The sequence below is a fragment of the Mixophyes fleayi genome, chromosome 3, assembly GCF_038048845.1.
Source record: "Mixophyes fleayi isolate aMixFle1 chromosome 3, aMixFle1.hap1, whole genome shotgun sequence".
In the NCBI taxonomy this organism is placed as follows: Eukaryota; Metazoa; Chordata; class Amphibia; order Anura; family Limnodynastidae; genus Mixophyes; species Mixophyes fleayi.
The window spans coordinates 71,767,613-71,911,791 of NC_134404.1; the positions used below are offsets into that span (position 1 = coordinate 71,767,613).

The 144,179-nt window shown below is 42.0% G+C and overlaps 2 protein-coding genes and 1 long non-coding RNA gene across 3 annotated transcripts; 2 read left to right on the top strand and 1 right to left on the bottom strand.

Moving 5' to 3' along the window:
* Positions 1-6,529: 6,529 nt before the first annotated feature.
* LOC142143684 (autoimmune regulator-like) lies at positions 6,530-36,588 on the top strand. Its single transcript, XM_075201722.1, has 13 exons — positions 6,530-6,679; positions 10,760-10,934; positions 11,273-11,410; positions 13,618-13,689; positions 15,052-15,144; positions 16,934-17,031; positions 19,394-19,444; positions 19,679-19,794; positions 22,083-22,173; positions 26,090-26,163; positions 27,036-27,555; positions 31,231-31,299; positions 35,348-36,588. Exons 1-13 carry the CDS (start codon positions 6,530-6,532, stop codon positions 35,405-35,407), a joined length of 1,707 nt encoding a protein of 568 aa, XP_075057823.1. The 3' UTR covers positions 35,408-36,588.
* On the bottom strand, positions 17,427-88,355 carry LOC142143685 (uncharacterized). Its single transcript, XR_012689563.1, has 4 exons — positions 88,272-88,355; positions 75,220-75,318; positions 69,143-69,235; positions 17,427-17,491 (listed from the first exon to the last, which is right to left on the bottom strand). It is a non-coding gene; the product is annotated as an uncharacterized LOC142143685 (long non-coding RNA).
* Positions 88,356-89,397: 1,042 nt separating this feature from the next.
* Positions 89,398-104,300, top strand: EFHD1 (EF-hand domain family member D1). The gene is made up of 4 exons (XM_075201723.1): positions 89,398-89,776; positions 93,610-93,757; positions 101,270-101,404; positions 102,767-104,300. Exons 1-4 carry the CDS (start codon positions 89,490-89,492, stop codon positions 102,896-102,898), a joined length of 702 nt encoding a protein of 233 aa, XP_075057824.1. The 5' UTR covers positions 89,398-89,489; the 3' UTR covers positions 102,899-104,300.
* The last annotated feature ends 39,879 nt before the right edge of the window (positions 104,301-144,179 follow it).

The following is a 144,179-nucleotide window of genomic DNA, read 5'->3' on the forward strand; positions in this document are numbered from 1 at the left end:
TCAAACTCTACAACACTTGGGACTCTACACCCTCCACCCCTTAAAAGGGAGTCCCTCCCACTTCCCACAATCCACACTCTTATGCATAGGGAGCATTACATAAATAATTGCACCCCTATAGATGCCACCATCTTGACCTGCAAATCCATTCGCCTACCTGTAAATCAGTTGCAATTGCACAACAGTACATGCATGACGTCACAAAACAGCATTTGCACTCAACTTTTGCAGTTTTGTAATTGAGCATTAGGAACTGATTTGAAGTTAGGTGCAAATTTTCAGTGCCGAATTTGCGGCAAACCATGCAGCACTACAAGGGATTCAAATACATCATGCTGCACACACTTACTGACCAACTCTGTTGTTACTTTGTATTTCAGAGTTGGGCTAGTGTTTTCCATGTGCAAATTTTGCACCCAGAAGCTGCATCTACTACTAACCGTAAACCAGGCCCTTATTGACTACCACAAAATTGTATCCAAAAATAGAACATATTATGATGTCTCTTTAAATTAAACTGAGGTTACCAATACACTATGATCAAAGCAAGATTGTGTGCGTGTGCATATGTATATATATATCTAATATATAAATGCTTAGTGACGTCTGTCTGTCTGTGTGTGTGTGGAAAAAAAAAACAAGTTGCAGCGCCACCTGCTGGGCAGAGTTATACACTGACCTACTAAATTCTTAGTGTGTGTGGGGAAAAAATTTCAAAAAGGGCTGAAATTTGGTAGGGCTCAAACTCATTTTCGTGAGGTCATTTTACCTCATGAACACACATGTGTAGAGGCGTGCGTTAGTGTGTGTGTGTGTGTGTGTGTGTGTGTGTGTGTGTGTGTGTGTGGAAAAAACTATTTTCTCAGAAAGGGCTCATCCAATTGACCTGAAATTCGGTATACTGACATTATTTGACAAAAAAATTAGAATAGTCAAGTCAGTTAACTTCCATCATCCCCCCTTCCCCCCGTGGGAGGGGTAGTAAAGGCTAAATTTACGAATTGAGGGGTCAAACTCATTTTACCTCATGAACACACATTAAAAAGGGCGCTTGCGTCGGGAAGTAACGATCTTCCCCTGAGGAGGCCTGGGCTAGGCCCAAATGCATGATAAGAACCTCTTTAAGACCTTAAGTATCTTGATTTGACTAGAATGCATGAGTATCATGCACGGGTTAACTTGTATATATATATATATATATATATATATATATATATATATATTATACTGTACAAACTATGCAATGTGCAGTTGCTAAGCATAATAAGTATTGCTTTTGTGTCTTAATTTTCTCTAAACCTATTGCATCAACAAGAAATTATTCAGCTTTATGAAAACACATGGGACACTTCAGTTGTCTAAATGATCACCGGAATGGAGCTGGTGGTAAACTTTTTTTTTATTATAATTCTGTAATTCTGAGCTAAGCCTACTTGTAAATATTAAAATATATGTTTGTCTCTAAAGACTTAACAGCTTATTCTGCAGTGTTCATTCTGAGCATATATCTAGAACTGCATCACCTGCATGTGCAGATTTACTAGTCTTCTCTGTTTACAGAGCTCGTAGTTTGGTCAGCGGCTGCTGGAAAGTCCGTAATATTCTGCTGAGAGATAAGAAGCAGATAACAGAGATCTGGTTACATAAGTGGGAGAGAGGTGGTGTGGGGATACTTGTGTATAGGCACATGGATCTCATGTCAGGTATAATAAGCACTTTGATGCAGGTGTATTAGAACCACGACTGGAATGGTGTAAAAACCAGTATCGGCATACACAACATACCAGCCTACAGTTATGTGTGTGTGCCCAAAGTCAAAAAAGGTTTGTTCAGCTTAATGATGTCACAAAGGGCTACATCATTCACTTGGAGTCTCACTAACTCATTGATCCATACCACAGATGACACCAGAAAGTTATAAGTTCAAACTATGTTAGTGGCTGAATGAGGATGAGCAACCATTTAAAAACACAACAAATATATGGGGACCCAGACTAGCTCCCTAATACACTCAGCCAGGTAGGCCATTATGGCATTACCAGACATAGGAAAGAGTTGGACCCTTCACTCCTTACCCACATAAGCGCACATACCCTAACCAACACCACCACCTCCCTACAGTTCACACCAATAAAGTACCCACCCCTTGCCCTGATCTTGAAACAGACCCACTCTAAGAAAGGAGAAAAAACACCCCCACTCCCGCTGCACCATCTCTGCCTCACCTGGCTTAGATTGGGGACTTTCATCTGACCCCTAGAGGCTATAATCTCAGGACTTTCATATACGTGCCCTTTGACATTTATGTGCTACATATAATAGATATTTTCTATATTTCGAGTAATGTTTACATTCTCTTATAAAATTATGCATTCCCTTTGGTCCCTTTACATCGTATCAGTACTGTGCACTACTTCAACATCTTGTCATTACAATGTCCACAATGTGCCTCATTCTGCCACTATATCAATTCCCACCACATGCCATCATTGTGCCAGGATCCTCCCCTCGCTCCATACATGCCATCACTGCTGAGGTTCCTCCACATGCCACCCACTCTGCCAGGTGCACCCCACATGCCTTCCATTTTGAAAGGTGTCACCCACCGCTTGTTAGGAGCCGTTTCACTCTCATGAAATCTGAGCCACCTAGCAGGTATCCACAGAAATTGCCAGTCTGCCAGTGGTGGTTCTTGGTGGTGAGTGATCAGTCCCATTGTGGCCACAATGCACTTTCTCCTTCCCCCTTGATAAGAGACCACAGTGTCCTAAAAGGATAAAGGCCAGACCTGTTAATTATTGAATTGAAGTGTTTCAATCAGACCCATTGCCAGAGGTGTATAAAATCAAGCACCTAGTCAAGGAGTCTCCATATACAAACATTTGTGATACAAAATGGGTTGTTCTGAAGAGCTCAGTGACTTCAAGTGTGGTACTGTGATAGGATGCCACCTTTGCAATAAGACAGTTTGTGACATTTCATCCCTGCTGGATATTTCATGGTCAACTGTAAGTGATATTATTAGAAAATGGAAACGTTTCGGAACAACAGCAACTCAGCCACGAAGCGGAAGCCTGTGTAAAATCACAGAGCGGTGTCAACGACTGCTAAGGCACATGGTGCTTAAAAGTTGTCAATGCTCTGCTGATTCCATAGCTGAAGAGTTCTGAACTTCCACTGGCAAGAATGCAAGAACAAAAACTGCTGCGGGAGCTTAATGGAATGGGTTTCCATGGCTGATCAGCTACATGCAGGGCCGCCGAGAGGAGGGGGAGCGGGTACTAATTACCCGGGCCCGGGCCCGCCAGGGGGCTGGGGCCGGGCCCTCACTCTGAATTTTTTTTTTTTTTTTACTTTTTTTTTTTTACTTTTTGTTTTCAAATGTGTTTTTCCGGGGAGGGGGGGGGGGGCTGCGGCGGTGGCGGCGCGATCATGTGTGTATAGAAATACTCACATGATCGCGGCACCGGCGTCCCTCTTCCCCTCTCTGTTTGCAATGCACGTCAGGCGTGACGTCATCATGTCACGCCCGACATCCAGTGAAGAGCCGCGCACAGAAGAAGACAGAAGAGAGAAGAGAGAAGAAAAGAAAATAAAGATGAAAGAAAGCAGTACAGAGGTAAGTGAAAGAGGAGAAACGCAGAGAGGCACAGGGGGTTAAAGGAAGGAAGGAGAAACGCAGAGAGGCACAGGGGGTTAAAGAAAGGAAGGAGAAATGCAGAGAGGCACAGGAGGTTAAAGAAAGGAGGGACAAGCAGCATGGCACGGGGGTTAAAGAAAAGTGGAACAAAAGCAGCATGGCACAGGGGGTTAAAGAAAGGAGGGACAAAATCAGCATGGCACAGGGGGTTAAAGAAAAGAGGGACAAGCAGCATGGCACGGGGGTTAAAGAAAAAAGGGACAAAAGCAGCATGGCACAGGGGATTAAAGAAAAGAGGGACAAAAGCAGCATGGTACAGGGGGTTAAAGAAAAGAGGGACAAAGGCAGCATTGCACTGGGGGATAAAGAAAAGAGGGACAAAAGCAGCATGGCACAGGGGGATGAAGAAAAGAGGGACAAAGACAGCATGGCACAGGGGGATGATGAAAGGAGGGGGCAAAGGCAGCATGGCACAGGGGGACGAAGAAAGGGGCAAAGGCAGCATGGAGGGCGCAGTGTGATCATAAGGGGGCATAGCGTGGTGATGATAAACGGGCACAGTAATGTGCGTGTGATGGCACGGAGCTTTTGGCAATGTAGTGTATGTGAGGTAGATGGTGGCTAATTAATGGTTGCTATTTTGTTTGTGGGGTAATGGGAATACTATTTTAATGTTGGGGCTGGAAGAAGGCCTAATTATTAATCATGGATGCAATTGATTTAACGGTGCGGCTGGCTGTAATTCTCTAAATGTAGCCATTTTTTTTTCCAAATAGGTCCTCCAACATTCCAGGATCCGGACAAGCCGCAACTAAAGGAACCAGCAGCCACATGTGGTAAAAGTGAGAAGAACAGGTAGGACAGAGCAGCATAGTGTGTGAAATGTTGTAATTCTAGTAGGGACAATGCCAATGTTTGGTGAGTGTTTGGTGAGCCCAGTGGGCGCAGGCCAAGACTGAACTCTTTCTGTACACATTGCATTCTTCCTATACTACACAAGGGTGCTAGATGTCCTGAAAGTCAGGAGTGCTTGGACAAATGTCACGCTCTGGGGATTTCAGAACCTAGTGATTTTGTTGTGCTAGCCATGCCCCAATGGTGCATTACCACGCCCCCAATTGTGTGACCACACCGCTAAAAAATTTTTTGCTTACTCAACTATAAGGGGGGCCCCATGAATTTGTTGTATCGGGGCGCTGAATTCCTCTTGGCAGCCCTGGCTACATGCAAGCCTCACATCACCAAGACCAATGGCAAGTAAAGCACACCGACACTGGACTGTGGAGCAGTATTAAATGTGTTCTGTGGAGTGACGAATCACACTTCTCTGTTTGGCAGTTAGATGGGTGAGTCTGAGTGTGGCGGATGTCGGGAGAACGTCACCTGCCCTACTGCATTATGTCAACTGTGAAGTTTGGTGGAGGAGGGATAATGGTATGGGGCTGTTTTTCAGGGTTTAGGCTAGCCCCCCCTTATCTCCAGTAAAGGGCAATCTTAATGCTTCAGCAAACCAAGTCATTTTGGACAATGATATGCTTTCAACTTTGTGGCAACAGTTTGGGGAAGGCCCTTTTCTATTCCAACATGACTGTGCCCCAGTGCACAAAGCAAGGACTACAAAGACATGGTTTGATGAGTTTGGTGTGAAAGAACTTGACTGGCCCGCACAGAGCCCTGACCTCAACCCCATCGAACACCTTTGTGATGAACTGGAACGGAGATTGCATGCCAGGCCTTCTCATCCAACATCAGGGCCTGACCTCATAGATGCTCTACAGAATGAATAGGCACAAATTCCCACAGAAACAGTCAACATCTTGTGGAAAGCCTTCCAAGAAGATTGGAAGCTGTTATCGCTGCAAAAGGGGGACCAACTCCATATTAAAGTATATGCATTTTAATACAATGTCATTACAGTCCCTGTTGGTGTAATGGTCAAGAGTCTGAATACTTTTGTATATTTAATTCTGTATATTTAATTTCATATATATTAGCATTTAATAGTTATTTTAACAATTTATGTTTAGTTAGGTAAATAGGCCCTTTATTTAAGTTACATGTGTTCCTAGTTAGCGCAGAATGCTTATTTCCATGGAGTTGAGACAATTCATGAATCCAGATTATCAGGATTATAGGAAATATACTGTTTACTGTATTTGACATTTGTATTTGAAGCAGTACAAATTATTCTCTAATCAAGTTGTCACAGCCAAATTATGGGTGACTAATACCGGACTCTCCCATTCTATATACATGTGATTCTAAACACTTTTCACCCTCATATCAGTTTCAGCGTCATGGCAATGAACCTTATCCTGCCAGGTGACTCTCTACTGAATAGGAGGAGGCCTCTTATTGTGTTAATAGTATGCCTGAGTGTTATTGGTTGAGTAATTAACTTAAACTCAATTTAAAGGGAAAGTATAGGAAGCTTCTGCAAGTGAGATGACTGAAAACCAGAAGCCAGGTGAGAACAAATGTAATCTATACCAGGGAAGTGGGCAAGTAAGATAAATATAAGCAACAATCTCTTTAATGCATTATAGGCTCAGAAAGGAGAACATTTGCTTACACTCTTATCTCCACAAGCACAGCAGTGTGTCCCTCTATGTGAGCACTCTTGCACACTCACCTTTTGTGTTGAAAAAAGAGTACATCTTTGCACATACGTGATTGTTCTTTTGGGTATGTTGCAATTGTGAAAGTTGAAATGTACCATCAGCCTTGATGCCTAGAGGACTAATATATGTTGTCTCCACATTTTTTCAAAATGTCTTAGGTGCATACCCAGTAAGAGGGGGAACTAAAGCAGAGAAGACAACTGAATATACTGGTAACAGTCACATAATAATTTAGCAAACAATTATTTTCTATGCCTGTTTCTGCAGGATGTCTGAGCAGACCTCCTCTCCAGGTGGGACAGACCTTAGAGCGCTCCTTAAATGGCACCGCACCGAAATTGCTGTTGCTGTCACCGACCTGTTCCCTCTGCTGCATAGCATGATAGACAGAGACCTTGTACCTGAAGACAGGTTCCAGGTAGGTGCACTGTTCTGCTAGAATCCCCTACAAAATCCTGCAAAATGTTGCATCTATATCTCACACTCTATACTCTCATACCATCTCTAATGCCCTGTGTCTCCTATTATCTGTTGGCATGAGCAAATGCACAAACACATATATGTATGATTACTAAATAGTGATCTCCCTCTGACACCTGAATATCCCTATGTCCCTACCCCCATTCATCTCCCTCTAACTAATGGATGGTTCTTTTTCCAATCAGCTTTCCTTTGACCCATTTTCTATCTACCACTGCTATCCACACGACCCTCCTTCTCCCCACTTACCTCTTGCCATGCTGTTCTGTTGCAACTCCCCTGTACTCTCTGCTCCTATGTTTGTGAAAAGCTCTTTACACTGGCAACTAAGAAAAGCCCTAAGTCAGCACCATGTGATACTATATCGCAGAAAATGTTGGATAACTGTCTTGATATAGCATGTGATCACAAAACATCAGCAATGTCAATGTATTCTTATTGGAACTTATAGAGGCATGGCAGAAAATGCAGTCTTAATATTGATACTATTTGCCTGTGGGCGAATAGCTAACAATTGTACCAAAAGGCCACAAGAGATGAATGGTTACTTCTTGTCCAGTTTAGTCACCCATGTGTGTCGTCAAGTTGAATGATGATCCTGTTGCTGACTGTCAGCATCCCCCTGTGTCTGCCTACCATGAGGGTAGTGTCACGCAAGATACAAGACACCAGAGTTCTATATACAATGTAAGGTATCATGCAGCGTGGTCACTATCAATATGTATCTCTGAAAATTGCATAATTGCGAACCACTGCAATCTACCATGCTGGGGCTGTTCTGGAACCCCCTCCTCCATAAAGCATAATTACTGTTCACTGGCAGAATAACCATGATGGCTAATGGAGGAAGTGCTATGCACATGCACACAGCACTTTCACAGGTGAAGGATGAAGCGAAGCTGGAGATGCTTCTGCTGAATCCCATTGTAAAAGACAAGTATTGCCATTCTGAGGTGGTGTTCCTCTGCTGCTCACAGCATCTTAAAATAATTCCCATAGAGATCTACGGGGATAGAGGTAAGCTCTGGTAATGGGGTTAAAGCTCTAGAAATCTCTCCAGCACTAACCCTTCGTTAACTAGCAAAAAAACTGTGAAAGTGCCCTTGTTGGCGTTTATGACGGCATTTTGGCTCTTCACAAGTTTAAATAGACCTCTTAATATCTGCATTACTTTGTCTATTATAATCTGTGCAGATTCCTGGTTTCTGTCACACATGCTGTGTTACCAAGTGGTAGCTTTAACTAGAAAATTAAATTAACCAAGGCACAGTCCTACATTGACCTAACTTATTAATAGGGTATAAGAATTTTGAGTTCTGCAAAGGTGGATAGACCTATAAGAACAGCACAATTATACAGTCTTAACCTGGCAAGGAAGTAGGGTGTACTTAGCTTTTTGTTTTAGGACTGTAACATATATATATATATTTTTAAGGTTGGTATCATCTGATACCCTGCAGGCACATAAAATACATATAAGTACAGCAAACAGCTGACGAATCCTATCGCAATGAAGCACTATGGGCAGCACGGTGGCGTAGTGGTTAGCACATCTGCCTTACAGCACTGGGGTCATGAGTTCAATTCCCGACCATGGCCTTATCTGTAAGGAGTTTGTATGTTCTCCCCGTGTTTGCGTGGGTTTCCTCCGGGTGCTCCGGTTTCCTCCCACACTCCAAAAAACATACTGGTAGGTTAATTGGCTGCTAACAAATTGACCCTAGTCTGTGTGTCTGTGTGTCTGTGTATGTTAGGGAATTTAGACTGTAAGCCCCAATGGGGCAGGGACTGATGTGAATGAGTTCTCTGTACAGCGCTGCGGAATTAGTGGCGCTATATAAATAAATGATGATGATGATGATGATGATGATATGTATGTTCCTACTTGTCATTGAATGATAAATTAGTTTTAAGAAATTAATTTTAATATGTTCAGAGAGGAACACCTGTCACAGCCTTGGGTGACATAGGTTGGTGAACGAGGGGCACAGCATGGTGACAAGGGGATTTAGCCTGATATTCCTAGTTTCATTTTGCCCTCAGCTCAACTTGCACCATCAGACATCACAATCCTCTTTTTCCCTCCAATCGGTTGCTTTCTTCCCCTTTCCATCACATCCTTCACAACCGGCCTGGCAGACCAACATAGTGTAGCATTATTATGGTGGCATATCTGGGTATAAAGCAGATTATACAGTAGCAGTAAGAGTGATTTCATGAGCGCGTGGCCTTGTGTGTCTAAATGGTTTCAGCTTTCAGCACTGTGACCTCTGCTGGATTGGAGATGTTACATGCCTAATTCATGCGTTGGATTATTGGATTGTGTGTCCACAGTGGAATTACTTTGGGTATCTGGTTGTCTGTGACAACTAGTGAGAAACATTAATAATGCTTAATTATAGGTACCTCTACTTATGCCATTACCAGCTGTCCCTACATTTCAGTGACTGTGCCCTCATTTACAGATTTTTCCCAGTAAATGTGTCTTTTATTTTGTTTTGCTAAACTGTCCCTCTTATTCTGTATATTATATGGAGATCTAACTTTCTATTCTATGCTATTTATTGGAAACCATTATTTAAGATGCAAAATATGACATTATAATCATGTCCAAGGAGGATGATAAAAGTGTGTGGGGACTGCACAGCATGCGTGTGCTTTTACATACCTGGCCGGAAGCAAAGTAACATGTAACTAAAATGATTATTTTAAAATTATTGAAAAACAAAGGAAGCTGGTGGAGGGTAACATTGCAAAAATTGACAGCACTAAGGGATCCGTAGGGTTATCTTTGCTGAAGTCACATTTTACAATTTGTTTCTCTTTGCTTCTCAGCAGGTCTTCTCCTTGCTAAACCTCAAATAAAATTTGACTTATATAAAAACTATTAGTTACATAACATGAGATTCACAAATAATTATTTTTATATATATAAATGCCACACTTGGTCAGACCTCAATATGTTTCATATTTTACATTCACTATGTATGCTAGCTACTGTTCTCGGTTATTAACCACTTCCTGTAAAAGATGACTAAAAGACCCACCCAGACCATTTAGTTTCAAATATCTTGAGATATAATAAGTACCCGGTTTAGCTGTCCTGTAAAGCAGGGAGAATCTGTTATTAAGAGTTATAAATGGAGTTTAATTTGATTTAATGCACTTTAGTTGATGGGCACAGAAAGTTATACTACTAGACTGATAATTATGGGTAGGATATTTTTATGCATTTGGGTGCGGAATTTTGCATGTGTCTCAGGGGGAATTTGGTCTCAGGTGTTCCACATAGAAATCCCCTGCCATTTATTAATTCAAACCACACCACAGAGGAGAATGAGTTGTTATTTTCGCAGCTTTGTTTAGATGTAAATTTGTAAATATAGTGCAGAATGGTGAAGCAAAAGCATTTTATTTAGAACTTTGCATATCTGTAAAATGCTCTGTCCTGCCACAAAGTTCCATATGTCTGAAATTCCACCACAACTTCACTTATCTCTACTAATGAGGTACCACTTTGTGGAATTCCCTCCCACGCACAGTAAGACTTTCCTCTAGTCTTCAAACCTTTAAGCGTTCACTGAAAACCCACCTCTTCAGACAAGGTTATGATATTCCTCAACCATCATCTTAATTTCCCTAGATTACCCTATTACCATCCTCTACACTGCTAACGCAAGACAACAACCTTCTGACCAACATTGCAACACACATAGCCCACTCAGTACTTTTACCTTTGCAGTCTGGCTGGTCCATTGTGCAATATGATGTAGCACATGCCCTTGTGTTTTTAACTCCCATTGTCCTATAGATTGTAAGCTTTCGAGCAGGGTTCTCTTACCTCTCTGTTTGTATGCATTACCCAGTATTGTCTTATTAATGTTTGTTCCCAATTGTAAAGCGCTACGGAATTTGCTGGCGCTATATAAATAAATGTTGATGATGATGATGATGATGTACTCCTAGCTATCACCTTCCTGCTTCTCACTAGCTATAATACATATAATATCCCCCACAGGAGACGCAGCGTGCTGGGGAAGGTATCGGAGCACAGAAAGCTTCTCACGCTCTTCTTACTTGGCTTCTCAGTTGTGACATGCACTGTGTCCGTGGATTTTGGTCTCTCTTATCCACAGAGTACATTTTAAAGAGCTACCCTCGGCTGTCAGGAATTCACAGAGCTCTTCAGACTGGTAAGTATACCCAGAATTTAGTAGGTAGTGAATGATAAAAACTTTCCCCAGAATAACATCTCTACAGTTACTAAGTCTCTTCGTGAGCTATATAAGCTTGACTCAGTATAGGGCACACAGAGGTTTGCTAATAAGCTATGTTGCCCAATGTGGGTCATAAATTTGCTATTGCCAATTCAGAATTGCCAAGTAAAAGAGACTTCAAGCTTGGCATAGTTGTCATTGGTCCCAAAAGACTTCCATCTATTACTGATCAAGTCTCTATTTGTCTTATGGTTTTATCTTTCCTAACTCTTGTCAGTTATATGTAGCACTTTTTAGTACATCTCTTTCCTCAGCTGCAGCTAGCTTATCAAAGCGCAAGGCCCGGCGCTGTATGCCTGCACCCAAACACTCAGACTATCAAAAGCCACAAGCAAAACGAAAAGCTGGAGGAGAAAAGGACACTGGAACCACTGTTCAGCTATGTGGCACTGGTAGGCTGACCTATTACACTGACTAGAAGGATCTATTAACAGGCTGCTCCTAGGTAAATCAGTACTATACCTGATATGTAGCAAGTGAGGTACTAGCAAATAAATGGAAGCTAGAACAACGCATGCACAGAAGGTCCCTACACTGACCTCCTCTTACCACTGTACCACTAGTATCGCCAGGGAGTTGGGCATCGCTCAGCTGCCCCCGTGTTATTTACTTAAATTGGGTGGTATCGCAGCGATATAAAAACTTCTATATCACCCAATATTAATGAATAGACGGCTAAATATAAAAATGTCTTCAAAATCTAAAACTGCACTGCAAATATAGGGCCTGATTCATCAAGGTATACATACTGAGCGCAATGAGCGTTTGTTTTAAAACACACAAAAATTAGCTGTGCACACTCCTGAACTCAACAAGGAACGGTTCTCAAAAAAAGTGCGCTGATGACTTTGGGTGTAGGTCTGCTGTGCTCTACTACACAAGAGACTGCAGGATATGTCCAATACCTATATGGATTATAAATTTGCAAAAGGATGCACAGAAACAAAAAGAAATATTGAATTAATGTCACCTGTTAATAAAAAAAAGTTTTTTTTTCTTTTACCAATGAAATACATTTATTAGGATGTTCTAAATGTCTACTGAACATAAAATACATTTTTACAGTTGCTCCTGATTACAAACACATGTTATAGCATGCATACAACACTGTCATCAATACTGATCAGGACTTAGACTAGCCTTGTAGCTGGAGCAAGAAATACGGCAGAAAAACAAGTAACTTTGCGGTGCCCAAAGCTTGATTTGCATGTGGCTGCATGCGCTTGAGTTTGGCCGTAGTCAATTTACAGTAAGGGTGTGCCGAACACCTCTTCCCCTCCCTGTTCACTCCCCAAAATCATAGGCTGTATCTAGTGTCCTTGCATACGTAGACGCAGCGGACACGGCTACGTTTACTGGCGTATGGTCTGCTTCTGGGCATGCGCAGAGTAATTTTGCGTATGATACACTCAAAATCGGCAAGTGCCTTGATGAATCAGACCATAGTGCGGTAGCCCTCAATATGTATATAAAGAAGTACCACTTCAATTTACTAAGCCGGGGCTGCTCTGGGAGCCTTGGTATAGACCCCCTCTTCAGAGAGGTAATATAACTCTTCACCGGCAGCCGCATGGAGAAAGTATTGTGCGCATGCGCACTGCGCTGTCTCCCGGGAGAAGCTGGAGAGGCTTCAGCTAGATCTGGTTGAAAAATACTAGTAACGCCATCCGAGATGGTATTACTTTGATGAATTACCTACTGCTGCTGTCACCATAGAGGTCTATGGGGACAGCAGTAAGTGTCGGTAATTAGGTTAATGTTGCAGAAATTTATGATTAGATTAATGCCGGTATTTCGGCTTTTCACCACTTGTGAAATAGGCCCCAAGATATTTTGCACAGAGTGGCAAAGATGTCACAAAGAGCAATATGATTACCATTATGGACAATTCTAAAATAAGCACTAATAATGTCACAGCAGAAACAGAATGTTAAAGTAGGCATTATTCACACATCAGCTCCAGATCAGGCATGCTAGGGAATTCCATGGTAGATAGAGACATGATAGAAGTCTTGTAGGTGGGAGTAAGAGGTGATTATCAGAGTGGAGACGACACACAGGTCAGAGGCAGATCTTATAGGATGTGCGGCATTGTGTCAAGGTGTGATGTTATTTAAATTAGATTATGGTTGTATATTGGGAGTCAATGTTGGGATATGCAATGTGATGCAGATCAGTGACAGGAAGATTAGTTATGTCACAGCATTTAGGGCAGATTAAAGCATGGCCAGATAGGTTAGGTTACAGTAGTTGAGGTGGGAAATAATGAGAATGAATAAGAATTTTGCTTGCATCCTGGGTAAGAAATGCATGTATTTTAGCAATGTTTCGAAGGTAGAGGTGATAGGACGGGCAGAGTCAAGGCTAAAACCAAGGCAGTGAGGAAATTGTGGTGTTGCTGATGATGAAATGGTGACTATTTAAGGAAGGAAGATGGTAAGCTCTGTTTTGGCCATGTTGAGCTCTAGGTAGCATTGTGACATCCATGTGGAAATGCAGAGAGAAAGTGGTCACATGAGATAGTAGAGAAGGGGGAAAAGATAGAGTACTGATATTATACCTGTATCAGGAATACTGTATAACATTTTCTCTCCAGCAGGACCACCTGCCAAAACTAAGCCACCTCGGAAAACAGAGAAACTGGGGTCATCATTGTTGCCAGAAACGCAATGTGAGTCATGCAAGTTGTTCTGATTACCAAGGTTTATTTAAGATACACATGAGATTGATAAAGTAATGTTCTTTAGTTAATCCGCATCATGTGTTAGAGTCCCGACAATCATGTTGAGCCGATCATTTTCCATTAGTCTTATAAACAGGTTCCTGTGATACTTCACCCCATACACGGGACCTGAAGGCACAGATGCAAATTCTGTGCCGAGGGAAAATGCAGCCACTGTTTCTTGGATGGTTGCTTCCTGTTTCCTGTGCAATCATATAAAATAGAGAGGTCTAAAGTTTTGTGGCTAAAAGGAAACAGATATTATATACCACCAATATTTCCTGTACATTAAAGTTCTACAGAAGCAAAATTGAAAAATAATTTATACTTGGAAAGCTACTAATTTGCCTTTATAATTGCTGATCTGAACTCTTGAATATAGGCAGGGATGTTGGGAATGAAAGAATAATATACACAAAATAAAAAATTTGTGTGTCATGGGCCAACTGCAACTCTTGGTTCCATATGACTATTTTGGCCTACTTTGGTGATTAATTCCTAATGATGTCAGTCGGTAAACAAGGGCAGTTCTACCCATTTAAATCAGTATTGCATATTTAGAGCTTGCTTTAGTGTTGTAACTAAGTCCAACTGCGGGCCCCGAATGTCTATTGTCTTTTACTGTGCAGGTGCATTAAAACAAAGTGGAATTTTAAGGTTAAGCATAACCTGAACTTGTAGCCCCTACGGCCATAGAGACAAATCATGAAAGCACAAGTTGCTTATAGCAGGAGTGTGCACCCCTTGCAGATTTATGTAAAATAGGCCACATCTCAAAATGACCCTTCCACCCAAAAAATAATAATTCACCTGTACCAGCACCATAGCCTGGGCTGGTTACCGCTAAAGCAGTTGGCAACAAGTGCTACATCCTCCTGTAAGTGCGGAAACCAGCAATAGGTAGAACTTCAGTGTGGGGTCTGGTAGTCATATTGTGACACCGGCCCCAGATTGGTTGGGATTCACTGGGGTAATTGAGTGTGCAAAAAAAAAAAAAGTGTGCCCTCTGGGCAAAGTAGCTGAATAGCACTGGGGCTCTTTCTGGCACTCAGAGTTATGCAACTACAAGTCCCAACAGCCCTGACAGCCATTGACTGTAACAGTAATTTTACTATAACGTTTGGGCTGCATACTTATGTCCTACTCTAAATGACTGCTCCTACTTTTATGAATCTCCAATAGTAGATGAGTAGCTTTGATAAGTGACCAAATACGTCTCCTGTTTCTAGCATTCATCCCCAGACACATAATTTGAACCCTGCGAAACTTTTTTATTCATACAAATATGTTCTTGTGTCATAATGTCCACAGCTCCACAGAAAGTGCCAACCTCAGTGGGTGAGGGTGAAGAGAAGCCTGTGATCATCAGCAAACCATTGATAAAAGACAGGAAGACCAGTGCAGGTATCACACATTTATTATAACAACAACATCGGAACTAGGGAAGGTATGATTCAGGTGACAAGAAAGGAAGGGGAAGTGGGGATTCAAGTGGCCCCAAGGACTGTACTTTTCTTAAGAAAGAAAATGATGTATGAAAAAGAGGATGTTAATGTATAGGATAAGTAAAGTGTATGTGAGGATCTTTTCATAAGTACAAATATACAGGAAAATTCTTTGTATAAAATGTGCATATATATTCTATGGGGAGACCCACCACCAAATGAGAACAAGGGGTTGAGGTTGTGCATGCTAGGATTATACAAAGGTTTACAATCTATTTAATATTGAATCCTGTTTTTCCTCCAGCATGTTTTTACCTCAGTATGTAGTAGAATTAGATGTACTAGGTGTTAGCACATGGTTTCCCAAAACCAGTTCTCAGGGCTCCCCAACAGTGCAGGTTTTCCAAATCTCCTTGCTGGAGCACAGGTGTATTCATTACTGACTGATATATTGTAACAGATCCACAGGTGGTCCTAATTATGTCACATGTGATCCAGAAAACCTGCACTGTTGGGGAGCCCTGAGGACTGGGTTTGGAAAACCCTGTGTTAGTATATAGGAGCGCTTTCGCTCTGTCTCCCCTGCTGCATTGCTATGACAACCGCACTTATCCCTAGTGGTATAATGAGGATACAAGAAGTGGGGGGCAACTTCCAGTCAGAGCAGTAAAAAGAATGGATGCAGTACTGTTAGCTGTGCTCTGTATATGCATATAGATATATATATAAATAAATATATATATATATATATATATATATATATAGTCCCTCAAAGTCTGGTAGAAGGTGACCGGAGGCTCCCCCTACTTATATATACATAAGGGAGGAGTGTATATGCCCACAATAACCTGCACGGACGTGCATATAGAAAACAACCAAGTGCATTACCAACCTGCCTGCATCTGTATATACAAGTGTATAAGTGCATACTCTATAACCCTACATGATACTGTTACTGCCTGATAGCTGAAACTGTCACTACTGTTGAATACTGCTGTACTACAAGTTACCAACTATGAGTAACTACATTTATTCATCTGTTATTATTTTTAAATAAACAGAAACCTGTTTAAGTTACAAAAGCATTGTGGCTTAAGATCCACATTAACACCGCTGAACACCTTTATGAACATCAAAAGGTATAACCAACACTAGGATCAGAGGTGGAACTAGCGAGCCGTGGGCCCCGGTGCAGGGAGGCGGGAACCCGGGGCCCCTGATCCTCTGCATCTTTCATGTAGTTGGCCCTATTATCTCCATGGGCCCCGTTGCAGGGAGGTGGGGAGAAGGGAACCCGGGGCCCCTAACCCTCTGCATCTTTCATGTAGTTGGCCCTATTATCTCCATGGGCCCCGGTGCAGGGAGGAGGTGAGGAAGGAACCGGGGGCCCCTGACCCTCTGCATCTTGCAGTTGGCCCTATTATCTCTATGGGCCCCTGCTGCACAATTGGTAGTTCCGCCACTGACTAGGATTACTTATTCCATGTTGTGATGATCTAATGATATCAGTGGGACCATCACAGTGCTAGACCTGGGGATATGTATCAGGAAGGAATTTATGTCTGAGATCACTTACTTAGTGTGTGTAGATTTCAACACAGCAGCTATTATGTTTATCTGTACTGTATTGTATTGTGTTGTGTATTATGTTACATTGTACTACAAAGTAGTGTTTGTATGTGAGAAATGTGCCTGTGGGTGTCATTTCTTTTTCCTGATACGGCTCTATAACAAAGCTGGTATCTCAGACAGGTCCAAACAGAAGGAAATTGAGCTGGAAAGTGTACAGCAGAACTGTAACCAACCTCTGAAGCTGACTCTGCGCCCAAAACTGTACTCTAGTCAAGTAAGTAGTGGTATATAGTTTATACTTACCAACTTTTTACTCTTTCTAGCCTTAAAGATGCAAAGCTCTCTGATTAGCTGTAATATGTGATCTGTGCAACATTGACGGGATACCATGCGTCCCATGTACTTATAGTGCTACAGCATGGGGACAGGGTCACAGAAGGGCGGAACTACAGAGGCTGCAGGCAGAGCTGCAAGAGGAAGTTGGGGCCCCGGTACAGCAACTTTCTGGGCCCCCCATTCGCATATAGCATGAGATGGGACATGTGCAACCGCGCAGCAGCAGCGCCAAAGAAGGTGTGGCCACATAGTGATGAGGCGTGGCCAACATGGCATTTGGCTACGCCTCTTTAGGCATGACATATTGTGTATTAAAATGGTGTTGCTCTCACCTACCTGTTATTGCAGCTTTCACAACCTGGTATTGGATTCTTGTATGGATCCTGGAATGATGGGACCTGCTTGGAAAATGTATAGGTACATGAAATTTGGAAAGCAGAGCAATAAATGACTACAGATAATTTAGAGAATAAGGAGAGCACCCTTGTGACTTTCACACAATATAGAGGGCACCCTTGTGACCGCCACATAATACAGAGTTACCCTTGTGACCGCCACACAATACAGAAGGAGCCTTGTGACAACCACACAACACAGAGGGAACCCTTGTGACAGCCACACAATACAGAAGCACCCTTGTGACCGACACACATCAGAGGAAACCTTTGTGACCGCCATACAATATAGAAGCACCCTTTTGACCTTAACACAACACAGAGGGCACCCTTGTGAGGGATACACAAAACAGAGGGCACCCTTGTAACCAACATCTCAAGTACTAAAAATCAGATACAGATAAAATTGCAGCAATAGATCATGAGCTCACGTGAAAAAATTACTCGGCATGTTGCAGATTTAGTGATTTTTGTAAAGAACGTCTCTGATTTTCAACAGGGATCTCATCAGAATGAGACATTGTAAGTTTTTTTTTGTCTTTTTTTTTTAAACTGGATTTCTAGGCCTATCAATCACCCCTCCAAAGTTAGTCGTATTTTGGGGGTGTGGCTAGTCCTGTCATTGGGCCTCTGCTATACAATACCAATTTCGGCCTATTATAGCGGGGTGCGGTGCCAGGATGCTACAATTAGCCCCTCCCCCACCCACTTCACCATCGAAGCGGGCAGGATTCGGGAGGTTGCCCTGCTCTCCCAGGAGTCCGGGAGAGCTCCCAAACATTCGGGAGTCTCAAGGACATTCAGGGAGAGTAGGTAACTATGACATAATGCCAAATACATACACATTATGCCATATAAATACATACACACAAAGCCATATACACACAGTGCCAAACACACACACTTCCATACACATACACAATGCCCGGCACATAACACCCACCCCTTCGTACTTACCTGCAGACATCCCTTCTCTGTAGAGGCCAGTAGATCCGCAGCCACGGTCTGCAATGACCGGCAGCCTGGCAGCAGTCTGTATTTGTTGCCTGGCTGTCTGTCTCCATTAGATTACTGACAGACCGGTCTCATTAGCCCCAGATTACCTCCGCCCTCCACGATTAGCTCCAAACTCCCGCAGAGTAAATGAAAAAAAAAAATGAGAGATGGGAAAAAAAAAAGTTGGTGGTCTGCAGTGTGGGCCCCGGTATTTAGTACCCATCCCCCCAATAAGCTTCTCTCTGAGACCCCACTCTCAATGACATCGATGGGCCTCTCCCAAATTTTGCTATGGGTACCTGGGAAATATACACCTCTATCTAGAGAAGATTAATTAGGAGTTAAGGTTCCGGATTTCTTAATTAATAATTACCTATGAAACTAGACTTTCAAAGGCCTTTTGAGCATTTTTTGCAAACTGGTATTAGGCTGTCATTCCTGTAAGAACCCTAAAAATCACCCCTGCTCTTAGTATTCAATCTATTCAAACTGCTCTCCCCCAGCAGCCCCAGGGCTGCTGTATTTATATACTGGTTCTACCTGTTTCGCCAGCACGGTGTGCCAACATGGGTGCAGGGCAACCTGAAGGATCCCTGGATCTCAGCACAGGGCACAACTGCTGTAAAGGTGACAATGAAGAATCAGGCGGCATAGAGTTCATATAGAACTTTCAGGGGACTTGATTCCCTGGTATCAAAATACAGGGTAAGAAGAGATCATTATTGTGTCTTATGTTTTACTGTTCAGTGTAGGTCATCAGTAATGTGGCCCCCAATTTGTAAGCTATAAATTATAAATATGTCCTATATACAATTGTACCTCTGCTGTATAGTTGGGGGGGGGGACATTTTGATTTATGTGATCTGAAAAATATGTGATACTGATTTATTGTTTTTCTCACTTTTCCAGACCGGCATCGTTGCTGCTTCTCTCACAAATCCTGAATTATCACACCATCAGGTGCTTTTAATGTAACCCTCTTTCTCCTGCTATTGTCCTAATTATAGCTGAATTGAATGTGGCAATATTTTTAATCTACTTGATTTACATGTAGGGATCTTCCAGTACATCTGTTTGTATATTTGCTCTCTATACTAATGATTTAATAATTCTTTCATCCCCACAACTCCCTTTTTCCAGGTCATGTGACTGCTACTGTCATTACCTCTGTGTTTCATCCACTGTCTCTTACAGAGTAACGATGATGAGTGCTCAATCTGTAGGGATGGTGGAGAGTTAATATGCTGCGATGGATGTCCACGGTCTTTCCACCTGTCATGCTTGGTGCCTCCACTCACACACATCCCAAGGTACCTTACAGGGAGATACAGTGTCGGACTGGGGTATGAAGGGCCCACCGGGAAACCAATGACTGGGGTCCACCTAATACCACGTAGCACTGCAAAGTAGGTGTTAGGGAGCCTGGTGCACTTAAGATAGGAGGGTAATCATTTTATACAAATACACAAGCAAAACTGTGTGGAATACTGTTAGATGCCCGCAGCCCTGCCTTCATGAGCAGTACAGTGTAAAACCGGACATACCTCACAGCTGTCCTTGTTGTCGGACCAAATCCTGACACAAGCTGGGTACACACTACACGGTTTTTGTCCAATAATCGGTTCAATCAGCTGACATACGACCGCTCGTTCAAAAGTCGGGTCAGTGTGTGTAGTGACACGATGGTCTAAAGTCTGCCCAAATGGACGATTGTCGCCTCATTTGGTTGGTCGTACCGTTTAATATTTTTGTTCCAATCTCGTTTCCGTTGTGTAGTGTGTACAAACTTCCGACCGATCCACAACAGTGAGTACGAAATTACAGTCATTGCTCACGACAACATGGCTGTAAAAAGTCGCTAACGGGACGTCTGCTCTTCCCTATATCGTCCTAAACAAGGCTAGTGTGTATTGCAGTCCATGGACCGAGCGATCAGAACATCGATCGCATGTAAAATCGATCAGTATAAAAAGTTGGTGGAAAATTCTGTAGTGTGTACCCAGCTTAAGCAGGACAGTGACCCAAATTTGGGGCTGTCCCACCAGATTCAGTACAGTTGGCAGACTGTCCTGCTCTCTAATACCTGTTCTTGTCACTTTCACCACCTGTAACTGCTGGTTTCTTTAGATCAGTTGCTGCTTGTTTGGATCCTTGGAGGCCCTATTGGAAAAAAAATGGGTACCTTGAAATTTAGAAAACTCCAACCATCCCCAGCATTAAATCAACAGCATCCACATTTAAAAATTAGGCCTCCCTCCAGCCCCAATAATAATAGTACTCATATTTGATAAATAGATCTATTTCCCTCCAAGCAGCCTCAAAATTAAATTATTAGTAATTCCATTTAATATATAAACCTATTACCCTCCCTCCAAACAGCCCCAGAAATAAATTAATAGCATTTACGTTTATTCCAACCATTTCCCACTACCATTCCCGGGATTAAATAAATAATATTCACATTTACTACATAGCCCTCCTCCTGAAACTCAGCCCCACATTCAATTACAGACCCAAACCACCTCAGCGTTAAATTAAAGGTCCCATCACCCCGTCTTAATTTAATAGGCCCCACCAATAAATTAAATTGCCCCACTACCACCCACAAATAAGCTACCTACCTACCTTCCACCCATGTACTATTGAGACCCATTCCCTCACACATTATAGCAGTCTCCCCCTATAGTTTAGTATAGTCAGCCCCCCCGCTATGGTTTATTATAGCCCCCCTCCCTCCCTATAGTTTAGTATAGTCAGCCCCTCTTTCCTATAGTTTAGTATAGTCAGCCGCCCACCTCCCTATAGTTTAGTATAGTCAGCCCCCCTTCCCTATAGTTTAGTATAGGCAGCGCCCCCTCTCCTCACTTACCTTTAGCTGAGCTGTACAGCGTCGCCCCGTAGATCAGGCAGAAAGTAAGTGAAGTGAGACTTACTGTCTGCCACACAGCAGTGTTGGACCCCATACAGCAACAGGCAGCCTAGCGATTGGCTGGCTGTTGCTGTCCACTGACCACAAATGCTTTGTGAGCACTCCCCTCCCACCCCCCACACCCTCTGCAGTCACGTAAAAAAACCAAACCAAAACAAAAACAGCTGCTCACTGCTATCAAACATGGAGGTACACCGGGCAATACCTCTGTGGGCCAGTCCGACGCTGGGGAGATATCAATCTCACAACCTTTTTTCTCTTACATTGCACAAAACACAGTAGAGTTTAGAAAGTTCTGTGTTTGTTTTGTTCCAACCAGAAAAATGCAGAATTCTGAAGCTATGAATCACTGCCACAGTGACACAGTCAAGGTGAAGGCTAGTCATGCTGACAGGGGAAGAGCATTTCCCCTTCACTATAATATTCCCCTTCACTATAATGGGCCAAAGAGGAAGAGAACACAGTGTTTTTATATCCAAAAACAATACTGGGCTCAAATACTCCTATATGATGCCACTTTTCAGAGTACATTTTGGATATTTTAGTACATTTGGTTTAACCTTTTCAGGACTATGAATAGAACTGTATTTAGGGAACACACATGTAATGTGGAGTGACAATAATAACCAGGGGTGTCTTCACTCTTTCTATTTCTCGTTGCCTCTGCAGTGGTACATGGAGATGTGACTCCTGCTATACAGGAGGGCCAAAGATGGCGGAACTTAGGGCCAATGCTAAAGGAGAAGCTGCAATTTTGTCTGTAAGTGTCACATGATTTTGCTTAACTTAGACCTGTTTATGAGATGATGTAGTGTTCTACCTGGAATGAAAATATTTACATTTTCAATGAAATATTAGTGGAAAGAAAGATGATAAAGCTTTCAAACAACCCAAACTTTCCCAGCTCAGGGGAAATACATAATGGGGCGAACACAGGCAGATCTAATACCATACAGGCAGATCTAATACCATGCAGCCAACTGACTAATAAGTTAAGACGTTCATTCATTCTACATAAATACCATTAATAATCGTTCTGCTTGATTAAATTACAAATAACTTTGGACTTTAGCAGGCTAGAGAATCTGGCAGTTGATCATGTTGGCCGGTGACAGCATGATTGTTGTATATATATATATATATATATATATATATATATATATATATATATAAAAACAGAAAAGATACAAATGGCTCTATGACACAATGCCAGTACAACAATAATAGGTAGTCCAATATCTTGAACTGGTTCCTTTTTATATCACGCTTCCCCTGTGTGGGCGGCTGCCAGTCCTCTAGGCCAAGTGGTGTGGCAGGAAGAAATCTAGAAAAAATGGAGGAGGAGGCGCACAATAGTGTAGTACAGTATTGTATTGGAGCCAAACATGAATCCAGAAAAGGAACCTAATCACCAGAGTGGAGTGAGCCAAAAATTTCACCATATAAATACCCACAATAACTACTGTGGATAAAAGTGTAACATATATGGTGAGGAATCACACAGAGCCACATATCACTCAGATTAATCCCATTCAACAGTGTGCTAGGTAGGGACACACAGGTCACACTAGTGCAGAGATATGCGTACCAGAAGCCAGAAGCTTAGGGCAGAGGTCCTCAGAGTTTGAGCACCTCTGCCCTTAGCCATGCTGCACTGCCATTCATGCTCTTCACTGCAATCAATTGGTTGATCCGTTGTGGCTGGAGAGTGACTTCACCATTGCAGTCTACAGGATATCTCTACAGATAAGCCTCAAAGTTTTGGCTTCTGGTACGCATATCTCTGCACTAGTGTGACCTGTGTGTCCCTACCTAGCACACTGTTGAATGGGATTAATCTGAGTGATATGTGGCTCTGTGTGATTCCTCACCATATATGTTACACTTTTATCCACACTAGTTGTTGTGGGTATTTATATGGTGAAATTTTTGGCTCACTCCACTCTGGTGACTAGGTTCCTTTTCTGGATTCATGTTTGGCTCCAATACAATACTGTACTACACTATTGTGCGCCTCCTCATCCATTTTTTATATATATATATATATATATATATATATATATATATATATATATATATATATATATATATATATATACAGGGTGATTCAAAAGTCGCAGTACACCCTTTTATTTCAAAAACTCTACAGGAATTGGGCCGATTGGCCAATTTCAAGATGGCGCCCATGTCTGGTACATACCGTAAAAGATAGACCACGTCACCCATACCTTAATGGGGTATTCAGGTTTCCCAATTTCCTGTAGAGTTTTTGAAATAAAAGGGTGTACTGCGACTTTTGAATCACCCTGTATATATTATATAAAGACATACAAAGACGGAAAGCACTCATAATGTAATACTTTCAGGCACCATATAACGTAAAAATCATGAGTAAACCTGGCATATTGTTCCACATGGGACAGCTCTCAGCACTGGATTCAGATAAGTAATGAAATCTTTTTATTAATATAAGGGTTTTAACTATTTGTGCAATAAACACTTTTTAGACGTTTCTACACATGTGTGGCCACTTTTTGTGGCTTATTATTTTTTCCCCAAGTCATCCATTGTTGGATTCATTACTATGCGACTAAGTTCAAGCAGAGCTGAAGAAATTGTCAAAGAATTTACACAAATAAGCTTTATTTAATGTTATTCATTGTACGCAGTTTACTTTTTTCACATTATATGGTGTTTGAAAGCATTGCATTATGGGCGCTCTCTGTCTCTGTTTGCTTTTTAATTTATAGATGACACCTTTTCTGGTTGAGGAGATTGGGCTTGAGTAGCTGCTATTCGGATTAAGGAGCAGATTCAATTAGCCATGATGTTCCGAGGAACATTGCGGCTGTGCCTTTTTTCCAGATTATATGGTAAAAAGTAACGCTCACTTTTGCTCATGTCTCTATGGGGTGCGAGCAAAAGTAAACGGATATTTCACTAAATAGAATTGCTAAGTAATTTCTCGCAACTATTCCGGAACACTATGTGGCAATTTTTTTTTTAACGATTGAATCTGCCCCTAAGGAGCGATTCAATTGTCCGCGTTACTCGCAAAAGTAACGCGGCTTGCGCACTATTACAGTTATTACAGTAATAGTGCGCGTAATTACCGTTATTACGGTACCTTTAACGCCGGCTTTCAGGGAGCTGCGAGCTGAAGTCCGGCTTAGAATTACCGTAATACCAGTAATACTCTTAATGCCGCGTTGAATATGCCCCTAAGGATCTAACATTTGGAGAGCTGGCAACTCATATTGATGACTGCACACTCATAGTTATGGCAGTCACTGGGAGACTGCATTTTTACTCCGGATCAATTGCAACCAACCTATGGTGATCTTTGGATCACAGCACCAAAATACCAATGTGTGGTCATCTTAATCTGTTTTGGAAATCATGCATTGTAGCCAATTTTAAGCAAAACTCTGTAAATACAAATATAGTTATAAGAAATAAAAAACGGAAGCAAAGCTGACTGAAACACAGCAAGCTGAGTGCACCACTACAGCCAATGGCCTCAGATAGCATGTTAATAGCATAAAATAATCTCATAAAGGAAAAAACATCTCTCAGATTGAAAGGAACTAAATAGTAACTAGATACAAAAGCATAACAATAAAAAAAAACCATAAAAGATACATATTAACAAAACGAACCTATACTAACAGATACCCTATATATAAGATAGTACAGTATATTCTTGTAATAATTGATTGATTCAGCCTGTTCAATACAATCATATTTATTTGATTTGCCTGTCACCTAATTATATCCACATCATTGGGGTTTCTGTGTGCCATCCCTGTGCCCTCTCTGTGTGCCTACCTTAACCCTCCTCTCCAGTGACTGACATATTCAGTAATGTTACAACATAATATGTATTTGCATTCCACTATTATCCACGTGGTAGCGTCATTGTATAAAATATAACCGCTCTATACTTGGGAGTTGAAACTGATAATGATACCCTGTGTAACAAGTAAAAGAGAGGGAGCAGCAACAGGATTCCCGTAGGAAATCATTTGCCATTGACTGTGTTCTTTTTAATTAATACAGAAGCCCCTTGGTGCTTTTTCCATCTTGTACTAACTGTAGTTATAAGTGTATCTATTTTCTACTTTATAAAAGTGTCCCATCTGATATCACTATCAGTCCTGCCAATAATCCTCAACCCCTTTTATCACCAGAATCCTAAATCATGGCACTAACGTTGCAATGTGGAAACATGAGGCATATTTTAAGTTATAAATACTCTGCAAATAACATACAACGGCTTTTGCTCTCCAGAAAACACAAACAAGCAGGCAATATAGAGTATGGTACTTGATATAAAGAGGATTAATTGAGAATTGACAATTGGTGAGGCACAAAAACAGGTAATATAAAATAAAGCAAAAAAATATAAAATACAAAAAAAAGTAATAATAAATAAAATAAAATAAAACAGTAGAGAACTCTTGTGAGTAACCACTTATTACATATCAGTATATGGACAACACATGAGTCACATTCACTTACTTGTGCTCACAGAGCATTTATTTGATTATGTCAACTTGGATCATTTTTACTCTGTAATTGCATTTTTGCTATTTCATTTAGAATACATTATAACACAAAATAAAAATAAGTCTGTGATACAAGCAAAATTGATATTTTTTGATCTGTTGTGACAGGAACCACCAGAGAATGCTCCTCAAAGTAGCAGCAAAGTTTGGGAAGTTCTCCCAGATAATTGTGGGGCTTTAAGGTAATAACCACTATCTGTATCTACTGAAAGATACTTTATGTATCTAAAATAAGCCTAAATCTCTTCCATGCGCTGGCCTAGATATACATTACCTGATTGAAAATATAAGTGAAGGTTACTGATATAAGTGAAGGCTACTTGTCACTATTGCACTTTGAAGATGGGGCAGCATGTTGGCTAAATGGTTATCACTTCTGCCTCACAGCACTGGGGTCATAAGTTCAATTCCTGACCATGGCCTTATCTGTGAGGAGTTTATATGTTCCCCCCATGTTTGCGTGGGTTTCCACTGGGTGCTCCGGTTTCCTCCCAAACTCCAAAATCATACTAGTAGGCTAATTGGCTGCTATCAAAATAGACCCTAGTCTCTCTGTCTGTGTGTGTTTGTTAGGGAATTTAGACTGTAAGCTCCAATGGGGCAGGGACTGATGTGAATGAGTTCTCTGTACAGCGCTGCGGAATCAGTGGCGCTATATAAATAGATGATGATGATAAAGAGTAAGTGCATATTCTATTGTTAGCATAGGCCAAGGGAAGAAGTGGGAAGCCATACCTTACAAAACACAGAGTAGGCCACCTAGTACCTCATGTTCTGTAGAGCAGTGCAAAAATAAAATTTCCTTTTGTGGCGCTTGAGTATTAAAATGAGGTAAATTGGTGGAGAAGCACGGTGTTCCTTGTTGTGTAGGTGTTCCAAAGTGTTCCTTGTTGTGTAGGTGTTCCAAGGTGTTCCTTGTTGTGTAGGTGTTCCAAGGTGTTCCTTGTTGTGTAGGGGGCGATAGATTATTTCCACTTTTCTAAATGACTTGAAAAGGTATGTTCGATGCTAGTTATGTATATTTAGTATTTTTTGTTTTTTCATCTTCTTGCAGTGCAATACAGAATACACAGTTATGCTCTGATCACCACCATCAACCAACGCCCCAGTCTAAGATCTGCCCTACACCCCAGTCCTGTTCACAGCCACATGCAGAGAGCTCACATCAGCTTCTGCCTAAGCCCCAGAATGGGCCTCTACTGTTGTCACACACACGGTCCTCTGAAACACCTGTGCAACAGATTTGCTCACAACCCTCAATTGGGCCACAGGTCAGGAACTCCCATAAAATTCAGACTCCTGCACACCCTGCCCAACCTCAGCATTACACTGCACAGGCTGCTCAGATTCCCCTTCCCAGCACTGTGCAGTCACAGATACCTCAGACCGAGGTCTGTCCCACACAAAAAACATTCACCCCTACAAGACGCCACCAAGAGGTCAGTGCTATACCTCAGTGCGAGAGGCCTCCTCTGCTGCCACCTAGAGTAGATCCATGCCCCCCAGGTTCATCGGCTCAAGGAGAGATTGTGCCAAGCTCTGGAGTAATGCAAACAGAGTTGAGTGAGATTAAGGTGAGTGGTGTCAGAATAACATTTTAACATGACATTTTAATAACACACAGGATAAATTCTGAATTAATATGATAATTATACTTAATTTAAGGAACAATATTTACCCCAAAATGTAATTTATGTCTACATAAGGAAGGTGTGGTAACGTATGAACAACTAATCTATTGTCCAATGCCCTGGTATCTGGGAAGCTTTGAAAACTGGCACTCTCAGAGCAATATTTTTTATACATAGACTATGTGGGGCTGGTAGCTAGAGTTCTGTGGCAGATCAATGACATGCTCTGCTATGGATTAACTATTGTAATGCAATATTCTACCAATGATTCATACAATCACTTTTCATAAATGGAATGTTCTAACTCCTCCCTGGGGTTTTTAAAGTCTGGTCGACATAATGTAGTAGAGTAAGTCATTTCCAGTTTCCTGTTATTTGAGCACCGATGCAGAATAAAACAAGTGATGAATATTCTGTGCACAGGCTCCGGGGGAGATGACTCCGCATAGTTATAAGTTGTTACAAGCATAGAAGGACCATTATTTTCAGTTTATTAAAGCAGTATAGCACAGGTCATACTGGATTCCAGTCATCCAAGCCCAGGTGGACATGAGATTATTATAGTATTTACAAGACGGAACTGAGTGCAGGGAAACAATGAGATTTGATTAAGGTATGTGTTGTGTGTTTTAAAGAATTCAAGAAATGATCTAGGACTTGATTGATATAATGAGCTTTGGGAACTGGGAAACATAAAGAAAAATTCTAAGAAGCCTGGAAACATGAACTAGGGCTTGGAATGAGCTCTGTGCCTAAACTGGCACTGGGCATGAGAGACTAACCTGTAAACTTATTTTTATTATTATTATTGTTGTTTTTTTCAATAGATTTTAGAACTTATTAAAAGACCTCATATGCAAAAAGACCCACACATTCTGGAAGTATTTATTAACATAACATATAATATTCCATAACAACCATCAGTCTACTTACACTAGACACTGGACCTATAAAAGCTAATTGCTGACTGATACTATCTGATGCACAGGTTTGTATTTATTGTATGTTATGTGCTCATTTCTGGGTACATTGCTGATTTTCCTGTGCATCTATATGGCGTGTGAAGAAAAAGCAGTGAATATTGATTTCCGTGGTGTGTCGTGTTCCGGAGGGAATTGACTTCCCCCAAAGCAATAGGATAAAAATATAAAGTATCAGAACAAAACCAAGCAAATTTTATATAAATTGCAGTATTCACTTATATATAACTTTACAGAATGGAAATAGTCCACTAAACCTAAAGTACAGTCAATAGAAAATGTTATGTTGTAGTGTTCACCACTGTATGCAGGTAAATGGTCCTACACCATGACACAGTTAAGATATTTGGCCTTCTTCGGTGGTAGTCAGTTTCATGATAATGACTTCCCTGACAGTGACTACAACGACGTGGGAAATCCGAACACTAATACCCCTACATTAAAAAAAAATCGACTTACCATTACACAGATGCACTCATTTCACGACCGGATCTGTTGCCGTCTGTTGTAAATGACATCAATTCAAAATGCGACTCCTCTTAAAGCGCCGATGCACGGACCCAGCTGTCATTCATCTAATGTATCATTTTGTAGGGATTAGGGGTTAAGGTTACAGTTAACCTTAGCGTTACAGGCCAGGTCTGAGTATTGCCGCTTTAATATCAGTTGCCTTTTTAATTGACGTCATTTACAACAGTCGGGAAGATATCCGGTCATGAAATTACTGAATCTGTGTAATGCTAAGTCGATGTTTGTTCCATGCTGGGGTATGAGTGTTTGGATTTCCCACGTCGTTCTACTCACTGTTCTGTCGGGTTAGTCAGAGTCGTTAAAGTGTACTACACCCGCCTTCTTAGCCAACTTAATAAAAGCGATTTGCTTTTGTTTTCAGTCATGTTAGGCTCATAAAGCATTCCAATAATGCTCTTCAATGCAGAAGAGCATCCCAAACTCCACATCATGCGGCCACTCAGTTGCTCAATGAGCTCTGAATTGGTTCCTAGAGGTGCAAATTTTGGATGCATGATTCAGGTTCACATGTAAGTCAGTTTGCGTGTTGTATCTTGCGTGATATAGCAAACATGCATGTTCAGAAAGGGACCTTACGCCAATGAGCGCAATTCAATGCAATTCATGTCTGGACACAAATGACACTACTGCCTACGGGGCAGGAAAGGGGTGTATGAACATAGGCAATGTACAGTAAGGGCGTGTCGACACAGATGGGGCTGATTCAAGTCCTGTGTTTCCCATAAGTATGATGATTTCAGCCATATCACTTGCATCAGCTACAGGGCAAGTGTAAGTGCTGACTAACATAGCATACATAGTCTTTGTATTAAAGACCAGCACATGTCTATGTAAGGAAGATTAACTATATAAAGAATTGCATGTACAGTACACATTAAACGCATCTTCAGTTATGTATTTTATGTAAAAAAAAAAATGAAATCCTCATTTTTATTAATCACTATACTGTTAAGAGTTGCTCATTTATTTTATAATGTAAATTGTTCTTATGTGTTCTGTGAGCTTTTAGTGAATAGACGCTTGTGAGTGTACTGCAGTCTGTTGTTTGTATCTATATACAGTAACTTATGTTTAGGCAGATCCTGCTTACACCCAGAATCAAATCAAAACGTATCTCAAGATACATTTGTATTTAAGTACGGTCTGAGCTACGCACTAGTTACAGGCTCTATTTTAAAACGTAAATCAGGCTCTTAATGTCCATTTTCCCGATGCCTACATCCAGCTTGTGCGAAGTGAGCTTGAGGGAAGGTGGACATTATGGAGTGTAAGAGTTTGATGGTGCAGAAAGAGATGAACCAATAAAGGGCGATGGTGAAAATGTTTTGAGGATTTCTGTCTGTGGAACTGGTAGGATAATTACTGACCTAGCCAAGTAGACTAAGTCACCTGTGCATGATTAGAGAAATCCTGAAAACATGAGCTGTTGGGGGTGCGTGAGGACTGGACTCAAGAAACTCTGCTATAGAGCAGTGTTTCTCAAACCCCGTCCTCAGGACCCCTAACAGTGCAGGTTGTTCAGATGACAAGGGAAATAATTATAACACCTGCGGATCTGGTACAATGTGTCAGTCAGTAATGTCTACATCTGGGCTAATGCAAGGAGATATGGAAAACATGCAATGCTAGGGGTCCTGAGGAAACACTGCTATAGAGCAAGTGCTGCAAGGCATGCTGGGGATTTCAGTTTCACAGCAGCTGAGGAACCACAGCTTGCCTATGCCTGCTACAGAGCTTGAGGTTCCAGCTCCTCACTCTGTCAGACTTCGCAAATGGAGCACATAAATTCTCTTCAGAGTAAACATATTCCTGGTAACATTCCAATTTGGAAAACTGAGACAAATTAGAACCCATCAGCCCTAACCACACCCATCATATCAAAATACCTTTTTTGGGCAGCCACACCTCTTTCAGTTGCTGTAAAAGGTGGATTGATACCAGGTCTGTGATTACTCATTTGGGAAACCTTTCCAGGACATGCTTCCAAACATTCTGAAGCCGTCAATTCACAGACCTGGAAAATGTTTCCCATGCAGGATTTCACCACATCATGTAAAATGTAATTTTATTTGGATTACTTTACCTTTTATAATTCATTTCTTCTCAGGGAATGACTGAAGCTATTGGAAGCAACCTGACATTGAGCCGACATGAACTGGAATGTCTCATTACTGAGGTAAATATCATGGGCTTGGGTTTGCGTATGTATTTGTTTTTGAAAATCCTGTACATTACCCTTTCTATATCCAACATTTCAAATAGCAAAGGAGAGACACCAAAGATTTGCTATAAACATATTAACTGTTTCTTGCATTCATAGATACCCACATGCAAACCTTCAAATACAGAGTATCATAAAATATCTCAGATACAAACAAAACAATGCATTAAACAACTAATAAATAAAATAATATAATGTACAAAAATGATTTGTGGGAGCTAATAAAAGGTATTTATCTGTTGTCCAAAGTTTTTCAAGTTCAAGTTTTCACAACAGATTTTGTGATACACCTCTGTAAATAAAAATGTTTGTTGTATGTGCTATATGCACAGTTTAAATTTGTATATATTAGTTAACACATTTTTAAATAGACTTGTGGTTAGGTGTATTGTAGACCACAAAATGTTTCCTGTAGGACGTAAAATTATAATTAACCTTGTAAAACTTGAACAATAGTACTGTGTGCATTGATATACTGGCATATTTGAGTTATTTGATGATGGTGTATTACATACAGAAGATTTTAGACACCTAAATATCAGCCTTCGGATGTATGATCTGTGGTCACAATAAAATACTGACGTGAAAACTTCTACTCCAGAATACTGATATATTACAGCAGATAAAATCAATTGATCAAAACCTAAAACGGATAAAGCATGAGATGTGCACCCTAGCTGGATTTCCTTACTTGTGAAAATTATGCATCAATAGGTGCTGCCTAAGGTCTGTGCATAATCAATCACCATGCAAACATACAATGTGTGTTTATATAGTAGGAAAAGCAGGGGCGGATCTAGAAAACTACTGTACCCGGGGCGATATAGGGGGGGCGATTTAGGCCCCGCCCCTTTCTAACAGTTTAGGCTGCCGACGGCTGCACAGTATGTGCAGGTCCGTCCAGCCGTGACAGGCAGGGACAGTGTGCTGCCCAGCTGCTCTGATTGTGTTTCACAATCAGAGCAGCCGGGCAGAACACTGTCCCTGCCTGTCACGGCTGGACGGACCTTCACATACTGTGCAGCCATCGGCAGCAAGTGTCTGCTAGGGGGGGGGCGATCGCCACGATCGCCCCCCCCTGGATCCGCCACTGAGGAAAAGTTATCTTTAAACTACTTTATAGCTGTAGCCTTACTACACCAAAACCCTCTTAATCATCAGGGCTGCCAAGAGGAATTCAGGGCCCCGGTACAACAAATTCATGGGGCCCCCCTTAAAGTCAAGTATGCTTAAAAAATTTGCGCCGCCAAATTTTGCAGAGGTGTGGTCATGCATTTGGGGGCGTGGTAAATACGCCATTGGGGCGTGGCTAACACATCCATCAAAATCAATAGGCTCTCAATTCGCCAGGGCATCACATATGTCCAAGCACTCCTGACTTTCAGGACATCTAGCACCACAGTGTAGTATACAAAGAATGCAGTGTGTACACAAACAGTTCAGTCTTGGCCTGTACCCTACATTGGACACAACACTCACCAAAAATTGCCATTGTCCCTACTAGAATCACAACATTTCACATACTATCTTGCTCTCTCCTACCTGTTCTTCTCACTTTCACCACCTGTGGCTGCTGGTTTCTTTAGTTGCAGCTTGTCTGGATCCTGGAATGCTGGGGGCCCTATTTGGGAAAAAATGGCTACATTTAGGTAATTCCAAACAACCCTGGCGTTAAATCAATACCACCTACGATTAATAATTAGGCCTTCCTCCAGCTCCAATATTACAATAATGTGCCCCTTCATCATCGCCATGCCTTATGATCACACTGCGCCCTCCATGCTGATTTTGCCCCCTTCACCTGGCTCCCCTTCATCACACTATACTATGCTGCTCCCCCCCCTTTTTCAATCCCACTGTGCCATGCCTCCCCCCCTTTAAACCCCTCTATGACAGGCCCCCCTCGTTTTTTAACCCCTCTGACAGGTCACCCCTCATTTTTTAACCCCTCTATGACAGGCCCCCCTCATTTTTAACCCCTCTATGACAGGCCCCCCCTCATTTTTTAACCCCTCTATGACAGGCCCCCCTCATCTTTTAACCCCTCTGACAGGTCCCCCCTCATTTTTTAACCACTCTATGACAGGCCTCCCCTCGTTTTTTAACCCCTCTATGACAGACCCCCCCTCGTTTACTTACCTTTTCCTTTTCTTCTTTCTTGGTCCTCTCTGCTGCTCTGTGCTCCATTCCTTCAGACTGACTGAATGCTGGGCGTGACATGATGATGTCACACCCGGCATTCAGACAGTCTGAATGGAGCACAGAGCAGCAGAGAGGAGGGATGCCGGCGCCGCAATCACGTGAGTATTAATATTTATTTATTTTTACTACCCAGCGCCCCCCACCAACGACCGAGTGCCCCCCCCATCGCAAAAAAACAAACAAAAAAAACCTGTTAGCGCCAGGGCCTGGGGCAGGCCCCCTGGCATGCCCGGGCCCGGGTAATTAGTACCCGCTCCCCCCCCCCTCTCGGTGGCCCTGTTAATCATATACAACACTGAAGGAACGCTCAAGCACTTCCCTTTCACAATACTATATCTCAATAAAATCTTAGAAGATATAGAAAATACATTGAACTTATCTATTCTTTATAATAGAAGTCCTTTTCAGCATATAAGTCTCGCAAAAGGCAATAATAAAACCGTAGGTTCCTCTGTGTCTCCCTTCTATCGTTTCACATGTGTGGAGTCTAAAAAAAGATCTTTTCAATATATCTTCTGTTGTAAAACAAAAGAATAGAAAACTCATTTAATATATAATGAAAGACACACAACTTTAAAATCCTCACAACTTTAAAATCCTAGAGTGAACTCGTACCAGATCTAAGATGGTAATAGGCATTTACCGCACAAAGGCTGACACATCCGGATTCTTTTCTTCTCAATGGGTGATTCCTAAAGAGTAACTCTCCAGGTGGACCTGATCTGCACCAACGCGTTTCAACTATGGATAGTCTTTTTCCACACACAAGAAACAATAGGAGGGAGAATTACATGGTGATGTCAAATACAAGACACAGAGGAACCTACGGTTTTATTATTGCCTTTTGCGAGACGTATATGCTGAAAAGGACTTCCATTATAAAGAATAGAAGTTCAATGTATTTTCTATATCTTCTAAGATTTTATTGAGATATATGATTGTGAAAGGGAAGCGCTTGAGTGTTCCTTCAGTGTTGTATATGATTTAGTTATCTATTTTATACGTGGTTTTTGGGTATTACACGTTAGGAGGAACATTAGCTGCATTCCCTTCTTAAGAGCGCCTGTTTACAACTGTTACATTGTATTTTTGTATTCAAAACCCTCTTAAGTTGGCCACACTTCGGGGGGTATTCAATTGTTGCTTTTAACGCGCTAAAACAAAAAAAAACGAGCGCTCGAAAAATATTAGTTTATACGGTAATATGCGCGTAAATACCGTTAATACGGTAGTTTACTCGCTGAATTTCATCTCGCAGCTCAGGGAGCTGCGAGATGAAATTTAGCGAGTAATTACCGTATTAACACTAATATTTTTAGAGCGCTCGTTTTTTTTTGTTTTAGCGCGTTAAAAGAAACAATTGAATACCCCCCTTCAAATCTGTAGCTCTACCTTTCACTTACTCACTGCACACAGAGCCAGACAGTGGACATCTTTTGGCAGAATGTTTGCCCAATAATGAAACAATCAATATCAATTGATTTATTATAATAATATTATTGGACATCACGAGCCATGTGCCTTTCAGTACCGGGCCAACTGCCCAATATCAGCAGCTATAGTGCAGTGAATTTGGCAGCTTAACATGACTTTGCAGTAGTCCTTGCCAGGAAAAGGGTGCACACTTGCATCTGGACACATGTTGCATGCAGGAAACATACTGCCTGCCGCCCACAAATACTGGGCAACTCTACTTTAACATTGCAGTTTAGAGCTGAGCTAGAACATGCATCCCTCTTCTAACTCTATCAGTACCTTTTGTATTTGCATCCTCATGTGACATTTTTGTCTTTTCTGACAGAGCTCATTTGATTGCTTCTTACAGTGGGCGTTCCTGAATATGACCCGGCCTGTGACATGATCTGACATCTCATCAACAATCATCATCTACCACCAACTCTGCAGCACTGTACAGAGAATATTTTTGTCATTCACATCAGTCCCTGCCCAATTAGAGCTTACAGCAGTGTTGGCTAACCTGTGACACTCCAGGTGTTGTGAAACTACAAGTCCCAGCATACCCTTCCAGCAATAAACTGCTATATATTGGTAGAGCATGCTGAGACTTGTAGTTTCAGAACACCAGCAGTGTCACAGGTTAGCCAACACTGGCTTACAGTCTAAAATCCATAACACAATAGGGTTAATTTTTTTCAGCAGCCAATTAACTTACCAGTATCTTTTTTAAGTGTGGGAGGAAATCAAAGCTCCTGAAAGAAACCCACACAGGGAAAACATACAAACTCCACACAGATACAGCCTTGATCAGGAGTCAAACTCATGACCCCAGTGTTGTGAGGCAGAAGTGCTAACCAATAAGCCACAGTGCTGCCCATATATAATCTCTTTTAATATATTCTGCTATTCACTTGAGTTTCCTTATAGGGAAATAAAGGTGATTATACAATTCCAATAAAGAAATATATATCCGGACCAGTGTGCTAACAAGTGATTGGTTTTGTGTTCTCCTTCAGGCTAATCTTTTATGCAGCCTAGCTAGTATGTAGGCAATTGTCCTGGGTAGCTTGCTTATTTCCTGTGCTTTCACAGCTGGCTGACCCCGTGATCTTCTCATTGGTCTCTTGTGGTTCTTTCTACAAATTAATTTTTTTAATAGAAATAGTAATACACTAACTAGTGGTTCCCAAACTGGACTCCTTGGGGTGCCGCGGCCAAGGCCAGTGATGAGCAAGGCAGGGGACTACTTGGTAATTATTTTGGCTTAGGGGTCCCTCGAAAAAATTATAGGGACCCTAAGTGTGCCTCGCACTGAGAAAGTTTGGGATCCACTGCACTAACTGTATTACTTCACAAAGCAGGCAACATTCTGAGCCACACATCCTCTCTGCTGTTTCTGGCTGGAAGATACTTTAGACCAGCAATTCCCAACCTTTTTGGCCTAGTGAATTACCCACAGACACAGAGGGGAAATGATTATTTTTTTTTCAATGTTAAAATGTTTTCATAAATTAACATCATGAAACAAATATGAATAATATGTTTACAAATGCAGACAGTTATAACTAATATGTTTAATTAATAAATAAAATATAGTAAAAAAAAGTTTGTTGCATGAGTTTTCCCATTACCCATAAATCTTTGTGACACATCAGCCTGATATCATTACACAATTGTGTCACACTGGTTGGGAATCACTGTTTTAGGCTGAACTTATAGTTGACCATGCAGCAGTTAATTTATGAACTGTAGCGTTTACCATGACAATAATCTGAATGTAACGGTGATTGTCTGCACCACTACATACAGGATATCATTCAATCTGATCCCCACAGCCCAGAAATTCTTCTTCAGAGACAAGTGTCTGCTGATCACAGGGGCAGATCTCGAATTTTGTTTTGGGGATGGAAGGGGGGGAATGCGGCCTCCGCCCCCTTTTTGGCAGGTAAGGCTGCCTGCGTCCGCACACTATTCTGCAGCTCCATTCAGCAAAGACAGGCAGGTAGAGTACGCTGACCGGCCAATCCGATTGCTGGGTAGTTTTTTCTGTATGTCTGTCTCTCCCGTCACGGACAGGCACATAGTGTGTCGATGCAGATGGCACGCCCCTGGTATGGGGGTGGGGCCAATTGCCCCGATAGTCCCTTCTCCCTGCCAGTGGCTAATGATGGTCACAGGTTATTGCTGGATGAGTTCTCTCAATGGATGTATCTACAAACATCAACATAAAGATCATAGGAATTGGCGGTGTCAGCATGAATAAAACTATAATTCAGCCCTTCAAAAACTCAATGACCGTCTTCAGTCAAACTATGTTCTATGGACTCTTTAGGCGACCTTAGGGTTCTCGGCTTTCTCAGCTGTACTTAAAACAGTCCTGTTGTATAAAACGAGGCAACACACTCGCTGTCCATAGGCACACACTACACACTAGGCAGTTCTTTGTGGCATGATAACTAGAGATGCTCACTGAGCCCCGTGAACTGGTTTTGGTGGATCTGCACTAGCTTTGTGTTTTGGTTTTGGCAAAAGCCCTTTTGTTTTGGATTTTTTAGAAAAATCCTAAAATATGCTATAATCACATAATTTTGCTCTTTTTTTGTTCCTACATTATTATTAACCTTAATAACACTAATTTCAAGTCATCTGCAGTCAATATTGACCACCTCACAGTTCACAATATTGTTTTCAAACACTTTCGGACAGATACTGCAGCAACCTGGCTGGATGGTAAGCGACAGAGCAATGATTCAAACACACGGCAGTTCCTAGCACATCTAGGACACATTGGCGAAAAGCAGTAGCAGAAAAGAAAAATGGGAGTCCGCCAGCCCTACCACCCACCCACCATTATGTTGGATCTTAAAAAGGAATACAAAAATCGCAAGATCCGATGATGTAATAATGACATTTTGCCTCGTTTTCAATTCCGAGGGCTCGGCTCGGTACTCGGATCTGCTAAGTTCGGGTGTGTTCGGTTCTCGGGGGAACCGAGCCTGAGCATCTCTAATGATAACACTATATAAACTGTGTAATTATATCAGAATACCGACAGAACACACCTTACATGCAACATCATCATCTAAAGAAACTAAAATATTCTTTGTACAACAGAGTACATTAATATAATAGAGTTACAACACAACACATTTAGGAACAGCTCCACCTGCTGTCCCTCCAGTGTAATCCCTTCAGCAACATTAAGTCTAAATCTGTTGCAGTATCTCACCTCATTGTCCTGGCCCTATTGATGAAGGAGCTTGCAGATGCTCCGTGGTATGATTATAAACAACATTGTTAGCTTAAGGAGAAATTTGGTTCCAGTTTGGCTGCCTTATACAGCAAGTTTCCCATCATTGGGTCTTTAGCAGGATTACAGCAGGGGGGTATTCAAAAATAAATAGAACATGATCTTTCAATTTTGAAAAGTATATAAACACTACTTTGCAGTGTGTGAACTTGCCTCTGGTGTCACATAGTCCTGCTGCTTTCATTGATAAAGTTGTCAGCTGCCCTGTGTTAAAGATTCACTTTTACACTCTATTTTTCATTACCTATTTTCGCCTACAATACAGATTTCTGGAGTCATAAGTTTTATCATCAAGAGTGATAAATTTCGCAGCAGTTCTGTATAAAAGATGGCACCATACGATGTGTAAATTGCAACTATAACTCATTATAACTCGCAGTGATTTCTGTCACTAGTTCACTTGTTTTTTAATACTGATAGTGATAAAACACACACATGCAGAATTACACGTACCAACATACAATGCATTATGCTGCTGTATACATGTGCACACACATTCTGATGGTCATACATGCATCATACTATCCGACTCTGGCAGATGTGGAGGGAAGCTATAAAAAGAATAAGTGGATGCGGCTTGATGACATTGCCTTTTCTGCCTCTGCAAACTTCTCCACAAACATAGCTATCTTCAGCCTTCAGTGGAAATCTGGGACCATTCTGCCTTATATCATAGCCCCATTGTTCAGGCACGCACTCAGGAGGGTTTCCAGTTGCTCGGAACACTCCACCTAATCTTGCTCATTAAATACTTTTGAGTTCTTAATGAACATGTGATACACATGTACAGTGCTGTAGCCACAGCATAACTAAATTGGTTGGAATTAGGCTGTTGCACAGGCTCAGTAGTGATGACAGCAGCTCCTCCTACCTCCAGTTTTCTGTCTGCATGGATCAGCTCAGATCGGTCAGCAGCACAAAGGTACGTTAATAGTATTGTAAATATCCAGTGCACCTGACAGTCTGTATTAATAGAAACTATTTAATACTGTCCCAATATGCAGCACTAAATAAAAAGAAAATACACAGCTAACATTTGTAAGGTCCATTTAATTGCAGAATACCAGAGCTGCAACATTATTATGCATGGGAGCAAAAACAGCCGATCAGGGTATCGACAGAATTTACATAATTTTAACAAGTGTTTGTTTTTTGTTTTAACTGTCGGTGGTAACTTTTTGGGTCATTGAGGATGCCTCTATTCTCAAGGGATCGTCCTCGACTGTCACTATACCCGAAGGCAAGTAACAGCAAATCCGATGCTGTCGCTGTGGTTCTCTTAGTTTGGTCTTGTGAGATTACCATATCTCATGAAAACAGACTAAGTACACACCGCACACACACTGACCTGCAAGCTAACATCAAGCGTATAAGCTGCTAGCTGACTGTAACCGAGAAAGAAGAAAAAGAAGATTTCTGCAATGCAGTCCTGTAGCCTGAAAAAGAAGAGGAGCAGGGCCAGAAGAGAGAAAGGTCAGTTTAACCTACTGATTGGCTGGGGGGGTTGTGTGATGAATTGGCTGGGGGGTGATGAATTGGCTGAAGGGGTGTGTGATGAATTGACTCTGGGGTTGGGTGATTTGGCTGGGGAGGTTGGGTGATTAATTGGCTGGCAGATTGGGTGATGAATTGGCTGGGGGGATGATGGAATGGCAGGAGGGATGGTTGGTGAAATGCCTGGGGGTGTCATAAATTGGCTGTTGGGGGTTGATACAATGGCTGAGATAGGGGATGACTTTGCTGTGGGGATGGCTGATGAAGTGACTAGTTGGATGGGTGATGAAATCGCCATGTGTGTCATAAATTGGCCACTGGGTATGTAATGAAATGGCTGGTGGTGGGGGGGCATGATCTCTGTATTGTTTGGCGTTTTTGAGGATGCTCTCTGTGGTCTCAGTTGCCACTAGAATGCTAAACACTAGTCAGATGGGGCTGGTAGATGTTTATAAATAATTTTCATAAATTTAATTGTCTATATTTGGCCATAATGGAATGTTGTGCTTGAACAACTTCATCAGTCAGAGCTTGTTTACATTTTGCAACTCCGTTCTGCACAAGATTTGCGTCTCTCATCCACCCTCATTACATCTTCCCATTCCCGGTTACAATACTTTTTTCGGGCTGCACCCACTCTATGGAATTCTCTTCCTCGCACAATAAGACTCTCTTCTGGTCTACAAACTTTCAAGCGTTCTCTGAAAACCCCCCCTCTTCAGACAAGCTTATAATATTTCTCAACCACCCTCTTAACCTCACTACATTACCCTATTACCACCCGTTACACAATTTCACACAAGACAACTACCCCTTGACCAACATTGTTGTGTGACAGGATCATTTAGCTTATGAGTCACTTTTACCTTTGCAGTCCGGCTGGTCCGAAATGCAAAATGTAGACTTAACCTCATGTGTCAAACTCCCATTATCCCATAGATTGTAAGCTTGCGATCAGGGCCTTCTCACCTCTTTGTCTGTATTACCCAGTTTGTTTATTAGTTTACTATCTTTGTCCCCAATTGTAAAGTGCTACGAAATATGTTGGCGCTATATAAATAAATGATGATGATAATATAATTATTGCACATTTTCAGTACAGAACTCCAAGTTTCCAGAAGCCAGCGAAGTGACAACAAAGCTCCAAGAACCAGCAAGAGAGATCACTGCAAGATCAGGTAAAAGAGAACAGCGCAATTTGTGTAAATTTGAATGTTGAATTTAACTATGAGTATGTCAACGTGTTGCTCTCTATATGCAGCATGATATTTTAATGTTTGCAGTATGAAGGTATGAAGGGTGTTTTATGTGTTAATAAATATTTTTATTATTTTGTAAGACTGGTGACAATTCTTTTATTGAAAACAAGAGTCTGCTAGAGCACTTTATATATATATATATATATATATATATAGTTATTCTCACAGTGCTGTTATTTTTAGTGGTTTCTTTTGTATAGATTATTGATAAGTATGCAAGACTCCTCTGAACAGCAGCAGTGAAGGATTTGTGTCTATTTATTTAAATAATAATATATATATATACAGTGGCCGATGTGAGCTGGTATATGGTGGTATGCCATACCGCCACTGCTGCTGACTTCAAAATACAGTTTGTATCAGCTATCAATGATTAAATCTGTAGTAAATTTGGACACATAATCACATATTTGTTGAATATGAGTATAAACACTGGGGGGGGGGGGGTTGGGAGGGGGGTCAGCTACCACTGTATTAGCCTAGGGTGGCGGGAACCCTTAATCAGGCCCTGCTGTCACATTAACACCTTCCATGCTTTGAGTCAGTTGTTACCCGACGTACCACCTGAGTGTTTCCAATTGTCGCCATCTTGTCGCTCGTTACCCACCAGCCATCGTTTAAACAATACAACAGATCAGTCTTAGCAATACAACCATCCCACAATAGGCATATTGAAGCATTGCCAGACGTTCACAGTATAACAGCAAAACTCCACTTTCTTCACAATTATTTCAGTACTGTGTCCTCTGCATTCTCCCATCATACTTGCATTGAGCATAGTATTTCCCCACAGATTCTACCAGTACTGTGAACTGCCGGTATTGCCCACAATGATAATACTAGTTATGTGTCCTAAATTATAATAGAACTGATTGTCTCCAAGCATTTGTGTGGCCAGATCCCCCGACTCCGGCTCCGGGAGGGTTAATACCTGGCACCGGAGGGGTTAACTTCCCCTAGGTGCAGGGTAGTGTATAAATGTAAAGTGGTCTATTGTTGCAGAATAAAATGAATATTACTTAAACGTTTAGTGTGTAGGTGCTGCAGTGCTGGTAGTTAACCGGCGTGCAGCACCAGAGGGATTAACTTCCAATGCTAGGCATCGGGAGTGTAACTATAGGTATATTAAATGTAAAAATGTGTATTTGAAATGTATGAAATGTGAAGTGTAAATGTATATAAAGTAAAACAGCACTAACCTTGTGCTGGGGCTGCAGAAGAATCCCCTTCACCAGCTTCAGTGGCTGCCGGAGGGGCTTAGTAACCAGCTTCCTGGAATCCAATGGGTTCAGGAGGTGCAGTGGCTCCTGGGGGTCCCAGGAAGCTAAGTCCCTAGCTGGAGCTCAAAGAGCTTCAACTAGCGACAGGGCAGGAACTGCTGCCCCGAGATCTAACTGCTCTCCCCTGGTACTATTTTCAGCCAGGGACCAGAGCAAGACCCCGGAGCCCAGTCCCTGGAATTCAGTTTGGAGCGGGAGATTTAAAAGATAAATCTCCCTCCCCAAACAAAACAGCACCAGGGCAGGAGGGTGGGCTGAGACTCCCTCTCCCTGGCAGCTCGTGGACAGGGGGGAAGTATGCTCCCCCTGCCACTAGCTTCTATGTAAAAAGGTGTTAACCTCTCTGGGCTGATTCACGTGCATGCTGAATAAAATCAACCCAAAATCTAATCCATTTCCGGCTGTTTTGAGGTTTGGACCCAGCTTTCCAGTACCACCGCTCTACCCACTACCCAACAGCTCTGGCCAGTGTGATAGGCCAGGGGGAAATCCATCCATGGCAACCCTGATCTATAGGAAAAGGTCAGGGGTACCAGCCAAGGTGTACCAGCAAGGGGGTACCCTAGCAGTGACAGTTACCCAGAAGGAACGCGGTTCTGGATGCCATGAAGGAGTCCAGTGGTGGCAGCATTTTAAGCTCCTCCTACTGCGGTAAGAGGGCACACTTGGGATAAAGAAAGGGAACGGTGGCAAAGTAAGCCCACCTGGTTCCCAGCAACAGCAGACAGGGTGGCATAGGCGGTCCATCCTGTCACAATGGCCCTCATTAATTACACTACCTGGTGTCCCCTGAGAAGGGGAAGGGGGGTGGCAGATGTGACCTTAAACCAGAACTGTACAGTTTATGTGCAGCCTGTGTACATAGCATGAGAACTTATTTCACTCTGTCCAATTGCAATAGTCGGGAATGGAGCGATTGTATTCTAGTCTATTAGATCGAACTGAATCCTCCTAAACTGTGAATTGCAGCAGCTGCTCTCAGGTAAGGAGCACAATCTAGATCCAGGCTTCGGGAAACATCACTGGAATGCACCCCCCCCCCCCCCCCCCTCCATTTAAGTAGGAGTGTTAAAAAGCAGACATATCCTTTAACTTTGCAATCATATATACACTTGTATGAGACCAAATATGTATTTGGGCATTACAGGTATTCTTTTGTGATTATGTAAATCTCAAGAGTGGAAAATGAGCTTATAGGGCTGGAGGGCATTCAAACATTTGCTATAGGGTCCAGTACATTCTAATCATGCTCCGGATTTTAGGTAACATCTATGTATTGCATATGTTCTCCGTTGTGTATATCTAATTTAACTACATGTTAACAGGTATTCAAATTGGTCTTATTGTTTAGTTAGTTGTGGTTATTGTTTGACCACATAGTTTGTTTATCGTTTATCTATTCAAAAGTCCTTTCTCCTGTAAACACTATGGATACATTACTAATCTTGTAGTCGTCCAAAGACACTGAAATAATTTGAACTTGTTGGAACCATTTCTTGGAAAGAACATAAAATATAAGTCTCTGGCTATTAGCTGTGTCATCCATTCACTTGGAGTCATGTCAGTGGAATGCAAGGAGCTAAATTCAGACTGGTTCAGCAGATAGGAAAGGTCAGATATTAACCTTAAACTGTGCTGATATGCAGTACATTTAGTTGTCTCCGCCAGGGGAGGGCTGTAGCCCTGGGGGCAAGACTCAACTCAGCAGTCTATTAGGAACATTTTAAAGGAAAAATAAATGCAGGTGACTCAACCCAATGTAGCCCACTATGGGCCCGGCCCGGAGGGCAGATGCTCCCTGCCCCCCAGCCCAGCCAGCCCCTGCTCTGCAGATACACAGGTGCAGACCTACTTTACACTGTTGGGAAGTGTCTTGATTCAGGCACATGGGAAAAGTAAAAATGTCACTTCAAATTCTTACCCCACAACTACTATAGAATCTACCCCTTCATTAAATTCAGTTTTTACTATTTTCCCCTAAAATACTGTTTATTGGAGCCTCATTCATGTCTTCAATAGGTCATGACAGTAAGGAGGTATAAGGTAGAAATGTGTTTATTAACGTGCTGTCTGGTATTAAGTATGTCTAGTTGGTCCAAATGACATTCACTATTTCTGCCATCTTTTATGATGTGTGAAAATCAGGTAGTTGTGCAAAACAAAAAAGGTTCTACGACCACCTGCTAAACCAGGATAGAAAATGCACAATCTCCACCATGTGAGGCTCATTTAAATACCTTGGCTAACAACATGAAATCCTATTTTGCATATGGGTGTGATATGAGACACATTCTGCACCTAGTGTGCATTTAACTGGCCAGTAGCAAAATGTGGCACCACTACAGCCATCTCCATCATGCACTTACCCAGTGATTGAAGTGGGAATTTAGAAGTGGCGGTATGAAATGCTGAGTGAATGGAATGATAGTTTTACAATGATGGTAGTAGGTGAAGTAGCGTTATGGCATACCACCGTGTACCAACCCACTACGACTCCTGCACTTACCAATATAAACTGGCACAATAATAGAATAGTAGGCAGGCAGTGCCACAAAATGGCATTTGCGCTGTGGTTCTGCATTTTTGTAGCTTCCTATTGAAACCTTGTTATTGTGAAGATATCAAAACAGTGAAGAGCAGCCATTCAACAAATTCTATAAAGAAACAGCAATAAAATATTTGAAAGAAGAGAATGAGTGTAACTATTTTTTGAGTATACATACAATAAGAAGTTAATCAATTTTATAAAAAACAGTCTCACATTCTTTTTTATGTCTCTTACAAGAGTTCCTCTTAAAACTCTTCTTACAAGGATTGAAATATATTTTAATACCTAAACAAAAGTGTAACAGGTTACAATACTGAAATACTAGCACAAACAAAAAATGACAAACTGGCACGAAATATATGTAAGAAAATTATTTAATAATAATATGAAAATAATAATATGAAAATGAAGGATTTCCATTTGCCTTCAAATCTCCAAGCACCCCCTGAAATCTCTTCTCTTTAGGCAAGCTTACCAAAAATCTGAGCCACAAACAGACAAAGCGGTAAGAGGACCCTGCTCACAGGCATGCAATGTAAAGGACAATAGGAGTGCTGAAACATGAGATTAAGTGCCACATATTGCGTATTTGTCCAGCCAGATTGTAATGGGATAAATGCTTAGTTGAGCTATATGATCCAGTCAAACAGGAATATTGTCCCGTAGATCAGAGGGTTGTTTGTGTAAACTGTGTAGAATGAAGGTAATCTGGTACAGTAGCCTAGTTATGTTATGAAAGTGATCCGGGAATTTGGTAAGCTTGAAGAGGTGAGTATTCAGGGAATGTTTGAAGGAGGCTAGAGGAAAGTCTTGTGTGAGGGATGTATATGGTTGCAGTTTTGTTCATGGTCCTGTATGTTAATAGGAGTATTTTATATTGGATTCAGTAAAATACAGACAACCAATATTGGAACTGACAGAGAGGAGCAGCAGAAAAATGTGGAAAATTAGTTTAGCCACTGCATTTCAAATATACTGTAGAGAGGAAAGCAGAGCTGGATTAAGACCCCTAAATATATATATATACATATTGTGGCAAGAGCCCGCTACTGCAGAAGCACACGCGAACAACTTCTTCCTTTTTATGGTGCTTTATTGTCAGGATGGTAAATGTTTTGACACTGTATACTTGTACAGCAATCATGGAGACCCTAAACACTAGCTATACATAGTCCAGCTTTCTCTCAGGACCAGCCAGCTCACCCAGCGTTGGTCTCAGTGCACAAATGATTTAAACAAGCTTTTATACCTGATACTCCTCCCCCAGCCTTAGCTTGATGGACAGGTGACACACCCACCTTCTCTTTAAAAGGAAACGCCCATCACTGGCTCTGTAATTCAAACAGACACACCCTGTCTGTTTGCTGAGAGGAAGGATTTCAAGTCATGTAAGTTAAACCAAATTTAAACTATTGCTTTTCATACATAGGTCTTTACATTCAATCTAGGTCCATTACTGCACAAATGTTTTACTCTACTTCCCTGGTTTCTCTGCATATTGCCAGCTAAATGCCTCCTTTTCTTACATATCCCTCCCCCTAGCGTCTCCAAGTAGTGGGACGCGGACTTCGCGAGGAGCGCATATTTTCGTGACAACGCATCTGCATTTTTGTGTAGAATCCCGGGTCTATGTTCTACTGGGAACTTGAAAGGTTGCAGTGCCAAGAAGCAGCGGGTTACCTTGGCATTTACCTCCCGGTTGTTCTGCATCCATCTCAATGGTGCATGGTCTGTTATTAAGGTGAACTCTCTGCCTAGGAGATAATAGCGCAGAGCTTCTGTAGCCCATTTTATGGCGAGACATTCTTTCTCCACAGTGGCATATTTTTGTTCCCTTGGAAGCAACTTACGGCTTAGGTACAGGACAGGATTTTCTACTCCATTCTTCTCCTGTGACAGGACTGCACCTAAGCCAACACCAGAAGCATCAGTTTGGAGGAAGAACCTCCGGGTAAAATCCGGTGCTTGTAGAACTGGGGAGGAACAAAGAGCTAACTGAAGATCAGACCAGGCGGTTTCTGCAGAATCAGACCAGGTTAATCTATCTGGACAACTTTTTTTTAACATGTCCGTTAGTGGAGCAGCTCTAGTGGCGAAGTGGCTTACAAACCGCCTGTAGTAACCTACTAAGCCTAAAAAGGTTCTTAACTGTGACTTTTTCTCTGGTCTTGCCCAATTTTTGACTGCCTCCACTTTGTCTAGCTGGGGTTTGACATGCCCTTGACCAACAACGTACCCCAAAAATTTGGCTTCTCTCATGGCTATGGCACATTTCTCTGGGTTAGCTGTTAACCCTGCTGACCTTAATGAAGCTAAGACCGCTTCAACTTTGGCTAAATGTGATCCCCAGTCTGGGGTATAAACCACTATATCGTCCAGGTAAGCGGCTGCATAAGCTGTGTGAGGTCGTAGCAATTTATTCATGGCGCTTTGGAAGGTGGCAGGTGCCCCATGCAATCCAAAGGGTAGGACTTTATATTGATAGAGACCATCAGGGGTGGAAAATGCAGTCTTTGGCTTGGCCGTGGAAGTCAGGGGAACTTGCCAATAACTCTTTGTTAGATCAAGGGTTGTCAAATAATTGCTACCAGCAAGATTTTCCACTAGTTCATCCACACGTGGCATTGGATAGGCATCAAACTGCGACATACTGTTTAGGCGCCTAAATTCATTGCAGAACCTAATTGTTCCATTGGGTTTCGGGACAAGCACAATGGGACTATTCCACTCACTAGTGGACTCTTCAATCACATCTAACTGGAGCATCTTCTCGACCTCCTTTCTCACGTCCACCCGTCTGGCTTCTGGAATACGATACGGCTTCTGCTTTACAATGACTCCTGGCGCAGTGACAATGTCGTGTTCGATTAAGGTAGTGCGCCCAGGAATGGAAGAGAAGACATCCCTGTTCCGGCGAATCATTTCTTCAATCTGTTGTCTCTGCTGAATGGACAAAGCTGGCTCTATGGGCACTTCAGACTTTTCAATGGCAGTACTCACGACCTGAGGAGAGGTTTCCTCATCATGCCAAGGTTTAAGGAGGTTAACTTGATATATTTGCTCCTTCCTTCTCCTACCTAACTGGCGGACTCTGTAATTGACAGGACCGACAGCCTCTAGAATTTCATATGGACCCTGCCAATGGGCGAAAAGTTTGCTTTCCTGGGTGGGAACCAGGACTAGGACCTTGTCCCCAGGCTTGAAAGATCGAACAACAGCACTTTTATCATAACTTTTCCTCTGTCGTTCCTGAGCCTCTTTTACATGTTTCTGCACAATGGGCCCCATCTTTCCTAGCCTCTCATACATTTGGGACACAAATTGTACCAGATTTGGCTTCCTGGGACCTTGCTGCTCCCACCCTTCTTTTAACATATCCAAGATACCCCTGGGCTGTCTCCCAAACAATAGCTCAAAGGGACTAAACCCTGTTGAAGCTTGAGGTACCTCACAAATGGCAAACATCAAATAACAGTGTCCCAATCTTTTTTCTCTTGAACCACTGCTTTCCTGAGCATGTGCTTTAATGTGCGGTTAAAGCGTTCCACCAAGCCATCCGTTTGTGGATGGTATACAGAGGTGTGAAGTGCTGTAACCCCTAGCAACTGGCACATGTTCTTCATCAGTTTAGACATGAATGGAGTACCCTGATCTGTGAGAATTTCTTTGGGTATTCCCAAGCGTGTAAACATCAATACAAGTTCCTTAGCTATGGTGCTGGACTTTATGTTTCGTAGGGGAATTGCCTCTGGATACCTGGTTGCATAGTCAAGCACCACTAGTATATATTGGTGCCCACGTGCGGATTTTTCCAGTGGCCCCACAAGGTCCATGGCTATCCGTTCAAAGGGAACTTGTACTATTGGTATAGGAATGAGAGGTGCCCTGTACATGGGTTTGGGACAGGTTCTCTGACAAATGGGACAGGACCGGCAAAACTTTTTCACTGCCATGTGTACACCGGGCCAGTAAAACCTAAGCAAAACTCGTTCACGTGTTTTATCCTCCCCTAGGTGTCCCCCACAGACATGTGTGTGTGCTGCTTTTAACACTAGGGGTACATGGACCTGAGGAACCATTAATTGTTCTACTTTTTCCCCCTGTACATTAGCAATTCTATACAGGAAATTATTTTTAACAATAAAATATGGTATACCTTCTGCAGGCTGGGCGGCTTTCGCTACCCCATTTACCTCAGTCACACTTTTAAAGGCATGTTTCACAGTGGCATCATTAAGTTGGTCTCGAGCAAAGTCCTGCAGAGGAAACAAAATTGGTATTGCAGACCAGTCTGTATCCTCACTGACAGGCGGGGTGGGCTCATCTGCGACATCACCGACCAATGCTAGTTTGGACTGTCCATGTTTCGCCGCAGGTGGATGCTTTTGTGGAACTCTTGCTGTGTCTCCCAGGATGGCATTCCGGTTTGGCGGTTCCCAAAGATTGATGTCCAGATGTTGTGGACTCTTAGGCGGTTCCTTTAAGACCGGGCTTCCGACCGTTGCATCAGTTGCCGACATGTCCGGCCGGATCTGCTCACCGAGGACATCATTAAACAGTGGGAAGTCTCGCCCCAAAATGAGTAGATATGGGAGTTTAGGTGCTATGGCAGCTACCACCATAACAGTTTTGTCTTTGAGTGTGACTGGTAGTATTGTTCTTTCATACTCCTCTGTCGTGCCAAGTACGCAAAGAACCTTCACCTTGGGCAACCGAGAAGTTATGGTTTCGGGTAAGGCAGAGCTGGAAACCAATGATAGTTCACTCCCCGAGACAACCAAGGCCAGAACAAGGTTTTGGTTGATTAGCACAGTCACCTGGAACAAACAAGGACTTTCTGATGTGGGACTCATGGTAAAACAGCTTGGAAATGCAGGCCCAATATGTGCCACGGAACAGTCCCTGGGTTCCTGTAGTTTAGGACACTCTGCCTTAAAGTGGCCTAGCTCACCACATTCAAAACACTTCAGATTAGACAGCTTTGCACCTGGCCCTCTGTCCGTAGCAGTTTTGCCATTGGGCCCTGTAGCAAGGATTGTCAAACCTGGCATTTGGCGTGGCAGCGGCTTTGGCACAAATGCTGGTTCTTTAGTCATTTGCTGTAGCGCACAAAACCTTTCTACCACGGTGTCAAGCTCTTCATAAGTTTGTGGGTCTGATTGCAGAACCCACCTTTGCAAATCGCGGTTCAGCCCCCGGATGCAGTGATCTATCGCCAGAACTTCAATAATCCGAGAAGGCGAATTCTCCTCAGGCTGCAGCCATTTCTTTAAAATTTTAGAAAGCTCAGCCACTTGCGCTCTGACCGGTTTTTCTTTATCATAGCGCCATTGGTGATAGCGCTGGGCTCGGCCTGGCCCAGAAACTCCAATGCGAGCCAATATCTCAGACTTTAGGCACAGATAGTCAGAGGCCCGTTCCTCATCTAGATCCATATAAGCTCGCTGAGCTTCACCAGTCAGATATGGCGCCAGCCTCTCAGCCCAATCTTTAGGAGGCCATTTGCCCTTTTTGCAAGTCTCTCAAAGGACACCAGATATGCTTCCATGTCATCACCTGGCGACATTTTCTGGAGAACAGGACCAAGTGGTTCATTCCTGTCATGCCTCACCTGGCTTAACTCCTCTCTTAAGAGCCTTGTGTTTTCCACCTGTGCCTCGGCAACTCATAGCATCTGAGCTTGCTGTTCTTGCTGTACAGTGGCCACCTTCACAAGAGTTCTCAGTACTTCCTCCATGTTGACGTCTGCGCGGGTTGGGTAGCGGAAACTTGCTTCCCGGAGTATCCCACTTCTGACACCACTTGTGGCAAAAGCCCGCTACTGCAGAAGCACACGCGAACAACTTCTTCCTTTAATGGTGCTTTATTGTCAGGATGGTAAATGTTTTGACACCGTATACTTGCACAGCAATCATGGAGACCCTAAACACTAGCTATACATAGTCCAGCTCTCTCTCAGGACCAGCCAGCTCACCCAGCGTTGGTCTCAGTGCACAAATGATTTAAACAAGCTTTTATACCTGATACTCCTCCCCCAGCCTTAGCTTGATGGACAGGTGACACACCCACCTACTCTTTAAAAGGAAACGCCCATCACTGGCTCTGTAATTCAAACAGACACACCCTGTCTGTTTGCTGAGAGGAAGGATTTCAAGTCATGTAAGTTAAACCAAATTTAAACTATTGCTTTTCATACATAGGTCTTTACATTCAATCTAGGTGCATTACTGCACAAATGTTTTACTCTACTTCCCTGGTTTCTCTGCATATTGCCAGCTAAATGCCTCATTTTGTTACAATATATATATATATATATATATATATATATATATATATATATATATAGGTCAAATATTTATATACACTTATCAGCCACAACATTAAATCCACTAATAAGTGGAGTGAATAACATTGATTATCTTGTTACAATGGCACCTGTTGAGTGATGAGATGTAATAGGCAGCAAGTGAACAGTCACTTCTTGACATTGATATGTTGGAAGTAGGAAAAATGGGCCAGAGTAAGGATCTGAGCGACTTTGACAAGGGCCAAATTGTGATGCTGAATGACTGCGTCAGAGCATTATCAAAATGGCAGGTCTTGTGGGGTGTTCCCAGTACGCAATGGTTAGTACCTACCAAAAGTGGTCCAAGGAAGAACAACCATTGAACCGGCGACAGGGTCATGGGCGCCCAAGGCTCTTTGATGCACATGGGAATGTTAATGGTGGCTATGATAGAAAGGTGTCAGAACTAACAGTGCATCGCAGCTTACTGCGTATGGGGCTGTGTAGCCGCAGAGCAATCAGTGTGATCATGCTGACAGCTGTCCACCATCGAAAGAGCCTACAATAGGTACCTATGTGTAATAGTAGAAAGTAGCCTGGTCTGATGAATCACATTTTCTTTTACATAGTGTGAACGTCCGGGCGTTTGTGCATAGTTTACCATCGCAGGTCTTGTAGAGTCCATGCCTGGATGGGTCAGAGTTGTTTTGACGGCACGAGAGGGACCTACACAAGATTAGACAGGTGGTTTTAATGTTGTGGCTGATCGGTTTATACAAATTGTGACAAAGGTATTTAGCTGACAGTCTGCAGGGCAAGGCTCCAGACAGAGTTACACATTTGTACAGCAGTGCACCTAGTTTAAAGAGATAACGGTGGAGGACATATGTGTGACAAAATAATAGTTTATAATAGAGTGTGATTTAACTTATATATTTTAGCACAGGATAGCGGGTGATGGCAATCAAAGCATGGTCGGGACAGGCTGAGGTCTAGGGTCCGAGCAGGTAACGTGGTCAGGTACAGGCAAATGGACAGGGCTGGCAGCAATCAATGGGAGTCCAGATAAGAAAGCAGAGGTCAGGGCAATACGCAAACAATCAAGTCCAGGAAACCAGCAGAGGGTCATACACAGAGAATCAATCCAAAGTTTCAGCAAACTGACAGGAGCAGGCAAGCTAACAGGAACTGAACGCTATAACAGGCAGGGAGGCTAAGAGAGAGCCAATGAGGAGGGGGAGCCACATGGGTGGCAATAAAGCTCAGGAGGATGATAATTGATTAATTACACTGTGCACACGCGCGCCCAGCCGTCAAACTAGCTGGGTCGCGGCTGTGATATCAGAAGCGTCCCGGCTGTTGCCCTGGTGACAGACGGGGTGCATAGGTGAAAGTGACGTCCGGGTCATCATGGCGATGGCCGGAACACGAGATGCAGGCAGAGAGAGAGACGCGCCAGTTGCTGGAGAAGCCGCGGCTCGTGACAGTGAGCACATACTTGTAACATATATGCAGATATCTTAATGTATGAAAATGGACAGCACTGCATTAATACAATATTACTCTGCTGATTTACAAAACGAAGAAACATTACATTAGTTAAATATATATAAATAAATTACATTTCTTACATTTGTTTTGCACATGGGAATGTTAATGGTGGCTATGATAGAAAGGTGTCAGAACTAACAGTGCATCGCAGCTTACTGCGTATGGGGCTGTGTAGCCGCAGAGCAATCAGTGTGATCATGCTGACAGCTGTCCACCATCGAAAGAGCCTACAATAGGTACCTATGTGTAATAGTAGAAAGTAGCCTGGTCTGATGAATCACATTTTCTTTTACATAGTGTGAACGTCCGGGCGTTTGTGCATAGTTTACCATCGCAGGTCTTGTAGAGTCCATGCCTGGATGGGTCAGAGTTGTTTTGACGGCACGAGAGGGACCTACACAAGATTAGACAGGTGGTTTTAATGTTGTGGCTGATCGGTTTATACAAATTGTGACAAAGGTATTTAGCTGACAGTCTGCAGGGCAAGGCTCCAGACAGAGTTACACATTTGTACAGCAGTGCACCTAGTTTAAAGAGATAACGGTGGAGGACATATGTGTGACAAAATAATAGTTTATAATAGAGTGTGATTTAACTTATATATTTTCAAGTGGTGTACAGCTATCCTTTTCCACAACAAACAGCAGCTCACAGGATGTGTCTGCAGTGAGATTCATCAAGCAGAACACCTGAGAAGTCCTCTACATAGACCAGGTGGGAGTGTCACCTGTCCATCAAGCTAGGGTTGTGGGAGGAGTGTAAAGTATAAAATCCTGAGTTTTTCATTTTGCAGTGTGACCAATACTGAACAAGTGATAGGATTCTAATCCTAATTTATATCTGGCCTGTAGTACCTCTATGCTGCCAGAGGTGCTGCTATTTTAGGTTAGGACGCTGATCCTAAATTGTATCTGGCCTGCAGTATCTCTATACTACCAGAGGTGCTGCCATTTTAGGTTAGGACTCTGATCCTAATTTGTATCTGGGCTGCAGTAACTCTATGCTACCAGAGGTGCTGCTGTTTTTCCACTGGACATTCCACCTTGCCTGCAGGAGATAACCTCCTTCCCTGATCTTCACCTGCACCTGATCCACTGTCTCATATACCTGCCCCAAACATTGCTTCTTGCAATTCATCATTTGTTTGCTGCTTCTGGTCCTTGTAATTGTGCTCGTTGTTCTCCTGATTATCAGACTTCTGCCTGTTCCATCATTTTCTACCTTTGCCTGTGACCCAAGATCCCAAGTTTGACCTTGCTCCTGCTCACTCCCTGGTATAATTGTGGGTCCACCGACTTCTGACCCCTGGCTTGCCTGACCCTCCTTTGCCTGTTTGTCCTGGGGATCATCTGCATCTGTACTTCCCCTTCCTGACATCCAGTGCCTGGTGCCTCCTGACTAACCTGGTATTCAGTGTTCTTGTGCCTGTGCCTCATCTATATACCTGGACATCAGTCTCTGCTAAACCTGGTAACCTGCATCTACACTTCTCCATTTGTGAATTGAATTCTAACCTGTATTGTTCTATTATGTATTGTGACTGATGCTGAGCTACTTGGCCGATGACTAGGCAGAAGGTTTGTGTCTATTGAGAGCTAGGTTTGCTATCATACTGACAAGAGTGTGCTCTGGATAATTGGTGATGTATACAATAAAAGCACCTTTATTCAAGAAAGAAGACATTGGGCCTGATTCATTAGGGAAGGTAAAGCAAAAAAGGAGTAAGGTTTATCCTAGACAAACCATGTTACCATGCGAAGGGTGCAAATTAGTTTATTATTTTCCACATAAGTTAAATACTGGCTATTTTTTCATGTAGCACACAAATACGTGATAGCTTTATTTGTACACTGAAATTTAAATTTGATCTAGGACATGCCCTACCTCAACTATCAATCTGCCCCCTCATTTTAAATTTACCTCCCCCTTTAATGCAACATGGTTTTACCAAAGTGCAAAGTTACTCATTATTTTTGCTTTACTTTCCTTAATGAATCAGGCCCTATGTGTCTGTCATCTGGTCGGTGTCAGTGTCACTATATATACACACACACACACACACACACAGACACAGACACACACACACACACACATATATTCACACACAGTATATGTCTGTGTGTGTGTTATAGTGTGTATATGGAACAACTACTTTCCACTGCTTGCCTCTGTCTAATCCAGCGATCTCCATCTGAGCAACTTGTTCTCGGATCTGCAGAGGCACAAAAGTTTGGCTGGAAGTGTATATATTGTTAGCAATTACTATATACTAACAATAAGCAATAAGTTAATTATAATGACATAAATAAAACTATATAGTATTGTGGTCTATCACAAGTGTTTAATGAAATAAAAGAAGCCCCCCAAAACATTGATACCCATACATTATAAATAATAGACCACATAATATTAATACCTACCCTCATATTATCAGTATAACAGCACACAGGGTAACAATATAATGTGGGGGTGATAAAACATGACAATCAGTTTAACATTGTGTTGTTTTTTTTAGAAAATAATATTATTTCTGTTTCTTGACTGTAAATTACACAGATGTGTATGTATGGGTATTTTATTTTTCATTTCAAACTATAAAGTCATGTCCAACAATAAACCCTGTCAGCCTATGTTTACCATGACTTTCTCCCAGGCCTCCCACTGTCTGAAGATTAACTTATGTATGTGATAATCCTTACACACTGTAGTCATAATGTCTGAAGACTACACTAACATAAAACATGGCATTTACTTAAACTAATAGCAATCCCCAAAATAAAGCTGCAACGTGTTTATTAAGCAGATTGCAAACATTCACATAACATAAAACTTTAACATTTTAAAACACCAGACACCAGAGAAAACTTTACAATTAAACAGCTCAGCAACCCAGTAAACAATTACTTCTAATCACACATGAAACCAGTTCTATGCAACAATGAAGACATAGATTCATCATATCTCTTTTTTTACTTTGGTTCTAAAGAAGATGGAGGCAGCGGGGTCTACAAGAGAGGAGGAAGGGAAGCAGGAGGGGAGGGGCAAGCCTACTAAGGAATGCATCTCATTGGTGGCTGCTCCTGGGGGAGTGTCCAGCCACTGGGAAACCCAGTAATGGCATGACCAGCCCCCTTTAGACCCGGACCACCCAGACCAGGGCCCTGTGTCCTGCACAGCTCCTCCATCCATTCAGGCGGGTCCCCCAGGGGCCATGGGCTCTAGGAAGGAGCTCAGAACATCTAACGTGGTCCAGCGCTGGGTAAAAGTCTGGTTAGGAGAAGACCAATAAGGAGAGAATTGCAGTAGTCAATGTGAGAAAATTATAAGTGCATGCTTTAAAGTTTTTGCAGAGTCTTGTGTGAGATATGTGTGTATACTAGAAATATTTTTTAGATGTATGTACAGGATTTGGATACAGATTACCCGTGGGGATCAAAGGACCGTTCTGAGTCAAGGATAACATCAATGCAGCAAGCTTGAGTGGTAAGGGTTGTTGTTGTGTTGTCAGCCTCTGTTGGCAAGTGGGAATATTAGTTGCTTGATGTTTTGAAAGATTAAGTTTGAGGTAGCGAGAGAACATTTAAGATGAAATGGCAGAAAGACATTCCGCAACGTGGGTCAACACAGGTGGTGAGAGATCCGTTGAGGTTAGAGATATTTGTGTATCATCCACAGAGATATCATCAACATTTATTTATATAGTGCCAGTAATTCCGCAGCACTGTACAGAGAACTCATTCACATCAGTCCCTGCCCCATTGGAGCTCACAGTCTAAATTCCCTAACACACACGCAGACATAGATGGAGAGACTAGGGTCAATTTTATAGCAGCCAATTAACCTACCAGTATGTTTTTGGAATGTGAGAGAAAACCGGAGACCCTTAAGGAAACCCACGCACACATGGGGAGAACACATAAACTCCACACAGATAAGGCCATGGTTGGGAATCAAACTCATGACCCCAGTGCTGTGAGGCAGAAGTGCTAACCACTAGGCAACTGTGCTGCCCTTACAGAAATCTAAAGGAGCTTATTAGTTTTCCAAGAGAAGTGGAATAGATAGAGGAGTGCAGAGGACCTAGGACTGAGGCTTGTGGCACTCCATTCATCCGATACAAAAGATGATAATGATGGCTAACACATCTTTGCACCAGAAGCATCTATGTGCTCTATTGTAGGTTGCACGTATCTTTAGATACATGCAACTAAAAATAAAATGCTAATGTGCGTGTGCATTTTTTGCATGCACATTTATGGCACATCTTTACATTCAACTCTAAATTAGGCCCAATATAAGAATCCTTTATGTGCTACAAAGATTTTCCTGAATTTGTGGCACTCAGAGCATTCATGTGTCTATGATCAAAATCTGATCCTATTAGATTAACTTAAAAATTGATTAAAGTGTTTGCGGTACAATCATCAATAGACCCCAATTCAGACTGTGAATTCCACGTTCATTGCCTGCAGTTCACATTCGAAGTTCACGTTCAAGGTTTACAGCTCGAGGTTCGCTTTCAATGTTCGCCCTTCATGGCCTCTAGTAGTGTTCTTAATTTTTAAAAACGCTATTTAAGTTACTGACATAATATTAGGTTTTTAATATTAAACAAAACTTTTTAAAATCAAACTGCGACCACTGCTGTACTTGAAATTCTCTGCTTGAGTTCACTGTTCATTATGTGTAATAGAAACCCGCCAGAATAGTTCAAACTTAACTCAAAAGTGCACAAATCATTTCATACATGTGTGAATTGGCTGAAACACTGTCAAATTTGCTATACTTTCCTAATTTATTTTTATTGTTCTAAACTTCAAGAAATTCCAGTGGATTGGCAAAACAAGTTTGAGAATTGAAATTCAGCTGATTTGAGCATCTCTACTGTTTGCCGATGACTTTAATGGCCCTCATGCGTGGTTATCAGCCGACAAGAATCATGGAGCAGCTGTGACTGGTTTGTTTGAACCACCCACTAAGAACAACGGGATCTGCTTAATGTGGCCTTTCATGTTTGAGGGAAAACTGGCTACATATCTGGTTGTTTTTCCATCCAGCCCAATAACTAGATCACATTGTGTGTGGCCAGTTTAATTAACAGGGTTAGATAAAGGACATTCGTTTAGATTGGAGGACAGACATAATTAAATTGATGTTTTCTTTAGGATAAGCCGTGGTATAGTATTAGAGGCAGCAGTGTTAGCAACATGGGTCTAATGACTCTCTGGGCCTAGCTGCAGCTCTGTAAGAACTCAGAACTAGAAAGTCTACTATGTCTACTAAATAGGTTATGATGGTGCTACCGCTAACGGCTACTATCAAGAGTTTGTAGAACAGGATGTAGAGGTCTTCACCTATAGCAGCCGCCTTTCCCATAGAGCTTGTGACGCTCACATGTATTTGAGCTTAATACAAGCTTATGAATACACCGTAGCACAGGATAGCGGGTGATGGCAATCAAAGCATGGTCGGGACAGGCTGAGGTCTAGGGTCCGAGCAGGTAACGTGGTCAGGTACAGGCAAATGGACAGGGCTGGCAGCAATCAATGGGAGTCCAGATAAGAAAGCAGAGGTCAGGGCAATACGCAAACAATCAAGTCCAGGAAACCAGCAGAGGGTCATACACAGAGAATCAATCCAAAGTTTCAGCAAACTGACAGGAGCAGGCAAGCTAACAGGAACTGAACGCTATAACAGGCAGGGAGGCTAAGAGAGAGCCAATGAGGAGGGGGAGCCACATGGGTGGCAATAAAGCTCAGGAGGATGATAATTGATTAATTACACTGTGCACACGCGCGCCCAGCCGTCAAACTAGCTGGGTCGCGGCTGTGATATCAGAAGCGTCCCGGCTGTTGCCCTGGTGACAGACGGGGTGCATAGGTGGAAGTGACGTCCGGGTCATCATGGCGATGGCCGGAACACGAGATGCAGGCAGAGAGAGAGACGCGCCAGTTGCTGGAGAAGCCGCGGCTCGTGACAGTGAGCACATACTTGTAACATATATGCAGATATCTTAATGTATGAAAATGGACAGCACTGCATTAATACAATATTACTCTGCTGATTTACAAAACGAAGAAACATTACATTAGTTAAATATATATAAATAAATTACATTTCTTACATTTGTTTTGCTAGTGTGAATAAAGCCATAGTAACTGAATTTTTATAATGCTATATAGTATCATCATGGTAAAACAATACTCTGGGTCCCTTATCTCAGTCTCATTCTGTTCCTAACTACACCATGGAAACTGTGCTATGTGGCAGCACATACCTTTCCTTAGTATTGGTCGACACAATTATCTTCTGAATAGTTACATAGTTGCAGAAACGTCCAATTAAAACTCAGAAATTTCAGCTACTCAACAGAAGCAATAAAATAGTACAAGGCCACAGGGTAAAACAATACACAGCTACACTGTTTGTTCTGATATCTGTCATGTACTTGTCTGATAACTTGCTGTGTTTGAACATTTATGTCACAGGACAAGTAATATAAAAACAAAAATACTAGAGATGAGTGGGCTCGGATTCCGCTAATCCGAGCGCTCCCGAACAGTACGGATCCGAACGGGATCCGAGCACTGTTCGGATATTTCCGGCGGGCAAAAAAATGAAAACAAGGCTCTGTCGTCCAAGTCTCGCGTCGAATCTCGCGAGGGGTGGGAGGGAGGGCCCAGAACAATTCCATCTTGTACCTCTTTTTTTGGCATTATGTGCTCAAGCTACCTCAGAGCAACCTTTTGGCCTAAAAACAATATTGTGAGGTGTTCAGAATAGACTGGAAATTAGTGAAAATGATTGTTATTGAATGTCATTGAGGTTAATAATAGCGTAGGAGTGAAAAAAAAAAACCACAAAACTGGTTTTTAGCACTTATGTTTTTTTCAAAATAAATCCGAACCAAAACCTTTCGTCAGGTGTTTTGCGAAACAAATCCAAACCCAAAACCTCAAGCAAATCCGAATCCAAAACACAAAACACGAGACACCAAAAGTGGCCGGTGCACATCCCTAAAAAATACCCATGTATTTCTTTGCTATGCTATCAAACTAAACACAGGACTAACAATTATTGTCTGCACATTTGGCCTCTGTATTAATCTCCCAGAAAATCTATTTTTAAGAAATGTCTAAAATTATATTTCAATATTTTATAATTCATTGGATTTGAATTAACCATAAATGTTAAAATAAATAGTAATTTTATCTGGCTATCCCAGAATCTCAATATCTCATTGTCAATCACTGACATGGCTGAACAACCCTATACAAAGGTTTGGCACTTAATTAACCTTTCTTTTTAATGGCACATTGCAATGTAAAAATATAACCACACATGTTATTTGCTAACATTTCTATGGTCCTCAAGCCTGACAGCGACCTAAATGTTTCAGAACTTTCCTTAATGCATTGTATAAGTGTTTTTAAAGACAACACAACACATGAAATGGGTATGAAAATGGAAACTATTGTTTTCAATGTCTCCAAAACACACTTACTATGTTACACAAGTTTAGGATCATTGCATTTTCCAAATGCTGCCTGCTACATTCACTTGCGTTTTCCTCCACTTCATTACCAAAAGCTAGAACAATCACGTTAACTGCATTTGCATTTAAAAATGCTTTTGACAAGCAGTTTGTATTTGCTTTTAATACAAAACAAGCACCAGTGGGTATAAGTCCTTACACTGGCTTTATCCCCATCAGACCGACCACTGATAACATTAGACGTGGATTGAATATACTAACGGATGCTGGACTTTCTGAAAGCTCAATATTGCTTTTATTATTTTAGACAGGGCTAATACCAATATTTCTGGATACAGTAATCTTCTTTGTTCTTAGACTATGTTCATATACAGATGACATATTGCTAACCCTAACCAGCATTCCTAATTCATTTAAGCATATAAATTACTTTTCTGCAGTTTAACGATCTCTGTATCATTTGCCATGTCCATAAATCTTTTCTCTGGAATGCAAAAAATAAACATTCTCTTAATATATATTTTTGGGTTTTCATTCACTTGTCAAAATTGTATTCCGTATACACAGATAGGGCACAGCTACACTGCTCGCAATGTTTGCTCATTTTGACAGCACAGCTGTCGTTAACAGTACTGTTGTTTAGCATCCCAATAGTATTATTATTACATTACATTACATAAACATCATATAGGGCACGCAGGGGCATGACATCTGTGGGCACCATAGCAAATTTTATAAGGGATCCCTATGTACTGCCCAATGTTTAAAATTTCACATATACATATGTGGCTGGGAAGGCAGGCACCCCTCAGCTCTGGGCCCCAAAAAAAACCATCACCCCCTGCTACTATGGTAGTTACGTCTTTAGGGACACACTCTGTACAGTTTGCATAAAACCCCCAATGATGACAAGAGGGGAAGGAGCCCTGTGTAATAGAAAGATGAATATGTATTTTCTAACAGGTAGAAACAGAGGCAATGTCTCTTATGGATATTTCAAGTAAGAATAAGCCTGCTATTTTTGCAAGAGACTGTATATAAGGACATTACTTGGCTGACAGCATATGACTGTTAATAGTGGGCATGGTGCTATAAGCATAAGGCTACTATGTTGGCATGGGACTGTATGTGGTGGACGTGACCTCTGTAAGTATGATTTTTAAGAAAATATGACATTTTTCTGTGTCCTTCTTTTCTTTCACTCAAACTAATCCAAGCTACTTAGCCTCCTGTTACCCTGTTTAGATGTCCTGAGATATTGCAGAATCACGAAGAATGTAAAGGTTCTGTTTTAAGATATAGTTGAGAATATTAAAGAGAGGTTCCAAAAGGATTTAACTTTTACGACCTGTGCCGTAAATTGGTATTAGGCACTCAGCTGTAAGTACTGTCTGGTACTCTCTATTCATAAATAACTCATTGGTAGAGCAGAAGAGTTTAGAAACAATCAAAGAGATACATTAATGTTGTCTCCCCCTTTCAGATTTTAATCCATGGCTGTTCACAGAGAACATCAGAGCTTCACCAAGATAATGCTATGAATTAATTCACCAACACATATTTGCAGTTTTATATGACTAGTAATTATCTTGCATATTACAATGCCCATTTTAGGCGCAATTTAGCATATATATTTTTTAAAGTTACAGATCCATTAATAGATTGACAATGGTTACAGGTTCCCCGATTTCAGTTTGCTCAGCTAACCATGTGGAGCTTAAATCGTCACAGGCACCCCTTGGTTAAATTCAAGAACCTGTAAATCTCCTCTATTGCATATCAGGCTTTGCTGTGGTCTCCTAATACTTTTAAGTGCAATACTTTAATAGGATTGTGATTTTTCTTAAAAGCTCTGGAAATAATTTCCCATGAAATGTCGCCTATACTCCACCAAGTAACCCTTTCAGATTTCTGACATACTGTTCTCTCGGTTTCCATTGGTGGAGATATATTTGCTATAGATGGACAAATTGATTTGATCGAAAATCAGACTAATTTTAGTCATCCATAATCTATACGATAAGCAGCACAGATATATCAAGATGAAAATGTGCCTTAAAGAACAACAATAATATGGCTTTAGAACACATTTATCCAGGCAGTTGTTACGGCTCCCAGTGGAAACTAGATAGGCTCTTAGAACAAGGCACTTAGAGGTCTTCACCTATAGTAAGCTGCCTTTCCCGTAGAGAGTAAGATTCTCACAGGTACTCAGATGTCCCCAGGTCTTGTTCTCAGAGTAGTAATAGCTTATTTTACTAACCAGGTAGCAATGGATTATGGAGGCTGGGAGTAGTAGTACACCAGTATACACAGAATAACCAGAACTGATGCAAATGGTCGAGGGCAGTCAGTGAACGGAAATGTCAAGGTCAAGTCAGAAGTCCAGGGCAAATAGCGAGCAACATAGTTCCAATAACAACCCCATTTTTTGCAGGAATCCACAAGCTCACCTCAGACCCATAGCCCATCAAGTGGACTAAAAATCTTTTCAGGATGGAACATATCACCAGTGTGCTTAGGGGCTCCTCCGTGTCCTTTAACAAAGTCTGGTCTCCCTGGGCTTCATATTGTAATCAACCCCTGCTTCAATTCTAGATGAACCCGACTCGTTTCTGGAAACATCAGATTAGACTGCTCTCTTGTGCTAAAATCGTGAATTCCTTCTCCCTTCCCCTAGTCCTCCCAACCTGTTCTTCCCCACCCCCCCCCCCCCCCCATCTTACCTTATACCATTCTCTCCTCCCCCCCCTTCTTTTTCTTTTCCCCCTTTGTCTGTACAATTCAAAATAAAATAACATCTTCATGGTACTATATTGACATGAAGTTGAGTTTATACTGTAGTAGCACTGTGAGAGAGTGTCATATATATTGTTCAATTTATATGTGCATATATTATTCAGTAATATTGCTCAAGATAAGATGTTACTAATAAAACGTATTTAAAAAAATAAAAAATCAGAATCCAACATTGTCCTGCAATGAATTCTTGGAGCCCATCGATCTCCACCGGAGGAGGTTTAGCAGTGAGGCTAGACCCAGGTTTCTTAGAAAAGAACAACACACTTGAAAAGAGAAGAGAGAAAATTGTTTGGAATTTTTAATGATCTAAGAAGATCCAACCAGAAGGGTTCACTTGCCTAATGATCTTGAATGAACCATTGTATCTAGGTCCAAATTTTGTAGAAGGTTGCTGAAGTCTAATATTTTGGGTGGACAACTAGACCCAATCACCCACTTTAAAAGTACATGTCCTATATGGCAGATCCAAGAAAAATTCTGAGGGAAATGAAACATTTAGTAAGGCAGAATGGACATTCTTCCACTTTAACTTAAAACGTAAAGCAGTGTTGCATACTTCAGGGAGTGGGTAATAGATGAGATAATAAATTAGCCCTAGGATGCTGCCCAAAATACAAAATACCAGAGTGGTGTTAGTAGAGGAGTGGAACGCATTTTATAAGCAAATTCAGGCCACGGTAAATATTCAACCCAATTTTTATGAAATGTAGAACTATACCACCATAGATACTGCTCCAAGGACTGATTCACCCTCTCAGTCTGACCATTGGATCGAGGGTGATATGCGAGGACAGGCTAAGATTGATTCCCAACAAGGAACAAAAGGATCTCCAGAACTGAGCGAAAAATTGAGATCCACTATCTGAGACTATATCAAAAGGCAGTTCATGAAGTCTGAACAAATTGTGGATGAAAATAGAGGTCAACGATTTAGCTCTAGGTAACTTGGCAAAAGGAACAAAATGAGCAATTTTGTTGAATTGATCGACAATGACCCAGGTGGTATTATGACCAGCGACAATGGGTAAATAGAGATATGGGTCCATGGTTTACTGGGCAAAGGCAAAGACAAGAGTTGGCCTCTGCCAACTCTTGCAGTAGTGTACAGCTCATTTAATACATATCTTATCGGAAGGTTTTATTAATTTTCCGTTTACAAGGTAACAGACACATAAGTCAGCTGTCTTATCAGCATTTTGATATTTATTAGCAAAGCACTGAAAATATCAACCCTATAACTCAACTTCCAGGAATGATATAAAAGAATGATTGAATGCACATTTGTACTTTGACAAAATTTTGGCATTAGAAAAATAGTAGTAATAGTTCCTAACTGAGCATCAGCAGCTTCTGCAGCTTGAGTTAATGTCCTTCATAACTTTTCATTTTTAACTTTAGTAAGAAATAACGTGAAACTGTAGATTCCATAATCATATCCCTGAAAGTAAAGGAACAGAACCTGTACAATTCAATCATATTCTAATAGATTACTCACACTTTGTTTTTTTTTTAAGGTACAGATAAAGCATTATGTTAGGTAGGACAGTGTGGTAAATGTTGTTTTGTTAAGTATATATTGGAAAAAAATAAAACACCACCAGACCCCGTTCACTTATGTTCCAAGTCCCCGCTCTGCACAAAGCCAATTACGGGCACTGGAGGCCTGTTATTTATTTAAAAAAAAAATTAATAACAAGAGAGCCTGTCAGTGGTCTCCACAAATGCCAGAATTGGTAGATTTAGTGTAACTTGGACATAACAGCAGCTGACATGTCAGCCACTGTTAGATACAAGTTATACTGAGTCTAGCAAGGCTAACAGTCTTTCCTTCACAAGATAATCCCGGCAGTGCCTCTAACCACCAGGACTCGCTGCCCCGTCTGCCTGTGTCCCGGCCGTCCCCATGACGACCGGGACGTCATCTCCGATTTTGCGACGGCCGTTGCTAAGGCAACGGTCAGAACACTCTACTGACAATTGCCGCATCCCGGCATGAGAGGGAGCCGGGAGCATGCCCATTCTGTTTAAATTAATTATTGGCCTCCTGAGTTTTGTCTCTCCTGCTGTGCCTCCTGTTTTGTGATTGGCCCTTTTCTGTATTTAAGGCAGAGAAGGCTTAGCCTCCCTGCTAGTTACAGTGTACAGTTCCTGGCTCCTAACCTGCTCCTGGGTACCGTTCTGGTTTTCAGATTGATTTCTCTCTGTATGATCTTTTGGCTTGTTTTCTGGACCGTGCTTTACTGCTGGTGGCCCTTGCCTGGACTCTACCCCGATACCTGTTTCTACCCTCAGACCTCGGCCAGTTTCTGAGCACGGTTAATTCCTGTCATCAGCACCTATATACGCTGCGGCGATATTCATAAGCTTGCACTACGCTGAGCTTAAGACCTGGGTGCATCTGAATACCTGTGAGCGCAACTAGTTCTATGGGAAAGACAGCTGCTATAGGTGAATACCTGTACATCCTGTTCTGCAAGCTCATGATAATCAGCCGTTAGCCCAGCGGTTCCCAAAGTGTGCGCCGCGGGTCCCAGGGGTGCCGCGGCGCTGTCAGAGGGTTGCCACGGGAAAAAGCCAGGGAAAAAACAAACAAAACATAAACTTACCAATCCGTGCGGCGCCGGGACCCAGCATCCTCCTCTCTCACGCAGCTTGTCACTATAGTGACAGCTGCGTGAGAGAGGAGGACTGCTTAGTAATTGTTTTGGAGGGGTGCCTTGAAAAAATTATGGAGACTCTAAGGGTGCCGTGAACTGCAAAGGTTTGGGATCCACTGCATTAGCCATAACATTACTATGACATTATGGTGATCAATAAGAAAAGCCCCGGCTTCCCCACTGTAAATAATGGTTCCTGGCCACTGGAACCTCAGAAAATCCAGGCTTGAGGCCATGTGCAGCCACTGAAACCTGCTGACATTAATGAACATGAGCTATCATTGTAAATTTACAGATGGTGGTCAGGAAGGGGTGAAAGAGATGTAGATATTTTTCTTATTATGAATCATGTTTTATAGAAAATACAGAATGCAAACCTATTTTAATATATCTGAGACACTGATGAATGGAAAAAAAAAAGAATGATAGAACTGTATTATCTTATCACGGGGTATTATTTGCATCCACTATAGGTGTAAATGTATAGTATAGACCAACACGTAGCGGCAGATTGGCTATATTGGCTACTGGGACTGGTACTACCTAATGTCTTTTTTTGGGTAGGGGACGGGAGGGAAGGTTAAAAGAATATATTTTAATCCCTAAATTAACATTTGACTCCGATTTGACTTCAGCAGTGGAGTTCACTAGTCGGGCCGGTCCACAGCTTCCTGCATTATTGATCAATACAGGTGGTTCTGTCTTAATCCCTTCCTTTGCCTTGTTTTCAAAGCTTATTACAGTGCACGGCCCCTACCTCCTCTTTGATAGACCCTCCTGCTCACACGCCACGGTGGGACCCTTTCTTCCGCACTGTGGCCACACTGTGCAGTCCCTGACAAAGGCTGGACATCTTATGGTAAGTAGTTTTTCAAAAACTACAGGGATACACATATACTGGGCATACAGACACTAGTACACACACTAGACACACAGACATGTGACACACAGCAGACACTGGTACACACACTAGGAACACATACACTGGTACACACACTAGGAACACATACACTGGTACAGACACTGGGCAAACATATACTGGTACAGACACTGCGCACACATACACTTGTACAGACACTGGGCATGCAAACACTGGGCACACATATACTGGTAGATACACTAGACACACCCACACTGGGCATACAGACACTGGTACATACACTAGACACACAGACACTGGGCAAACAGACACTGGTACACACACAGGGACAGACACTGGCCACACATATGCTGGTACAGACACAGGGCATGCATATACAGAGACAGACGCTGTGGGTACGCATACGCTTGAACATACACTGGGCATGCATACGCTGGTAGACAGTAGGCACGAATAAAAAGCAAAAAGAAATTTGTCAGCGCTTATCCTTTAAACTGCATATCTGTGTGTGTCTAGCAAAATGAAAACATGAGGTATTAGTTCATATTTTGATCAAAATATTTAAGCCTGCATCCCAACGTCAAGGGTACCTTATTTTATGCAGGTCCTACACTGACCTATATGTTTTAAACACTATTAAAATGCAGTTAAAATCAGATGCACTCACCTCCCAGGTATAGGGATTTACATCTAACAAAGGCTGGCTTGTGAGCCACACCCAAATGTGCCTCAAATAGGCTTGATGGACAGCTGCTATGACAAAAAGGCAATATTTTGAAACAAAACCAGAGAAAAATAAGCCCGCGCTCGGTATATCCCACATTATATATGGTACCAGCTGCTTGGCAATAAGCCCGCACTCGGTATATCCCATATTGTATGTGGTACCAGCTGCGTGGCAATATAAATGCCCATATATGTATACAAAACAAAAAGAAATTTGTCAGCGCTTATTCTTTAAACTGCATATCTGTGTGTGTGTCAAGGGTACCTCATTTTATGCACGAATACACTGGGACAGGCAACCTGGGCACACATATACAGGGACAGACACAGTGGGCATGCATATACAGGGACAGACACAGTAGGCACGTATATATAGGGACAGACACAGTGGGCACACATACACTGCTAGAGACACTGGGCACGCATACACTGGTACAGTCACCTTGGGCACGCATATACAGAGACAGACGCTGTGGGTACGCATATGCTTGTACATACACTGGGCATGCATACGCTGGTAGACAGTAGGCACGAATACACTGGGACAGACAACCTGGGCACACATATACAGGGACAGACACAGTGGGCATGCATATACAGGGAGAGACACAGTAGGCACGTATATATAGGGACAGACACAGTGGGCACACTTGTTATTATATTGAATCACTAGGATGCTTTCTGTATTGCAGTCATAGGAATACTCTCTGTATTGTATGGTGGTAACTAGGATGCTCTTTGTACTGCATGACTGTAACTAGGATGCTCTCTGTACTGTATGGCAGTCACTAGGATGCTCTTTCTATTGTATGACAGTCACTAGGATGCTCTTTGTATCGTATGACAGTCACAAGGATACTTTTTCTATTGTATGAGAGTCACAAGGATACTCTTTGTATTGTATGACGGTCATTAGGTTTTATATTGTGAGCTAATCAGACCGTGGTTACCGGCTTCTGGGCTAAACGTCTGCACTTCAGACAGGCCAGTCAAGAATATCACACCACTCAATTGTTTTGGTAGAGTCTACTTACACCCAGGTTAAAATCAAAATGTATCTTGAGATACACTTGGATTTGAATATGTTCAGAACTACATACAAGTCCTGTGCTCTTTTTTAAAACGCAACTTACGTGCAAGTTGCGTTAGGACTTGAATAGGGCCCTTATCATGCCATTTTACTTTATATCTGTCCAATAGACTCAATGCTTAAAACAGTTAAAAATAAACAAATATAGTTATCATAATCTGCTTACTTGGATGATGTCTGCAGGATTCCAACTAGAAACCTGACATTCTGAAGTGATGAATTGCTGTTGCAGTATCACAATTAGGTATGTTCCCCTTCATACCATAGCAGTCTGCTGTCAAAACGCTGAGGGGCATATTCAATTAGGTCCGGCGTGCACGATTATTCGCGGCTGCACACATAAAGTGCCAAAAAAGTACCACAACATTGCGGATTTCCGTTTGCAACCCTATGGGGTGCACACAGAAATCCGTAGTGTTATGGTAACGGGAAGTGTGCAGCCGCCCGTTATCGTGATCGCCGGACCTAGTTGAATATGTCCCTGAATGTAATTGAATCGCTCTGGTGTGTTAGGGAAGCAGTGTTCCCCATGTTGACATATCAGAGATGCTGTGGGGGAACTGCTCAGTGCCTTATTTACTAACAGCAAAGTATGAGAGATCAATGTATAATAATATACTTGTTATAGGACTTTACCTAGTTTCTATGTTGCTCCTAGTTAAACGGCTTTATATATTGATGCAAATGGCTTAACCATGCCCAAGTCTCATTAGGTCGCATCTGAAAGAGGCATGCTAAACATACATGTACACAGGCTTACTGTACTCAACTGACGCTTGCCTTCCCAAGGGAATGGTGGCCGAACACGAGGCAGATATGGCAGACGTGCAGGGGAGGTTCATAGTTTTTTGACCTATTATAAAAAAAAAATTACAAATTTGTCAGACTCTTCTCTACAGAAAGTGCAATTTACAATAAGTAACAGAGCCTATATCTCTCAATCACAGAGGAAACATAAAGTTACAGATGGATCAAATATAAATAACAGATCATCTTAATAATTATTTTTGCTCGTTGTTCACTACAGAAAGAGAAGGGAAGGGGCCACAGTTAAGTTGCAAGTATACTCATAAAATGAGGTAGATACAAGTACATTTACAGAGGAGAAGGTCCTAACAGACCTCTCAAAACTAAAGTGGATAGATCAATGGGGCCAGATGGGATACATCCAAGGATACTAAAAGAGCTTAAGGGGTGCTGGTAACACCATTAACAGAATTATGCAATTAGTCACTAGCTACAGGAGTAATTCCAGAGGACTGGAAAAGAGCGAATGTAGTCTCACTACACAAAAGTGGAAGCAATGAAGGGACGAGCAACTACAGACCAGTGAGCCTTACATCAGTAGTAGGGAAATTGATGGAAACACTATTAAAAGAAAGAGTTGTAGAATATGTCAAATCCAGTAATTTATAAGATTCCAAACAGCATGGATTTACTGGGGGGAGATCATGTCAAACAAATGTTACTGACTTTTATGACTGGGTGACTAAAGTAATAGATCATGGGGGCCATAGATGTAGCTTATCTAAATCTTAGTAAGGCTTTTGACACTGTCTCACATCGCAGACTGTTAAATAAATTTGAAAGCTTGGGATTGGATTCTAAGATGGTTGAATGGATAAGATCTTGGTTACAGGATAGAAAACAGAGCGTTATAGTAAATGGAGTGCATTCACAGAAAGGAATACTAAAATGTTATTCTGTGTAATACCTATTTAGAATATTTGGGATCTAAAAAGAGCTATTTTACAAATCTTTATAAACACAAACAGGAACCTCTATAGAAATATTATGACCTATCTTTTGGCTTATATCTGCCCAGCCACCATTCAATTTTTTTTATCAATTATTTTTTTACCATTTTTAATTATGTTTTAGGTTATAGTTCATTAATGACAATGTTGTACCAATTCATTTTTGCTGTACTGTACTATTTAATGTAAACTACATATGTCTTCCTAATTAATATTTTTGAGTATGTCATTATGATGTGATTTTACTATTTTGGGTTTTTTGAAGACACTGCTGCTTCACGCAGTAAGTCATCCTGTATTTTTCTTTTGTGACACTTCCTTCTATTGAGAATGTCATGTGCTCTATCTGTTAAAAAGGCATTTAAAAAACTAAGAAACTAAGCAGAAAAGAACTTTCAACAACAAAAATAAAATCTGTCTTGTTTGATACAGTCTTCTTAGGAGTTTTTTGAAAAATCCCTTTAAAAATACTTTCAGAGAGAGAGAGAAATGTTAAAACCTTGAGTGGGACATAGGAAAGCTAGCAGTTAGGTAGGGGTTTCCTTTTGCCCAGAAACACCCCTCATGCGCAATTGAATTGGAAGTAGCCTGCAGGCGCTTAGAGACTGGAGCCCTCAACAAAGAGCGCCCCCTATCTCCGTCATTCCTACAGAAAAGCCGCTAATTAGAATGTCTTCATGGCAATACTCCGCCCCTCAATGCATTAGGTGTAGTGACCAGAGGAACTGCACCTCGCCTGTAAATTGTAGCTTAGGTCAACAATATCTGAAAATTCCTCCCTCATACTGTCTTCAGGGGACGGAGCCAATTTGTGGGCTATGGAGGATGATGATCCCTAGCAGTTGCTGAGATCAGCCAGACAAATGCGTCAGTACCTCAGTGATAGGCTCTATCTACTAAAACTAAATTGGAACAAATAGAACTTAACAAGATGATGCCCTATATAAAGTATTTATCACAGTACTATTAATGTTGTAACCCTAATTCTAGCAATAAAGGTAAAATAGGTACAAAAAGTAATTTAGTTAGAGATGATTCTTTATTGTTAGATTTACATAATTTATTTTAGACTATAAGGGCCTGATTCATTAAGAAGCACAAATGCCTATACGTGACGTTTTTTGTGTAAAATTGCATTGTGCATTCCCAGAAACGGACTATACGCCAGTGAACGCAAGTGTATGCCATTCCTTTGAACGCAAAAGACACGTACAACAGCCTATGATTTCATGGGCGGAATGGGGTGAGGAATGAGCGTATGGACGTAGTCAATGTCCAGTGAGGGCGTGCTAAGCGCGAGCACGCACAGCAGCGTCCCATTCAAGCATTGGGCATCTCTAATGTACGTATTATTCTGTCGTATCACTTGAACCAGCTACAGGTGGCACCAAGTACATCCAGAGCTGAACCACAGCCCATACCATAGCACTGCCTACATCCAGACACCAGGTACATCCAGAGCCGAATCACAGCCCATACCATGGCAAGGCCCTCAAACACGTGGCACCTAGTACATGCAGAGCTGAGCCACAGCCCGTACTATGCCAAGGCTTGATTTTATTGCTGGCCCATTATTACCTCTGGGGTTGAACCACAACGCCCATACCATTCTTCGGCTGTCTCTCCTTGTTGGCTCATCATACTTCCGAGGCTGAACCACAGCACTCATACCATATCATGGCCTTCGCTCCCTGTTGTACCAACTTACCTCCAGGGTTGAACCACAACACCCGTATCATACCACAAGCCCGTGCTGCAATTGGCTCTTCATACCTCCGAGGCTGAACCACAGCACTTGTACCATACCATGGTTTTCACTCCCTGTTGTATCAACATCCCCTCTGGGGTTGAACCACAACACCCGCACCATACCACAAGCCCGTGCTGCAATTGGCTCCTCATACCTCCGGCCTGCACCCACACTCAATCATCAGATTGGCCCCTGCATACCTTGGCCATTTGTACCGAAGCAGGAGATTCTGTACCTTTAGCTGACAGTTGCCCTAGGACTCGGGAATGGGCGGGAGGGATTGCTGTCCTGGGCCAAGAGAGTGAGATAACACCACCCCCACTCTCCTAAACTGATCCCTTTTGCCTGACCCCTCATGATACTTGCTTGTACATTACCACTCCTACTCCTTTTGTTAACCCTTAGTAATACAAATTGATTATGTACCCACCCAAAATTTTTAGCGACTCGGGCTAACAGCTTCCCTTGGGCTTAATCCATCTCTCAGTTCTCCTTTCTTTAGTGATTACTCATAGCTGTGCTCCTTTGTTGTCTGTGGTGCTAGTTATCTGCTGACCATGTCAACCCTCTGCTTTGCATAAAACATCACAGACATTATATACGAGGTAAGAAAATGCAGAATTGCAGTTTAATCTCTTTTATCACTAGCAATGGATATAAAGTTAATACATTTTATTGTATCACATGTACTTCTGGTGGCCTTAGTCATTGTCATCCCCTGGACTCTGCTATAATCTCCTTGCACAATCAGTGGTCTCCCTTTATGGAGGGATCACCTTTGATCCAGGAGTAAGGGTGGACAATGCCCTATTGTTATTCACCAGCACAATATATGGTGGATGAACCATGCAGAAAACATACAAAAAAATTACAATTTAGATAAAAAATAATTGGTCCATTCTAGCAATAAATGAAAAGAGATTTACAACAGGCACTTATATACACATCAATAGTGTCAGCGGTGTTAAGACCCACCAAAACAAAAACATATATTGCTCCAATCGGAGGCCCCAGATAGTCGCTATTCTTAGAACTTCTCCTGTGTCATCTTATGACACAGGAACACAAGTTTGGGCACAAGCTGATATCATTCACTTGACTGTTTAATCCTAGTGTACCTGAGCAACAGGTCCCCTAGATGTTTGGGCTCCTTGTTGATACATACACGGTCTGATTCTCTGTGCATCGACTATATATTCCTCTGCCAGTGACCCTGACCTCAGCTTTGCTTACCATTTACTAGTCTGTTCTGTCTGCCCTTGACCTTGGCCTGTTTAATTATCGCTGCATAGTGAGACTAGCCTTGATGCCAATCACTCCCTTGCAGGAGTCCCCAATGAAAACGGCGGTTCTTATTAGACTCTGCACCCCAGGTTAGCCAGCACAGATCGACAGCAATACAGTGGTTTCACATCTGGACTGAATGTACAAGCAGCAAGGGTGAACAAAAACAGACTCTTATTAGTATTAATAAATACTGCATGTAAATTATATGTCAGGAAAAGGACACATTTTTAGAAACACTGTGGGTGCCTTACACATGTCGTTTCTGAGTGTCACTCACTGGACTTCTAGACCTAGAGTTGGGCCATTTGCCCCTCTGCCGGCGCCTGTGCTGCGCCACGGCCGTCCACCATCTTGACTGTGCTTCTGCGCATGTGCAGACCAGGAGGGTCCTTTATAACTTTTACTTTATTAGTCTTGGCTATCCATTAGCCTTTTTCCTATTTAAAGTACCTCTGACCCCTCCTTGATTGTCTGATCTTGATTCTCACCTCCTTGTGTCAGCTGTATACTCTGTTCCTGTGGCTGCAGTTACCTTCAGCGTTCCAGCATCGTTGCACTGGTGTCCGACTACTTCTACTGCTTCTCACCTGTTGGCCAGATACTTCTCAGCCACATCAGTGGTAAACCTGCCTCCCGCTGTATGCTGTAGTGATCGCTGCTACTCACCTATTGGCCGGATACTTCTCAGCCACATCTGTAGTAAACCTGCCTCCTGCTGTAGTGATTGCTGCTACTCACCTGTTGGCCGGATACTTCTCAGCCTCATCCGTGGTAAACCTGCCTCCCGCTGTATGCTGTAGTGACCGCTGCTTCTCACCTGTTGGCCGGATACTTCTCAGCCACCTCCGTGGTAAAACTGCCTCCTGCTGTATGCTGTAGTGACTGCTGCTTCTCACCTGTTGGCCGGATACTTCTCAGCCACCTCCGTGGTAAACCTGCCTCCCGCTGTATGCTGTAGTGATCGCTGCTACTCACGTGTTGGCCGGATACTTCTCAGCCACCTCCATCGTAAAACTGCCTCCCGCTGTATGCTGTAGTGACCGCTGCTTCTCACCTGTTGGCCGGATACTTCTCAGCCACATCCATAGTAAACCTGCCTCCCGCTGTATGCTGTAGTGACCGCTGCTACTTACCTGTTGGCCGGATACTTCTCAGCCACATCCATAGTAAACCTGTCATTTGTTGACTTTTGGGCCATTATTGTTTCTCTATCTAATCGCTGGTTATCTCTCATCCTAATCAGTGGTAAACCTACCTCTGGCTGATAGCCATAGCCCGTGCTATATCTCTCCCATTGGGCTGACTCCCTTTAGCCTCATATGGGATAACATTACCTCTGTTTGCTTATCCTATAGCATCTGTCATATCTCTCCTCCTAGCCGGACAGTTGTTAGCTATAACCATTATATATATATATATATATATATATATATATATATATATATATATATCTATATCCGCTCTCATGAGTATCCTTGCATATCTACTAATTGTCTACCTCTATATTTAGCTGTACTCCGTTGATCTGCTGCACTTGAGGGCCACGACCTGCGCAGTGACGCCGCAAAAACCCAAATCCTCTTGCGGGGGTCCCTGGAGAAGACCTCAAGAGTAGTGATAACTAGTAGAACGCTGGGTCAAGAACTCTAGTGACTGTGACACTGAGAACAGGGAGCCCCATGCTATGCTACACCCCACAAGGCAATCAATGGAATTACAATGAAAGCCCTAGACCTACTTCATAGTTGCCTACTCTGCTGGAATGTCCGGGAGATCATCCAGACTCCCGATAGAGCTGTACAACAAGCGAGTGTCTGCCACTCTTCAGTCACTGATGTGGTCATTACTTAATCCTCTCCCCAGTGTTTCCTAAGGATAACTGCCCAGCAAGACTGTCCTGCAAACAGACTATAAGTATGCATTCCCATCTGTGTCTCTCTGTGTCTGTGTGTGTCTCTGTGTCAGTTTGAGTGTGTATGCGCGTTAACAACATTGTGTACTCCACCTAGTCAGACTATAAATAAATACTTAGCTCTAAGTCACCATGGAGAGCAGTATATAGTGTCTGGATGTATTGTAGATGGTTTTCTCTGATGATGTAGACCTAGAGCTGTGGGTCCATATGGTTGCAATGGGGTAGAGCTGGAAAGAATTACGGAAAAAAAAAGGCTAATTTGGGTGGCTGTAGAGAAACATACCAGTATTAGATGCAGTACAAAAATGCTTTGTGGGGAGACGTAAAGTTTGAATGGAGAATTGTAGAGATAAGGATGTGAACAAATAAAGAGGGAGAGTCAAGGTGGAGAGTATGTAAATTATAGAGTTGCAGAAAGAATGGGTTAATGCAGAGTGTGGGGGAATGAACAGATATAAACAAGTAGAGTTTGGATCAAGTAAAGTGGAATGAATTAGAAAGAAAACATTTTTTATATAAAATAGGTAGCTACAACAATAACTGAAGAGATGGTAAAATTCAAATGGTAAGGGTATATATTAAGAAATAAGTAGGAAGTAGAAGTTTAAAAAAGTGGAATAAACAGACGTGGGTCAGGATGTGGGATTAGGATGGATATGAGCAGGTAACAATTTAGGTGGGAAAACTTATTTGGATAAATAGAATTCTGGATGGACAGAAAATAGAGTAATGTAGTAGTAAAAATAATATGGAATATATTGCAATTCATTACATATAATGATGGTCTTAGCACAATCACATTGGATATTGCAGTAATAAAAAAAAAAGGTCCAAACACAGGCTCTGAGGTAATGTAGGAATATTACAAACTTTGTGGCAATGCAGGAATATAACACTGACTTGGTGGCAATGCAGGAATATAACAGTCTTTGTGGCTATGCAGGAATAGTAGTCTTTACTGTGAAAGCCACACAGAGTGAGCAATGATAGCTACCGCAGTCCGTGCTTGGGAATACGGTGTAGAGCTAAATAAAAAGTGTACAGATGTAAAGGCAGATATAAGGAATAAGGAGACAGTACGTTGCAAAGCAAGGTATCAGGAACCATGAGACTGCTGAATGCATAACCAGGGACTGCTTAATGCAAGGTCAGAAGCACACAGGACACAGAAACAGAAACCAGGAAGCAAGTATGTAATACTATCACTGGCAATGAGTGTAAGCCAGGTGAGAGTTTAAAAAGTGCAGCCTTCTAATCGGCACTCAAGGGAAGACACATCTAAATTGCACTCAGTGGGTCTGAGTAACAAGCAGATGGGAAAGCAGATGAAAACTGGTTGCTAAAATTAATGTGTATAGAGCTGTGTAATGATTATTGAATATATATTCATAAGTGGTAGGCAAAAAGGCATTCATAGAAATGTAGAATATGTAGATGTTTGACTAGATGGATAAAATGGAAAATAACACGGATAAACGGAAATTGTGTGAATTAAAGAGATGTGCAGTGTTGAATTAGGATAATGGTTGTGGGTGGTGTTACATGTGTTTTCAGAAACAGAATATACTGACAATTATAATAAAGCAAGATGCTTTATTATAACTATGATACACACTATTAACAGATAGTGATTATGAAGGCCTGTGGCAAATGAACAAATGTTTAAACAGCTGAAACAAACAATGAGTCAAAAAAACATAAAACAGTTGAAATCCAGAAGGCAGGCAATAATCCTAGGTCACACTACAGAAGCAGATTGGTGGCACAGAAAGAGTCTAGGATAATATACGTCGTTGCAAAAAATAGTCTTTGAAAACAACAGATTCCTGGTGAAATGATACTTGAATGTAAACGCCTACAAGGTCCAGGTACTTAGCTTGAAGAGAGACTGGTTGTAGAAATCCAATTTCCAAAGGGTATAGTCCAGGTGCTAGCTTGAAGTAAAAAAGAAATCAGAAGATATCATTACAACTAGGGAACTGTCACACTAATAATGCTGGAATCACCACTGACTGGTATAGACACAACTAAACAGGGACGTGCGGAGTCTAATGCACCCCGGTGTTCATCAGGTACCAACGCAAGGAGGTATGGGCTTGACTACATGAGGTGCGCAGGTCACGGGTCTCTGAGTGATGAACAGGAATGGTCGAACAATCTGGGTCGAAGCCAAACGATAGTGCAGTACACAGGAAGGATTCAAAAGGCAGGTCAGAGCCAAGCCAAAGGTCAGAACCAGAACGATACCAAACGATAAACAAGGAAGAAGTCTAGGAAACAAGCCAAGGGTTGAAAGCCAACTTCAGGTAATAAGTACACATAAAAGGAACACTAGAACTGGGGAACCAATACTGTGGCACTAAATTGGTGTCAGTGGGATCCTTAAATAGGAGGAAGTTGGCCCTAATTGGAAGTGAGAAGATTCAGCGGTCAGAACACAGCTGACCGTTGACAGAACCGAAAACAGCGGGTGCCATTGCGCATGCAGCACTGTTGTTTATAGGCCAGAAGTGTCCCGTTGCTAGGCAACGAGACACGAGCAGGGAGAGCGGCAGGTGTCTGTTCCCTGGCACCTAAGAGAAGTGCGGGGACGGCACCTGACAGGAACATTAGTAACCAGCAATGACATCTAGAGGTTGCAGGTATAAATGGGCATACAACAGGTGGGGCAACTAGCTGCAATAGTTAACTGTTGCATTGCTGGAAAGCAGGTCAAATGAGCTGTAGCAATCCTAGTGGAAGGGAGCGCACTGCACTAGGATATCAGACATTAGGTCCTCAATCCTAACAGGTGGAAAGATGAGCGTGGGTTGGTAAATATAGCAGCTTGCAAAATGCTTATGGGGTAGGGATGGCAAGGGAGCAGTATTAATAGATATAGTGGAATTAAGTAAGCAGCGGATGAAGTGTTAATTGATACAATAACAATATGGGCAATAACATTGCCAAATACCATATGGGCAAAAAAAAATAAAGGTAAGCTAAAACTAAAAATAAGCAAAGGCTAATAGTTATATAGCTCAAACTAAGTTTGATATATTCAGTGGACTGTAAGTAGTGTTGCAAATGTGTTGTACAACACTAGTGGCTTCCTCAGTGGGTTTCTTTTACAATAAATGGTACTTGGTACACTATATATGGGTACACGGTATCTGTGTATGGGCTAACCAAGCGCGTGCTTATTTATTTTTTATTTTACTCCCAAGAAGGTAGGCTACTCTTACGGATCCCCTTTGTGCCTCCCAGACTGACAGCTTGTGCATGTGAGTCTGAGCTAGCATAGGTGCATTAGCCAGTATGTGCATATATCAGGAAACAGCATGAAGAATGAAGATCCTCGTGACTCAGCACAAGGCTTGTATTACAAGGCATTTTTCATTGTTCTTTTGTATATTTATTTATTTAATGGTTTATTAGAAGTCCAAAATGTATTTGTTAAAGTTTGATAGATTTTAGATAAAGAATTTATCAAGCTCTATCAGCGAGATAAAATGTTTATCACAGCGATATGGTTTATTTTTTTTACCCTGTTATCAAAAGCAAGTAGGCCTCCATGCTTCTGTATCGGAGAACTTATTATTAATCAATCAGTGCTGCAATACTTTCACTGCTGTGCTGCTTGGTTATAGCTGGCGTTGCCATCCCTTTTACAATATTAAACATAATCTTCCCTTCTGCCCTACTACAGTAATCAGCCTCTGACAGCATGCGACCCATACACAAGTGCCCTCTAGTAGGCTGCACACAGTAGTATAGGGTCCACCTGGTGTGCTGGACACACCCATGGCAGCTCTATATACACCCATGAAAGGAGCAGGAGACACCCACTTCAACAGCGCACCGTAGTATGTGAGGTGATAATCAAACAACCTCTATAAAAATTATTCTTCAAAAGTAGGAAACTATGAACGTGTTGTACTGCCATGCCAGCAGCACACTGTCTCATTGCCTTTGCCACGGACATACTGAACTAGCTACAGATCCTGCATTATTTCTAACTTTGGCAAAAGCCCTTTATCTCTTTAAACAACATAGGGGAGATTATTTCCCAGCATGACCAAGCAACACAAGCACCTCTCTGAATTATGGCTGTGAGCTTAAAATTAGTGAGGCAGAGCAGAGGCAAACGCAGGATTTGTAGAGGGGGGTTTCCACACCACGCCGCCAGTGGGCGTGACCAGCTTGCATGGGGGCGTGGCTATAATATTAGACAGTGCTTCGCTGCTCTCCAACTCTTCCTATCCCCATAATATACATGGGTAATAGTGCATGCACTTCTGCTAGGTGCACACAGCACTGCCTTTTTAAGCAGAGCCATGTGAAGCAGGGGCAGGGTCCAGCCACCTCAATTATACAGTGCCCCAGGCTTGGAGGGGAGTTTCCAGGGACTAGGAAACCTCCCTTGGTCTGCCTATGCAGAGGTGACCTTGTTTCTGATTCCTCCAACTGTGCTGTGTGCTGATCTGTCGCACATATATTGTAGCACAACTTCAAAAGTTATTCTGCTCTTGGGTCTACAAACATGTGTGGTACACTCTATAAGGGCATAGGGTACGACAGGCCCCCACACTCTGTATGTCCTAACCACTGAAGGTCATGATACAATTATATTGTAATTTAAATATCTCTTAGTTGCTGCCAAGGAGAAGACAAGGAAGGAACTGCATTGAGACCAACAAAGTCTTGACCCTTTATGAGTGCAGTCAGGGGCAGGCTGGGGCCCCCAGGCTGGTTCCATAGTGGGCTACCTTGGGCTGGGTCACTACCAGGGCCAGATTAACAAAAGGGCTAACTGGGCTACAGCCCAGGGGCCTATGGCATCCAGGGGGCCCTTGAAAGTGCTCAGCAGCAGTATTGATTGGTCGGGGGCAGGGGCGCCCCCGGCGCGGTCAGTGCTGCTGAGCACTTTCCCTGCGGTCCTTCTCTGGCGCTCTGTAGTCTCCTTACTGAGGAGATCTCGTGAGTCTCACTCTCACGAGATCTCCTCAGTAAAGAGAGCACAGCGCGCCGGAGAAGGAGGTAAGTGCCGGGGGCGGGGGGGGGCACGTGGGCAGCTCGGATCACAGGGGAAGGGGGGCCGTAATCAGCTCCGATCACAGGGGAAGGGGCCCCTCACGGGGGAATGGAGTCCCCCTTAGCCTAGGGGCCTCCATTCCCTTAATCCGGCCCTGGTGAGGGGCTCCTTCCCCCATGATCGGAGCTGATTACAGCCCCCCTTCCCCCGTGATCGGAGCTGCCCGAGCTGCCCACGCGCCCCCCCCCCCCATACCTCCTTCTCCGGTGCGCTGTGCTCTCTTTACTGAGGAGATCTCGTGAGAGTGAGACTCACGAGATCTCCTCAGTAAGGAGACTACAGAGCGCCGGAGAAGGACCGTAGGGAAAGTGCTCAGCAGCACTGATGGGACTGGGGGCGCCCCCGCCCCCGACCGATCAATACTGCTGCTGAGCACTTTCAAGGGCCCCCTGGATGCCATAGGCCCCTGGGCTGTAGCCCAGTTAGCCCTATGGTTAATCCGGCCCTGCCCCTCACGGGGGAATGGAGGCCCCCTTAGCCCAGGGGCCTCCATTCCCTTAATCCGGCCCTGGTCAATACCTGCATTTTTTTCCCTTTAAAATATTCTTAATAGGCCGCTGAGTTGAGTCTTGCTCCCCGGGCTAAAATTTGCCAGCCCCCCTGAGAGCAGTGCATTGGATAACCTCGCCCAAATAATTAATCTTCCAATGACAAAATTTATGAAACCTGTATAGCTGTGAATGAACCCTAGAATATGTGGTTCTCAACTGATGTGTTTATTTTTGTTCTCTAAACTCACAGCCTCTAAGTATAACTGAGGGTAAAGGGAAATAGTAACGATGTTTATAAAGATAGAAACCTAACATACATAATACACAAACTATTAATTTGTGTTACTAATTCTTCTCTGATTTACATTATTTCACAGGTATATATGGATGTTATTCTAGTCGCACTGCAGTATCTATACCTTTAGATGTTTGCATGTTCAAGCTGCGTAATGAGTTTAAAAATCATCATACGCTAATTTTAAAACCACCTTGGCCATCTGGGAAGCTTGACACAATCCTGATGTTTAATCCATTTAACACAATGAGATAATAAGGTTACACATCCCAGAATGCTTTTCAAGTTAAAGTGGGAGCAGCACAGGGTGGGAAATTACAGCTCCTCAAACTGGCTTGTGTTTAATGCTACACAGTGTTGCTTGCTTGTACGGCATGGGATGTGTTAAGTCACACTGTTTATTACAATGCAAATGCAAATTGTTTATTTTTTTAATTAAAGTAGAACTACTACTAGTGGGCAGTTTTAATTGTACATATTTGTTAGAGTGTTTAAAAAAAAAAGTCTCCCCCACTTTATTACCCAGTAAAGAGACTGCACAGCACAGCACACGTGGGCAGCACTATCTACCCACCCCCTCTTTGTCGGTTCTTCCATCCAGTAAGAAGCACTGGATGTGCCCACGCAGAGAAGGGAGGCTGGCAGTGCAGCAGCTCAGCTCTGCATGTTAGTTTTAAGCTGGGTACACACTACACTGTTTTCATCCAATAATCGGCTCAAACAGCCGACATACGACCGCTCGTTCAAAAGTCGGGTCAGTGTGTACAGTGACACGATGGTTGAAAGTCTGCCCAAATGGACGATTATCGCCTCATTTGGTTGGTCGTACTGTTTAATATTTTCGGTCCAATCTCGTTTTCGCTGTGTAGTGTGTATAAACTTCCGACCGATCCACAACAGTGAGTCCGAAATTATAGTCATTGCTCACGACAACATGGCTGTAAAAAGTCCCTAAAGGGACGTCCGCTCTTCCCTTTATCGTCCCAAACAAGGCTAGTGTGTATGCAGTCCATGGACCGAGCGATCGGATCATCGATCGCATGTAAAATCGCTCTGCATAAAAAGTTGGTCGAAATTTCTGTAGTGTGTACCCAGCTTAACTAACATGCAAATTGAGCTGGTAGAGTAAAACTTCTTGGCAAACTGAAAAATGTCAAAGACAAATTTATCCATTTTTATACCATTGGGTTTTCTGGGTGAACGATCAATCCCTGTGTGTTCACATAAGGTATTTTCTTCACAGCAACATGGTCTTGCAGTTGAGGTTCGTGGACCTCCACCACTTGCTTTAGGAACCGTCTGGTGAAAAAATGGTTGGCGATGTTGCCAGCATTATACAGTAGTCTTCCATCAGCGCTCCTTTTTTGTGCGGTGCCAATGTGATCTCACTGTATTCCACTACCTGGTAAACACCATCAACACGGCAAACCACACCCACTGGCTCAGCGGGATTCATCTTCTCCACCACCTTTGCTCCAGCGCCAGCCCCCTTCTCTGCATTAGTCCTCTCAGTGCTACTTACTTGGTATACTGAAAAAGGGAAAGGGGGCCGGCTTAGGGGACCTAACGCTGCCCACATATGCTGTTGAGTACATTGGGGGTGCTACAATGCAGCTTTTCTCCTCGGTGAATGCATAGGAAAACCGAGAGGGGGTTTCCTAGTGCCTGGAAACCCCTACAAGCCTGGGGCACTGTATAATTGAAGTAGCTGGACCCTGTTCCCGCTTCACACAGCTCTGCTTGAAAAAGGAGAACTGCGTGCACCTAACAGTAGTGCACGCGGCATTGCTCATGTATACTATGGGGATAGAAAGAGTTGGAGAGCAGCCAAGCACTGTCTAAAATTATAACCACACCCCCATGCATGCTGGTCACGCCCACTGGCAGCGCGGTGTGGAAACCCCCCTCTACAAATCCTGCGTTTGCCCCTGGAATGGGGGGCGTCTTCTTTTCACAACACTTATAGAAAACATCTTTCAATAATCAAATTAAACAGAGACAAACCCATTAAGATTTCAGTCGATGTTTGGCCAGATAAACTTGTATTTCTTAGCATGGAAATGTATAATCTCAAAGAAAACTAATCATGACATTATTCATTTAATCCAACAAGAGCTGGCATGTTAGGTTATCTGGCTTAAGCTACACATGCTTGGAACCTACCACCAACCAATGGCAAGTTCCCACCACATGGGATGGTTCAGTGCACCTTTAAATTCACATTGGTGGACACAGGTAGAGGCATTTTTAAGCCAATGTGATAGTTACTATCCAGCTGGACATGCTATTTCCCTGCCCATACAACAGTTTACAGACTAACTGTGATACAGATTATAGAGCTACAATCAAAGTAAACTGGCCCATGATTTTATACCCTACTTGTCTGTTTTTTGGACCTCCACTCTAAGAGGTCCAATGGACCAGTGCTGGGGGGTGAGACAACAATGTTTGCATCATCACAGTCTACTGTGCAAAGACGCGTTTTGCGTTAATGCGCAGTGGCAGGGTGGGGGGTCTGGGGGGGTTATGCAGCCATGACCCGATTTCAATTGAATTGTGTCATCAAGGCCTGCCCACTTCAGGCCAAAGAGAGCAGATGACTATTTACTTATCCACAATGGCAACATAAACAGTCGTGACTACTTCTGTGCTATTTGTAATGTCCGACGCCACTTCTGTGCCAAGCTAGATCCAACTTTATTCTGTGCAATAGAATACCTATTTCACAACAATGTCCATTATCGTACATCGTTATATGCAGAACAGGACAATTCACCTTGTATATACAAAGACACATAGTTACTTAACCTTTCAAGACACCAGTTACTTGTTGACAAATAAAAAAACCTCTTTTAGTTAGATGTCTAAATAGGTCTTTTATAAAAGTCACAATATCATTACAGTTATCACCTAAACAGTGTAATGTTACAATAACATTCTTGCCAACATTATAAAATAATTTTCTTGGCCTCTTTGCTGCTAAACAGATTCATTTAAAGGGAGGACTGTAATTGTTTCCATTTTATCTGTCCCTTTTTAATTTCAACTTATTTCCTACATCTACAGCACTAAAATCTATTAGTTATGCACAAAACATTGCTTTATATACATACTTGCAAACATTTTACTCCATCCAAGAGGGAGATTGATACAAAACTATTTTTTTAAGTAAACATGCTCCTTTCCGAACCCCAAATGCAGTTCCCAGCCCCCTTTCCTGTAGCCATGCGCTCCGGGGCAGATTAACATAGGAGCTCTGGTACCCCTCAGAAGTAAGACTATGAGGGCGAAGTGCACATCCTTATTTTCTTCTTCTTTTTGGATTACAAAAAAATAAGTGCAGCTTCCCTTCTCTACTGACTTAATTTATCAGTATTACACATGGGGTGCGAGTGTACAGTGCAACAACTCTACGTCCCCCCCCCCCCCCCCCCACTGTCCATTAGCACAGAACGCTTGGTCTGACTCAGAGGAAGTGCAGCAAACACAGGAGGAAGTGTATCAGCTGACAGCTGAGGTAGGTGTGTAGTGTTCTGTGTGTTGGAGGGGTAGGGGGAGGTGGTTAAAAATGCAGGACTGAGCCAAGATAGGGTTAAAAAATGAGGCATAAGGTTAGAGGGTGTTAAAAATTGAGACATTAGGTGAGCAGGCAGTATTATTATTATTATTATTATTATTATTAACTTGTAAGTCACCACAGGGCTCCACAGCGCCAGACAGTGGAGAAAACAGGACATACATAAAACAGGGACATATAAGGTAGACAAAATAAAAGCAGACATGAAAACAAAAAGGTAGGGTGGGACCTGCTCATGAGAGATCGTACATTCAAATTGAAGGGGAGAGCAGTTGAAACAAGAGGAACGAGTGAGTCTGGCTTAGATTGCAACAGTTGTGAAGGTGCTTTATTATAGGTAAGAGTAGGGTAAGCTCTAATAAAGAGATAGATTTTCAGAAAGCGTTTAAGTGGGTAGCAGCGCATGAGAAGTATTGTAGGCTGGAGTGACAGTTTGTTACAAGAAATAGATTTAAGAGGATGAGAGGGAGAGATTTTTTAGATGAAATTTGAGATGTATTAAACATACTTGCCAACTCTCCCGGAATGCATTTTGCAAAAGTCTCCCGGATTCCCGAGAGAGTGTGGCAATTTCCCCACTTCCTAGTGAAGTAGGCAGAATTAGGTCCCATACGCCGCGATTCCCGGTGAAACGCAGTGTTTGGCTCCACCTCCCGCTGTCAAATGATGTTTGCGTCTTTATGTTATTGGGGTCGGGTCCAAAATTACGCGCATTTTGGACACCCCCCCTCATCACGCCCACCTCCTCCGCAGGCTCCCGGAATCCAAGAGTATCAAGCTGGCAAGTATGGTATTAAAGGGTGGAGTTGTTGAGAGTTTTGTAGGGTGAGCAATTTGAATTGGATTCTGGAACAAACAGGAAGTAAGTGTAGGGATTTGCAAAGTGGTGCAGCAGATGTGGGGCGGTGAGAGAGGAATATTATTGTTGCTGCGGAATACAAAATGGATTGAAACAGGGATAGATTGGTGAGGGGAATGTCAGATCCGAGGAGGTTGCATTAGTCAAGCTGAGAGATGATGAAAGAGTGGATAAGAGTTTTGGTAGCATCCTGGGTAAGGGCGTATTCTAGAAATATTTCTAAGGTGGAAGCGACAGGATTGGGAGACAGACTGGATTTGAGGCAGGGGCTGGCTCTCCTGAGGGGCATCTGCAACCTGGGCTGGTCCTCTTGTGGGCTACCTTGGGCTGGGTCACCGGGCTACCTGCAATTTTTTCTCTCTAAAATGTCCCTAATAGGCTGCTAAACCGAATCTCGCCCCCCTGGGCTAAAGTTTGACGGCCAGTCCCTTATGTGAGGAATAAAGCAGAGGGCGGAGTCAAATGTGTCACCAAGGCAGCGGACTTGGTATATATTGTGGTGTTGTTAATGATAAAGGAGATTTTGAGGGGGGGAGGTGATGCGGGGGGGGGGGGGGAGTAATTCTGTTTTAGACATGTTGAGCTTTAGGTAGCATTGGGACATCCATGTGTAGATAGCACATAGACAGTTGGTTGCACAAGATAGTACAAAAGGGGTGAAGAGGGGTTTAAAACGGAGAACTGGGGTGGTGGTTTAATAATGGATGTTTTGGGGGGGTTATAAAGAGAGAGCTTTTATTTACTTTAAACAGGGCTGGCCCTATCAGGACCGGTGCTGCAGTTGAGGGCCATCATTTCACTTTTTTATTTAAAAATTGGAGGAACGTTCACAGTGATTTAATAATACAAATAATAATACATTTTTTATTTATATAGCGCTTTTCTCCCAGTACAACTTTTGAGCCACAATTCTGGTGGGTTATCATGACCGGGGGATAACGAGAACACTCTCAATGCTTTGGTGAAGTTCGCTCCTATGGCCAACACCTCTGCAGTTAACCACATGCTGCATGTCATTCTCTCCATATCTCCCACTGTACTGCCAGGGATACCAAGGTTTCTTTAACATTTTATAAAATCAATAAATTTGTATTCAGAAACTTTCCATTAAAATACAGATCATCTAAATATATATACCTTTAAAGTACATAGGATAAAAAAGAAGGAAAAAAGGAGAACAAAGAGGAAGAACAGCGTCAAACTGGTGAGGGGTGGGAGGAAAAAGGAAACGTGTATGACAGTAACCAAAAATAACACATATCGAGACTTTTTAACATATACAAATGTTTTAAATATTTGTGTATTGCCAAATATGGTTAATGCTTAGCTTCAATTTTGCGCTATCAGTGGTCTCTCTCTGTCTTTAACACCCAATGTCCCCAGTGAATTGAAATGCCATGCACTGTAGGGATGTTGATAATGTTGGCTGTTCTCGACTGGAGGCTCCTCGTAAATTCGGGAGTGGGGGACAAGCTGCAAGTATGGGGGGGTGCATTTTGAACCAATTGCGTCATCATGGCGCACTGCAGTGGAATGATTCATGATTCGCTGCATCAGCCCAGACGGGGTGCACACGTCATATAAAACATTGTTTTTTATGCACTAGCCACATGATCCATGAAGGTGACCACATCCCTCTGGTGGCGCAGCGCTGCTTGCAATAGGCCCTTCATTATTATCATCTTAATGCCCAAGTGGCCCTTAATCTGGAGCTGCATGCACTCTCCTAGCCATTCTCTTTCCCCAACCACATCCCAGACCCAAGCATTCTATTGCCTATATTCTACCATTAAGTGACATAACTTATTTCAGAACACCATCACTGCCGGGACACAGAAAGATGATCACCTGCAAGTTGTCAGCACATCTCGTGGCTTCCCTGCCTTAAACTAGTGGTCCTCTGTGGGCCTCAGCTTAATCACCCTCGGTTAAAGACCTTTGCGTATTATAGTTTCAATGTAAGAGTTGGTATAAATGGAAATGGCTGGAATGGCATGTACATTATAATGTGTACTTATATAGCACTGCGATATTATGCGCTATTATCAGGACTGCACAGAGACTATGGGGCATATTTAAGAAAGCACGATAGTTCTCTTACTGGGTAATTAAGGTGCCTCCGTGTCCTCCGCAAATTTATGAAAGGTGCACCGCAGCAGATATCGCGGATATCTGCTGCTTTGCACTCCTCTTCGTTTTTGGGAGCAGTCACCATTCAACAGTATGGTGACTGCTCCCGGCTGCAATCTAACAAGTTCCGAAAAAACATTTTTTTCGGAAACTTGTCTTGATAATGAAGCTGGGGTACATTCGAACTGCACATGCGCAATTGAAGGAAGAAGAGGAACGAAGAGGACCTGGAGGAGATCTTGAGACAGCGCTTCTGAAGAGGGGGGTAAGTATGATTTTTTTTTTTACCACAGAAACAGCAATTTTTTGGAACTGCTGTTTCTGTGATCCGTTTTTAATAAATTTGAGAAATAGTTCAATCCTTATCCATGGGATAAGGATTGATAACTATTTCTCATTTCTGCCGATGATTGATAAATGTGCCCCTATGTGATCATTCACATCATTCCCTCCCCTGTTGGATTCTCTGTCACGCAAACACATTATGGTCTATTTTGTCAAAACCCAATTAACCTAGAAGTACATGGCAGAATGTTTTTAGTTCAAGGAAAAATTAGACTTGCTTTCATTAGCTTATTGTGCACCAGAAGTTTTGTTTTCACTATAAGGCCCCTATTTATGTACCACCACATTTTATGCACAATTGATTTCAATCCTCGTCGCATAGATAAGGATTGAAATATCCTGCATATTTATTAAAAATCTTCAACAGGAACAGCGGTCACGAAAAACTCCTACGAAGTACAAAACTTACCTTTTCACTCGCTCTTCTCTTTCAATGACAATTGTGATCCACAGCCTCCTTCAAATTCCATGTACGCATGCGCCGACCCTAAACCTCGGGCATGTGCGCAAACTTTTCTGAAGAGACGATGCTGCATGTGAGAGGGGGGGGCGTGCATTAACGTGGACAAGTTTCGAAAACTTTGCACTTTGGGGAACTTATTAAATTGCGGTACAGAGCAGTCCCCATACACATCAATCAGGACTGCCCTGGATATCTACTGCCATGCACTGTTAATACATTTGCACTATATCTAGATTTACATATGTTCCCCAAAAACTCCCATTTACATGAAAATAAGGATTAATAAATAGGCCCCCATATGAGTGAAATTCAGAAGCTATTCTGTTTCTGTTACAAGTATAATTTGTGATTTCTGTAGTGTTGACCTTTGTGTTTTGGGCCCCTTAGAGCAAACAATCCACAGTATTTGACACACAACAGGTTAATTAGAGCAATTGTACTTATTTGTTAAGTTTAAAACGCAGGGCCATCTTAACATTATGGGCCCCCGGGCAAAGCAGTGCATCGGGGCCCCATATATATATATATATATATATATATATATATATATATATATATATGTATAGAGATACAGATATAGATAGATAGAGATAGATACATGTACTTGCTCAGTGACCCTTGATGGTTTTTTTGGCAGGTTTTTTTCTTTTGCAGGATTATTCATTCTCATTAAGAGCCCTGCCTATGGGGCCCCTTGCCCGTGGAGCCCCTGGGCACCTGCCCATCATGCCCAATGGAAAAGATGGCCCTGTTAAAACGTCTAGCTTATGTACTTCTATGTTTAAATCCAAATATTGAAATAATTTTCATTGCAGCTCACTACCACTTTATACTATAATCCCCATCATATAGTTGCATAACTGACTACTGCTAACAGGTTATGCTGGGACTTGTAGTTATCACATCTATAATAAAGGTTTGCACCGTGCCACACTTAGGATTGGCACTCCGTGCCCTGTGGTAATAGTATTACCAGGACAGTGCACCTGTTGTAGCTGAGCTGAGGCAGAAGAATGGAGGACTCGAGTAAACGAGGAAAAGTTCGGAGTCCGGTGCTCTCCTCCCCTCTCAGCTCCTCCCCGCTCCCTTATCCCCAGCTCTCCTGGAAGTTAGCGAGCACTTCTGTGCGCCCCTCCCGTCCTCTCGCTGCCCTCCCTGGTTCCCATGGCAGAGAACGAGCTGGCCCAGAAGCTCCAGCACCGCTTGGTGCTGGAAGATGCCGACCTACCCCCGGAGAGCGACGACGTGCCGGCCGGGGACCTGGACAACGGGGAAGAGCAGCCGGTCTCCGCCAGTGCCGACTCCGAGCTGAGTGCCAAGCTGCACCGGAGGAATGACATCAATGCGGGGAATGCGGTGCCCCCCAGCCGGACCAAGTTCATCAGTCCTTACACAGAGTTCCACGAGTTCTCCCGAAAACAGATCAAGGAAATGGAGGCCATGTTCAAAAAGTGAGTGGGGTACCCTGCTGTATAGGAGCAGGTCTGTCCTTGTATGTGTACATGCATCGTATGATCTGTGTGTGTCTGTCACTGTCATTACTGCACTTGTATACAATGGCAGACTTGTAGTAGCACCTCCACAATTATACTGGAACAATACAGTAGGCTGTGGGTTAATGTTATTTAAGGACTCTTTAGACATCTTGAGCACATTTTTATATTGCTTTACAAATGTTAGCTTCCATGTAGTGTACCCTGAGATCTGCTTTACACCAAGAAGAAGAAGCTACAAGCTTGCAGGTCAGCACTTGCCTGCATGCTTCTCTTCATCTATACACAGTATTTATATTCTGTAACCCCACCAGCCATTAGTAGCCTAAAGGGTATTTCAGGATTTCCCTGTCATCAAGAAGATTGAACAGGGGTTATCAGTCCACCCTGGTCTTCTATTTTTCAAGCTCGGTTTACTCTTTATCTCTTAAATAATATGTTCCCTCTTTTACTTCCATAGTAAAAACTTCTGTGTCTTTCTGAAAGTTATATTCTGGTTTCCCCTCTTCCCTTATATGGGTGAGTATCAGTGTTTCATCACAGTTCCTTATGGCTGATTCATCGTTCCTACCCACCCCCATCTTTATAACTTCTCCATATGAATCAGTGTTTGCTGTGTCTTCTAATGACTCTTCTGTGTTTAAATCTCCAATGTGTGTATAACTGGAGACATGGATCTGTGCTAACTTGGCAGGATGTGAGACCTTATTATTATGTACACACAGATCATCTCTAATATCCCATTTGTTTTAACTTGTATATGCACAAACTTTAAACTGTTGACCTCATTTGTTCTGTAAGCTTTTTAAGGCCACTTACATCTATATCACCCATGCTTCTCGACCTTTGGCCTTTGTTCAGTGTACGTTTGGCTCTATAAAATGTATATGTTATGGGCTAATATGACTTGGACACCTATGAGTGGCTATATGCCCCCTGTTTCTGGACGTGTGTGTGTGTGTGTGTGTGTAGCAGACCTGTGACTGCTGCTGGTGGGTGTGTCTGTTTACAGCTGCCAAACTCTCTCTCTAGAGTAGATATGTAATAAATATCAGGTCAATGTGTGTGGGGAAACCTGGCACCATGTTGCTTTAATTTTACTGCATGTGACCTCCGCCCGTAAGTGCTGGTGAGGATAGTGCTTCCCACTGCCTAATGCTTGTTGTGCAGCTGTGCAAGTGGCAGTGACAATTGCAGCTTTGTGCAGCTGAAGTAAGGTCCTGGGAACAGCTGCTTAACCTAATGTCTGCTTCCTTACATTCCCTCCCAGACATCATGTTGTAAGATACCAAACAAGTATAAAGCCTAGTTTCTTCACCCTCTCCGCAAGTGCCCCCAGCAGGATATATTTTGAGGAGTCTCTGAACACTTATAAATTAATTAAATTAAATTGCTTCGGCAAATAATTGCCTGACATGTTCTCAATACTTGATCTGCATGGGTATTTGGCGGGGTTTGAGAGTCTCTGGAGTGAAGGCCAGTTTGAACCATTCTAAAATTTTAAGTTAAAAATTGAAGTCTTGGACACCATTGTCATTGCATTTATAGATTTCCCTTATCTAGAGTTCTCCTTTTTTTTTTTTTTTTCTCCGTGTGCCTATTTAAGGTGCGTCCTTCCTCTGCAATCTCGTTATCTTGATAGAAATTTTTTTGACAAGTTACAACAGTCGCACATACCAGGGGGAAGGGCCTGCTTTCTGCCAGCGTCTGTCTGTGACACATTCCTTTGTGGCCGTCAACCTCTGCATTGTCCTAGTTCTTTCATTATTAAAAATCACACATTTTATATTTCTACAGGCCGAGAGTATAACCTATTCAGTTAAGTGAAGATCCCCGTCATACCTTTCTAACATAGTCTGTGAGATGTTACACGCCCAGAATTTGACAATATAGGAATAGTGGATGGTATGAGTTTGTGTAATTTTGCACTTTATTGGTGTTATTCTGTAACATATATATATATATATATATATATATATATACATACATACATACATACATACATACATACACACACACACACACACGTTCTGAATACTTTAGATTATTAACTTGTATATGAGGTCCTGCAGCGTTTATTGAATATATAACACTTTTCTAACTTTTATAACATCAAGCAAGTTACTTTGGGTCACAGAGGACAATAATAAACCTTTCTGTCTTGTCATATTTTTACAGAACTGAAGTGCATAGGAATAAGTCAGGAGGATAAAGCAATGTATTTAGTAAAAGTTGCCTGATTGCCAGTAATCTGTAAGTGGGCAAACCCCCTTTTAATATACCATCGGTTTCAAAACTATACATCCTCTAGGGCAGCATGGTGGCACAGTGGTTAGAATTTCTGCCTCACAGAGGTCATGTGTACAATTCCGACCAGGGCTATATCTTTGTGGTGTTTGCATGTGCTCCCCCTGTTTGTGTGGGTATCCTGCGGGTGCTCTAGTTTCCTCCCATGGTCCAAAAACATACTCATCTGTTAATTGACTTCTGACAAAATTGACCCTAGTTTGTGTGTTAGGGAATTTAGATAGTAAGCTCCAGTGGGGCAGGGACTGATGTGAGTGACTTCACCTTCTCTGTACGTGATTATGGGATATATTTTCCTATGTGTGTGTTTTGTCTTCCTCTGTGTTATATACACTTTGGTTTGTTTGGTGTGTTTATTTTATACTTCAGGTGATGTTTTTCTAACAGATATTTTTGATACTGATTTGACAGCCTCAGAATATCCCTTCTATGCCTCCTGTAACTCTAATAAAAGTAGCTTTCTTTTGAGTCTCTATAAAAGTGCAAACACATACAGACCGTTCTATACATTCATCATGCTAAAACTTGTCTATAAATAGGCTGTGTGTGTTTCTGGGACGTGAGCCACACCTATCACACTACTGGACCTCTTTTCAAAGCTTCCACTTTAATGCAGAAAAGGCATTTTTTTTCATATTTTACCTCATCAGGCCATCCAAATTCCTTGTAAACAGGAACTATTTGCTTCCCTGAGCTGAGCTTTTAACATTATTGTTGTGTTCCCAGATTATTTGGCTTGATGTCCTTGGAACTTAGCAGCTAAAATTGTACAAAAAAATATTTGGTTAAAAAATACATTAGATACAAGGTGAGGAAAACAGACAAGAATTGACAGTTGACTATTGGTGATTCCTGTAAAATGAACGTTAACACTTACACTAAAGCAGAGTGATCCTTGTCTAAACCTATACGAAATGGACTTGTCATCAGTATAAAAAAGAGACCCTAAAATTTGTTAGTTTTTCAAGAAAATAATAAATTCATTACAAGGTGCTGTAATAAAGCCTAAGACACACTGAAGTATACACTAATAAATAATGTAATGAACAACCGAAATGTACAATAAAGTAAACTGACTTAGGGAGTTAAACCCAAAATGGTGTTACAGGGTACTTCTACAGCTGAGGCAGCCATTTTGTGAAGTGAACCCAATATTGACATCACTGAAGCACAGACTACCTTCTTTCTCAGTTTCTAGTGAATTGAGAAGTTGCGGCCTCGTGAATTCTGGTTCAGCTCTCAAAGTATACATTGCTATAAACAGGTTATAATCTATATTGCCGTGTTTAGTGCACAAACATCCCACAATAGAGCTACGCTTTGACATTGCTGAGGATAAATCACAACTTTGCAAATCTAGTTAGGTTTTTCCGTATAAACAGTATTTCTATTCCTTTTATGTAATATTAGCAGAAGCCTTAATCTTCCTATAACAACATACATATATAAGACTTGCTCACTCTTGATATTTCCGCTCTGTGTAGGTATGATACTGGACATGACAACTTCATAGACATGATGGAGTTGAAGCTGATGATGGAGAAGCTAGGAGCGCCACAGACTCATCTTGGATTGAAAAATATGATAAAAGAAGTAGATGAGGATATTGACGGAAAGCTGAACTTCCGAGAGGTAACTGTGTTTTTTTTGTTTTTTTTAGTGGTAGATAATGTAGCACAAAAGGTATGATTGGAACAAAATGTTCTAGTCTGTTCGGTAAATCCATGCATCGTCTCTTCAGACAAGGAGTAGGCCATTGATTAATTACATTTTCCATGATACCAAGACACCTATAGGCTACCGCACCAGCCGGTGGAGAATGTACCCAGAGTTAAGCGGCGACTACTGCCCACACCAAGACAGCACTTTCTGGGGGCCCGTCCACAGCCGTGGATGTGGGAAATTATTTTCACACTCAGGCAAATATCTGAATAAAGAAATGTTCAATTTATTAAACAAATGTTCACAACAGCGCTATAGAACAGTTAAGCAATCAAACTGTGTGATACTGCAATACAACATAAAGGAGAAACAGAACATGGCACTTTCCAATCTCTTTAGCCAATCCATGAGGTATCCTGCTTGTGTACAGTCGGCAGAACCAGGCTTTTCTCATTCTTGCCGCTGGCCTGGCAGCAGTCCTGCTCTCAGCAGACACACTCTGTCACACCTGCAGAGATTGGGTATGTGTCAGAAGTGCTCCAGAGCCGCTGCTCTCCGCTCTGTGCCGGGTTGCTAAGTAATCCGCAACAGACACCCAGCGTCAGCGGTTATAGACTGCATTACTTCTACTGCAGTGCTGGGTGCTAGCTCTGTGATTGATCCCTGGTCTTTATAGAGCAGGAAGAGCAGAGCCTCCCCATAGCGTCCATGCTGCTGAACCTTGCGCTGCTGAACCTTGCGCTACTGAACCTGCTGTCGTGCTCTTGGTCCTGAGCTCTGGCTAGTTACACAGATTTCTCTCTGACTGCAGCCTGGCCTGTTATACGGTTACTCTCTGCTCTGTATACAAGTCTGCCTTCACATGGCGACACCACACAGATCATAGAATAAAAATTACCTAAGGATATCTTGTGGCTAGTGGGCAACAAGGTACCTGATGAATGTGGATAATCATAACGCCTAATTTTGCAACGCGATTGCTTGAATAAAAATGGCACTGGGAAAGTTTCCGAATACTCTGGTTGAAATCCTCGTGTCAGCACCATATAGCCTACGAAACGTTCACTTTTTCTCAGATTCTAAGCTTCATTAGGCAGATTCATAGTTTCTGTATGCACTATACCCAAAAAATACCTAAAATTTCAGAACCTCTAGATCTACTTAATACTACATGGATTGATTAGTAGCTTATTAATGACTCTAATATCAGTACTATAATGGATTATGCTGCACTATTGAACCTAATTCTGTAATACACGTGAGTACTAACAAACCAGGCCAGTTTTCAAATGCCGTAAAATCACTGTCTTGCTCATCAGCTCCAGGTAAAAGAATAAGATTCCTCTCCTAGGTGGCGTTCAGGTATGAATGCTTTCAAAATGAGAAATGACATCTGTACTTTAAAAAAAAATAAGGAGCCACAGAAGGTTGAAACAAATGCTTTGGGGCAATTCAGCATTCGTCACCACATTTGTTCTTTAAGGTTTGTTTGTTTTGTTTTCCATCATGTGTTCTTTTTTGGAAGGTTTTTATAACAAACAAAAATAAAAAAACAAACACCTCACACATATTATGCTAACAGGCATTTGCTAATCTAAGCAATGAATTGACATTAGTTATTCAGGTTAAAAATATAGTAACAAGTTAGGTAAATAGCTAACTGTAGGATATAAACAATTATTAATGAAAGGTTTGACATTATAGTAGTTGTTCCAATACAGAGATTGGAAACATATATAGCTGTGTCAGCAGGTAAACTAATATAGCAGATAAAGCAAATTTACTATACATATAATAATATAGCTCGGGATAACACATAAGTAGGGGGATGAGCAGGACCGTGCCAACCAGGGACCCACAGAGAGGAGCCTGTTGATACACTAGTCAGGAGACACATAGACTTCCCCATCTCCAGAATGTATTCTATACTTGGCGTTGTCCCAGCGGAACCATATCTGATGATACTTATGACTGGCATTTCTAACCGTGTACATGTAGAGTTCATGGCCTATAACATCATTTACGGAAGTCGGTGGAATCCGCAGCAAGCCGTGTACGGCTATTATGAGTGTTTCTATTGTCAGTAGAATAAAGATATATTTGGAAATAGTTTTATTCAGGGTATTCTCTAATGAGACACCAAAATACAGAGCAGAGGGGTTAGGGGGGAAAAACATCTGGTACAGTGCCACAAATACATCTCCACACGTCTGCCCAAAACCATTGATCTGCTGGACAGTCCCACAACAGGTGCCAGATACATTTCCTTAATCTAAGCAGTATTGTTTAAACCTTTCTGTCCTCTTTTATTATCTTGGAATCCATCTTCCTATCCCAATTAACTGGATTCCGTTCCCTGCCTTTTATTTAAATGTCATATAGCAAATCACATCGGTCATGATATGGTTATAATACATGACTGCTGTGAATGTTTACTAAAACATACTTGCCTACTTTCTCGAAGCTCTTTCCGAGGGCGGGGCGCGGCCAAACGCGTCATTTCGGCCCCGCAGCGCCGCCCCCCCCTCACGACGTATATGCCGTTTTGTTGCTGGGGGCGGGGCCAAAATGCAGCGATTCACTACGAATCGCGTAATTTAGTGGTGGCAGTAGCGGGATGCAGGAGATTTGCCAGCTCTCCCGGGAGTCCGTGAGACCGATCTGAAGTTCGGGAGTCTCCTGGACATTCCGGGAGAGTTGGCGAGTATGTATTAAAATAGCTGTGAAAGAAATCCTTATCTTTATCAAAATCTGACGTTACTAGTCATCAAACATGTTCCCATTTCTTTTCATTACAATGACTGTGTTAGGAAACACCACAGAGGGTGTGATGTATAATATACAGTGCTTCATGTTAGTTCAAACAATACAGCTTCTATATTTCATTGCTGTCTTCCCCCGGATATTACTCCAGCATCAGCCCTGCCCTGTAAAGCAATGTGTCACAGAAGCCACATAATAAAACATAATATGTACACTAAAACACATTGCTAATTATAATACTAAAATGCCTTAATCCCAAAACTACTATTCATGTATTATAAGGAATAACGTGTCCCCTGCTGTGCAGGATAAGAAGTCACCTCGGAGTTCTGTAACTGGTGAGCAGAGCTCGGTCTGCGGCCTTATACTTTTATATGGTGACCGAGCTCCATTGTGACTTATAATATCCTTATTTCACAGTCGGGGATTGTGACTGCGTACTCCCCTCTGCATGTGTTGCCTCAGGGACCTGTTTTCGGAACGCAAGTGGCACTAGACCCCAGGGCTGTCCTGGCAGTGCGTTCACAGGGGAGGAGAACACCCAACTGATGTTTGTGATAGATTAGAGAATAATCTGGGGCTTGTATACCCCTTACCAGCTTGTATACCCCTTGCCAGCATATCGTGTAAACTGTATAAAAGTGAGGCTGAAAAGCTTAGATGTGTATAAAACTTTCACTGCCTTCATGTGTTGGTATGTGTGTAACATTTCTAAGCAATAAACTAATCCTCCTCTGTTCCTGTGAGATGCCCATGAAATAGTGTATTCCTGTGATAAATGCATAACCGCTAACAATAATCCATCCTTGGCTGTCCTGTATGGAGCCCAGCATTCTACGTAAATGCCCTGCCAGCTACCCAGCAGTTTTGGTCTAAACTAAACGGTCAGGAGGATCCATCCAGAGTAACCAGACAAGAGGAGCTACATGAGCCATACCCCACCCGGAAGTGTGAACAGGTGCTGGTGTGGGCAGGGATAGCTTCCTACGGTACGGGGCCCAAGACGGTGCGTAGTAGATACTTATAGTCGGCGAGAGGCTGGTTTGGCCAAAAGGTGCCAGTAGGAGTTGTCGGTGACAGCGGTTTACTAACATCCATGTAACCCTGTAAACTGCTACACTGGGTGGCAGAGTAAGCCCTTTGGGTGCATTATGCTATATATATTTTGATATGATTTAGAAGGCTGTAGTGTACTAGTTTACCTTCCCTTTTAAATTCAGGGCAGTTCTCCTTTTACTTGGTACTTGTTCACTGCAAGCTGCTAAATCTCTGTGACAGCCTGTCCCACCTCACAAGTCACTGCCTGCGATCAATAACCTGTCAGTTTATTAGTAACGCAGACTTAAACATATAGTGCTGATAAAAATAATCCACTTCTGGGTGTATCGGAGCAAAGCCTTTGTTCTCGTATACATTTCTTTGCTCTCTGTATACGCTGTATAATCTTGCCCTATTTTAGAGAGAGTTTACCTAATTTGGCGATTCTGATAGTTCTTGTACAGTGTAAATGCCCAGATTATTATTTATTTTAACTGGCTCTGAGCTTGTGCCAGACACAATGTATGTTGTACTCTCTTCCTCCAGTCTACCTACTGGGGCTCTTTAGGGGAAATAATGAAAGTGGGTATAGTATTAGATTAGCATAACTGCGTTTTTAAGTCCAAGTCTCACAGCCATCCACCCACTTGGCAGAATTCCATTGTCTGCTCCCTACAACTTTAGTAGCATCACTCCATCTTCCTATAAGTAGGAAAAAAAATATACATCTTAAATAGTTTCCAATTCCATATGTCTTTGCATCATGGTTCGGCAACTGACAGGCCATACAGTGTTTAATATTACACAAAACGCTCCTGGGGGTAAATATATCAAGCTGTGGGTTTGAAAAAGTGGAGATGTTACCTATAGCAACCATTCAGATTCTAGCTGTCATTTTGAAGAATGTACTAAATAAATGATAACTAGAATCTGATTGGTTGCTATAGGCAATGTCTCTACTTTTTCAAACACGCAGCTTGATAAATTTACCCCTGGTGGATAATTCCCGTGAGACCGCCAGAAACGGCACCAAGCCATAAACTGACCACGACATTAATAACCCGTGTATGTATAAACCCAGCGTGAATCATATGATTCCTGGTAGTGTATAGCACAGCTATATAACTTCCAGCTATTCCTATTATGCGTGGACAGTCCCTGGTTTTAAAGATTTGTCTCTGAGAATGAGCCTAGTTTTCAGTAAAATACAATATCTTATTCCATATACTTAATGTCCTTTTCATCACTTATTTGTATTATTGTGGGTTTGATATTCAGTGTAATGGAATGTTTAAAATTAAAAAAAAAAATAATAATCCTGTTCAGCAAACCTGGTGATGATGAGGATTGTATTACCTGCAGGCCCAATATCACATGTGACGTGCTGACGTGTACCTGCTCATCAGCAATCTATCTCTGGAAGTAATGTTGACAACAGTGCTTTATAGTTGGCTGTTTATAAATACAGAGCAGACAGACAATGTTCTCCCCTCATTGCAGAGAATGGGTGACTGTTCCTCAACCTTCACAGTGTCTTGTTAATGAGGCAGATGGGTGGGTGATGAGGCCAGGTGAGAAGTGTGGGAAGTTCCAGGCACACAATGGATCCTCAGTGCTGGGCACACAGGACTATGTAACTGGTGATAACTGATACCTGCATGTTTACTTTGGCTCTCAGTACCAGCATGAGAAGGGGGTGATTAGTGGTGCACCCAGCATCCACTTAGGTGGTGTAATGACGTAGCAGTGGGAATAAATATACAGGGGAAGGGGAAACTGATAGCTTATTTTTATGCTGAATAGCTATTGATGACTAATGTAATGTTTGCTACATGGAAAGGTATTGGGTGAATTATCTGTCCCTGGGATTACATCTTAATATTAAATAGAACACTTTATGTATATTGACTTTTGAAAAAGCTGCGGCATGTTCATATTAAATGGGGGGAAAAAATAATGTACCGCTTGTGAGCAGTACATAGAGAGGTAATGTTACATAAGCAAAGTGTCACAGTCTAAGCCGCGCTGAGAGGTTGCTGGACATCAAGCCGAAGAAATCAAGTAGTGATCCAGCTTAATAGCAGCAGCCCAGCACTGAGGCAGCCGACGACAGCCGTCTGCATTTTGCTGAATTGCTAGGGGAGTGGGACAAACACCACATCACTATTGTGGCTTGGTCCCCCAGAGAGTATGGGAAATGTTGTATTTAAATAGCCAGAAGGTCGCCTTGTGTATATAAATTTAGAATGTAGTGATATATTTCTGATGTATAATGGCCACAGCTTATTAAGTTATGTTTTTGGTGCACAGGATGTGGATTGTTAACTAAAGTGTCTGGTTTGAGCCCAAGGAGGGGGATGGTGATACTTTTGGTCATCACATTTCTTTTTTTTAAAGTCCTGTCCAAATACAGCAGGAAGTCTGTTTTAATGTGGTCTGCTAGGGGAAATTATCCCAATGTTGAGCAGTATCTACATAACAGACATTTACAGTTATTGGCGAGAAATTGCTATTAATGGCTTTCAAAACCCCTGTCTGTGACATGATGGTTTCACTTATTGTCAGTAACCTGCTGTTCATCACTTCTACTGCTGCTACTCCCCCACCAGACACTAAGCGGCCGTACGTCCTAACTGCGCACCACCTTAGTGTTCCGGGTGGTTGGAGAATAGTTGCTGCCACCACCAGGCTCCTTCTCGGATCCTGATACAACATACTTTTGGGCGGTGTGTGCTCACCTTGCATCAGAACTGCTGGGTAACAGGCAGAATGTTGACTCAGGATGCTGCGTTTAACACCAACCAGCCATGGGATGGGTGCGACCGTTACTCCTATCTGTAGGTTTTATAAATTCAGCTATAGGCGTCTTGCAGGAATAGAACAGGCCTTTTAGGAATAGTGTTTGATTTGTCAATATTTGCTCTTAAAAGAGTTGTTACACACCACTAAAGAGTAGTGATGATACACACGCAGCCACCCATACAGATACAACATGTGCTCTTTATATAGAGCCAAAAGCAGTTCCTGCCCCTGTCCTAAATTCAGACACGTCCCAGTCATAAATTAAAATAAGCATTTGAAATGGATTGATAGTAGATTACACTGAGCCATCCTTTCAGTACTAGATCTGACTGAACCAATGGGCAAGGACTTTCTGTTCATATGCAACTAATTTGCTCCCCTGGTCTGTCATAAGGACATTGCAAACGGGAATGATTTCAGCCCCGTGATATTACACATTAATGTCTACCATCAGGGTGTACCTGTTAGCACTAAGCGCATGCGGTTCCAGGTGTTGGTGGTGACAACAATACTCTCTCGCACCTCATCAGTGCACAGTCGGCCCTCACAGTTAGCGAGCGACTGCTGATCAAGCAGCATTTGTGGGAGTTGTTTGTGACAGCAGGTATCTGGCTGAGAGCGAAACACCATATATGCTAGTAAACATCACTGAGGCAAAGTAAGCCTACCCTGTCATGTTTAATTTCTTAGGTGGATAACCCTACCTGTAACATATTCCTCTGCTTGACCATAACCCTATCATGCTTTTTGTTATGACACTAACATTTACATTTAGTATAATGGTGTTAAATCTACATTCATGTATATGTCAATGCATTCTGAAGACTTAAAATCCAGCACGCTGATTCTAATTTTTTTTAACCCTCTGTTATGATTCAGTTTCTACTGATATTCCGCAAGGCAGCAGCGGGAGAGCTGGAGGAGGACAGTGGGCTGATGTCGCTGGCCAAACTCTGTGAAATCGATGTGTCCACTGAAGGAGTAAAGGGGGCCAAGAACTTTTTTGAGGCCAAGGTGAGCTGGCAAGATGAAAACTTATGAAATGTGCTAAATTATGGGCTCTTCCACCAAGAACACAGCATGAGTATACCACCGGCTGTATACAGCTGGCAAGAGAGCTATTAACCTATTTATGCAGGCAACAATGAAATGCGTGCCACAGAAGTAGCCACAAGAAAACGTTGTAGACATAATTTTCTCATGGTAACTTTTTTTTTTTTCTGTGTATACAGCAGGGCATAGGGATCAAAAACTTCCTTGCTGGTGGTATTTATGTAGCGTTCTACTTGCATCATGTTCTGTTTGAAGTGTAACTTTTGGATTAGCTTTTCATCCATACTGGTTAACAAGGGAGGCAGTGCAGGTTTACTCCTGAGTGTTGGCGCACTGGACAAGCCTTAATGCGGCTTTCTTCCAAGACCAATGGCAGCAAAGCATATGGTACATTGTTAGTGACATCATCATCCATAATCATCATTATCAACATTTATTTATATAGTACCAACAAATTCCGCAGCAGTTTACAATTGGGGACAAACACAGTAATAAACAATACTGGGTAATGCAGACAAAGAAGTACGAAGACCCTGCCCACAAGCTTACAATCTATGGGAGATATAAAGCTGGTCTGTTCTTTCTTTCTTTTTTGAAGTTAGCAACTCCTGTCATATTTATATAGTTTTATTATTAAATTTTACACGGAGTGCCAATTAAAGCAAAAGGGCAAATAAATAAATATATATATATATATATATATATATATAGCATCAGCAATATATCAAAGATATTTTCCTTCACATAATGCCTATTACAGGTTATGTGGCTACAAATCTGAAAAGCAAACTTGTAGTTTTATATGGAATTATAGCATCTGTCCATTTGAAAATGTGTGGTTAGCTGTTCACGGGGATCTCCGTATGTTCAGCTTGGTCAAGCTTACTCTACTGACAGTAGCTGCACCCACTATTTCACTGAAAAATCAGGTGTTACAACTTATACAAAGAATACATTTGATATTAGAATTAAGAGATATTTCTTAATACACTGCCATAGCAATCATTGGTTATTATACACCATTCTGATTATGGGGTTGCTTTTTTCCGCTATACTCAGCTAACTGGACTAGCACCGCAGTAACTAGTTAAACTAATCTAATATGATGTTTGGTAAGAAGGGGTGTATAATTATAATTGTGCTTATATATGGATCTGTGAATATGATTAATAATGAAAAGTTATTAAGTGCACACTTTGTTGTTTGATGCCTATGAAGAGGTTTGTGAAGAGAGGTTTTATGTCAAGTTCTCTTAACCCAATAGGCTGGTAACACTTTTATAGACAATGCACTGAAGCCTCTTATTTTGCACTGTGCTCACAGGTTCAGGCTCTGTCCTCAGCCAGCAAGTTTGAAACAGAGATCCGTGCGGAGCAGGACGAGAGGAAACGAATGGAGGAAGAGAAGAAGAACCGTAGAGCTGCCTTCAAGGAGCTGAAGTCTGCATTTAATTAGTAACTGGTCTTTCGCCGACACTAACTTCCAGCCATGACTTCAGTTGCCCTAAACAAACCACAGCCTAAGGCCCATTGGGTATTCCTGACTGCAAGTCCTGCTCTTGTTAATGCAAGACCTAAAGCGGAGAGCTTTGTTACTCCTAATAGTTTGCTAAAGTATGATCTCGGCTGCAATTTACTGCAAGAAGCCTGACCAGGTCTCAAACTCTAAATTAGCCGTCTGTGTTTAAGTGTATTTTTCATACATACTGAAAGTTTTGCCCATTGCTAACATGTTATAGGTGTTACAACTGCACTACTTCGCTGGTCAAAATGCTGCCTTTGTAATTTTTCCTTTTAATGTAACTAATTCCAAAGTATATGTAGGGTTCTCATATGCTACCATTCCTCTTAATAATGTCCAAAATAAATGGGCCAGAGATACATAAACCATAATCATTCCTTACCCTTTCTGACGCTTCATCTGCAGCACTTCCTACATCAGAGAGAAAACTTGTCCGGTGGGAAAAAAGTCACAGCTATAAGTTAGACATTCACAACACTGAGCAATCTGAGCGCTGCGTCCCATAAGCATTCCTTGTAAAAGGGATCTGCAGCGACCCTGTCCATTAACTTCCGCTCACAAAGTTTCCCAAACAAATGCAGAACAGGTAGAGTGTGCAGGAAAAACGGTTGTTGGTTTTTTTGAGAAATGTAATGCAATCAGCGTTTACATTCTTAATATGTTTTGGAATCTTGTGTACACCACATCAGTTTTCGATCTTATCTAAACCATCCGCTTGCACCAGCTCCTCAAGATGACTTGTGACGGAAACTCCCACAAGATAAGGGCAAAGCTAAATAATTTTGTTGCAGGCAATACGTAAAGGGAAAAGCTGCTCCCTGGGCAGGGGACTGTTTATTTTGCTTTGGAAGTGATTATTATGCTACACTGTAAAGATGAGCATCTCCTTGCAGTGCTGGCTGCTGAAGGATTGTGGGTTTCATTTTCTAAAACTGCTTGTATAGCACCCCCAGAATGACCATAAAGTACAGGACACATCCGCACATTCAGTCTACTCTGCACTGGTTGGTATTGCATACTGATTACTTTTTACAGGAGAGGATGGCTCGAATGTAAAATGTTGCTTTAGTCTTTTTGTTGATTCAAAGGTCTACAGCTGTCCCTCCCTCTTCCAGCAGCGGACTTATTCATGATTTTGGCACGCCAGGTACTTTAGCTGTTAATAATTGTTTATTGTATCATGGCACTGTGTTGCCAGGTATGCTGTACACCTGACCCTTGTACTGGGAAAGCATTTTGCATACTCGAAGAAAGCTTTCCAATTTTTTAGCTGCTGGCTACTGTTATATACACATTTTATATTAATATAAAAATAAATAAATGTTTTACTAATAAAGCGTTTGTGTCTTTGACCCTGTGACTCGGGCCTCACGATTTGGCCACGTTGCTGAGTGATATTTTACAGCGAGGTTCTGCAACTGGTGGTTTCTTGGCCAAACACGGCCCTTAAGCCTTTTAAATGACTCTTAGGGGTGTTTTCATCTGCGGATTCGTCATATTGCCGGATTTCTGCGATTTTGTCAGCCGTGTTTAAACAGCAATTTTATTAACGGGAAAACCCAGCAAGTTTTAGCCTTAATACAATTGCTGTTTTTAAATATGGATTTGACGAATCCGCAGGTTAATAGATTTACCCCTTAGTCTGTGTGAAACTTTAGTAGAATTCATTGTAAAGTGTCATATTGTAATATAATGCCATGTTTCCATCATTTGTTTATAATACACTTCAGAACAGCTTTTATTAGTTCTTACGAATTGTAGTAATAGATCCTGTAACTTAACTGTAATATAATTATTTTAAATTCAATGTGTTAAAATGGTCATACATTGTATGAACAAATCCCTACTAAGCATCACTCTTTTGATTTGGTAAGTCCTGTTCAAGGTATAACCTCCATCCTTTATCTCCAACACTTATACTCTGCATGGCACATGCATTATATGCAAGAAGTCAGTGGCTGCTACACCCAGTGGCAACTTAGGTACACCTGTCCGTTAATGCAGATATCTGATCAGCCAATAATGTGGCAGCAACTCAATGCATGCAGACATGGTCAAGAGGTTCAGTTGTTGTTCAGACCAAACGCCAGAATGGGGAATAAATGTGATCGAAGTTACTTTGACCATGAAATGATTGTTGGTGTCGGATGGGGTGGTTTGAGTATCTCAGAAACTTGGTCTCCTGGAATTTTCATTGAACATTCTCTAGAGTTTACAGTCTGTTCTGTGGGCGAAAATGTCTTGTCAGTATGAGGCCAGAGGAGAATATTCAGACTGGTTCAAGCTGACAGAAAGGTAACAGTAACTTAAATAAACACACATCACAACACAGTATCTCTGAACACACAGCACAGTGAACTTTATGTGGATGAACTACATCGGTTTTCACTCCTGTGAGTTAAGAACAGGAAACGGAGGCTACAGGGAGCACAAGTTCGCCAAATCTGGACAGTTCAGAATCGGAAAAACATTGGTCTGACTAATCTCTATTTGTGCTGTGATATGCTGATGGTGGCCTCAGAATTTGGCATAAACGTCCTGTCTTGTTTAACAGTGCAGGCGGTGGTGGTTTTATAATGGTATGGGGATGTTTTCTTGGCGCACATTAGGCATTTAATACCTATTGAGCATTGTATAAACAATATCCTTCCTGAGTATTGTTGCTGATCATGTGCATCCTTTTATGGACTCAGTCTACCTATCTTCTAATGGCTACTTCCAGAAGGATAATGTGTCATGTCAGGAAACACACGTCATCTCAAGCTGGTTCCATGGACATGGCAATGAGGTCAGCGTACTCCAATGGCTTATACCGTTACCAGATCAACATCCAATAGAGTACCTTAGGAATGTGGCGCAATGGGAGACTCAGGCATCAATATGCAGCTCCTGCACGATGCAATCATAATAATATGGACCAGAATCTCTTTGAAGCCAGAAAAAATCAGGCTGTTCTGGGGGCTGTTCAGTAATAGGTGTATCTAATCTAGTGGCCACTGAATGTATATCTGTGACGTGATAATTACTGAGAATTCAGGCTGTTGATTCAAGTAACACAGAATAGTGTCTTCCGCAGTGCGCTGCCTACAGGTGTACTCTCAGCTGTTTAAAGTTTGGAGCCATTGCTAAGAGTATAGAAGTGAATATGCCCCAACTTACTGCAACACATCATCTATGGGCAGAATCCATTGCGTTTACCATAGGGAGTAGCAGTCTGACTAAGCAGACGGTTCTGAGTCTGGATTTGCACCGTAGGCATCTGAGTGTGACTAACTATACATACATGTTAGTGATTTCAAGGAAGAACTTATACCTTCAGCCCGGGAACAAGTATTGCGGCTTTCAACGGCAACGATGAATAATGTCATCCATGCAGGAATTTAGTGTACACACCTTGTAGGGCTGAGCAGCAATACACTGATTTATGCTGCCCTTGTCTCAAATATTCTGATCAGTCACCTTTTAGATGTTTTTTATTTTTTTGGCTTATAAATGTTCTTCTGTAACCTTTTCTAAACACATTACTTTATCTTTTTGGCTACTTTTTGTGTTAATTATCCATATATTTATATCCCCAGACAAAGCTTTTTAAATTTGCCCTGTGATAGTCACAGCTCTGAAATAGCTACATTAGGTAAGTTTGTATCCAGAGAGTGACTTTCTGTTGTATCCCAGGGTAACTAAAATGAACAACTCTGCCTGATCATATAAATACATGGCTAACATGCACAGAGAGAATCTAGAAAGTAATGTATTAACATGCTGTAGAAGAGCATATTATAGAGTCAATGTGACGGTGGAAAGCTCTTTGGTAACATAACATAACTTTCCTCAAGAGTGAAACTTGCACCTCTGTTACTGAATACATAACACACGTAGTGTTCCCTGAGGTTTAATGTGGACTTTGGTCCTAAGCAGCTCAGTCCCTGTGCTATATAATGTATGTTGGTGAAACAAACTTGAAGAAAGACCTCTGTTTCTATTATAATGAATTATTTAAAACTTAACAGAGGGAAGTGTAATAATGATCAAAGGAAGTACTCAGCTGTTCTGGGTACATTACAAAGTTTTATTTTCAAATGGAAAGTACAGGAAGCAGGAACTCAGCCAAGTACTTCCTGTAAAAGCGTATTGTTACTTTGTATTGTGTCTTGTTATCCCTATGATCTTGCTTATTACTCATTTGTTTCATATTTCTCACTATTCAGGAGACATTATTATCTATTAAACTTAAGAACTGGCAAGTGATTAGTCTAGCACAACTGAGTGACTGGATGATCAGTGTCAGCAACTGGCCAATAAGTTAGGATGTGGTTTAAGGGATATCTCCACCTAAACAGTTAATATTACCCCCACCACCAGTCCAATAGAATCACGGGAGTCACAAGCCAGGAATTCTGGCAGTTCAGGAAGACCTCACCCTGCCATCGTTGCAAGGGTTAAAAACCGTTTGCAGAACAGGATCTGATTGTGCAGATCTGTGGCTTTCTCCTGCTGGCATTTAGAACTGAAGCTGTTCCAGCACTATTGTGGGTGAGTTCTTTTGACAAGCTCACGGTCATGGAGCTCCCACACTTCTGCTAGTAAGAGAGGGGGTGTTACGTAAAAGTGATTGTCTAGGTGGAGTTAGTTTTGTAAAGCTGGGTACACACTACACAGTTTTCATCCAATAATCGGCTAAATCAGCCGACATACGACCGCTCGTTCAAAAGTCGGGTCAGTGTGTGCAGTACCACGATGGATGAAAGTCTGCCCAAATGGACGATTGTCGCCTCATTTGGTTGGTCGTACCGTTTAATATTTTCGTTCCAATCTCGTTTCCGCTGTGTAGTGTGTATAAACTTCTGACCGATCCACAACAGTGAGTACGAAATTAGTCATTGCTCATGACAACATGGCTGTAAAAAGTCGCTAAAGGGACGTCCGCTCTTCCCTTTATCGTCCTGAACAAGGCTAGTGTGTATGCAGTCCATGGACCGAGCGATCGGAACATCGATCGCATGTAAAATCGATCGACATAAAAAGTTGGTTGAAATTTCTGTAGTGTGTACCCAGCTTTACTCAGTATGCAGACCTAAAGGAAACAACATCTAAGTTTTTATTAAGCAAATATATACTGTCTGTGGTCATGAAATTAAAACTTTTATGTGACTGAGATCCGCAACTAGTACAAGATGAGCTGATGGTTTTTAAAAATATATTTATTTTGGGAACCAGGTGAAAAATGGGGAGATTAATATTAAGTTCACAAAATCAGTTAAAATCACACTAGTTAAATTACCTACAAACGTTTTCAGTATTGATGGATTACCTAGTTATCTAGTATAGTAAGCTAAAATATATGAGATAATCTAAATATGTAAACTAAAATCACAACATACAATGTTGATATATTGAAGTATTCTATAAATATGAATAAAAATATTACATAAGTAAATAAGCTGCTTTGCAGAATTTCATAGACTATACTTCTACTCAAATTCCTCTCATACCAGTCTAAATTATATATAACATTTATGTTGCTTCTGTTGAAGTTTTGAGTTTATAATTTATTATTTAATAACTTTATCTCCAATAATTTCTTTACCAAAATCATTGCACGGTTCACAATGTAGGAACTTAGGCCTCTCTTTCTGTCCAAGAGTTTACTCCTATTTAATTTGGTCTATTTCTACTAAAGAATGTCTGAGTTACAGGGTACTGACCCCTACTCCTGAGTCAGGTAGCTGCTGTTCATGTTAAACTATGAAGATGTTCACCTGGCTTAACATTTAGTGTAATGTGCAGACCTGCAAATGCTGGCAATTATCTGCTCATGTGAGTTTGTTAAGGATATATGTGCCCTGTTAGTCTCTAGCTGCTGCTGTCTTGGTGTATGCCTGCATTGTTACCTCTATGGCTGGCTTCTCTGTTGCTGTTATCTAGCCCTATTCTGATCTACTCTTTCTCTACCTGTCCCCACATCCGCTCTCCCTACCTCCTGCTTTAATTGGCTGCCACCATTCCTGCCACTAAATCTCTTGTGCTTTGGTAATCCTGTGTCTCTATTTACTCTACTGTTTTTTTCCCCTTCTGTGCACGTTGTACTCATAGCTTTTCATTTTATTTCCTTTATTTACCTTCTTGATAGGAAATTTACCCTTAGAGCTGTCTTTAAGTGTCTTTTTTGCTGTACTTAATACCCTCTTTTCCCCTCTGATACCTTTTCCCTGTTTAACTCTCCGGATTTCCATTAAATTTCTCCCTCAGTTCTTTATCCCCTGATTCTTTCTACAGTTTCCCCTTGTATCCTCCTCACTTTTCAGTCCTCTTATTGCACCAGTCTATTTTACTGGATTTTTTTTCTCTCTCTCTCTCTGTATCTTGATTCCCTTTTTTTTATTCCCTTTACTCACTCTCTGTTTCACTCTCACCTGTTAACCATCAGCCAGGTCTGATCTCTCTTAGTGCTAGTTTCCTCTTGACAATCGCTTTTATTGTTTTCAAATGCCCACTCTGTCTCTGCCTCCAGCCTTCTTCTGATTGGTCAGCCAGGTAGGAAAGGCAGGAGGTTCCTTCCCACTACAGTGTCTGCATTTTAGACATGTGCCACAACTGTTGCCTGTGCTTTTTGTCAACTGTTGCTCTAGTCCTTTTCTAGTGCCTGTTAATACCATTGGCTGTTCACCCCAACAATGGGACGAATAGCCTATGCCAGTGGTTCCCAAACTGTGCGCCTAGGCTCCCTGGGGTGCCTCTGTGATCTCACAGGGGTGCCTCGGCCAGGGCCATTGGTAAGCAAGGCAGGGGACTACTTGGTAATTATTTTGGCTTCGGGGTGCCATGAAAAAATTATGGAAATCCTACGGGTACCTTGAACTGAAAAAGTTTGGGATCCACTGGACTATGCAGTGACCACAATTGTTTCTAATCACCTCGATTATATATGAGCCTATTATACCAATTATTATGCATTAGTACTAAAGTAAACATTTTAACAGAGCTAAAAGCTTTGTTTATCATTTAAACTTTTTAAAGGGAAATCTTTTCTGTAGGGTATTACTGGCTGCAATGTGCATCAGGCTGCATTCGTATCTCCTCCACTTCCATGTTTGTTGTTGCTTTGTACGTGTGAATTGAGGTAATTTGCTGACCTGAGTTTCAAGCTGAACCAGATCAAATCCAGTGTAGTGGTGTCAGATTCTGTTTCCACATGAAAGGCCACATGCAATATTATGATCGGCCAATTTGGTGAGTAATTTAGCAACTCAATCTAAATGTGTGTGGTAAGCTGAATTTCCTGAAAATAAATAGAAGACAAGTGCTAATTCATGCCACTAACCAATCTTCTCAGTATGAGATATACTCCTATACTTGTAAGATGGAATCAAGTTCCTTGTTTTACTTCAGATGTTTACTAAGTACCCTCTTGTATCTCTAAATGTTTATCTAAATACACTTGTTTATAAAGGTTTAAGTACTCACTTTAAACACCTTTTTCTACTTATATTTACTAACACATATCAGGGGAAAAAAAACCCTCTACAGACCACATAATATGATTGCTAGAGACCATTCCACCAGCGTGGACAGGACCAGCATGCAAGGGCTGTGGCTATCATTTTAGACGCATACACAGGAAATGGTGCATGCAGTACTGTTAGGTGCACACAGCTCTCCCTTCACACACAGTGCTGTGAAGAGAACATTCAGTTGATATAAAAAAGTCTACACACCTTATTGAACATGCAGGTATAAATCATGTTAGACTTTTTTTTACACCTTTAATGTAACTTTGCTACCAGCAACATGTTAGGGAAAAGCAATTTTTAGGAAAAGTGAAAATAAACAAACAATACCATGCTTGCATAAGTATTAGAATGGGGCTGTAACTATGTTCAGTAATAGCCAGTCCTGTTCAAAGTTAATTAGAGGTGTAAAAGAATTCTATATACCATGGAACACTAAAGACTATAATCAGTAAGTGGAGAGAATGTGGCACAACTGGGACATTGGCAAGATGAGGATGTCCCTCCCAGAGTTTGACAAGACAAGGAGAACACTCACCAGGGAGGCTACCAAGAGGCCTACAGCAACATTAGAGGAGCTGCAGGAATTATTGGTAGGAATTGATCACTCCCTGCATGAGACAATAATCTCCCATATTCTGCACATGTCTGGGGTGGGGGCGGGGGAGGGTGACCAGATGGGAGCTGTTTCTCACACAAAAGAACATCCAAGCCTGTCTAAGTTTTGCAAATGCATTCAATAACTCCAAGCCATGTGGGGAAATATTTTATGGTCTAAAAGATATGTTTGGCGCAAAGGCAACACCGCTCATTACCCAAAGGACACCCTACCTACTGTGAAGTATGATGGTGGCAGCAGCTGGGACAGAGGGCATAATGGAGATCGCCAACTATCAAAATATTTTGCAGTGAAACTTTTATCCTCTGTTAGAAAGATGAAGAGGAATTGTCACCTTCCAACATAACAATTCAATGTACACATCCTAGTCAACCAAGGAATGGCCTCAGAAAGATCAGAGTCTTGGAATGGCCCAGTCAGAGCTCAGACCTTAATTCCTTTGAAACCTGTGGAATGACCCAGAGAGAACTGTGCACAGGAGATCCCCTCACAACATGATGGACCTTGAACTTTGTTGCAGGGAAGAGTGGGATAGACTTGCAAAGTCCAGTAAATGTATTAAGGAGTGATTTTTGCAAATCGATTATATTTGGCAACTTTGACAGCTAAATTTAAAACGGCAATGTGTTTAAAGGCCAAATCTTGCATTTAAATACATTGCCAATTTAGCTGTCAAAGTCTCTGAATATCGGTGTTTTGCAAAAATCGCTCCTTAATTGATTTACCCCCAGGGGTGGGAATTAGATAATACTTATGCAAAAAGACTCATTGCTATAATAATAGTAAAAAGTGCTTCCACAAAGTATTAGGTTAGGGCTGTGCACACTTATGCAAGCAGGGTATTGTAGTTTTTCTATTTTCACTTCTTTTTCCTAAGAATTGTCTTACTTGTTTTTCACTTGACTTTTGAGAGTGACTTTTGATTTCACTCTTTACATCACTAAAACTTTTAATTTCAATAAGTGTGTGTAGACTTTTTATATCCACTTTACTTCCCGCCTGTCCCTGCAATAGGAACAAAGTCCTGACTGAGCGGCATAGTCATCCAAAATTAGGAGTGGGTGACAATAATATGACAAGAAGGACACAATTGCCTTAGAATTGTTAAGGTGTTATTGTTCAGGTTGCAGATCTCAAGGACAGATGGGGAAATGAAGGCTGAAGAGTACCCCAGAGAAGTCACAGAGACAGTAATACAACTGCATAAATAAGGAAAAGGGTACATATAAATATCCAGAAGCTTGAATGTCAGTCGGCACTATTGGTTCAATTATCAAGAAGTGGAAGCTTCATCAAATCACTCAAGCAGGGCCTGCAAAAGGTGGTTCCTCAAAACTCTGTGCAAACAAAGATAGACTTGTGAGAAAACCCATAGAGAGGCCAACAATCACATATTAGGAGTACTGCGTACCATTGGCCTGTATGGGAGGGGGGCACATGATCAGTCATTGCTCAAAATGAACAATTTAAAAAAAAATGTTTTGCCAAAAACAAAAAACATGAAAATGATCTAGTTACAAGGTGGGAAAAGGTTTTGTGGGGACAGAAGACCACAATAGAGCTTGGTAAATTTCCAAGCAACATGTGTATTCCAAATCTAACGCTACTCACACCTCATAAAAGACCATATCTACAGTAGTGGCAGGGGGGGGGCATCTGTCCCCCGGAACGATCCCATAGTGGGGTACTATGGGCTGGGTCATGGGGCTTTCTGCATTTTTTTCATTTTAAATGTTCCTAATAGGCTGCTGAGCCAAATCTTGCCCACTGGGCTAAGATTTGACAGAAAGCTCCTGCCGTATATTGAAGTATGATGGTGGGAGCATTATACAGTGGGACTGTTTCTTAGCAGCAGAGACTGGGGACCTTGTTCAAATAGAAGGAAGAATGGATGGTGCAAAATACAGGGAAATTCTACCCTAGAACCTGTTTGTCTGCTAAAAGCTGCAGCTTGGGCAAATTTCCACGTTCAGCAAGACTATGATCCCAAACACACGGCCAAACTAAAACTAGTGTGGTTCAAGAAAAAGAAGGTGCTACAGATCCCTGATCTCAATCCAACTGAGAATCTGTGGCACGATTTGAAAATTGGGGTACACCTAATTAACATGAACATCCTGCAGCAAATCTGTCAAAAGTGATGGACCACCTTAGCATCAGATGACAAAATTACTAAAATTACAAAATTACATTTGTAATTGTTTATTTTTTGCTAATTTTATGAAATTTGTATGTTTCATAAATTTCATGTCATGCTTATTTTTTTATATTACAAAAAATAATGAACATGACAGAAACTACTGAATATGAACAGATCCATACTAGTTGCAGGTATGTCTGTAGTGTATAATGTACAAGAAGACTACAAAATCTACAAGGCATTAGTCATTTTTTTCTTTCATCCATCTTGGTCACAATAAGCCAGACAAGGACATGGTGAAAGACCGGAATCTGGGATACGACAGGCGTCATCCCCTCCAGACCAGCAACTGGTACACCGTCACCGGCCTAGGGAGTGTGTTTTCAGGGCACGTATCCGGCTCTTTGGGATGTCTGATGCTGAGGTGGTCCATCACTTTCAGCTACCACCTCATGTCACCGTGGACTGCTCTTGGTGGTATCACACTTCTGTGAGTCTATCTTTCCAGACCAAAGCGGGTGTTGTGGCAGGAAGGTCCAAACCACCTTCAGTCATATGCTGAAGGTTGTGCTAAGGGCTTTCCTGTCGCGCATACAGCACTTTGTCCATCTGCCACTGAATCAAGAGGCCCTTTTGCCCTTAAAGCGCCAGTTTGCCGGCTTTCTACATGTTATAGTGGCAGTAGATGGTACACGTGTAGGCCTGGTCCTGTCTGGTGGAAATGCATTTCCATTTGATTAATGTCCAGACTATATGGGATGCATTTCTCCAGACTGCATGCCTGGTTGCTACATGGCCGGGGAGCACCCAGGCAATCAGGCATGCGGCACAGCTTGCAACTGAGGCAAGGAGGTGCATGGCCACATGGAGACACATGGCTATTAGGTACTAATTTCTATCACATCATTATATACAAGTAGCCCTTTGTTGTCCTAAATGCATTGGTGTACATTGTAGTCATAAATGGTAGGTCTAGCACCTTTGCAAAAAGTACTTGTAGAATCAATTGTCAAAGCATTACAATAGAGCCATATCATGTTAAAAGATTTCCCTATTTGTTTGTATGTTTAGTTACTCATTATACACATTTTTTATAATCTACATTTTAATAACATAACTACGACTTTTATGAGTGACTTATTTCTATGATGCCGGCATGCTAGATCAAGCATGCGCAGAGGGTCCCAGGATTGGCTTGGGAAGCGGTAAGAGGAGTATAACGGGGCAGCTACCTCGGTGACAATATCTTAATAAATTGTACAATAAATTATTTTCTACCATTGTGAGTACACAGCGATCGAAAAACTGGTTATTGAGTGGAGGGGGTTGGGGTCTTAATAAATAGACTCCTATGTAACATAAATTACTGCTAAGTCTGCAGTTTATTTACTCAACTCAATGCATTTTTAAAAAAATATTTCTCTTTTTTTCAATAAAAACATAAAAAGGAGAAAAACAAATTAAATTTCCCTCTTGCAGCTTATCTCTGAGTCTAAATACAGTATAATTCAATTTACTAGATACAATGGTTGTTTAGTTCTGTATGTGTCTTAAATACATGATGACATCAGTCTGCACACAGTTCTCATGATCTGGAGACCCCGTATGGTCCCCGATGTGAAAACTTGGCTGTTCAGATAGAATGACCCACTATAGGGCTTGGATATTCATATCATTTACAAGTTGCTATTTACAATTGCTGTACCTGAGCCATGTCCTTCCCTCTCCCTGATGAGTGAGCTGCCTCCCATGTGACACAAATATTATGGAAGTTCATAGGATACTAGCTATGTTCATATACTGCTGATGTCAGACACTGCTGTAATCCATTCCTTACCAATAGGCGTGTCTGCAGTCACTCACATGCCGCACATTTTCTCACAGTTGTGATAGTATGTTTATTCCTCAGCAGCTTAGTGACCCAGCCCAGGATGCATATAGTAAGGTCTACTCTGATGTGATATATAACATTAATCTTACTCAAGCCTGTCAGCAGAGTGTAATTCCATGCCCTCTAATGTGCAAAGTACCTTTATGGAGGTACATTTAGGACGCAAAGCTGAGTTTCTGATTTTTGCCTTATGAAGTCTTACTGGAGTGAAAAAATGTATTGATATATGAACGCCACCATTCACCAGCAATCCAGCTATTGCCGCTCTAATTGTAACTTGCCAGATGCACAGCTTTCCCCCCTTCTTTGTACAGATTAGTTATAAATAGATAAGATATAAATCCTTCTAGAGAGACTATAGTTCAGGGTATTCAATTACTGTGTAAGGTGAACATAGTTTTTATGCTGACTGTGTAAATTGGAGGCATTTTCTTGGCAGGTTAAATTCACCTTGAATCCTTTAAACTACTATTATTTTAAGTATCATAGAAATAGTATTGCATGATACATCTGTATATGTTACATCTCCTCCTATGAGGTATGCCAATAAGTCACATTCTATTACAATAGGAATAGAGAAGTGAGAACGTGATTCCTGCTTCTTTTGAACCACTGGGCATCCTCCTTGTAATTACCTTTGTGTTGATACCTGCGGCTGGCGATGCGCTCCACTGACCCAGTTGCCTGAACCATCATCCTATAGCCAATAGGAGTACAGCTGAGTGCCAGGTAAAGGCCTTTTCTTGTTTTGTCAGTGTCTAGCCTGTGGCTAGGCTGCAGCAGCTCTCTGCCTCTGACCATTGACTGTTTCTGGATTTCCATGACTTTCTTCCTGTTGTGACCTTAGTCTGTTAACCAAAATTATTCACTAATCGAACTCTGCCAACACTAACCTTGGTCTTTACTACAAAGTTATTTTATTGAACACAGTAAGCCCTGACTTCAGCCTGTAGTTTGATTATGCCTTTGTACGCAGCCTGCCCTTACCTTTTGGCCTGCAATTTAGACTTTCTGCTACCCTTGTGGATGGTCATCATCATTACCAATTTATTTATATAGCGCCACTAATTCCGCAGCGCTGTACAGAGAACTCATTCACATCAGTCCCTCCCCCATTGGAGCTTACAATCTAAATCCCCTAACATACACAAAGACCGAATGAGACTAAGGGAAATTTAATAGCAGCCAATTAACTGCTAGTATGTTTTTTGGAGTGTGGGAGGGACCCAACACAAACACGAGGAGAACATACAAACTTAACACAGATAAGGCCATGGTCGGGAATCGAACTCATTACCCCAGTGCTAGTGAGGCAGAAGTGCTAACCACTAAGCCACCATGCTGTTACCTCCTTCCATGTTCTGTCCAAACTACCAGCAATCTTGTGTTTTTTAAAGTACTATTACCACAAGGTAAGGCCTGGGGCAACCGAGTAAGGTGGAGCATATCACATTCCTTGGAAAGTTGTCTGCCATAGGTGAAGACCTTGTGAAGTGGTTTTTGTGGTTTATAATCCCTTTCAATATTGCCCTTAACACTTTGCTAATTTTAAATTGGCCAAAATGTAATAGTGGGACTCTAGTTTTGTAAACAATGTAGAAGGTAGTCATTCTGGTGACTTGTGAACATATAACTTTTATCATTTTAGTTAAATTTACCCTTCCTGCTACATAGGGGAGATAACACCTTTCCTTCAATTTATTCATTACAGATTCCATCCTAGAGTTCCAATTCAACTTTATGTGATCTGTTACGGAGGCTGACAGCTGGAGACTCAAATATTTAAATAACACATTCAATTTGTAGGAACTCATCCACTGAAATGGGTTAATTTGGTGGTTCCCAAAGTGTGCGCCGCGGCTCCCAGGGGTGCCGCGGCGCTGTCACAGGGGTGCCGCAGGCCAGCCATAGAAAAAACAAACAACACAAAAACTTACCAATCCGCGCGGCGCTGGAACCCAGCATCCACCTCTCTCACGCAGCTTGTCACTGAATGTCGACATTGTTTTTTTTTTTCATGCCTTGCGGCAGAGGGAGCAGACAGAGGGAGCGTGGCAGAGGAGGGGGACAGTGTGAGAGAGGAGGGGGACAGCGTGAGAGAGGAGGGGGACCGCATGAGAGAGGAGGGGGACAGTGTGAGAGGAGCAGTGGATGGGGGACAGCATGAGAGAGGAGGGGGACAGCGTGAGAGGGGCAGTGGAGGGGGACAGCGTGAGAGAGGAGGGGGACAGCGTGAGAGAGGAGGGGGACAGCGTGAGAGGTGCAGTGGAGGGGGACAGCGTGAGAGAGGAGGGGGACAGCGTGAGAGAGGAGGGGGACAGCGTGAGAGGGGGCAGCGTGAGAGAGCAGAGTGTCTGAATGCAGAGCGGGCAGAGTGTCTGGATGCAGAGGGGGCAGAGTGTCTGGATGCAGAGGGGGCAGAGTGTCTGAATGCAGAGGGGGCAGAGTGTCCGGATGCAGAGGGGGCATTTTTGCATACAACTAAATAAGTATTTCTGTCCTGACCTAAATACATATTACAATTTTTTGATACAACTACTTCTAAAATAGCACTGCTCTGTCACAGGGGTGCCGCAGGCCAGCCATAGAAAAAACAAACAACACAAAAACTTACCAATCCGCACGGCACTGGGACCCATCATCCACCTCTCTCACGCAGCTTGTCACTGAATGTCGACATTGTTTGTTTTTTCTATGGCTGTCGCGTGGCAGAGGGGGCAGACAGAGGGAGCGTGGCAGAGGAGGGGGACAGCGTGAGAGAGGAGGGGGACAGTGTGAGAGGAGCAGTGGATGGGGGACAGCGTGAGAGAGGAGGGGGACAGCGTGAGAGGGGCAGTGGAGGGGGACAGCGTGAGAGAGGAGGGGGACAGCGTGAGAGAGGAGGGGGACAGCGTGAGAGGTGCAGTGGAGGGGGACAGCGTGAGAGGGGAGGGGGACAGCGTGAGAGAGGAGGGGGACAGCGTGAGAGGGAGCAGCATGAGAGAGCAGAGGGACTGGATGCAGAAGGGGCAGAGGGACTGGATGCAGAGGGGGCAGAGTGTCTGAATGCAGAGCGGGCAGAGTGTCTAAATGCAGAGCGGGCAGAGTGTCTAAATGCAGAGGGGGCAGAGTGTCTGGATGCAGAGGGGGCAGAGTGTCTGGATGCAGAGGGGGCAGAGTGTCTGGATGCAGAGGGGGCATTTTTGCATACAACTAAATAAGTATTTCTGTCCTGACCTAAATACATATTACAATTTTTTGACACAACTACTTCTAAAATAGCACTGCTCTGTCACAGGGGTGCCGCAGGCCAGCCATAGAAAAAACAAACAACACAAAAACTTACCAATCCGCGCGGCGCTGAGACCCAGCATCCACCTCTCTCAAGCAGCTTGTCACTGAATGTCGACATTGTTTGTTTTTTCTATGGCTGTCGCGTGGCAGAGGGGGCAGACAGAGGGAGCATGGCAGAGGAGGGGGACAGCGTGAGAGAGGAGGGGGACAGCGTGAGAGAGGAGGGGGACCGCATGAGAGAGGAGGGGGACAGTGTGAGAGGAGCAGTGGATGGGGGACAGCGTGAGAGAGGAGGGGGACAGCGTGAGAGAGGAGGGGGACAGCGTGAGAGGTGCAGTAGAGGGGGACAGCGTGAGAGAGGAGGGGGACAGCGTGAGAGGGGGCAGCGTGAGAGGGCAGAGGGACTGGATGCAGAGGGGGCAGAGGGACTGGATGCAGAGGGGGCAGAGTGTCTGAATGCAGAGCGGGCAGAGTGTCTGAATGCAGAGGGGGCAGAGTATCTGGATGCAGAAGGGGCAGAGTGTCTGGATGCAGAGGGGGCAGAGTGTCTGGGGCAGAGGGGGCAGATTGTCTGGGGGCAAAGGGGGCAGAGTGTCTGGATGCAGAGGGGGCAGAGTGTCTGAATGCAGAGGCGGCAGAGTGTACGGATGCAGAGGGGGCATTTTTGCATACAACTAAATAAGTATTTCTGTCCTGACCTAAATACATATTACAATTTTTTGACACAACTACTTCTAAAACAGGACTGCTCAGTAATTATTTTGGAGGGGTGCCTTGAAAAAATTATGGAGACTCTAAGGGTGCTGCGAACTGCAAAAGTTGGGGAACCACTGGGTTAATTGGCTTCATTACTGATTTGCTTCAATTATTTGCCAGACCAGAAAATTGACCAAAAGTTTTAATAATGGCAAGGGCAGAGTGGCGTTGGCGTCACCCAAAACTAATAGGGTGTTATCTGTGTACATCTCCGCTTTTTCAAAGCAGTGACAATACAATACAATTCTTTAACCTCCTATGTTACTCTGGCTAGATTGGCTCGGTGGCAGTGGACAACGGGATTGGGGAGAGTGAACACTCCTCTAGTGTTAAATCTTAAAGTAAACTCCGAAGAAAAACACCCGCCCATTCTAATTCTGGCTACAGAGTGAGAATAAATTATTTAAACTATTTTGCTAAAGTTAATGATAATCTTGAATTTACACATTTGCTGTCCATACAATAGTTACCCCGTCCTAACATGTCAAAATCTTTGGTGGTATCTAATGCTTGCTTTTAATTTTTAAATGGGGCAGGGAAGGGGCCATGTCTGAATCAACGTTACTTGTTTTTCTGCCCTATCTCTTGCTTCAGCTAAAGGGCTAGTCTAAGTCCTGATCAGTAGTGATGGCAGTCTCGTATGCATGCTATAACATGTGTTTGCAATCACAAGCAACTGTATAAATGTATTTTATGCTCAGTGGATATTAACAACATTCAAATAAATGTATTTCATGAAGGAAAAAAACACTTTGTTTATTTTAACTGTTTTATCATTAATGCCTAAATTTTTAACAGGTGACATTAATTCATTATATATTTTTTCCTTTTGCAAATTTATAATCCACATAGGTATTGGTCGTATCCTGCAGCGTCTTGCGTAGTACAGCAGACCTACACCCGGTTTCAACGGCACACGTATCTTCAGATCCGTGCCTTGATGAATTTGAGAGTATGCAAAGCCTGAATACATGCGATTAACACTACACGCAGGTTGCGCTCAGTATGCGTGCCGTGATGAATCAGGCCCACAATCTGTATCTGGCAAAACAACAAATTAAAACATTAGAACAAAGACTGTGTGCACCAAGCATGTGCATTTTAAGTGAAACCTTCTTTCTTCTTTCAATTCAAAAATGATATAAGGTTAATATGATTGGTGCACCAAATAGCCAGCCCCAGATAATTTACTTACAAAGTGTGAAACAATTTGCATACTGAAGAGAGGTGGCCATCCGATACACTGAGCAGCTCATGAAAATCAAACTTAAATCAGAAGAGAATGCAAAATGAATAAAGTTATATCCTGTATGTGCTGCCTTTGGGATGGCAAAGCTGACTTTTGTCACCCTGGTGACAAAAGTTTATTTTGGTTTTGTCTTAGTGCTCGAGTCAGTGTTTGCGCTTGTAGCAATCTCTTATTTCTCCAGAATTATTTGGTCTTGAGCTAGAATTTTGGGAAATAGTCATACTTGCCCTCCGCTATGAAATGGCGATATGGTGCCATTAAGCCCCACCTCCACTGGGATCCAGGAGGGTGCCTACTCTTCCGGAAGAACATTCTAGGATACTAGGCAAGTATGGAAAAAGTAGCTTTGGTTCATAATACAGTCGGAATGGGAAGCAATATTACTATTTGTAGTTATGATATATAAGTCTGGTTATTTCCATAAGCTCCCACCTATTCTGATGATGCAGACTTATAATAGCATTCCTTAGAGCTGATCCTGCTGAACATGTAGGTTGCAAAGTCTGAGAGGTCATATAAATTTGTTGGACTTTTAAATAATCTAGAAGTATTGCATTGTCTATCCCTTTTAGATCTATTTTCAAGGTCTTCTTGTTTCTCTTTAAGTGCTTCAAGTTCAATCTTAATAGTGGAAACATCTTTTTCCATTTCAGTTTGAAAATGGAAGGTCCAGCAAACGTAGCCAAGGTCAAACACACTGAATCCAGAAGCACAAGATATACAAATCTATATAGAACAAAGGTACAGGAACTAGCCTAGGTAAACCTAACACCAGCAAGGCAATAACGCAATGAGTGTATTTATGTGGGTCCTGGATAATCAGTTGCTGGGTAGAAATCATGTGAGCAGGAAGTGTTGACTGATCAGCTGCTAGGTAGTGAGCTGCAATGTGAAATCCCTGTTAGCAGCTCAAAAAGCAAGATGAGTATAGTTTCTTAGCAATCTCCAGCGTACAGAAACACAACAATTCTGACATACATCAGAATCTCAAATGGATTCTGAGACAAAAGAGCAACAAAAAATAAACACTTATGTGTGGATCAGGGGATTAAGCCAAAGTTTATGATGAGGGTTGACAGCTGTTTATCACTGTGTGATGTAAATTGCACCAATATCAGGAGTCAGATAAAGGTAGCAACAATACGAAGCCATGGACCCTGCAAGTAATTTGGAAATGAAACACAAGCAGCCATTTACCACCGCCTACCCAAAAAGCCTCATACCAGGCCAGGTCCAGCCAGATCTTTTAATGTAATTTATTCAAATATCATACTTACAGGAATCATGTCTGGTATGTAAATGAAGGGAAACTTATGACCTTTTGTGTGGAGGTAATATCCTCTTTCTAGGATATTCTAGTGAGAAGTTAGGCCAGTGTAAGGTGTTGTAAAAGTCATTTGCATGAACACAGACTTTCAGGTTCTGACATTGCAGTGGATGTGGAGGCTGTGGGCACCTGACAAATATTTAAAATGTCCTATAAATCTGACAGATTTGTTAACTTTTGGGAGTCATATTGAGAAAAGTTCAGGCAATCTCCTGCTCTCCCAGCAAGCAGAAATCAGATCATTTGTGAGTGTAACCATTAAGAATTGTGGATTTATTGTCCATATTAAATTACATTAAATTAAGTTCATGTCTCTATGTTCTTACGAATTCATGTATGAGACTTAGCTTGGTATTTGAACGCTACATAGCTAAAACAGAGGAGATCATTTGGTTTATGATAACACTGGATCAGGGGAGATCATTTGGATTATGATTAAAGTAAATTGTGATAGGTTAGTGAAAAGGGAGACCGTAAGGCTTCCTGAGTAGGACTGTAACTGTTCAGAAAAAACCTTGGTGGTGGCATAATTGTTAAGGCAAACGTCAGTGTGTGGGATAGAGAGAGGGAGTATTAATCATTTTTTTTAAAAACAAACATGTGGTTGTTTTTGATTGTGACATACTAGTGACAAGCTTGTGAGATATAGTTTACATTTTTAAAGAAGTGAATTAGGGCTATATGATTTCAGGAAGAGGAAATAGAGACTAATTCACCAGAGACTGTAGATCATTGATCACTTCTGTGAGAGCAGTCTCAGTGGACTATTGAGGGCTGTAACCTGATTGCAGAAAGTCAAGAATGAAGTGAGAGGAAAGAAGGTGAAACAGGCAGCTATACACCAATCGCTCAAGTAGTTTTGAGGCAATGGAGAGGAGAGATATAGCATGGTAGTTGGAACGAGAGATGGTTTCTTTCGATTTGGTGAAATGAGCATATGTTTAAGGGAGGATGGAAATGTGCCAGTGGAGAGAGACAGGTTGAAGAAGTGAGCTACAGGTAAACATGCAATGGGTGAGAGGGAGCGAAGAAGTTTGGAGGGTATAGGGTAGAGGGGACAGGTTGTAGGATCAGATGATGAGATGAGTGCAGAGACTTTGTCTGCAGTTACTGGAGAAAATGATTTAAGTGTAGATTTTGTAGTTTAGGGGAAAGTATAGTGGGTGGAGTGGGTGGAATTAGACATGAGAAAATATCTTTTTGAATGATGTCGATATTGTCTTCAAAGTAGGTGGCAAAATCATGGGCCAAGAGGGGGAGAAAGGGGAAGAAGGTTCAGGTGGGCAGATAAGTGAGTTGTAGGTGACAAAGAGGTGATGTGGTTTAGAAGACTGGGTGGATATTAGAGATTTGAAGTATGTTTGTTTGGAAATTGAAAGGGCAGTGCTGTAAGATGAAAGGAAGAATTTATAGTTGAGGAATTCAGGATAAGAACAAGACTTCCTCCAGTGCGCTCTTCAGGGCAGGAGAACTTTTGCATGTTGAGGGACTGTTTGCTATGCCATGGTTAGAGTTTAGAATGTAATAAAATTGTATTATGATAAAGTTGTGTAATCTTAGGTCTAATTTTATATTTCCATGCACAACACATACATATTGACTTGACCAACAGCAAAGTGCCTCAGCTTTCAAATTTCAGAAGTATGCTAGTCTTACAATGCTATATTGATATCACTTCTGCTGCTGATCTCCAGATGTAGAAACTCTACCTGACACTGGGGTGACATTATGTGTTTTTAATTATATTATTGAAGAAAATCCATGCTATCCTGACATTATTATGATATCTTATATATAAAAATCATTGGTCTGTTTGTTTGTTTGTTTGTCTGTCCTGTTATGACAGCCCTGCGCTGATTTGGATTAAACCAATGCGAGGTGGTCCAGTTGGCTCCTGGCTAGGTTTTATGGGGGGTTAGTGTCCTGGTTGGAACTCCCATCGGTGTACGCTGGGGAGCTTGTTATGAGCCTTTCACTGGATGGATTTGGACGAAAACTACATAGAGTGGTAACATTGGATCTCAGAAGACATACTATGGGGTTGAAGTCCCGATCAGACCTGCAGTTGCTGTATGCTGGGCAGAACTTTGACCTGGGGAGCCTGTTCTGGGCCTTCCACTAGATGGATTTGGATGAATACTTCACAGAGAGGTGGTAATTGGTCTGGGATGCCTAATGGAGAGGTTGGGGTCTCGGTTGGACCTCCAGTTGGTGTACGCTGGGCAGAACTGTGACCCGGGGAGGCTGTTCTGGGCCTTCCACTGGATGGATTTGGATGAATACTTCACAGAGAGGTGGTAATTGGTCTGGGATGCCTAATGGATAGGTTGGGGTCCCGGTTGGACCTCCAGTTGGTGTACGCTGGGCAGAACTGCAGGGGAGGCTGTCCTGGGCCTTCCACTGGATGGATTTGGATGACATCTTAGCAGCTAATTATTTTTAAAATGTTGACAGTTACATCCAACTCACTGCTAACTTCATAACTTTAAGATTTAAACCTGGGCAAAGCCGGGTACTTCAGCTACTTGTTAATATAAATATTTCTATAACCACAGCAACACAGAACAACCGTTTGACAATCAGTTATGCTGTATTGCCGCAGCTGGATGCTGAAATACCTACAGCTATCATTGGTGATAGCAATTTGTTGCTTGTCCTGCAGTGAACTCCAACAGATAATAGGAGTTTACTGCAAGATTAGCAACAGGAGCTCTGCTACCAATATTATTGTCAGTGACCGAGCTCCTGCATTCAGCAGTGGGCGGGCAAGGAAGGAGAGCAGCGAGGGCAGAACAGGAAAGGGATCGGGTCTGGATCGGTGCCTGCTGTTTACATTATAAATCAGTAAGCCTAGTCCAAGGTGCAACTTTGTATAGTTGATAAATTTACTTTCTTTTTTTGATGGTTCATAACTGTATGAAGATTATGACCTGAAAATATTGACATCCTGAAACACTTATTGATCTGGCTCACTGGGTACATTATTATGATATTAGTTAGACAAAATTGACATGTGAAATAGTCGGGTTCCAAATATGAATTTATTTATATTTTCATTGTTTTTCATAATTGTATTTAAATTCATATTACAAATATTTAAATTTATAACAGTGCAATCTTATTGATTGATTAAATGTCTACTCCTGTTGCTTTCACTGTTAAAAGACTGCACTTAATTACCACTGTTAACTGAGGAAGGGGCAGGGTCACAAATATATTGTGTACTTTGGCTGTTTTAGAGTAAAACTATTCCTTCCGGAGAACCTATTTCATCATCTGGCTAAGTTGCGGATTCTTGGTTCTTATATATATGGTTTTTACATTATCCACATGGATGGGGGTCAAATTTTTACACTAGCCACCATGACTGTGTCTGTTTTCTACATTAGCCACTATTAATAGGGCTGCTTTTTTTTACACTACTACACACTAGAATGACTGGTGTCTTCTTTATACACTGTTCACCATTATTGGGGGGTCTACTTTCTGTACCAGCCACTAGGACTGGGGTCTAATTTTTATCTAAGCCATTAGGAATAATTGAATTAAACAGAGAGCTGCAGGTAACAATGGAGCACACACCATCAAGTATAAGTGGGAGGACAAAATTGGGGTCTGGGAGGGAAATCCAGTCCTGATTATCAGCGCACTCACAGAAACTGTTCAATGCATAACTTAGTTTTTTTAAATTACAAATGTTACAAAACTAAATCTACCAAAAGTCATCTTCTTGCCAATATCATAACATCTGCATGTTAGTCATCAATTGTTATCATAGAGCCAAGCCACAACTTATACCCAAAGTCCCATAGAGTTATAAATTATATGGATACTATATAATATTATACACATAAAAGTCTGAGAAAAAGGAAAGTTTTAAGTGTTAATTTTAAATCACAGCTATTAACTATGACAAATTCCTTTTTTATTTAGTAGAGAGATGGTAACCGGTGGAAGGCTACTACCATTAAATCCAATTACGTTCTGCCAGTGCCTAAGTGATGTCCCTTGGTTAGTGCAAATCCCACTGAACCATCAGGCCCACATTTAGAGTTAGGTGTAAATACAGGAAGAAGGTACAATTTTGCACCCTGGCAAAATCATGTTGCATTGAAGGAAGGGGGTCAATTGAAAATGTGCAAACACATTTAGAGTTGTGAGGAGTATGTCCTAGCTTAACTCTAAATTGCAAATCTGCCAAGTATTTGTGTGCTACATGCAAAAGCATGTATTATTTTCTTTACATGCAAAAAAAAAATGCACCTTTCATCACAGCATGGTTTGTCCAAGTACAGATTTGCTTCCTTTATGTCACGGTCTCAAGCGATAGCAGGTCTTTACAATGCGAATCCTAGGGTCTGCACAGTTTAGCGCTACACCAACAGGGCGCGGAGTCTAACGAGCAGACGGTGTTCACCAGGAACTGCCGCAAGGCAGTATGGTCTTTAGCTGTGTCTTGCTCGCAGGTCGCGGCCCCTGCTAGAGTACTGCACGAGGCCCTCTTGGGAAGTTTGGAACCCAGCAGGTAGGATAACAGGTATTAGAATAGAATGTCAGCCTTGCCGACGAGTATAGTAGCAGGTACTTTAGTAGAGAGTCAGCTTAGCAGACTAGTAGACTAGATGGTCGGTACCTGAACGGAGTGTCGGCTTGCAGACGAGTAGAGTAGATAGTTGGTATCTGAATGGAGTGTCAGCTTTGCAGACGAGATAGTAGCAGGTACGTGAGTAGAGTGTCAGCTTTGCAGACGAGTAGTACAGATAGTTGGTACCTGAATGGAGTGTCAGCTTTGCAGACGAGATAGTAGCAGGTACGTGAGTAGAGTGTCAGCTCTGCAGACGAGTAGCACAGATAGTTGGTACCTGAATGGAGTGTCAGCTTTGCAGATGAGTAGTACAGATAGGTGGTACCTGAATGGAGTGTCAGCTTTGCAGACGATTAGTACAGATAGTTGGTACCTGAATGGAGTGTCAGCTTTGCAGACGAGATAGTAGCAGCTACGTGAGTAGAGTGTCAGCTTTGCAGAGGAGTAGTACAGATAGTTGGTATCTGAATGGAGTGTCAGCTTTGCAGACGAGATAGTAGCAGGTACGTGAGTAGAGTGTCAGCTCTGCAGACGAGTAGTACAGATAGTTGGTACCTGAATGGAGTGTCAGCTTTGCAGACGAGATAGTAGCAGGTACGGGAGTAGAGTGTCAGCTCTGCAGACGAGTAGTACAGATAGTTAGTACCTGAATGGAGTGTCAGCTTTGCAGACGGGATAGTAGCAGGTACGTGAGTAGAGTATCAGCTTTGCAGACGAGTAGTACAGATAGTTGGTATCTGAATGGAGTGTCAGCTTTGCAGACGAGTTAGGTCAGAGTAGCCACGTCTAAGGTACCCAAAAGGTAACTGAGGAACAGGCACTGAGGGTTTGGAGGAAGTGCCTTTTGTATTTGGCGCCAGGATTGCCTGGCCAATAGGAGGACAGGCAAAGACCCGAATCCAAGATGGCGGCGCCCAGGACGAAGCGGACCGCCGGAGGCAGGAAGGTTTGCCGGGGGTCGGGTGAGCTGCCCGATAACCCGGCGGGTGACACTTTAGCTGAATTTGCTCCTAATTCTATATCAGGCCCTGAGTATAGAGAACAGTTTCAGGTGATAACAATTCACTGCATGAATGAGAAACTTACATGAGCAATGAATTGAATAGCTCTTTTTGGGTCCACCCAGGCGCGGGCTGCCGGACGTCAGCCCGGGGGGCACACGCCGCACAGGCGGCCGCATCACATGACACGTGATGTGGGCGCATCACATTTATATTACTTCCGGGGGGCGGCCGGCCCTAACAGCCGTGATTCTGAGCGGCCCGGGGGGCTGACGCCCCCCTGCCCCCTGGCCCAGCCCGCCCCTGGGTCCACCCTACCTTGTTTTGAAATTGGGTAAACCTTAAAATTCTCCTATGTTTGCAGATATTGGCTGACTGCGTTAAATGACCGATGATCCATATTAACTGCACACATATTTGGCCAAATTGATATAGATCTGGGGGTAAATGTATCAAAGTGCGAGTTTGCCAGCGTGTTTAAATCGCGGAAAATCGCGGCTGGTTCTTTCTAGGGGGGGGGCCCGCTCGTTTTTTTCAGCGGACCCCACTCCCTAGGGAATCCAGCCCAGCGCTGAACAGTCTAGGGTTGGTTAGTCATTATGGCAGGGGGACCCCTGCTGCGCGTCTCCCTGCTATAGTGCCGCCAACCCTGGCTGGTTTGCCTAGTGCTGGTAAAGTGAAAATCGGGGGAACCCCACGCAAAATTTTTCCCCAATTTTCACGGGACCAGCACTAGTTAGGCAGCACTAGGGTTAAGCATAAATAGCGGGGGGACCTCACGCTTTTTTTTTTTTCAACTTTTATCTGTTCTTTACCATTTTAACACTGCCAGGGCAGTATAACAGTGATGTGTTTGCTATCAAGCAGCGTGTTGTATCTGGCGTGTTTTGAAGCAAACTCTCCTGAGTTTGCTAACTCGCAGCTTCATACATTTGAGAGCTGTATAGCTGCAGTGGCAAACAGTAGGGAGTTTGATCACTGGCGATTTTGCAAACAGCGATTTTGACAGAAGCACAATTCTGGCGATTTTGCATGAAATCTCAGCTTCATACATCGGCGAGTTTCAACTCTCCCGAGAAAATCGCTGGAGTTGCAAACTCGCAGCTTGATACATTTACCCCCTGATCTCTCAGCGCTCACATCAGACCTGCTCTGCTGCCGTCACATAAACACAGTACAGATGCAGAAGATAAGGGGTCCCTATTACTACATGGGGATCATAAAGTCGGAAGGCTCAATAAAGAGAGTAATCTGTCCAAGGTTGTCAACATCTTTAAGTACAAAACATCCCCATCTTCCATATCACTGTAATATTTCTGTGTGTGCTCTGTGATTTATTTATTGTTTTAGTAGGGATTTATATTACAATTCTAGTTCTCCAGTACATTACTGGGTTCTGTACATTCTTATTTAATGTCAGTTTGCACTTTTTTCTTACAGACAGACTTATATTATAGGATGCATGACAAACACCCTCATTCTCTGTTCTCTCTTTTGGCCTTGAAGTTTTGGGTGACTTTCAACAATCTCACTGACGCCCTCAATAAAATGATCTTGAATTTATCTCTGCCAAGTGATACATTTGCATCATCCTTATGTCTTTTACATGTTTTTTGCAGACTTCTATGCCTTAATGTCTCATTGCATCCCGGTGTGATAATTACAGCATTATTTTCACTTTTATTTCTATATTTCATTCCTAAACCCGGCAGGTGGCTCATAGGTATCCTTTATTCATTGTAATTGCTTGATCCTCTTGGCTTGTGTTGCTTGATTCCAGGCATTTCTGTTTTGGCTCTCCAAAAAAAAATAATTTATTGTCACTTGTTAATAATATAGTTATTACTGAAAAAACATAACGAAAAAAAGAAGAAAAAAAGCGTACGTTCCTTAATGAATCAGGCCCCAGATCTCCAAGGAAGAAGTTACAGGCAGTACAGCAAAATAAACAGCTGGAGTTTATGTTACAGTTCTTCCTCGGGATTCGCCTATATTTTGATTGGTAGATGGTGAAACTGCTTTGGCACGTCAAATGGGTCTGTTTCTCTCAATACTATGGGAGAGAAGAGGTGTTTTTGTTACACAGTTAAATCCTTTTTCTCTTGCAGTACCCTTGTTAATCTTATGACAGGCTTTTGGTAGTGGTGTTTAAATTGTTTTTGTTTCATTCATTTGGAAGACGTTGTAGGTAAATACATAAAGGGCATCACACTTTAAACATGGCCTGGGGATATTATGACATGCATACTCTAGAGAAGGCATCCATACAGTGTTACACAGCGTGTCACAGCCTGGGCATCTCCTGTGTAAAGAAGAAATGTTCCATCAGTGAAGATTAGTTGGGAGAAAAAATGAAACACGCCAAGAATTGATTTTTAGGGGATTGCGCAGGCTTAACAATGAGCACTTGCTTAAAGGAAATGACAAAAAAGACAATTTTTTTGTAAGTTTTCATGAAGTGCTTCTAACATATATAAAAGATACAGCAAAATGTAATACCCCGTAATTATGCATATATATATATATATATATCTCTTTTATTTTTATTGGGATTTCACTGCAATTTTTATCATCTTGCTCTCCACTTCAGTGTACAGCAGAATCAGAGCCAGACTACAGGTGGAGCAACTGGGTTGCTAGCCACACTGCACCCCCCTCCCCCTTTCCCCCCCCCCAAAAAAAATAATGACTCCACTGTTACAAAGTAGCAACATTAGTTGACTGCAAGATGGGTATTGTTTGTCTGCGGCCAACTATGCAGAGTGGTCATTCCGAGGCATGGTGTAATAAGGGCAGAATGCTAAGATTGTTCCTCCGGAACCTACGCAAAACCTTGTGCCCTGCCATGAAACCGATTTATGTAAAATTCTGGAGCAGCTGCGCTCATCTCTAATATCTAGAATGGAATGGGAGGGTTGGGAGATGAAACAAAATGATTTTCTTCTAGATGTCAAGATCAAAATCAAGGTCTAAGATACATGTTATGGTAAGGTTTTCTGTCAATACACATAGGGGTTTTTATTGCTGGAGAAATGTCAAGGCATTTTGACAGCTGCCTGTACAATATCTTCCAGCTGCAGAGGTTGGATCTGAAATTCTTAAGGGTTCTGGGGAACAAATAAATATTTGACTGCAGTAATAATATCACAATATGCATCAAACACAAACTAGAAATCTGTTTTTACAGTTATATTTTAATCATTAAATGATTCTAATATGTCAATGATTAGTATAAAGAGGTAGAAGAGAACCCACAGATCAGTTATCCAACAGGAAATATTACTGAGCAATTGAGCAAGGACTGGTTTCCGCCGACAATAAGACAATTTCTTGATAGCCAAAATTAAATCAGATAGTGTAAAATGCTTGTTGATGAAACCCTCCTGGCTCCTACCCAACACAGCAGAGGCTTCAGATGTTGCTGTCTCCTTACCCATTTCATTAGACAGGGATAACAGTAGGACAGGTCTCATTGTCTCTTGCCGTCTTTTGGATCTCATGACTGGGAATTTCAAGGTGCTTGTGTGGTTGAACTTTGGATATATGTCTGTTTTCAACATAAATAGGTATATAAGGGTGCAACTGGTTATTTTCTTTTTAGTGTAGAACTGTGGTGCAGAATAAGAGGGTAACAACCACAATACTGCCCACATTTATATTCACCTGGCCGTTGTTAAGTATACTCTGTACCATGTAGAAATGGACCTGCTGGAACCTAAGACAAGAGGTGGGATGTCTAGTACCTCCCACCACCATACTCCACTCCTCGTCAGAAAGAACCTCCAGATCGGATCGGATCTAGTCCTCCCTGGGACACCTGAGGCAACAATAAGGCATAGAGCACAGATATAGTCTTACACAACTCCACAGACCGTAACACATTTTTCACCAGAGAATGTGACATCTGAAGCAAACCCCCAGGAAACTGACATTCAGGGCATGTCTCAGTTGCAGATACCGGAAGAATCAGATGTTGGGTAACGGGAAGGCCACTCTCAATTGTTCATATGTGGCAAATTGACTGTCTATATATATTTGACCAATGGTGTGAACTCCCGCCCTTCTCCACAGCACTGAACCCTCCAACCGCACCAGCTCCCAGAAACCAGCATTGAACCACAAGGGAGTGTCCAGGTCCAGCCCCTCACCTCCCAGGAGACCATGTGATATTGCCCAAATCATTGATGCCTATCGTATAATAGGGGCCACCTCATTAGGTCTGTATTTAGATAACAAAATTTGCAAATCTCCAAGGGAGGGGTCCGTCTGCTCGCCCAAGAAGTGTCCGAGAGTGTTGTTCTGCGTAGCGCCCAACCAGGAGACCAAATGTGTAAACTGAGAAGAAAGAGAATAAATTCTAAGATTGGGCAGGGAAAGTCCTCCTGAATTTTTGGTTCTACATAGTGTATTAAAGCGCACCCTAGCTCTCTTACCACTCCAGACCAGGGAAATTAGATGTTTATTAATGTTTTGGAAAAACTTCAATGGTAGGTACACCAAGGAGTACTGGAGGGGATGGATCATCATTTTTATTAGGTTGATTTATCCAGTGACTGTGAGAGGGAGCTTACGCCATGTGTGGCTTTTGGACTTTAAATATTCCGTTATTGGGTCAATAATTAAAGCAACATAATCAGATGCATGGGCTGTAATCCAGATACCTAAATATTTAAACCTGTTGGTCCACGGAAGCAAAATGCAATTTTGCAAACAAGTGCGGAATTACAAAGCAGTTGTGGATCTCAAAAAAACTGTACCCCCGAAACCTAAGAACACTTTACTATTTTGTACATTAAAATCACATAAATACATAGAGGCTTACGCAAATACACAGCGATACATTATTGCATGCTGACAAGAATTTACAAAGACAAAATATTATCATTAAAATGCAGATACAAATGTATGCTATTAAACTGTGGAAAGGACACAAGGGTATTCAATTGTTTCTTTTAACGCGCTAAAAACAAAAAAAACGAGCGCTCTAAAAATATTACCGTTAATACGGTAATTACTCGCTAAATTTCATCTCGCAGCTCCCTGAGCAGCGAGCTGAAATTCAGCCCGCTGGCAGCGAGTAAGTACCGTATTAACTGTTTATGCGCGCAAAATTACCGTATAATATGAAGTTTTTTTAGAGCGCTCGTTTTTTTGGGTTTTAGTGCGTTAAAAGAAACAATTGAATACCCCCCAAACACCAAATACTATGGTATTGGACAAAAGTGGATGTGTTTAAAAAAAAATTACATGAAATAAAGTCTAGGGATAATCTGAATTCCCGACACCAGCTGTGATAGAAGGACTAGTACTATAAATAATCTATTTCCTGACTAGTCAATGGGTACTCTTCCCAGCCCCCGTGTGCCAATCTTAGTATATTCCCCTCTGTGTGTTGATTCTACTGTGTAAGCAGCTGTGTACGTAAGCTTCCTCTTCTGACAATCTAGATCAGACAGTAGTTATCAACTACTTCATGCTTAGAAAGTTATTTAGAGTTGGATGCAGGGCTTGTTTTTTAGGGTAAAATATGTTTTTCACACCCACAATAATGTGTATCTCTGCATCGATTGTTGTGTGCCCTGACTTGTGCCTGCTTGCGCTTGGAGAAGTGGAACAGTGCATGGTAAATGTAGGCCAAGCACAGTAAAGGCGCGTTCAAGTAATTGCTCTCTACTTAAAGGTGGACATTTGTGAGATCCGTGCCGATGAACACTTTGCAGTTTTTTTAAAAAAGGTTTTACATAAAAAAATATTAAACAACTTTGTGCACCCCCCCTAAAGAGTTATCCAAGCACCAACACTTGTGTGGTTATGGCAATTATGGGGGGACAGACAGCGTGAGTTCTCCCCATAAAAGCTGCGACCAGCACCAGGCTATGAAAAGTTGTTGGCTGGTGACACTATAATAGTCTGGGGTCCCCCAGTAATAATGTCACACAGGGCAAAAAAAAATCAAACCCTATCAGGGGCAGATTGGGAACTTGAAGTGGCCCTGGAAAAAATTCTGGAAGTGGCCTCATGTGGGCGGAACAAAATCAACTGTAGGCGGAGCCAACACTAAAGTAGTCGAGATTAGCACAGTTATCCATAGCCACATAGATGCTAGGCAAGGCTAATCCAACATGCAATGGTAGACAAAGTCATATCAACGCAAGGCATAACTAATGCACAAATAAAGAACTATAAAGTATTTGTCTCTACCCAAAGTTTTCATTACTTTGGTTAGAGCCAAATACTTTATTCATAAAGAACTGAAAACTGGGCTGTGACCACATTTAGTAAAATAAAGACATTTGATGCTCTGCACTCACTATATACATGATTAATGCTATTCTACATGCTTAAAGCTGTACAGGGAATATTAGTTCCACATATTGCAATACATGTTAAGCTGACCAACTACGCCAAAGTCTTCCCCTTCTGGCCAGTCCTACACTAAATATGAACATGAGTTCAATATGGACTGTAACATGATCATTTATGTGCTTTTTGCCTGGGTTGAGGCTTTCATGCACCAAGCTGTTAAAGACAAGTACTAAAGAGTAATAGCAGCTATCAGACACGTAGGGAATTACCTAACACAAGTTGGATGGGAGGGGAGCTACAATGAGTTTGTTTAAAAAAAACATTTTAACAAACCAGACTATAAAATATTGTGTACCCCAAATATTTAGTGATTGGAAAGAAATGTAACCTGTGGTGAAAGAGGAGTGTGACCACATTTTGTAAACACATTGATCCTATACACTCACCAAATACATTATTAATGCTGTTCTAGATACCTCAGTCTGCGGTATATTAAAAAGAGAATGTTAGTTCCACATATTGCAATATATGGTAAGCTGGCCAACTCAGGCCAGTCTTGTAGCTGAGGTGAGTCTTACCTGCACACAGGATTTGAATGCAAGTCCTCCCCAAGCCATATCAGCTGTTAGACACCTAGGGAATCACCTGACATAAGTTGGTTAGGGACCTAACAAACAAATATTCAAAGCATTGCACTGGTAGGTAGAGAATATACATGTAGATAGTCAGCACACCAGTGGGTGGAGTACATGCATTGGTTATGAGCAGGGCCGGTGCTAGGGTTTGCTGCGCCCTAGGCAAAATTTCGCCGCCGCCGCGCCCCCCATGCCCGCACCCCCGCCCCCCGAACACACTAAATAAAAAAAGAATTAGATTTTTTCTTACCTTATCTTCCTCTAGCTGCATGCTGAGAGGGAAGGGGAGGGGGACGTCGGGAAAAACTTCAGAGGCACCGCCGGACAGACTATCACATGATCACTGACGTGTGTGGAGATACCGAACTGACTTGATGGCAGTAACTCAGCAGTGGTAATGGAGTCACTGGAACAGCGGTAGTTCAATATAGGCCGCGTTGCGGAGATACTGAGCTGACACAATGTTAGTAACTCAGCAGTGGTAATGGAGTCACTGGAACAGCGGTAGTTCAATATAGGCCGCGTTGCGGAGATACTGAGCTGACACAATGTTAGTAACTCAGGAGTGGTAATGGAGTCACTGGAACAGCAGTAGTTCATAGAGACAGAAGAGAGCCGGATTTCTACTGATGCAGAGAACACAAAGAACAGGCATCTGACAGGTGAACACAGGTGATTTAAATACCCCTCCATGATACTGTGGCCAATGAGCAGTAAGGAGGAGGTCTGAAGAAGGAGGGACTGGTCTGCACATGCGCAGAGCTGACGGCAACATGACGACTGCCATCCATGATGTGGCCAGAACGCCGGACTCACCGCCTGCAGGAAGGAGGTACAGGTGCCGGTGCCCATTTGCAGGGCCGGTGTGTGACAGGTATGGCTTTCAAAAATAAAACACTTACTTTTAAATACAACTGTTATTAACTACCCTTAAACACTAGCATAAACATTGCAACAAATCACTTAAAACACTTACTTTTAAATATAGTTGTGAACCTAACTATCTTTTGGTAAACCTTTATAACCTAGTGCAAAAAATCAACAGAATTAAGTAAAATCGTAGTGTAAATATATAAACCAATCTACATTAACTGGTTCATTCCTCCTCTTATTCATGTTTGATTGGTCCATAATCTGCCTTGTGTATGTTGGGGTTATTGTTGTTTTCAGTTTCCATGAAGGAAGTCATTTCATACAAGAATTGAATACCTTAAAAACAGGTTTTGTGAAACGGTAGGTTAGAAAAGTTTTCTTTTATGATGCGGAACTGCTGGCAGTGCAGGGTGATATGGGTGATATGAGGAAGGCTTTGTCTCTTGATACTATTGCAGATATAATTCCTTGCTTAACAGTGGAATTTTTAAAGCAATGTTACCGATGAATGTATCGTTCTCCATTCATTGGAGAATGTCTTTTTCAACGACATTAGAAGAAAGGCTTCCAAATTCTCAGCACTAAGAGTACTCCTCAACCTGTTCTTGATAAATTTGAGTGTTGAAAAACTTCTTTCACATGCCACTTGTGTTGTTGAATGTGTTAGTAGGTATTTGTATCCTAGGCCTATGCTTGAGTATGCCCCAATGAACAGGTTGAAGCGTTTCAACGTAATATAAACACACTGCACAGTTGTTACATCGTTTGCACACAGACTTCTTTTCATCATAAGCTAGTTCACAATTCTTCTTCATTATAATGTTGGAATCCTCAACATTCTCCTCGGGGCTGTTCAGTATATATTCCTCAGGAAGTGATCTTTTCAGTCTGTCCCAGTTATTTGCCAAACTCAACAACTCAGATTGCAACTGTTCTTTTGTTATGTGTTCATCAAACTTCACAAGCACTTCACTCAGCTTTTGAAGTGCATTAGGAGGCAATGAGTTCTTTATCTCTCCAAACTGTACCGGAGATAAACAGGTTAGATCCCTATACATCAACACATTCTTGTCAAATCTTGTTTTTAGGCTTTCAATGGTTGTGTCTAGTATTCTGTTATGCCCACCTACATCAAAGTCTTTAAATGCATCAGCAATTGGTTCTTCAGATGCAGTTTCTCCAGGCATCATTTTTCTTTTCCTTATTCTTTTTGCAGGAAAGAACATCTGGATGTCAATATTATTTGTAGGCCTGGGTTCCTCTGATGCCCAGTCAATAAATTCAGCGACTTTAGTTTTTATCTCTCCAATGTCCCATTGTATTTTTTGTAACTGGTCCAGGGTACCCATCACAATCTGATGTGCTTTTAGCAGATCAATACCAGAAGTTTGCAAAAATCTCCTCACTTGTCTCAAAATATCTCCCAACTTGACACATCCGTTCTGTGCAAGATTTACGTCTCTCTTCCACTCTCATCACATGCTCCCATTCTTGGTTACAGGATTTTTACAGGATTTTTTTTTGGGCTGCACCCACTTTGTAGAATAAGACTTTCCTCTAGTCTTTAAATCTTCAAGCGTTCTCAGAAAACCCACCTCTTCAGACAACCTTATAATATTCCTCTACCACCCTCTTAATCTCCCTAGGTTTCCCTATTACCACCCTCTACACATCTAACACAAGACAAAAATCCTCTGACCAACATTGCTGTGTGAGTGATCATACAGCCCACTTAATACTTTTTACCTTTGCATAATCCGTTTATCGGTTGACATCTTTTACCTTTACAGTGTTACACCTACAAGAGTTAACTTGCCACCATAAAATAAAGACACAGAGACTTGTTTTGGTGAAATGAAAGGTCAGAAATGTATTGAAAGATAAATATATTGAGAAGAGGTGGCAAATATAAGCAGACCAATCAGCCCCCAGGCCACACTCGTAAATTGTAATCTCTGCTCCAATTATTTGCACACGTCTAGGTGTTAAATGCCAATCTACCCCATTTGGCTCATTAGCTGACCCCCCCCCCCACTCCTAAGCGGAGCCCCGTTACCCTGAAGGGTTATTCTCACTAATTGCCCAATCCCTTTAGGGGAGAGAGCCTATCATGCCTTGAATGTGACCAAATTGGCCACTGATTGGGCTGCTTACCGCCACAGCTAGGTTCCTGAAGCTAGGAACCTAAGCCTGACACCAACTGACCTCTCATAGCCAAACAAGAGAACTAAAATCTGCTCCACAAAATAAGACACCCCAGTCTCAGACAAGTGTACCCCATCTGATCTATAAAACTGCGTAAAACGGGCTTTGATTGATGGATAGCTGATAAACTCACCCCCTACTTTCAAGAAAATTTTCCTCACTGCCCTGTTAACCTTCCCGCGGGCCTTTTCAATACGAGCCAGTCTCTCTGCTCCCCTCCAATTAATTTTAGGGATGATGTCTGACCAAATGAGTTGAACTGCTGGCCAATGTAATTTAATTTCTCCAACATCCGATTTGATACTATCAATGAGTTCCAAACCTTTCCACTTACCCAAATCATTTCCCCCGAGGTGAATTATAAGCATAGAAGGGCACCCAAATTTTACCTCGCTATCCCTCAGAATCTTCAATAGCAACACCCATCACAAACCCCTAAAACCTAACCACCTAATTGAATTTGCCCGGGAAAGTTTGCTCAAGTTATGAGCAGTAGAAAACAAAAGAAAAAATAGAATGCACAAAATGCCTCTTGATTAGACAATTCCTGAAATTTGTAAATGATAAAAGTTTAATAACAATAATAATAAACATCCTTATCTCATGATATTTCAACATATGGATACATGTAGAGAAACTGCAGATCTCCCAATAAAACCGTATGATTTACTGTATGAAAACATATATTATTCAAAGAGTTATAATCAAACTCTTGGAATGTCCAAGTTAATACTTGTAGAAACACATATAACTTATTCCAAATGACCAGATTGTGAAGAATGAGAGCCTATGCATAGACAACATCCAATGAGTACTCCTATAAAACCAGGGTATCCAAATAGCTCCACAGGTTGGGTATATCTGTGACCAACAATGAGGAGTCACTTAATTCAAGTAGCACTCTTAGGTATTGTCACGGGCACTAGGAGTTTTACCCAGAATTCACCAGGTGGAATTTCACTTTACCAGAGGCACGGAGTCAAACACAGTGGCTGGTCTTCTCCAGGAACTCCCGCAAGGGAGTATGGTTTTAGCGGCTGCCACTGTGCAGGTCGCGGCCCTCTGGGAAGTGTGGTGAATATACGGAACTGTACAACTGAATAGGAAAGAGAATGTCAATGATATAAATTCGAAGTCTTTGAACAATGGAAACAATGGTAACACGATAGACTGATGAGCAGTAATAAAAGGAAGAGAAATTTCCAAAGTGCATTAGCACACAGGTAGCATACAGCAGACCAATATATGACAACTGGATAAAGTCTATGGAAGGACCAATCAATAATGCAGCAGGAGAGTCAGCGACTCGCAGCTATACTTCAGAGGCACTATAGGCTTTAGTCCTAATAACAGGTACCATGCAAAATAGTAGGGTAAGCTGCTCCTGACATATGTTCCCGCTGGTAAATGTAAAGACTTGTGCAGGTGCTGGTATAATACTAGATAGCGTGGAGCGGTCTGTGACCGATAAGTCTCACAACTGATGTGGAGAGAAGACTTGTCCAGGTGCAGGTATGTTACCAGGTAGCGTAGAGTGGTCTGTGGCTGGCAAGTTGTACCACTGATATGGAGAGAAGACTTGTCCGGGTGCAGGTATGTTACAAGGTAGCGTGAAGTGGTCTGCGGCTAGCAAGTGGTACCACTGATATGGAGAGAAGGCTTGTCCGGGTGCAGGTGTGTTACAAGGTAGCGTGAAGTGGTCTGTGGCTAGCAAGTTGTACCACTGATATGGAGAGACGACTTGTCCAGGTGCAGGTATATTACCAGGTAGCGTAGAGTGGTCTGCGGCTAGCAAGTGGTACCACTGATATGGAGAGAAGACTTGTCCAGGTGCAGGTATGTTACCAGGTAGCGTAGAGTGGTCTGCGACTAGCAAGTTGTACCACGATATGGAGAGAAGGCTTCTCCAGGTATAGGTATGTAACAAAGTAGCGTGGAGTGGTCTGCGGCTGGCAAATTGTACCACGATATGGAGAGAAGGCTTGTCCAGGTGCAGGTATGTAACAGGGTAACGTGGAGTGGTCTGCGGCTGGCAAGTTGTACCACGATATGGAGAGAAGGCTTGTCCAGGCGCAGGTATGTTCCACAGCAAACAGAGAGCACGAGTAGAAACCGGAAATGCCTCGGAGTCACAAGGGAATGAGAACCAAGAACAGGCAACGGTAATAGAGTAAGAGGTGCCTTAAGTAGTGAGAGGTGATTGATTGACCAATGAGACTATGAGCAAGGTTTTCACAGTCCGTGGTTTCTGCACATGCGCAATCCTTGGTCAAGATGGCGGACGGCCGCAGCGCAGAACAGGCGCCGGCGAGAGAGAGACCCATGTCCCAAACCAGAGGCACTAACCGTCCGGTGAGTGACAGGTATATAGGATAAGTCTATAACCGGCAGTGTAAATCACTTAATTCAAGCGTCATTTCTTCTTGTTACAAACGTATAAAATAACACTTGCATTCAGTCCACAGCAACAGCTCTTGAGTTTAATTAGCCAGCGATGAAATGTCAAATATGCAATGCTTACCCGCCTCGAGAAAAACAGAAAGGTACCATAAGCGGCTCTTGAATCTAGGCTGTATTTCTGTGTGGTGCGCACCAGCAAATCCGTCCGGACTGTTAATCAGATGTAATGAGAAAAGGTTCCTCTTTGCAGCTGGATGTAAATTGCATCTCTGGGTACATAAATTGTAATGATCTTCATGGTCAATAAGACTACGATAAAATAAGCGGAAGGGAAGCATAGTGCTTGAAAAAGTCTGCAGGAGCAGACGAAACGCGTTGCAAAAACTTCCTTTCTGCTAAGTGCTTATTTTATCCTAGTCTTAATGACCGGGAAGATCATTACAATCTATGCCCTCTTACCACTCTGTCTGTCTGTATTACCCAGCATTGTTTATTAATGTTTGTTCCCAATTGTAAAGCGCTACGGAATTTTCTGGCGCTATATAAATAAATGTTGATGATGATGATCCTTTAAGATATTAACATTACATCCAGTGCACATACCCAACTATTGAACTATTGGGGATCACATCCTTTCCCACCTTATACATTATAGTGAACTTGTTACATATCTACTTTCTGCTACATCTCACAATTTTTCTAAAACTCATAGGCTAACACTACTTTTGAAAAATAGAGATATTTACACTGGAATAATGCTGCAACAACAGTAATTTTATTAGCACCAATGATATTATTGATATATTTATTGTTAGATATAAAATTATTGATATAAAAGGTTCTCATAATCTTGAAATTAAAATGTATCAAATCATTAATGGGTAATTCAGGAATATTCTAGAGCATTCCAATTTAGACAGGTTCCCTTACCCGTTCTTGCTGTTCTTTCTTGCTTGTTGTTGCAGGGCAGCTTTGTCGTCGTCTAGCTGTTTTCTTGAAAGTTGGGGTCCTGTTTTGAAAATGTGCATAAATGTTATTATAAATTAAAATATTAACAAACCATGAATAATTGGACTATTTAGAGAGCATCTTCTCTCGCCCCAATCTAAGTGAGTAGAGCAGAGCATCAGTGTATAATGTATATTGTTATTAGGTACATTTTGCCCTTGCTATAACCTACCATATGGTGTGAAAAAAAACAGGACAGCAGAAGCCATATTACAGGATGGAAAGTTGTGTTAGTTAAGGTATTTAAATTAGTAAAGGTAATTACCATTTGTCTCAAATTCCCATTGTTATGAGGTGTGCAAAAGATCTGGGCTGTTAGTAACCAGAGCAATGTCTGAGTGACAGCCAAGGTTAGTTCTCTAGGTCAACAGGTAATCTAGGAGGTAATTGGGCAACATAGAAACTCTAGCTAAACAGAAGCGATAGTACTGCGGGAGGATAACACTCTGAAGGATACTGAGATTGTTACTATAGAGTGCTGACTGCAAGAGGCTGCTGGAGGGTACACACTACCATTTACACTGTACCTTGTAAATGTCTAATGTTGTTGTGCTGTCATAATAAGGCCTTATTTTTTATATATTCTGGTCTGCTGGAGTGAGCTGAATCACATGGAGGGTAACCACCTTCTCAACTAAGGGTGGTTTCTTCACACATGTCCCCCCCAACAGCCATTTTAACAACCACCAGCAGCCAATTCATGCCCTCCCCAGCCATTTCATCACACTCCTGCGGCCAATTCTGGATCCCCCAGCCATTTCATCACACTCCTGCGGCCAATTCTGGACCCCGCAGTCATTTCTTCACACTCCTGCGGACAATTATGGACCCCCCAGTCATTTCATCACACTCCTGCGGCCAATTCTGGACCCCCCCAGTCATTTCATCATATCCCTGTGGCCAATTCTGGACCCCCCCCCATATCATTTCATCACACTCCTGTGGCCAATTCTGGATCCCCCAGCCATTTCTTCACACTCCTGCGGACAATTCTGGACCCCCCAGTCATTTCTTCACACTCCTGTGGCCAATTCTGGACCCCCCAGTCAGGGGCGTCCAAGGACAGGCAGCCTGACAGCAAATCTTAATGCTGTCAATTGCCTGTCAGAACAGAGTTCTTATTCCAGTCTTGCCAGATGGAGTAATCTTGCGAGACCAGACTAAGAACTGTGGCCACATTCACAGGGAGCTAACAGCATTAAGATTTGCTGTCAGGCTTCCTGACAGTGATAGTAACTGTGGGGGTGGCCCCGATGATTGGAACCAGAACCACGCTGTCCGCCAGTTATAATAAAAAAAATAAGAACATGGGATATAACAAAAAGAATAATTTCAATTGGCCCCTGCCCCCACCCCTAAGCCTCAGCACCCCAAGCTGCAGCCTGACCAGACTATTGGTTGATCAGGCCCTACATACTGGTCACCTATTCCCAAATATCACTATTATTGTCTCATTAACTATTACCATGAGTTGGCATCCAATACAATTTAATAGCTAAATTATTTTAGTGCAACATATCAAGAAAAAATAAATAAAAAGTGATGCTTCTTCCTACCTGTCACGTGTGCTGTTACCTGTTGATTGTCTCACATCACATCCGTCTGGGCTACAATAAACGCTGCTGGAGACTCTAGGCCCATGGAAATACAAAGAAAAGGTAAGAATATATTAGTCTCTAACTAGCCAGTTTGGGGAGTATTATAATAATTATTATCAATGATTTGTAAGGAGTCACAGTGGTCCCTTTTGAATTGATATGATATAGAGCTATGGTTCGCACGGTTAACTTAAATTACACCATCTATTCTGTTGCCATAATAAGCAACTATGATACTGTGCTTGGTATCTATGATAACAGAATAGATGGTGTAATTTAAGCCATTAACCGTGTGAACCATAGCTCTATATCATATCAATTCAAAAGGGACCATAATAGTCCAGCATTAGGAGGTTGCTCAGGGTTGCCATATTAACAGGCTATGAAACAAACAACAATGAGTTAAACATTGCAACAAAGATTTTTGATGTCAGTGTTTACTATGTTGGCAAAACATTAGATATCAGTGTGTCGTTATGGATTATGAGTTACACAAAATAGCTTTAATAGCATGTAAGGCTTAGATCTTTAACAGAGAGCCAAAATTTTGAAAGTGGTATTTACCGTTTTCAATGAAGATTAAGTTTATTAGGCTACAAAAGATGAATTTAGTAAGAAACTTGTAGGAGTATTGGATTATAATATAAAATAGCAGCGTGGTGGTATAGCAGTTTTTCACTGCTATTTTATCAGTTATTGTATCTATTGCAGGTTAAGCATTATACACACATTTTATTATTTTGCTAATGAAATTCTGAAACTTTAATAAAGTGATTTTAAACATTAATTCAGAAAAATAAATAATTTTTATTCTTAAAGCATATTAATAAAGTTTATGGGAGATTTTGAATCAAAATTAAATCTTGTGGGAGAGATGGTCGCTCATTCGTGAAGGAATCTCGAGGTCATCTATTAACATGTCTATCCGTGAAAACTCATACAAGGTCTACACTAGATGGTACATGGTGCCTGAGAAACTCCATTCTATCTATCCCCAAACTTCATATCTATGTTGGCGTGATTGTGGGGCGGTGGGCTCTTTCCTTCATATTTGGTGGGATTGCCCTTTGGTAGCTAAATTCTAGGACGAAGTTATATCATTGGTTCGACAGGTTACTTCAATTACCGTGCCTAAGAATCCACTCTCGGTGCTCCTATACCAACCTATCAAGGGCATTACTAAAACATCAGATAAGCTGATCCGACACATCTATAATGCAGCTTCGTTACAAATATCTAGTGAATGGAAGAAGGCCTCACAACCTTCTAGAGAGGGTGTTATGAAAAGAACTTGGCACACGGCATCCATGGAATATGTGACTAGTCTCCTCCATGACAAAGTTCCCACGTTTCACAAAGTATGGGATCCTTGGTATAGCTTCAACAACAGTACAATGCCAGGCCTCTCATAAGCCTAAGTTACTCTCTCCTCCTTCTCTTTTCTCAATTTCTTTAACTTTCTTTCTCCTATTCTCTTTGGGTTCCCTCTGACCACCTATCCCCCTTTGCCCCTTCCCCTTCCTTCCTTCCCCCTGTACCTCCCCAAAAAATAAAAAAATTATTGCAGTTTGTTATATTCGCTGGATAGGTACAATGGTACAAGGTGCACATTTGGAATTGGGGGGGGAGGGGGGGGATTCTATCTCAATATTCACTCTGCAGATCATTAACTAACTCCCTCTTAGAATGTACTTGGATGTGAAAAATATATTTATACCTTTTCTGTGGTTCTTCTAAGTTTTTTACTTTTCTCACCAGTAATCTTTATATTTTGCAATCCTAGTACTTGGATGTTATGCATGACCTGTATTGTTGTGCTTTATACATATCTGCTGTTATAA

Excerpts from the sequence above, each read along its gene's own strand:
- LOC142143684 (XM_075201722.1), top strand. The coding sequence starts at position 6,530 with ATGTCTGAGCAGACCTCCTCTCCAGGTGGGACAGACCTTAGAGCGCTC. Across the intron at positions 10,935-11,272 it reads TCACAGAGCTCTTCAGACTG|CTGCAGCTAGCTTATCAAAG; the intron begins GTAAGTATACCC and ends CTCTTTCCTCAG. Across the intron at positions 13,690-15,051 it reads ATTGTTGCCAGAAACGCAAT|CTCCACAGAAAGTGCCAACC; the intron begins GTGAGTCATGCA and ends TAATGTCCACAG.
- EFHD1 (XM_075201723.1), top strand. The coding sequence starts at position 89,490 with ATGGCAGAGAACGAGCTGGCCCAGAAGCTCCAGCACCGCTTGGTGCTG. Across the intron at positions 89,777-93,609 it reads ATGGAGGCCATGTTCAAAAA|GTATGATACTGGACATGACA; the intron begins GTGAGTGGGGTA and ends CGCTCTGTGTAG. Across the intron at positions 93,758-101,269 it reads GAAAGCTGAACTTCCGAGAG|TTTCTACTGATATTCCGCAA; the intron begins GTAACTGTGTTT and ends GTTATGATTCAG.